At 39.5% G+C, this 115,000-nt stretch overlaps 5 protein-coding genes across 9 annotated transcripts in view; 2 read left to right on the forward strand and 3 right to left on the reverse strand.

Moving 5' to 3' along the window:
* Positions 1-816: 816 nt before the first annotated feature.
* On the reverse strand, positions 817-79,455 carry LOC112553744. Of its 2 annotated transcripts, none has more exons than XM_025221160.1 (119): positions 79,192-79,455; positions 78,537-78,645; positions 75,526-75,770; positions 74,754-74,948; positions 74,283-74,421; positions 73,586-73,785; positions 72,752-72,956; positions 72,236-72,351; positions 71,852-72,115; positions 70,711-70,799; positions 70,336-70,449; positions 69,725-69,808; positions 69,378-69,605; positions 68,990-69,152; positions 68,562-68,680; positions 68,086-68,274; positions 67,399-67,643; positions 66,713-66,936; positions 65,869-66,214; positions 64,478-65,371; positions 63,813-64,146; positions 62,968-63,151; positions 62,495-62,636; positions 62,202-62,393; positions 60,228-61,942; positions 59,164-59,298; positions 58,703-58,969; positions 57,795-58,151; positions 57,345-57,524; positions 56,811-56,927; positions 56,425-56,577; positions 56,075-56,227; positions 55,179-55,391; positions 53,880-55,052; positions 53,285-53,536; positions 52,314-52,547; positions 51,793-51,980; positions 51,060-51,471; positions 49,905-50,391; positions 49,220-49,668; positions 47,089-48,993; positions 46,544-46,661; positions 45,918-46,141; positions 45,586-45,723; positions 45,009-45,257; positions 43,721-43,976; positions 43,380-43,594; positions 42,741-42,974; positions 42,014-42,265; positions 41,567-41,701; positions 40,889-41,212; positions 40,260-40,427; positions 39,999-40,109; positions 39,542-39,724; positions 39,137-39,352; positions 38,515-38,796; positions 38,012-38,248; positions 37,291-37,557; positions 36,977-37,156; positions 36,455-36,562; positions 36,029-36,298; positions 35,674-35,883; positions 35,234-35,530; positions 34,580-34,735; positions 34,121-34,303; positions 33,632-33,793; positions 33,310-33,519; positions 33,001-33,183; positions 32,474-32,746; positions 31,950-32,084; positions 31,010-31,366; positions 30,577-30,741; positions 30,049-30,171; positions 29,315-29,486; positions 28,882-29,057; positions 28,418-28,609; positions 27,851-28,072; positions 27,205-27,458; positions 26,599-26,819; positions 25,230-25,450; positions 24,748-24,891; positions 24,342-24,506; positions 23,559-23,735; positions 22,977-23,126; positions 22,523-22,631; positions 21,866-22,125; positions 20,737-20,892; positions 20,426-20,601; positions 19,803-20,249; positions 19,135-19,526; positions 18,801-18,948; positions 18,570-18,702; positions 17,903-18,239; positions 17,280-17,428; positions 16,893-17,076; positions 16,611-16,678; positions 16,010-16,324; positions 15,510-15,682; positions 15,096-15,267; positions 13,924-14,099; positions 13,527-13,721; positions 12,044-12,247; positions 11,429-11,635; positions 11,108-11,236; positions 10,543-10,749; positions 9,521-9,727; positions 9,027-9,230; positions 8,716-8,820; positions 7,941-8,081; positions 7,498-7,686; positions 6,828-6,975; positions 6,347-6,510; positions 5,924-6,193; positions 5,293-5,578; positions 4,332-4,661; positions 3,489-3,786; positions 2,964-3,115; positions 2,570-2,724; positions 817-2,289 (listed from the first exon to the last, which is right to left on the reverse strand). In XM_025221160.1, the coding sequence occupies exons 1-119, from the start codon at positions 79,253-79,255 to the stop codon at positions 2,011-2,013; spliced, it is 29,454 nt and encodes a 9,817-aa protein (XP_025076945.1). In that variant the 5' UTR covers positions 79,256-79,455; the 3' UTR covers positions 817-2,010. The 2 variants fall into 2 exon arrangements, with proteins under 2 accessions (XP_025076945.1, XP_025076944.1); XM_025221159.1 differs by having other exon boundaries at positions 4,332-4,664.
* Positions 79,456-80,061: 606 nt separating this feature from the next.
* On the forward strand, positions 80,062-89,774 carry LOC112553698 (dolichol kinase-like). Of its 4 annotated transcripts, XR_003097097.1 has the most exons (13): positions 80,063-80,407; positions 80,663-80,741; positions 80,873-80,964; positions 81,450-81,620; positions 81,778-81,953; positions 82,455-82,502; positions 82,756-82,941; positions 83,410-83,637; positions 83,951-84,110; positions 85,125-85,226; positions 85,683-85,760; positions 86,267-86,467; positions 86,649-89,774. XR_003097097.1 is itself a non-coding variant. In XM_025221087.1 (12 exons), exons 1-12 carry the CDS (start codon positions 80,278-80,280, stop codon positions 86,395-86,397), a joined length of 1,581 nt encoding a protein of 526 aa, XP_025076872.1. In that variant the 5' UTR covers positions 80,063-80,277; the 3' UTR covers positions 86,398-89,774. The 4 variants fall into 4 exon arrangements, 3 of the variants coding, with proteins under 3 accessions (XP_025076874.1, XP_025076872.1, XP_025076873.1); XM_025221087.1 differs by having other exon boundaries at positions 86,267-89,774; XM_025221088.1 differs by having other exon boundaries at positions 80,316-80,439; positions 86,267-89,774.
* A 6-nt stretch (positions 89,775-89,780) lies between these two features.
* On the reverse strand, positions 89,781-99,635 carry LOC112553701 (ADP-ribosylation factor-like protein 15). The gene is made up of 5 exons (XM_025221091.1): positions 99,413-99,635; positions 96,694-96,838; positions 95,401-95,460; positions 93,931-94,139; positions 89,781-93,621 (listed from the first exon to the last, which is right to left on the reverse strand). The coding sequence occupies exons 1-5, from the start codon at positions 99,464-99,466 to the stop codon at positions 93,430-93,432; spliced, it is 660 nt and encodes a 219-aa protein (XP_025076876.1). The 5' UTR covers positions 99,467-99,635; the 3' UTR covers positions 89,781-93,429.
* A 163-nt stretch (positions 99,636-99,798) lies between these two features.
* On the forward strand, positions 99,799-105,331 carry LOC112553699 (E3 ubiquitin-protein ligase RNF115-like). The gene is made up of 9 exons (XM_025221090.1): positions 99,799-99,922; positions 100,745-100,794; positions 101,510-101,588; positions 101,893-102,065; positions 102,836-102,892; positions 103,303-103,378; positions 103,505-103,598; positions 103,803-103,918; positions 104,422-105,331. Exons 1-9 carry the CDS (start codon positions 99,836-99,838, stop codon positions 104,584-104,586), a joined length of 897 nt encoding a protein of 298 aa, XP_025076875.1. The 5' UTR covers positions 99,799-99,835; the 3' UTR covers positions 104,587-105,331.
* A 2,991-nt stretch (positions 105,332-108,322) lies between these two features.
* The window catches only part of LOC112553785 (RNA polymerase II elongation factor ELL-like), a 21,336-nt gene continuing 14,658 nt past the window's right edge, over positions 108,323-115,000 (reverse strand). The window contains exon 12 of the mRNA XM_025221231.1: positions 108,323-115,000. This exon is cut by the window's right edge and continues 482 nt beyond it. The gene's annotated coding sequence lies outside the window, so the exon portion shown is untranslated.

Here is a 115,000-nt window from a genome sequence, read left to right on the forward strand (position 1 = left end):
CTGGTGGTTAGCGCCTGTTACCAATACAGTGAGGATGGGTTGTTATAGGTTCTCGTCTAGGTCACGCTGTTTTTTTCGCTGCATGTGGTGTCTGTTTACAGAGCTGGCTGCTTTATTATGATATAGCCTTACTTGCTGGTTCAGTGTAAAATACCCTCCTTATTCGAAAAGAATGAACTCGTTGAATAAATAAATATGTCTTACGACACTGTTACGAACACGTACTTCCTCTCGAAGTTCAGTGACATGTTTTGATTCCTGAAGTCACGCATTATTTATGGCCATCGTTTCATGCTGTTGTGAGATTTATCCAGCATTTTCACTCGCGACAATCTCTATCATATTTATTTGCTTGTTTTTCTTTGAGTATACCGCATTGCATCGTGTGTCCTGCAGTTTAGCCTTCCAATAACATTTTTGTAGATCCCTTTCGAATGTGAATGAATTTTGTTTTAAATAACTTACATTATTTATAAGCTTGTGAACAATTACATTAACAATTTAAAATTATAGATGTGATCTAGGGGACCTATAAATACGCATTATCTTTCTGTTCCTAAACTGCCCAACAAAATCTTATCTGATAAACAGTTTGCCATTTTTTATGTTCGACTTTGTAAGGATGCAGAGTCTACTCAAGTAGTGATCATCTTAAACACATGCCTGAGTTAGCAGTCTATGCTAGTCATTTTGTACTCAACAAACATCCTTCAACTGTAATCTTTCTTATGTTCCTGTCATATGTGAAGTCCTGCAGAAACTTCTGTTCAAGTGTATGGTATGCACCAAATGAGATGCAATAATAAGGACTAATACTAAAAAAGGAATTTTCTTTATTATAATATCCAAGTAAATACAAAATAATTCCATCGCCCTCATTTAATATTATGTTTAAAACATGGACGGATTACAAAGTCTGTAAAGACACGACCCCTTTTTCAATCATATTTTTGCCGTTTTAAATGTTACATTAAAAGAACTGTGCAATGATTATTCAAATTAATTTACAATTTATTGTATAGTGTGTAAAAAGTCCAGAATGTGACCCAACATCAACGTATCACAGACACTATTGCACAGACTTCTTGTTCAAGAAAGTGTACAAAGAATTAACCTGAATGTTGATTGTTTGCGATGGAAATTATGCTTTGCTTATGTGCAAATTGTCAAATTAAAGGGTAACAGACAAAAATTAAGCACATCCATTAGAAAAAAAATATAAAAAATTATTTCCAACTCCATTTTCTTGCTGCTGCACACTTGCCTTTAGAAGTTCATAAAATTCTAAAGTAGAACAAGATGAAAAGAAATCCACCTCTGCAATAGCAGCAGTAGAACACTATGTAGCTAGAAAGACATAAGCGAATCTCAATAACAAAATGTAGATATGGATTTTCATTCACAAAATGTGGAGATAACTGTGCAATGGTACACTGAAAGAAAGTAAGAAATGTCAAACTTTGTGTGAAAATTACAGTATTTATATAGATAAGTGTGAGTCCTTACTGTGCCACAACATAACAGTGCATGCATATAAATAATTTATGAATGTCAGTAAAATACAAATTTATCAGAAAATATCACCTTTGATTGAGAAAAGTTTGATTAAAACTGTAGGTTTTTTCAACAGTTGTCTAAACATGTCATTATATGGAGAGTTAAAAAAAAAACGCCTGTATATGGCAAGAGTCTCAGCAAATTTCAAGATGGAAGTTAAGTATCCAGCTGGTTACTTAAAAAAGAAAATCCAGAAGCAGTGTTACTAAAAGCTGAAAGTTTACAAACGACAGCAGATCCAAAGTACTTTGAGGCAGACAGTACAAAAATTGCCTGTTCAAAGACAACCCATATAAAAACTGGTAGCAGAAACTCGAAAGACATGTAACAGGAAATTGTAATGCATGTCACAGGTTTTAAGTTCTAAGGGTTGTTTTGGCTTGTGGTCTTCTTGTCGGAGGTGGTATTGTCCATCAAAGAGGCACTTGCACTGTCAGTCTTTTTTGCATCTGCTTATGGTTCCAAAACTGTTTCTGCAGCACTGGCATTGAGCCGCTGCTCAACCTGGGAACGTTCAAAAGTGAGTTTGTTCAGCAAAGTCCTGGCTTCATTCAGTTGCTGCAGTGCTTTTTGGTGCCTCTTGGCATGCACATCATGTTCACGGCCTCGGCTGACTTCTGCAAGTTGTGTCTCTGAGGCAACCTCTTCCTCCAGTTGTCTGATACAGTCTCTGGCCTTAATCTGCTGTTGGCAGATGCTGCTGAAGTCCTGACACAAGTCATCAAATTGATCCTATGAGGAAAAAACATTAATTAGTATTAGCAAAAATCCATAGAAATGCATACATGCATTATGGTTTAGGAACATGTATACATGTATAAGATCTTTTACGCACAGTAACCAGCATGGTGCATTTACTATTCAATTACATTTCTCTGTAAGTAGCTGGCCATATCACTGTTCTTAGCAAAATGGCTTTAATGCTAAGTTGATAAAAAGACACGAATGTGACACATTACACAACTATGATGAAAGAACTCTTTAGAAAGTTTTGTCAAATTTTGATGTGCACCTGTGCTGAGTGGTCAGAAGGATCTTTGGCTCTGGTCAGTGTAGGAGGAGCATCTTGATCTTCTGATCTGTTGACGAATGTTTGCCACAAAGCATGGCCGCTCATATTTGCCATCAAGGAGCTTGGCAGCATTTGATGAGAAGGGGTGACTGTACCTGTATAAATAAAAATGCAAGATAGAAGTTAATGTAAGGTAAAAGCTGGAAATGTTACATTTTAAATTATTGAATTGTTCTTTCCTTTCCGAATAAGTGAAAAAGACAAAAGATTTCCCCACCATATATGTAGGTAATAGATTTGAAATGCATAGGCAATTTATACATAAAATTAAATAAATTAACATTTTTTATTTATGAGTTTCTTTTTTAATGGCTTCACTTTAGCAAGCACTGACCAGCTGTGGAGTAACGCTGGCTGAGCTGAGCTAGTTGTTCTGTCACTGCACTATTGGAGCCTTGTGAGCCTGCTTGACGAACCTTGTCTTCCAAGTTTCCCAGCATGCTCTGCAGTTTGTTAGTCATTGAGAAGTTACAGCTCTTGTTCATCCTGAAATGTAACATCCCCAATAAATAGAGGATAAATCACGAGAGAAGTAAATGCAGGAGAAAAGGGTTTCCAGGTACATGCAGAGAAAGCTTAATTAAGGCAAGTTAGTCCAGAAAATAATATCAAATTCAGGAAAAATTATGTGTTGGAAATGAGATCTTGACCAACAATCCACAGTCCTGACAACTATTTTACAAGGGACAAAGACTGTTTTGCAAGGACTGACTGTGGAAGCCAAACAAGGTTTGAGGATAATGTCAAAGATTTCCAATGAGTTTGTAACATCACAAAATAATTTATATGCTTGATGCAACAAGTATAAACTTGTCATGGCCTTGTGTTTTAAAGTAAACACAAAATAGTAAACTCTCACCTGTCCTTGATCCTTTCAGCACTGAACTGATGACCATAAGCATCCACATCAGGCAGGATCTTCAAATCTAGAAGATCCTCCACAATGCGGGTTTGGGCATCTTCTGTGGGGCTGTCTACAAACAGTTTCTGCAGCGCCACTCCTGCTGATTTCGCATCTGTTTCTAATGTAGCAGCAAGCTTCTGTACTGTATGAGACTCTTGTGGGTGTTGTGCAAAGAAGAGAGTATGACAAACAACAGACAATGCTCTCTGATATTCACGCACAAAGGTGGAGTTGGTATCATCATGCAAGTCACCTGCAAAACAAAACAATTCATAGTCTTGAGTTACAGCTCTTCACTTTTGCAGTTATCTATTACAGTTCTTCATTTTCCTACCTATCTGCTTGATTTATGCCTATTTTTATCAGTTCCTTATTTCGCATAATGCAAACACTCTGTAGACATGAGCTGGCACAAAGGTTAGTGATTAATTCTGTATTACATGTAAAGTGACAAAGAATTTTGCATAAAAAATTTTGATTTGTTAGCAAAAATGTCCATACTGCTGGGAGTTCATCAGCAGAATATTTTTCACAGAGTCTTCCATCAGTAAAAAGTCTAGCCATTGTTTTCACATTTATATAAACACTTGTACTAGCAGGTGCAGACACAGACACACATACACAGACACAATGTATTTTATTGGCTAGGTGTTTGCTTTGTCTTGAATGCTAAGTAGATATAAAAAGACACGAATGTGACACGTCGCACAGCTATGATGAAAGAACTCTATAGAGAGTTTTGTCAGCAACAAAAGGGAGTGATAAGTTTATCACAAAGGTTAACTGCAGCTATCTCACCAGCCTTGATGTGGGCGAGGCAGTGTACCAGCACCACCACAAATTCTCCTACATTGTCCAGTCTGTCTGCCCGCATGTACAGGATGCGATTGTTAGCATCGAAGTAGAAGGAGTTGCGGTAGAGGTTGCGTGCAAGTTGCTGATTGGCTGGTATTCGATCAGCCAACAAGATTGTGACTGGTGCATGCTGACAGCATGCTGCAACTGCACCGGCGATGTAGCAGCCGAATTTGTAAATGACAAAGGATCGCGCATTCAAAGAGTTGACATCCAAGGGAGAAAGGTCCTTGTCAGATGTCCACTGAGCATCCTGCTCATCGATGTGATCATCTGCTGATTAACATGGTGAACAGTTTATAGTCATATCCTGTTTATAAACTTTTGTAAAAGAGCATATAAAAATAGAAGCTAAAATCTACACTCATTTTTGTATTTTGCAAAGTTGCATTCTTTAACATTTTTTTCTTTCATGATGATGATGATAATAATAGGCAATTTATATAGCAAGTGATGACTCTATAGATGAAGCATGCTTTCAGCGCTGAGACAAAAACAAGACATGGACAGCATATGAAGGAACAGAAGAGTGAACAACAGTACTGACAAAGTCATAAAAAGTCAAGCAATGAAGATGTAAAGAGGACTCAGGGGTGGGAGATAATGACCAGTGACGAAAGACAGTGGGGTAAAGTCATTTGCAAAGGAAAATGAGCAGGCAGATGAGTGATTAGATATCTAAGAAGTGAGATGGATTAGCATGATGTCCCATATTCTAGTATCTGACAAATGCTTTAAGGTTTGCAAAATGCTACTTCAACAAAGTTTAAACCTTGTTTTCAACTATTTATCAAGCTTCAAAATTCAACAGATGGTGTGTAGAAACTGATCAACACCTAACAAATATAGTTTAATCAGAAGCCCATTCTCAAAATGTATTCAAAAAAAAAAATCCCCACTCTACCTGCAGAACCATCAAAAGCGTTGCGGGCTGCCCGCACTGCCACAGCTTTCTTCACATTCTCCAGCTTCTGGTACAAAGGAGATGCCAAGAGCAAAGCCAGAAGCTCAGCCTCATTCAGTGGTGCCGCCTGGACAAAGCTTGAAGGCATTCTCCCTTCATCTTTTCCAGAATCAGTCTGAAAGACATCTTCAGATTTAGAGGCAGGGATGTCAGCACCACCAAAAGACGCTCCAACTTCATCTTGGTAACTTCGGTCAACTCCCAGGGCTTCTTGCAAGGTAACCAGCTACAAAATAATATTAATACGTCTGTGAAAAAAGTGTCAAAGTGCTGAATAGACTGCAGCAGAACTCAACCTCTCTGAGACTTACTGCCCAACCCTCTGTGCGTTCATTTTGCAGCTGTGTTCTTTTAGGTGCACATCAGCAAATTTTTTAGCTTCCCAAACTGGTATGGTTAAAATCCCCTCCTAACCCAAACCCCAGCCCCACCCAAACGACTTTACTACTCCAACCCTGAACAAATCATATCCCCTGCCTAAAGCTATTTTTCACATCTCTTTAAGACAAATGTCTTCAAGACAAATGTACACACACACATATATATAGTGAAAAAAGAGTCAGGAGACAACCTCATCCATCTTAAGCCTCTCCATTTCCCTGCGTTGAAGGTTGTCCATCTGTCGCCGCTGCTCTATCATTTCCTCTTTGAGTTCCACTTCCTTTTCCTCCATTTTTTCTCGTTGCCGCTGTTTTAAGCGACCTTGAAGGTTGCTCTGCATGCGCAGACGGTCAGCTTCCATTTTGCTGATCAGCATGTTCATATTGTGCTCATGCTGCTTGAGGAGGAGTTCCTGTTCCTCTTTCATTGCCCCAGACTCTTCCAAATGTGCAAGCTCTGCCTGTAGGAAGATGGCAGTTTTTTTTTAACTTTCCACTTTCCATTTTACAATATATTTTACATGATACATTAAATAATTTATTTCTTCTAATAAAAGATTCTATGGAAGAAGTTCAGGAGACAGGGAAGGTATGACAATATTTCAATACCTTACCTTCAACTTGTTTTTGTTTTCCTTGATGAGCTCTTCCTTTCGTTTATTTAAGGCCTGGATATTACGTTCATGTTTATCCTTCTCTTTCTTTGTCTCCTCCTCCAAATTTTGTGCATATGTAGACATTTCATCTTCTAGCTTCTTCTTTTCCAGTTTTTCAAATTCTGTAAGAACAGAAAGGCAAAGAAATCATTTTTCCAAGATTATTTAAGATAGTTTTTTAAGTCTGCAAACAATAGTCATGTTCACTTTTACGTCATGTTGTCAACAACAGAAAGCATGGTTGATGGAAAACTGTTTAAGTAACATTTTATTTCTCTCTGCTGGACTCCAGGTAAATCTGGAAGAAGTAAATTCACAAAAGCACTTGCACCAATTCTCTGAGGGTGCAAAGAATCTTTGGAACTCAGCTCTGAATGTGAATAAATTTACATGATATTGTTTAGCAGTCACACTCTTATCATTATCCTCATTCGCTCACCTTCCTGTTCTTTCTTCAGCTTCTTCTCTTTATCAAGTCTTTGCTGATCTAGTTCTGCTTTGACCTTTCCAAGTTTATCAGCTGCTGCATTTGCCTTATTGACAGCCTCATGCCCAGGTGAGTACTCTCGAAGGCATTCAGCAAACTCCTGCATGCCAAGTACAAAAAAAAAAAATAGCATACCAAAAAGTGACTAGACACAAAGCTGTAACATGTTTATCTCCATCTCTGCTTCCCAGAAATTGGGCTTTTTGGTCTTCTTTGACACAGTCAGAACCAATCCTGACTGGCTGTTATGTACAGCTAAGAATTCTGGCTACTGGAAGCTGATTGTCAGATTAAACATGTGAAGACATATTTCCAGCTCTAGGAACTCTGTGCAATAGACTACACTAGGAATTGTTTTCTATGTCATCAGTTGATGAAGAAACAAACCTGACAAATAGCCACACAAAATGGTGAACTTGCAAAGACTCTCCATCATTTGAAAAATGTACATCAGTCAATTAAAAAAACAAAAACAAATTCTCAGCAGAAAATCAAACATTTAAAAAAAAAACAACTAAGGATTATTATTTCAGCTTACTAAACCCAAATTATTAAGCTAAACGTCTTAATGCAGGCCGCATTTAAAAGATCTGTAAGCATCAGCTTGCTACAGGTCCATTACCTTGTAGTGACGTTCCTTGAGAGCCAGCTTATCACGAGCAAAGCTGACCTCCCAGTCAGATGCAGCAGCTTGCTGAGCCTCACGTTCATCTTCAGAAAGTCTATGCTTGAGTTCAGCTAGCTCCACCTGGTGGCGATTCAAAAGTGTGGCCCGATGCTCTGCAAGTTCTTCTGGGCTTAGAGCTTGTTGCTGTGATGAGAAAGTGAAGGTCAGAGATGTCACATTGCAGAAGATGTGATACAGTAGGTTAAATTAGAGAATATTAATGTCCAAAGGGAATTTAATTTTGCAACCAAGTTAGCTCTCAAAACAAATTGTTCTGGTGCCTATTAGTATGTATGTTATCTACCAGCAAGTCTTTGGTGTGTTTACACAAATTTTATAAGAATAATTCTCTCAGAAAAGCAAGCACATGACTGGGATGAAGCTAAAGCTGAACTAACTGTCAGAGCTTTCAGATCCTCTTGATGTTGACGAAGGAGAAGTTCTTGCTTCTTCTCATAGTCATCATGAACTTTGTTAAGTGCTTTGTCAATCATCGCTTGGCGCTTGGCCTGGTAAGCTGCCTCAAGGTCATGCAGTTCCTGAAAAAGAAGCATCAGCCATACTTTGATAACTGAGTGGAATGTTACATCATAATCTTACTAAGACAAAAATAAAAATCTCTCTTGAAAATTTGTATGCTTGCTTCATTGGGAGGGTGAGTTGGTTGCTTGCTTAATCTGTCGGTTGGTTGACTCATTAACTTGATTGGAAAATGTTTCTATCTTGTGGTGATTTCACACTGGGGGAAAAAGGATGATGAAGGCAGACAAAATTGTATTATCCAGAGAAAGCCCTTAATGACCAGCCTTGTGAATAGTTGACATACATCGAAAGCACTGTCAGATAAGATCTGAACCCAGGTCCTGCATGAGGATTTTCACTTCAGCAGTAACAACAATTAGCTACTTAGCATACTGGGATTATGAAAGCGTAGCTTTTAGTTATTGCCTTTTTTTTTCTAAAATGTTTCAGTTATTTTTCTCTTAAAGTATGCATTTAATTTATGGCTGGCTGTGCCCGAGTGCATCAGCAGTCTTGTTACTTCTATTAATCCGCCTTCCACCATTACTATACATAATTAAGCTAAATTACCAGTTATCATTAAAAAAAAAAAAATGTCACATTGAATACTTAAATGCAAAATAAAAAGAAGAAGATTAACTGGTTTGTCACCTTGGCATGCCGAGCAGCCAACACAGCCTGTACCACTTTTTCGCTATCCTCAGAGCCATTTTCTCTAATGCCTTCCTCAATAGCCTTCTTCTCTACTTGCTTGGCCTGTTACAAGAGCATAAACACACCTGCATTAACTAACAAAGCAATGGATGAGGATAAAGAACTATGTAGCTCAGGGAGGATGAGACACTGACACTCCAGACTGTTACATTCTCATATACTATACATTTCCTTGACACGGACTACATGTCCTTGACAAAAATCAGGACAAAGACAGGGAAGTCATTGAAATAAAACACAGTATTCACCTGCTGAAGTCGAATTTCATCTAATTCTTTCTTCTGCTCCAGCATTTCATTTGTTAGTTCTGCATCCTGGCTCCTTCTCAAGTCCTCCATTCGGCGCCGTCTGCTCTCCGCCAGGGAGTCACGCAGCAAGAGCATCTGTCGAGATCTGTCAGACTCCAGACTTTCACGCAGGTCATCCAGCTCCTCTTTATGTCTGGCCATCAGCTGTATTGGTATAAAATTAAAAACATACATTTACACAATCGTCTTCTAAAACTGCACATCACTTCTCTGTAATCTGTTTTAACAAAATCTTTTGGTTCATGTAGAACTATGAAGCTTGTATGGTGAAAAAAACAAACAAACCCAAATTATAAACTACAACTGAACCTACAGAAGTCATGCACAAATTTTTATACCTTGGAAATGCTATGGTTTAGATTTATGCAAAAACAGAAACATCTGCTTTATGTCTGCATTTAAGTTATAAAAATACTCAAAGCTCTATTATTCACATTGGCCAGCTGGTCTGGGCTGAGATCTGTATGAGCAGCCTCCTCTGCTGCATGCCTGTTCTTTTTTTCTCTCAGCATCCGCTCAATCTCTGCTTCAATCTTTTGCTTGAGGGCCTTCTCCTCCTGCTGCGCTTTCTGCTCAAGATCTGCTGCCAGTTTATCACGCTCTTGCTTGTGTCTCCTTTTCATCTCTTCTCTCATTCGTTCCTGACAGGAAAAACAGAATGAGAGAAGTGTTAGCTGTTTTATGTGTCTTTGAACTTTACCCCAGCAACATGAAGGAATACTAGTTTTTTGATTTTCTATTAATTGCTTGTATAAATTTGTTAAAATAATATGCAAGCAGGATCAGTTATAAAATACATATAGCCCATGCTTACTTTCGCCCAACCAGGGATACCATTTTGTAACCATGTTTACTTTCATAAAATGGCCAGGTTTCCATAAAATTACTTCACTGCCTTTAAGATGTAACCAACACGTCAGTCCCTGATGGCTACATAGGGGTGGGCTAGTCGTACAAGAACATAACAAAGATCGAAATTGACACACAACCGTAGATTTTATTCAGTTTCACTCTGCGGCTGGCCTGCTGTCTCTCCACTCTACTTTCAAATCACAAATACCTTTCTCAACTGTAAAGCTACACTACTTATCCTATCTCCATCGAACGTTCCAGAAACCATACCCCCTCCCTTTTTCCCCACGGTCTGGTTACAGCCTTTCCCTGCCTCCCATGACAGCAGTGGTACTCCGCACTGTCTGGTCCTGACCTTCCCAAGTGGCTCAGGCAACTTTGTAACTTCTGGTGTAACAACAGGCTCAGTAGACAGTAGCCACGGGTAGACAGTTTAAGGCTGGGTTTTACATATACAGCCAGCGTGAGAAAGGGACAGTCCTGGGAGCTGCTAACCCTACCCTCTACAAAAACAAAGACATAACTTAGTACACTATTGTAGTGCTACAAAGATATTAACAAAGCTGTTACACACAAACATACAGACAAAAGTAGATTGGCATACATGTTCATGGAGCATGGCTTGCTCTTCAGCAGATTGGGTATAGACAACAGTAGGCTTGTGATGCAAGTCCACAGCTGCTCCGTCTGTGCCATTCCTGCCTTGTGACATCCTGCGCACCTGCTCAGCAACCAAGCGACGAGCTGTGCTGTCCTCCATCTGCTGGAATGCTTCCAAGACCTGCTGCTGCCTTCTGGCTGCTAGTTTCGCCTTCAACACAATGAAAATAATAATCAGGGCTGACCATTGGTGGCTTTCTAAGTACACCAGTGTTCTCTATCCTATGTGTGCTGTGTGTTCTTTTGTAAGTATGCTCAAGTGTGTGCGTGCATGCATATCACTGGAATGCTTGTGAGGCACAGTTGATGTCTGCTTAAAGTATGTGTGGGTGTTAACGCACTTTGAGCCCACCTTATGGTGGCATCATAAAAATAAATAGATAATGTAACACAAGGTCAAGGATATCAGACATTGTGCAAGCATATGTGTGCTTGTGAACTTGTGTGTAAGACATTCCTAGGGATACAGATCTTACAGGAATGGTTATAACAATTATAGATAACTATACCTGAAGCTCTGACAACTGCCTGATCCTCTCACTGTCTGTGTCATAGGCCAGTGCCTCAAGATCACGTCGATATTGGTCCATCAACCGCTGAACGGCCAAACGATCCTTCTCCTGAGTGGCTTGCTCAAGCTGCACACATTACAGAAACGACAACTGTTATCATTTCTTCGGAGAAAATGTAAAATATCCATATATTTTTTGGCTGTGCTTCATGAACCTGGCAACGCTACAGATATCAGACCTAATGAATAACTGACCCTGATATACTTTTTTTAATACATTATTTTAAAAAAATAAGGCCACAAGATAATAACAGTCAACCTGTGTATTCAAATCATGGTGGATATTTCTGAGAGTGCCTGTGTGGTCCTCATCCATTGCCTGCGTAAGCTGTCTTTTGTGCTCAGCATCTTCGGCATCAAGCTCAGCTGTAAGTGCTAATCGCTGCTGTTGATGCTGTTTGTCAAGCTGATTGAGAAGTGAGTCACGCTCATCATTCCTGCTTTCTTCAATCAGCTTAGAGGACAACTGGAGAAAAGAAAACGGAAAAGAAAAAAAATCAAGACATTGATTTTCCTGTTTATAATGGAAAAATGGGACAGCATTTTGAAAATCTTTGTACCATACAAAATGATTCAGTGCAAGAAATATGTACATGTAAATGATAAATCACCCATGAAAATGTGCTCGGTAACTATTTAATATGTGCTACATGTGTGTCTTTTGTCTTTTGTTTGACAAAGCATAATAGTTTTGACTGAAAAAAAAGTCATATCTTGCACAAGCTCAGCATTGGAAAATGCTTCAAAAGTCTGTAGCATGACTGCATTTGGTGGGGTTACTAGAATGCTTCACTATCTATAAATATCAGTACATTGTGTATCAAATGGAATAAAACATGTTTCCACAGATCTTCATAGATCTACACAGTCTTACTTTGGCCTTCTCCTGTTCTTGTTTCTGCAGCTGCTGCCTAAGCTGTGCCTGGCGGCGCTGCATGCAAGCATCCAGAAGATGCTGCAGCTGTTGCTGTTTTCGTGTTTCCATCTTTGCTGCCAGGTTCTCCTCTAACGTGCGTTGCTGCATCAAAAGGTTGTTTGCCTTGTCCTTGAGGATCAGATTTTGGTCCCTCAGAGTTTCCTATAGCAATATTCACACCATGACTGTGAGAACAGTTCCATAAGGTTGCCTGCACTCTTCACCTCAGTCTACTATGTAAAGATACATTTACATTCTTGTACTTATAAATGTGTTATAAATAGGCATTACAACTTGATCTGTGCCAATGGCTCTGCAAGGAATGGACTGGTGAGCTGTGAGAAAAAAAAAATCGCCTTTTTTTTTTGCCTGGTTACCTCCCCTACAAATAAAGCTATTTCTGCCATGAAAGCATCACGCTCTGTCCTATTAATATAAAATTTACACACCAGCCTTCGTATTGTATCCTATAAACACAACATTGATACACTAGCCTGCCACTGATAGTAATGTGCCAAGCTGGTGCTGATGCTTCACGCATATTTGTAAAGTTTTATATCTTTCTGAACTAGGGCGCTACACTGAAAGAGGAATATTTATGTACAGTAAGCCATTTAAGTAAACTTGAATCATCCTAAAAGTGAATGAAAATTATCTAGAATAAGAGTAATCACAAGATACATAGTCATTCTGATAATCTGCTGCACCAATTAAACTGTCAGAAAATGTGGAACATCACCCCACACGGTCATGTTTTGCTTGATTCACAACAAAGGCATTACATTTGAACAAAAACTAGGTATCTTGTTATTAAATTTAAGTTAAGGTAGCTTATAGAGAGGTGATTTAGCTGTTAGCTTTATTTCCCTTGTAACTGTTCGCAAATAAAAAGAAAAACATTATTTTAACAGCAGTTATGGGCAAGCAGTTATATGTGTGTAAAATATAAAGAAACACTATTCCCTTCAAGCACAAACAGTTAATTTCTACTAATTTTCATTATATAAAAATCATTTCAAAGTAATGTTTTTGTGAGGTATTGATTTTTCGTTCATTTTTTTAAAGACCAAAATGTGCCAACTTAAAGAAGACATTATTCTTGAAAGGGAGGACATTGCAATAAATAATAATAATAAATGCTAAATTTGTAATGTGCATACTTACATTCCTAAGGAGTATGCTCTTAGTGCAAGAACAAAAGATGGACAGCATACAAGGGACAGGAAAACAAATAACATATGAGCTATAAAAGAATAAACAACCTGTACCTTTCTAGAAATTCTCAGCGATTTACAACTAAAGAGCAATGGTCTGTGGGGTCAAAAAAAAAACAACAGACTGAATAATTATATATATAGACATAGACATGGATGTACAGTAAGGCTCACAGAAAAAGACTAAACTTCCAGTATCAAGCACACACAATTGAATTACTACTTACAATATGACTGGACATGTTGGCAGACATCTGTTTGCGATACTGGTCACTTAGATGATGAATGACAGTGGTCTCTGCTTGTGTTTGCTTGGCGATTTCTTCATTGTGTGCAGCATTCAGCAAAGCTTCCTCAGTGTGCAAGGTAATTTCTGTGGTATCAGCATTGTCCAGTGGTGGTGGTATGCCTGCTTGCTTAGCCTTTGAGTGGAACACCACAAAGAACAGAAAGACGATTAGCACACAGTATCATGATGACCTAAAGCTCATGGTTTGTGTGATAGGTACAGTATGACAGGGGATTACGCACATACATGCACACACACACAAAGTGGGATGATCTAGCAAGTCTGAATGCTTGGCAACTCTATCTTTCTGATTAAGGAATAAACTTGAAAAAAACCTCTGCTTTGTGCTTCTCCTTCAGTTGAGCTTCTCTCTTCCGCCGCTGCTCTGACAATCGTGACCTCAGTTCTTGAAGTTGTCGTTGTCGAGATTGGTTGTGTTTACTTAAGGCCTGTTGAAGCTCTTTCTCATGTTCCTTTAGTATGTCTTGGACTTCAGAATCTTTTAGGTCTCCTGCAGGTAAGTGGATTAAAAATGGCAGTAACAAGGATCAAGATGGTGGCATCTGAAGTGTAGAATTGTATTAATACAGACAATTGCAGTAGCCTCAAAAGTAAACTAGCTGCATCTTGTGGATGGATAGTGGAGTTTGGGAAAGTCTTAGTTTAAACAGCAATGACAGCATTTGACAGTCTGACTATTATAAGTATCATAGGCAGTGAAACTGGTGGCAGTGGCAAGACAGATTTGTGAGGCAGTCACGTCCAAATAAGGGATGTTGGTTCTGATACAGGAATGTCATTATGTTGTCATATCACAGCTCAGTACATGATCTATTATGTATCAATAGCAGCTATACCAGGTCAGTGGTGTCCACTTAGATGAAAGCTATAAGTTCACTAAATTCAGAGACTTCGGTTTACAATTCTGATGAATTTCATGATAAACCCTAGCCCCAGTCCTGCTCTTCTCAAAGATTCTCTATTTTTAATGATCAAATAAAAGCTCAATGCGCTATACTATTTCACCAAATCTGACGTTATTATATGCCAGTTCTCTTACTGGCTAAACATATCCATGTACAATCCTAACATCTGTGTTGTTGACCTTGCCGTTCAAAGTGATGTTAGTGCTAGTGGTGGCGTATCTCATGGTAGAAGCAAGGGCATTCACCCAGATATGGGGAAATAATATCTTGCACTGAGTTTTACCCAACCACTTCATGAAAATTTTCACTCCATTAGTCCTTTAATTACATTAACAGTGCAGAAGTGCCACTCAAGCCTAACATCCACCTCTAAAGCTTGTGAATCTGCATAAACATGTGATTCATTATGAACTTGATGTGATTCATTATGTTTCCAGATTTTGTTCAGCATCTTCCTCGAGAAGCACTACTAACAAACTTGTGAATTTGGCTGAACACAATCTCATGTAGGTTTAGGGAAAATGTTAGCGAAGTGATTATCCTTGTAGTGAATGTAGGATCAAAAGTTTCTTCCAACTCACCTTGTAGTTTCAAAGTGAGGGACTCCATCACTGAGTCTACCGTCTTGCGTCGTGACTCTGCAAGACTTCTTATGGCACTGTCATAAGCTTCCTGCTCTGATTTTGCCAGCTCTTGCTCCAGCTGCATTTGCTCACCATATTGCTGCCGCAAGAGTTCCCCTTGGCTACCACTCTTTAACATTAAAAATAGCATATAAATAAACAATGCTGCAGTCCATTTTCTAACAGGTAAAGATCAGTGGGGAAGGTCAACTCAGGCAAACATCCCTCACTACCCAAATAAAGGCATGATTAATGTATCACAAACATAATAAATTAAAGAGACTCAACCTGATCTAAAGGGTGATAATTTGACCACCTCCCTTCCCCCTCACTCCACACACCATACCTACAGGAGTAGAAGTTGACACCTACCAGATCTCCTCCACTGACATGGTAAACTTTTGTGGTGCTGTGTATGCCATTATCAGGAGCACCATGTTGTAACTTCTCCCATGTTTCTTTGCTGAGTGGAATGTTGCCAGTATTGAGGCGATCAATAAGAAGCTTCAGAGAAGCCATGAGTTCAGCCTCACGTATGCCAGATCCTATGATTAAAAAAATAAAAATCAAAATTAAGGAGAAAGCACTCAGCATATTACCAACTAAGCACAGCCATTGCAATGAAGGAGGGAACAAATTTTCAGGATTGAGTTATAAGAGAGATAAATCACTGCACTTGGTGAATTTGTTACACTCAATATCTCATCAAACTTCAAGGTATAGTAAATCTGTGACGGTGGTGATAAGGCTGTGGCGACAGTCCAAAACATTTGAAAATTATATTTAGTTATGATCACAGAAAATGAGAGCAATATACATGGCATTTATAAAAACTTGTGCTACATCCACACCAAGTGTTAAATGAGACCCACCTGCATATTTCAGCCTATTGGCTCCATCACCTGCAGTGATGCTGGCATTCACGATGGTAGGGCCACCCTCACCAGAGCTTGTACCCAGCAACCCTTCCCTGACAATCCCCAACTGCTGATTCTCCAGCTTTGCAGGATCAAGGTTATTCAGTAGTTTGCACAGCTCATCATTCTGATTACAGATGGATTTGTAGAAATGGTCGAGGTCGTCTTTCTGACGAGCCAGTTGAGCTGCCAGGTGCAGATTCTGATCTTCTAGTTTGTCATAAAGGACTCGAACATTGAAATTCTCTAGTTCCTGCACCTCTTTTGTACCTTAAAAAAAAACCAAGATGAAACAGCAACAATTTGAATAAAATATGTATATGGGGAGGAGAACATATAAATATTTAGTCATTATTCTGCAAAAAATTACACAAGAATATCAACAGGAAATACTGAAGGAGGCATGGGATTATGTAAGATATCAGTGACACTATTTCAGCATAACATCTAATAGAACTAGTCAAATCTGTAATTTCCTAAGACTCTTATCTCTCATTTAGCACCTAACCATTAAGGCAAGTCTTAGCTCAGTGACTGCTTTAAAGTTGTCACTGACCAATTGCAACCAAGACACTGGCTTCAGCTCCTACTACTGCTGGACGTGGCCCAAGGAGATCAGGATCCCTGAAAAGCACACATAATCACATCAAAGTCTCTAAATGCTGTGCAACAAGGTCTGTCTTTAACCTGACCATGTTCCATTTCATCTCTTGATTGTGTGGTAAAACAAATAGTTAAGATTCATGGAAGAGATACTGCTTCTAAACAGACATTCTACCATCTTGTAATCTGATAAATAAATGTAGTGGCTAAATAGGCAAACTAAAATGAACCATACGTGATTTTGTCAGGCCAGTTGTCAACATCGTAGCGAATATATGAAGGTACAGGTGGAGGTGCCCCAAGACTGCGATATCGTGGTTTCCAGCGTTTCAAGGGATAAATGACAGAATCACGTGGACGCCAGACCACCACAGCAACAATCAGCAAGATCACACACACACCAAAAAAGGCTAAGAGGCCTGCAAAATTTGAAAAAAAAACCACAATAAAAATCTGCAGTTTGGGGATTATGCCGATTCAATTTTCAGAAGACTGATGATCAGATGATCATAGCAATAGCACAATGGTAGCTAGAAGATATGCTCGAAGATATGCTCAAAACTTAATTGCTTTAATTAGTTAAAAAAACTCTAAAACATTTTTGTGTATCTTCATAACTCACCAATAATCAGTGCCCAATCTGGTTCTTCATTAGAAACACTTGTCTTATAGACACCAAAGTTAGCCAGGTTGCTGGGTGATGAAGAGGTGACAGGGGAGGAAGTAGATGGACAAGTAGATCCAGATGGCTTCACTTCAATGATGATGTCCCTGGGGTGAAAATGGTTTAGTTTTAATGTAGCCTAATTTCTATGCAAGCTGAATTTTACAGACCATGATAGAGTATAAATTTGACTGTGTTAATTTTATATCAGCTGACAGCATAACAATCATCCTAACAAAAACTGTGACAGGATTCGTAATATGGCACACACACACACGCACACTGACAGGACGGCCTGGCCTGAAGGTGTCATGTTTATCAAGTTGAAAGAGTTCTTTGCAAACACACTATGGTCCATTCTGTCATAAAGCCATTAAAGAACATTTTATTGTGCAGATTCTCTTTGATTTTATCTATATGCACTGACAAAAATCAAAGCATTGGATGAAACAATGATGGTAAAAAGTATTATCCAACAATAATTAGTACACCTGCATATTTATCAACTGTCTTCTAACAGCACAACACTTATGTCAGAGACTGAGGTAATGAAATGTATGCATGCATCTGTTAGAGCTAACCTGCTGGAATCCTGAGAATCTCTGAACACATACGTCCCACCCTCAGTGAAGACATGTGCAAATGAAGAAATAGACACATTGGTGTTAGCAATGAGGTATGCCAGCTGCGTGAAGGGACCATAGTCAAACGTGGGGTTGGTGTTGTACAAGTGATTGGCAACATAGACTGGGTAGTTGCTACTGCTGCGGTTGCTGGGATCAATCCACACTTTAAACAGCACCATTTCATTTTGCTCCAGGCACAATGCTGGGTTAGCAATCTGGTTTCCAGGAATGCTGGTGGCAAGCAGACGTCGACGCCCGGAAACTGTTCGGGTACTCAGTGTGTGAAGGTCATCTATGAGAGATTTTGCAGAAATCATACATCTTCAGAATATGACCTCAGACTGTGAGAAATATTACAGTGTACAAGATTTGCTTCTAATTTATGTGTCAGTTAACATGTGTTGCATACAAGAAAATTATATTTAAACTAGTAATTTACAAATCTCACAGCATCTCATGAAGTACATTTTAAATGTATATGGGCATTGCGCACACATGCATGCACACACACACACACTCTGCATTTTAGTAAATAATAAAGAAAAACTAATGTTGCAGAAAGCAATATTGTTATCAGCAAAGACACTAATTTTTTACTCATGTCTCCTTTTCTGGTACTTACACTGAACTTCACTCAGAGCATCAGCAGTAGATGGGTACAAGGAAGCTGTTATTACATCCTGATAGAAATTCACAACGTAGAACTTGGTGGGTTCTACAGTAGACTCACTTGGGCCAATGACATCTGTCATCTTCTGCAATTAACAAACAATTATTAAGTGGGCGCTTTTAAAGGTAAACAACAAAAGCTAGTACAGAAAGGAATTATTTTTTCAAACTTTCAAAATCTTACTGCAGCTGTGCTGGATCCACTTGAGTCAGTGATGGTCAGAGTGATGGTACCATCAGAGTTCAGTTTAAGTGCCATGCTAGGAGCTGTTGTAGCCCTGCAAGTGGCATTGCAGATCTCCTCAGGATCTTTGTACTGGGAGCAGCTGCATCTGTTTTGCATGAAAGGAAGATGCTCATTCAAAATGTTTCTGTATTTAACAATTCCACTCCACCTGACATACAATCTTTCCCCTTATCAAATTTACCCTTATCACTCTGTTAAATTTCACTGCTAACCAGCACTTGACAAGACTGGGATCGCCTGATATCTAAACAAGCCAGATTTGGATTCGTACCTTCCAAGGCTGACATCCACAGTTCCACTGCCACTGTAGCATGCAGTGCTGCAGTCAAAGTCACTTGAGCTTCTGCATGATCGATCACTGGCCCTCCTGAATTGCGATGATGAGCATCTCTTGTCAACAATCTGCTGGCAGTTCTCTGCACCATTACTCCCACTCTCATCTTTCTCATCCAATTCATTGTAGTAGATGTAACCTGACTGACACACGCAGGCCCCACCAGATGTTTGGAAGGTGCGATACTTTCCAAAACATGAGCAGTAGGCACTTCCCTGTGGTGCAGAAGAAAAGCTGCCACAGGGTTTGCAGGCACTTTGCCCCTCCAGGTTATTGAAGGTTCTTTCAGGACATGGAACACACTGGGAGAATGCCGTTGCAAGCAAAACCTGAAAAATGAACAGATTTATAGAAATCTCTGAACACCATACCAGATTTTTGCCACTGATCTTATTTAGCTTCAATTCTGGTTTCTCTCTCCCTCTACCATGGAAGGTTTACCCTTGTTGGAGTTAATGTTTTCTTTTCTCAAATGCTGTACTGAGCAGTTTCTTTCTGTTTGTAAATATAAGAAACAAAATATCAGTCGTGTGCTCATAACTGTTTATGCTCTCAGTTTGGTTTCAAACATGCCAATATCAAAATAACAGTGAAAAAATCCTGACCTTGCCATACATGCCAACTGGACAAGGTGTGGGTTGATATGAAGCCAAAGGGCAGTAAGATCCAATGGGACAGGGATTGTCCGTTCCATGTCCTGTGCCTGCTGGACAGTAATAACCTTCTGGGCAAACCTCACAGGTAGAGCGATCAGTTGCATTGCCATAGTAACCTGGTGGGCATATCCGACAGGATTTAGCCAGACTGTCTCGCACGCCTGCGTGCCCTTCAGCCATGTACCCCAAAGGACAGGTAAGGGTCATGTTACTTCCCTCAGGACAGTAGTAAGGATATTCACAGAGTATGGGTGTGTCTGTCGCATTGGGACAATAGTAGCCGGCCCAGCAGATTGGTGGTATGCCTGTTGTACCATTGCAATAGTGACCAGGTCGGCAGTCAATCTCAATGGATGCACCCCTGGGACATTCATAGGTCTCGCGACAGGGTATACCCTATTTGGTGAAAAAGGCACATTTCAAAAATGCCAATGAAAACATATTCAACTATTTTGTTAAATTTGAAAAAGGCAAACATAAATTGACTTATACAATAAAAACAATATAAATCCACCATCATCATATTTTCTGGAACATCTACACAACAAATTAAAGGTCATAAACCAATTTACTCGTGTATTGGCTGTGTCATTGGGGCAGTAATATCCTGCACGACAAAGTCGGCAGTCATCTGGTCCAGAGGATCCTGGGGTATCATGCATGGTTCCTGCAGGACAAAGGCGTGGTTCATCGCCCTCCAAGCAAAAAAATCCTGGTGGACATGGGCTGCCAGAGTAATTGGCCATACCTAAAGCAGACAGATAAAGCAGCCAGTAGAAATCTGTGTCTTAAATTAAGATAAATAGGTTTTATGTTATCCAAAAAGTGAATGCTACTGGGAAAAATCTTTGTGTATCACATCTGCAACAGTATTTTAACTCACCAGTATAGTTACACCAGTACCCAGCAACACAGGGGTGGCAGTCTGTGATAACTGCTGCTCCTGGTGTGTCTCGGTATGTCAACCGTGGACAAGGTGTTGTGCCGTTACCCATCAAACAGTAATGACCCACTGGACAAGGCTGTGGGTTGTCTGTGCCTGAAACAAATATTTTCTACTTGCCAGTCAGTACATCACAGCTGATTAGCCTTTTCTGCAACTATTCTTTTGTTTGACAGCAAGACATAACAAAGAGTATTTATTATTAACATTTTCAGTATTACAGTATATTTCTTTTTCGCAACAGCTTTTTCTTGCAGCTTTTTGTACATCTTTATGTTCTTCCTCTTTAACAATGACTTAATTCATCAATGGATTTTCATTTAGTGTTTGGTGATTCTTCTTATGGTACTGTTGGTTTGTTATGTGCAGTAAATACCCATGTCTGCTACTTTTATTATTAAACAGCATTGGTTAAGTTAATAATTTTCCACTGTTTATGTTTTCTGAAGATGATCTCATCTTTTATTGAAGAGACAATGTTAAACCTCTACACATTCCCCCCATTCTAATATTTTCATTAAAAAAACTCACTCAGGACCTGCACATTGTACACTTTAGATGTAAAAGTATAGAAGAGATAAAGACTTCTAATTTGCATATACAATTTCTGTGATCTCAGGGCTATTGTTGCAGAAAGTCATTGCAATTTGTAGTCATTTTTGATTCACTCAAATCATGCATTCATATGTGTCACAAATTTCTCTGTTACATATAGAAAAAGACCAAGGACCCTACAGCCTAGTATCCGTGGATATGGCAAACAAGTGCTTTGCCATCATTAAAGCACTGTAAATAGATGGCCAAGTCCAACCTTTTCCTTCCACCATCTTTACCTTCAGGTACCTATTAATCCTGGAAAATTGCTGAGTGGGCAGGGAAAGAGTTACTGTCACAGACCCAAACACGGTAAACCTCAAACTTATAATCCCCTGCTCCAGCTGAGCACACTAGTAACAAGCTATGGGAATTCTCTGCATGCCCAGCTGCTTTCATGTGCAAAAAGTTACTTTTTCTAATCATCAAAAGTTTGCTTTTTCAGCCAGATGTTTCAGACCATTCTATTTGTTACCTTCAGGACATAAGAAGCCAGCAGGGCAGGCAAAGCAATCTGAATCTTGCTCGGCTCCTGTAATATCTCTGTACGTGTCTTTGGGACATGGGACAGGAAGCTGCGTGCCCTCTGGACAGAAGTAGCCTGCAGGACAAGGGCCAGCACACTCAGAATTGGGTTGGCACACAGCAAAGTCCTGGGTAGCATTGGGCATGTCATCACGGGAACCAGACTTGCAGTAGAAGCCGGAAGAGCAGTTACCATAAATCTGCCCAAGTCTGCAAATGTCCAGGATGTCTATATTACATGACTTAGGTACTGAAATCAGGTGATTTAGTTACTGAACTCCAAATATAAAGTGAAAGACTAGAAATGCAGATTTAAGATCAAGATATGAGTCATCTTCCAAAAACCTATATATATTAAACACCTACTAGACACCCAGATACAGAATAGCCAGCAGAGTACAAACTATCCACTGAAAACAGTAGTTTTCTGCTGGATACTAAACAAAGTCTATTTGGAGAACGAAAGGTGGATCATCTACTAAAAACCAAATTATGAACTGTCTATTGAAAAAACAGTAGAGCTGTTTATTATATAATAAAATATGAATTGTCTGGTACTTATATAATGCATATCTTTAAAATTAACTGGAAATATATAGAGACATACCTGCAGAAATAACCAGCCACACAAGGTTGACAGTCTGCCTGTGACTGCAGGTTTGTCATGTTGTCGTATGTGAATGTCCCGTTCTCACATGTCACAGGATAAGCAGTACCTGTCATTTTTTAATCAGTGCTTTATTATCTTCACAAAAGTGATGTAACAGTTCTGAGAGGTGCGTTGTACAATGTCAATGTATCACTCAGATGTTCAGTACGAATTATATAGCATGATGAACCTGGCACAGTCTAGGCTTCGTATGTTAATTTTTGGGCTAGTAACAGTGCATTGTTAGTTAATCTGATGCATGTACTCTAGAAATCATGACACAGTTCAAGGAACAGAGGAGACGTAAAAATGTCAGGTCTGAAATGAAAACATTAAAAGTTTATTCACACTATGTCCTCATTTCTTGGATGGTAATTAAAAGTCAGAATAAAGCAGCTTAATTTTCCCTGACCTTGAGGGCAGTAGTGGTAAGGAGGACAGTCCACTAGGGAGGGGGATACTGCACTCTGGCAGTAGTAGCCAACTGGGCAAGGGTCGCAAGATGACATCCCTTTGTTGATCTGAGTCTGGCCAGCAGGGCAAGGTGTGGGTTCCGAGGAACCTGGCAATGCAGACAACGAGGTTTGCATGACACATTCACATTCACTTGATATTGTGACATGCTTGTGAGATTCACTGAGACTGTTAATAAGATGACATGCTTGTCAAAATCAGAGAGACTGTTGATAGTGGAAGCACTTTGTTTCATTAAGTGTCATTCCCACCAAGGCGGTAAGTACAATCTGGATTTTAGTCTTTCCTTTGTTTTTATTTTTAACCATTTGTTTGCAAACATATATTGGACTGTGTCAGTATGTGTGTTATGCACATTTATTAACCTTTCTCTTTTAAAGCACGTTGAGCCTTTTGCTAAGTCAGGAAATGCATTATATAAATTCCTTTTGTTGTTATGAAATACAAGCATACATGGACTTATAAAACTAATCTCCTGTAACGGGGAGAAAATGATAAGCTGCATTTTCAATTTCTTTACCTTCTAGGCAGAAATATCCAGCTGGACACTCAAACCCAGAAGGAGTTGCAGAAATGATGCTGGCATTGGCAGGGCAGTAGTAGCCAGCAGAGCACAGACCTGTGGCTTGCAGCTGCCCATCACTGGCACAATAATGACCCCCAGGGCATGGCAGGCAGTCACTTATGGAGGAACCTCCTGTTCATAAAGTCACAAACCCTTTGATGAGAAAACAATTTTTACAGATTTACATGAATGCAAGTACTTTAGTTGTAGAGGCCAGCTACTAAATATTTTGTTCACTTCCTTAATAATTATCCCTCTGCACCATTATTTCTTTCCTGCACCTAACAACAATTTCTGCGAGGATGTATCTTTCATCACACTATGAGTCCCTGCCATCTAGACTGTGGCACTAAACACTCTGGCTCTTCGCCTACAGTCTCCGATAGTCTAGTTAGGATACACCAACACCAAGATCTGAGTACTAGAATTAAACTATCGCTTCTTTGTCATGCCTTGAAATAAAGTCCAAGATTATTGTTGTTAGAATATCTAATTCTTAGGAGCACTGCCATTGTTGTATTCATCAAGGCAAGATATTTGCACAGGGGGTTCCCACAGTTTTCATAACATGTTTTCTAACTACAAAGTCTGCTGTAGAGCTGCCTGTGGAAAATTTCTGCATCCTACACCAAGCAAGAGGCAGATGGACCCAACACATACCTGAGGACTAAACACAAGAATGTAACGCAGAAATGTTAATCTGTGTCTCAACAAAATCAACAAAATGTCTTCCCTTACCAGTTCTGCTACGGTTGGTTCCAGCAGGACAAGGCAGCATTGATGTGGTGCCTTGTGGACAATAGTGTCCTGCAATGCAAGGACCATTGCGAGGATACTTTGTGGTGGCCACAGGAATAGTACTTTTGGCTCCGCCTTCGCAAAAGTAGCCTTTGTCACATTCTCCTGCAGATCAAGAAAAAAGATAACAAAACAAAACATCTAACCAATCTTGTATCAGCACTATATAATGTTTTATAAAATTACTTCTCCTTATCAAGGATGAAAATGTTATATTTCAGATGAGATTGTTTACTTCCTGTTCCAAATAAACTGACAGAACAAAAATAAATGTTTAAAATTCTTTTACCAATCTGTACAGCTGTAAAAATAACAAATGTAAGTCAATCACGAATTTTGATTTTACCCGTTGGGTTGATGTTGCCAACACCTTGGCAGAAACGGCCTGGTGGACAATCTGTGCACTGGGTGCTGTCCTGCATGCCACTCCGATTGTTGTATGTGCCAGAAGGACAAGGCTTGGGGGTCACATTGTAGGGGCAGTAGTAACCTGAAGGCAGTCGACAACATCAATGAAACCTTAACATGCAAATATTTTACAAAAATACAGATTTTTTACATTTGACATACCACAGTATACAACTGATATTCTCATAACGCATCTTTTCCATCTAAACATGGTACTAAATAGTTTAAGAATTACTTTTCTGTAAATTATGTTATTTGCCCTCTTGATACCACATCACTTTTACCTTGCAGTTGCCAAAGTAACAACATTTTCCATGCTTTAAATGGCATAGAAGTATAAAATATCTTAAAACACCATTAAAAATCTTTTGGACTGGTTACTTCCTATAGACAGGCAGTGTCAGTTAGGAAAGCTCTCACCTGGCTGACACAACAATGGAGCTGTCATGTTTACATCCAGGCACATGTAGCCAGCAGGACAAATAGTGCAATTGGCTTGTCCGTAGTTGGGTTGGTATGTACCCATGGGACAGCCCTGTGCAAACTCTGCTCCTTCAACACAGAAATGCCCAGGTGGGCACAGGTAGCCTTCACTGACGTTTGTTGGGGTCGGAGTGGTGCTCCCTCCAGTGCAAACATATCTGGAAAATCAAGAACATTAGACTGTACATTGCAGCAGACAATGTATTTAGCATATTGTTGTGCCTAATGCTATTGGCATAACATTTTAAACATATCTAATAATCTGTTGTTCCCTATCTACATGTTTTTGGTGATAATGGTGGTAATGAGGGCGGTGGTGTTGACAACGACAGCTATATTTATATAGAAGATTAATTTTTGTAGTTCAGACTCATGAGTAAGCTTATTTTCCTGCCCTTCTCTGGCTCTCTGTAGGTATCTCTAATAAAAAAAAGATGAATTTTACCAACAGATAGATAAGATTACACAGGCAGTACCAACGAAAGCATTTTCTTGTTAAACTCTGTGACTTTTGGCCCAGATGCCTACCAGATATGAGCAAGAAGGGTGGGTAAGTTTGGACGACAGGAGCTTGATACTCCTAGTATCTGTACAATCATTTAATCACCTTAGCTAATATCCTACATCCCTGAAAGAAAAATAGGATGGCAAACTGGCACTTGCCAGATGGATTGATCCATAACCAAACTGACTTCATCTTTCTGCCCATACACTTCAACTTAAACATGTCTGGTTTGGCCATGTGACTTGCTACGACATTCTGTCAAAAACTTCAAAGTATCTTGAAGGGTGGTCAACACCACAGTGGTCTGTGGAAGAATTGGGTTATGAAAAGGAATGAGTTGACATCTTCCTGTGCAAGATCTGCTCACTATTGTTCAAGACAGGCCTGAGTGGTGCACCCTGTCAGCTGCTGTGTCTATCCATTTGCTCCCCTGACTGCCAGTACCAATCAAGGGATGAATGATAGAGTGACTGATTCTCTTGTCAGAGGATAGTAGTTGAATCTAGGTTAAGGACTTCTAGTTTTGCAGCTGACTTCTACGCCCTATTCGTGATTGATGCACTTGCGTTTGCCACCTTTTCATTCCTAAAAGAGAGATGCTTTAGCCATGAACATCATCTACCTTGTGACCAGCCCGTTTCTGTTGTTGCAGTTTCTATACAATGGTAACTGGGGAGGCTACAGTCTTCTTCAAAGCAAGATCTCTGAGCCATGTTTGAAATACCGCATTCTCAGATTTAAAATTCTTAATTCTCAAAAAAGTTTCTGGCACTGCATTTTGACTCTTAAGAATGAACGTACCCAGCAGAACATAAAGGTGCCACAGTGACTTTGGTGAAGGCAAGCACATTACAGTAGTGCCCTCTAGGACAGGGCTCACAGCCATCAGGCCCAGTAACTCCAAGCTGCGTTGAGAAAGTGCCAATAGGACAGGCAATAGGATAAGCTGTGCCATTGGTACAGTAATAACCCACAGGGCACTGGTCATTTCCTGTGAAAGTTGAGTTGTCACTGTAGTCTACCTGTAAAAGCAAAACAATGGAAGGAAAATCTATGGGCTAATCACATGCTGTCTGAAATCACCTAGTTTGATTTTTCAGCATGCATAACTTGCAAGTGTAAACAATAAACTGCAAAATACCACTCAAATAAATACCATCTAAAATCTTAAAGGTTTTAATGCATACTCCAAGAGCTTCAAGAATAAATAAATGCGTAAATGCTTTGCTTGCATGTGCATGTAGGTACGTATGCATAATTCATAATATATGTTAAAAAAAAATCATGGATGAAAATGAGATGAAGAGACGATATTGTGTCTGCATGAGAAGATGAGCTGGTGAACAGATATGTCAGCTTGGTTCTTTTTTTTCTTCCAGGCCAGCACATCCATGCAGTCTCACTTACACCATCTCCAAAGGGAGTGGGAGATGATGCCCCACCAGTGCAGTAGTAGCCTGCCCAGCATTGTGCACTAGGACTCTCCAGGCCAGCTCTGTCACAGAAACTGCCAGCTGTACATGCACTGCAGTTTTCTATTGCAGAATAATACTCCTCTGGACCAAATGTTCCAACAGGACAAGGGAAGGTCTGGGGAGATGATGTACCACTTGGACAGTAGAAGCCTTTTGGACAAGGTACCGGGTTCAGAACTTGATTGCCTACGAAAAATAATGAATATGACCATTAGACACAGTCTGAAACTTATGACATATGCATGACTGTAGAACTACAGCAAACATTTTTATGACAGAAATTGTGGAAGCATAAATATTCTCATATCTTTTGAAACACTTCATTGCAAATTTTATCAGAGCATAATGAAGGATCAAGACAAGAGCATGGCTATGTGCATTAAATTACTTAGAATTAAATTAATTTTCTGCTAAATAATTAAATTTAAACTGCTAAATTATTTAATTTCTTCTGCTAAATAATTCAAACCAAAATTACAAACTGTTTATTATATGCCATTCAAAAATCCAATATTAATTCAGGACATCACGTTATTCTGATAGGTTTAACCAATTTTTAAAAAACCCAGCATGCTCACTTCCATAGGAGTCACAGAAGTATCCAGGTGGACAGACGTCACATTCACTGGCTCCATCACTCAGCTGGAAAGTGCCATTGGGGCAGCGAGTGGGGACAATACTACCCTCCTGGCAGAAATGGCCTTGCCAGCATAGGTACTCAGAGGGTGTGGAAGAATTCTGACCCCCAGGACAGTAATATCCTGCACTACACAGTCCTGTAGGACTAATATTCCCATAACCTGCACAGAGTAACGTGGGAACAAAATGATATATAGGGCAGAGTTTCACATTTTAGACAACAACAAAAAATGTAGCGCTTCCATAATTGGTAAATCAAAAAAGAACATTTTCATAAAAAAGAAAGGAAGTTGTAAAAATCAGATGCTAGAAAGGTTGAGTTACTGTAATATAGCTCATGAATGAAACAATAAACATATCTTTATACAACACTGGACTAAAGATGGCCAGGCTTGGGAATTCCTTATAATTTTGGAATGAACTTTGTCTAAGTTTGGATCAATCTTGTCTCAATATTGGCAGCAATAAAGTAAGCAAAACCCTAGGACACAAGGCAAAAGTTCTACCTTGGCAAAAGTGGCCTGCAGTGCAGTTCTGACAATCCATGAGAGCGCGATTTTTGGTGCTACTTGCAAAAGTACCCGGTGGACATTCAGTGGGTATGGCGCTCCCCTCAGTACAGTAATGACCGGCAGGACATAGATGCTGGTATGGAACGCTGCTGGTGTCATTGCAGAAGTAGCCAGGACTGCATTTACCTTTACCAGCATGAACGAGCCATGAAACACAACCCCAACAATAGATTCATGAGCAGTCACCCTTAATTCATCAGCATGCCTATGTCAAGCACGACCATCTCTTATACAGTGCAAAGTATATATAAAGGTAGACACAATTTTCATCCATGCTAATCTATTAAACATTCACCATTAATGCATCGATATGATTATGTCAACCACAAGACCATGAAAATCTATAGCAAGGTACATGAAGATGGATGAAACTTTCAGCCACACAAATATCAACTCACCAGTAGGTAGAGGAAGACCAGGTGTGGCACAATACTCTCCTGCATTGCATGCCGTGGGTTTGCTCGAGCCCATAGGACAGAAATAGCCAACAGGGCAGATTCCACCAGAGGTCATAAGGAAATTAGGACACACACAGTCCCACACAGGAGTGCAAGTGTCATTTGAGTAAAGGCCACTGGAGGAAAAAATGGGCAGGCAAAATGTCTTGTGCAGAACTGTACAATGTAATCTAAATGGACTATGTTAAACCTTTGAAACTGATAGCAGAAGTAGTTTTTAATGTAGTATTTAGTCAAGAAATATTTGGTGATGTACATCTTGAGATCAGATTCATTAATAGCACATTTTACTTCTTTATTGAATCAAAGATGCATGGCTCAGAAAGTAACATTAGCCACACACACAAAAACACAGAACACATGGAGTTTTTACCTGTTGGTTCCATTGGCAGTAGTCAGAAAACCTGGATCATAAGGTCTGTTGTTTGTAGCCTTTCCAGCACAGAAGAAGCCTGGGTCACACAGACCTGTGGGTTCCACATGTCCTGACCCTGAGCAGTAGTAACCTGGTGTGCAATCTGTGCAGTCTGTGACACTGGCAGCACCTGTTTTAAAAAACTGTCACTGTTACATTTATGTTTTTCTACAGACTTATATCCTATGAAAATCAAGTTTAAAACCAGCTAAGTTTAGCCTGACTGGTAATGTCAATCTGACCTTACAGATTTACATAAACATGATTAACTGTGAAGGTTTTGAGATCTTTCAAGGATGTTGGGAAAAAAAAGTCAAAACACAAAACTCATTGCAAATTCACAGCATTCTGCCTCAATAAAAATCACTTGGAAAACTTCTTTTCTCTTTTTCCAACCCAACACATAGACACAAAAGCTACAAAATCAAACAGTGCCTTATAAGGTTAAGGATGTATAGCCTTGTCAGCCAACTATTTGTGGTTTATACTTAAGGCCTGTCATGTAGAAAGCAGAACTCTCTTTCACTGTCTTATTTTTCGTGAAAGGTCAAATACCCACTCACTGCTGGATAGTTGAAGGATGCTTTCTCATCGCTTGCACCAAATGTCATTGCACTAACCACACAGCCCAAGTGCTATGTACTTTTATGCTTTATATTGGAAAAAGAAGTTCCAGAAACAGTTGTGAGTACCTGTGGTGTTGCCAAAAGTTCCAGATGGACAAGGAAATTCCTGGCCAAATCTGGTGCCCTCTGGACAAAAGTGACCAACAGGACAAACCGCAGGCACCACTGTTCCATTTTCACAGAAGTAACCTGAAGTAACCAGACAAGTGATGCTTGTGGGTTTCCAAATAAGACATCCAAAATATGACAGTATAGTGTTAGAAATTGTACTCTTCTGACTTTATGAGGTTAACTGCATCATGGGTGTCTACACGACAGTAGTTTACTTTGTAAAGTTTCACATCCAGAGAGAAATACCAAGACAATATGTCATTAAAATAACGACAAGTTTTATTCACACAATATAACTAGATTTATTACCATGAACACTGACATAATAATTAATATGTATAGTAAAATAATTTGAAATAGTAAGACTTTCATTCAATTCCTACTAATTTCAAGTGTGGCTGATTATTGCATTAATTCAATTTCCTGCTTCTTTCAATTTCCATTTTTTATTTTTGCTGCTGCACAGAAACATAATTGTCTCACCTGCTGGACAAGCAAAGCATGCTGCTAGTCCTGTGTTTGGCGAGTATTTTCCTGGAGGGCAGACTGATGGGTATGTAGATCCTTCTGGACACTCTGTTCCCTCAGGGCAAAGGCCACCAATACCCAAGAAAGTGTTGTCAGGTCCTGGAGCTGGGGTGTCGACACCTACAGGAATGAAACCAAACTGTACCACTTGTAACTACTTCACATATCATTAACTTTCCCAGGTTACTTAAACAAGTATCAGCCATAAAACCACATCTACTTGGTGGCCAAGCAAGAACCCTAAATGCAATGAATTACAGTATGTAAAGATAGATTTTAAAATACTTCTGTCAGTTTTAGAAAACAATTCCTGCCAATGTTAAATGGAGAACACAGGCACAAAAATTTACCCTAGTTTCTCTTATTAAGACATTAACAACCAACCCACCTGACCAACAGTAATAGCCAGCTTGACAAGGTCCTGCTGGAGCAGTCAAATTTTCTTGGTTGCAGTAGGACCCTCCAGTGCAAAGTGTGCATTCACTAACGTTGGTCAGTTGGTTCCTGGCCCCAAATGTGCCAACTGGACAAGGCACAAAAACCCCAGCAGTGCCTGGGGGACAGTAATAACCCTGGGGGCAAGGGTCTGCTGCTGAGCCAGACACGCAGAAATAACCTTCAGGGCAGCTGTTGCAAGCAGAGGCACCCGTGTGGTTCATGTACGTGGATGGCTGGCATGGCTCAGGCGATGACGACCCAACAACACAGTAATGGCCAACAGGACAGATGTTTCCAGTTGTGCTATCTGCTCCAAATAATGTATTTGTGTGAAACAGACAGCTTTGCTATTAGTACTGCTGAAACAATTTTAATTCCAAACAGACTTTTGCATGAATTTACAAAGGTTTCATAAACCTTTAAGTCAACTAAAATTGGCAATCCCAAGCAGTATTTGAAGATTCTGTGTACTTTCATACTCATGCCTTCAGACCTTCAAATGACTGCCTGAACTTGTATGCTTAATTAAATCCACATAAATTAAGAAATGTACTGGAGTGAAAAGCTTAAAAAAGTTGATATCATGATTGTCCACAGATAGGTAATATTAGAATGTACTGACCTCGTTACTGGTCTAGTAAGAACATTTATGTATATTCCTGATGTAACAGCTATTTTTACCTCTTTTAATGCAACGAGATCTGTCTGGGCTTATACCTTGGTAATGGAAGGGTGTTATTCAGTTGTCTGGTAAATTATATCTTGTATGGATTTGAGGCCATTCATTTAGACAAGATGTTTTATTTTCGCAAACCCTTACACTTTTATGTATTTAAATAGACACATTCAAACATACACATGCCAATAACTCTTCAAAAAGGAAATATTACTTGTAGGATTTGGTACTGCAGCACCTCCAGTACAATAATAGCCTGCACTACACAGTCCACTTGAAGTGTTCAGTCCACTTCCCTGACAGTAGGATCCTGGACTACATGGCAAGCATGCATCACTTGCCATTTTGCCTGGACACAGCAATTGGTAACAGGAACAATTGACAGTCAGAAATTAATGTTCAGTCACTGACATTCAGTTACTATGCTTAGTACACATGAAAACTAGTTCTGGCATTGTCATCTTTTCATCAACATATTTTTCTTTCAGATGTAATCGCTTGTAATAATATATGATAATTATGATGATTTCACTACAGCTATAGATAGCAAGCAGGGTTGAAAGAGAGATCAACAAGTGTATGATATTAGTTTCATTCAAACAGTGTAAAATTGAATGCTGAAGTTAAATCCTCCATTTACCAAAACCAGATCCACAACAGTTGGCATAAGTACAATTATCCTAAAGCTAAGCAAATGATAAAAGCATTAAATAAACCTAGTGTTTAATAATTCCATACCTAGATAAGGTTGGTATGTGCCAGAAGAGCATGGAACAGGTGAAGGGGTGCCTTCTGGACAGTAATGACCCACAGGACACTGGTCACCATAGGCCTTGTTAACAGGTGATGGTTCCGTGGAGCCGAATTTACAGTAGTACCCAGCACTGCAAAGCTGGTTAGGGGAGATAATGCCCTCATTGGGGCAGTAATAGCCAGGATCACATGGTGCACATTCATTGGCAGCTCGGAGGCCTGTCAAGTTGTTATATGTGCCAACAGGACATGAATCACCTGCAAAAAGCAAAGATTCTCATAAGATTTATGCTTTTTTATAGCCAATACCTTAATAAAAATATTATGGTTACACACATTTTGTATCTCTTACTTTGTGTGTAATTCCTTTCCAATGTTTTAGAATAACAGGGTATGTCTTGTCATGACTGTAGGAGAAATGCACCTCCAAATAAACTTGTTTAAGTTCTGCATTATTTCTGCACAGAAGATAATTAAAGGATAATTACAGAAGATAATTAAAGGATAACTACCGGATGGATAACTTCCCTCCAGACAGTATTTTCCTTGTGGACATATGTTTCCAGTTACATTATCTGTTGGGGTGGGGACTGCTGCTCCTCCACTGCAATAGTAGCCAGCAGCACACGGACCTTCTGATTGGTTCTGTCCAGGAGTCATGCAGTACATGCCAAGACGACAGCTGTAACAGTCAGCTGACAACAAACCCCCCAAATTTCAATGCAGTCGTATAGAGTCAAATACTTTCATAATAAAATCAATCACAATGCAAACTTTTCATTAATCCAGATTAATGATACAAAACTTGTGCAAGAACTTACTAGAATCCTGAAAACCAGGGCTTGAACCATAAGATCCTGGAGGGCATGGGTTGCTGTGCTTTTCTCCTGTGCCTGTGGGGCAGAAATAACCAGCTGGGCATTCAGCTGGGACAATGACACCTGTCACATTGCCCAGTTCATATGGATCACAGTACATACGTGAAGGACAAGAGTTACAGCTGCCCTTTCCTGGAAGATCCTGATATGTTCCTGGATAAAGCAAACCAGTGAACAATGAACATCAAAAATGTACAAGAAGACATGAAACAAGAGCTAAATTAATAATTGTTTATAAACTCTGTCAAGATGAAAAGTTTCTCACCCCGTGGGCACATGATTTCTTCATAAGCACCATCTGGGCAATAGAAACCCTGTCTGCAAGTGTACTCAGGAGGTGTGGGAGTGGCCTGACCACCTGGACAGTAGTAACCAGCGCTGCATGGTCCACTGACCTTGACAAGCCCAGTTCCACCACAGTACGAACCTAGAGTGTCCAGGAAGAGGAGATCAAGTTATTGTTGATCACAAGGTGAAGTGTTTGCATATCTTTTTTCATCAACACAGAGTGTTGTTGATCAGTGTCAGACAATTCTGTACTTTTCAAAAATTTCTGAAGTATATATATAGAAATAATGTTCATCCAAAAATCAATACAGCCTAATGCACCTGACTTTCATGACCCAAGTTTTCTTACTTCTTTTCTCTCAGCATACTTGCTCCTACATGCATTCATTTAAGCATACATCAAATATTAGTATTTTGTTTTTTTGTCTCAGTGACATTTGTATCTCCCTAGAGTAAATAAACTTACCTGGGGTGCAATTCCTGCAATCAGTCATGTTTGTATTTCCTGTTGAGTTGGAAAAGGTACCCATAGGACATGGAGTTGGTGTGGCTGAACCTCTTGGGCAGTAGTAACCTGCCCAGCACTCAAAGCCAACTGGATTTGGTACACTCTGACCACTTGGGCAGTAATAACCTTTGTCACACTGGTCTAGAAAAGTAGAAGGAAATACACGAAACAAATGCTGAATAAATGAAAGATATGGAAAGAAGTTTATCATATCGCATAAAAATAAAATCTCTTAATATTAACATCACCCGATAACACTAGTTCAATGTTTGAAAAAGACTACAAGTAAATTTTTTTTCCCCCAAAAAAATGTTTTAAGGATGAACACATCAAAATATCAGTAACCTATTTAACATGAAACAAGGAGGAAGATGTTTTGTTTAAAAGAATATAGATAAATAGCATTAAGGAACTCACCCGTGGGAAGAGCAAGTTCATACTGTGCACAGTACCAGCCAGCATCACAAGCAACAGGTGCCGAGGATCCTTGAGGACAGTATGTCCCAGGCTGGCATCGACCACCTGTGAAGTTGAACTGTGGACATGTGCACACATCCACAGAGCTGAAGTTGCCTGAATAAAGATAGCAAAAGGCTTGTGCATATCTGTGTCTTCATTTGCAAACAGGACCCAAGAAACAATGTTCAGCAAGTAGAGGAACTCAATGAAACTCTCTAATAAATGTGTCTACTTTAGAGAATGAACTAACCACTATATGATTTACAAAATATTAATAGTTGTTTGGGGTTGTACCCGCAAGAACTACCAATAAAAAGTATGGCACATAAACACACAAATAGGTTACATTAAAAGATCAAATGTATATCTATATACACACACATATAACTCCTTTTCTCTCACTCATATATTCCTCTCTCTCTCTTTCACACACACACACCCCCCCACACCCAAAACCCTGTCAAGCATTTTGTTGAGGGCAGATGGGACACACACACACAGAGAGACATGCAGACCAAAGCTGGCATCCAGATGATTCATAATCACAGCAGATGTTCCAGCAGATTAAATTCATGTCCCGAGAAGTGTTAAAGAGTGCATTGCATCACCTACCCACAACCACTGGCTTAGAATGTGTGGCTCCCCCTGTGCAGTACCATCCGCTGCTGCAGTTGCCCTTTGGTTGGGATAGACCTTCTCCTTCACAATAGAGTCCAGGTGGGCACATCAGACAGGCTGTGGCACTGTCTTGGGTAGACAAGGGGTTATAGGTGCCAGCTGGGCATGGGTACTGGGTAGGGTACTGTGTGCCAGGAGGGCAATAATACCCAGGTGTGCAAGGTGTGGAAGTAGAGTTAGTGCCCAAAGCACAAACATATCCACCAAGACAAGTGTCACATGAACTGCGTTCTGTAAGCAAACGATCAATCAAAACACTCCATTAACAATCCAGTGATTAGCAGACAGAATGAATGGGTTGAGTAAACCTTTCAGCTAGGTTGACCAGTTTGAGGCTGATGCCTTAAACCTGACTGCAAGTGATGAATACTCACTGGTTGTAGTAGTGAAGGTGCCTGAGGGGCAACTGATGGGCTGGATGGTACCTCTGGGGCAGTAGAACCCAGCTGGGCACTCTCCTCCTACCCCAGTGTGCTGTGAGGTGTCTGTTGGTGTTGCCGTGTCAACACCATACTCACAATAATAACCAGCAGCACATTCAGCGCTGGGAGCAGATATGCCTGGGGTATTGCAGTAGTGACCCCCTGAAATATGAACACACACACACACACAAAACACAGTTTAAGATTCTTAAAGATGTCTGAGACTTATTCTCTCTCACTTGTGGATTCTTTCTCTTTTCTTCCCCCTCTCTCTCTCTTATGCACACACACACACACAAGAACACACCTGTGCAGAATGTGCAGTGTGCTTCCTCAGAGAGTCCTGTGGTGTTCCCAAATGTTCCCACTGGGCACAGCTGCCAGTCAGCCCCAGTGCCTCTTGGGCAATAGTAACCTTGAGGACAGATGTCTGCATGGTCACGGTTTACACAGTAGTAGCCTTCTGGACAGATGTAGCAGGCAGAAGCCCCTGTGTGATTCATGAAAGTGGCATTTCCACAGGCCGTTGGGGCAGCCGATCCTTCTGTACAGTAGAAGCCTTGTGGACAGATGTTACCTGTTCAAAACGAAATAATTGTCTGTTTTCCTCAAAGGTTACTGAAGAAGTCTTCATACTATTCAATTTTTCTCAGCAAAAAATGCAAAACTAGCAAAATTTTGACTGATTGTAGAAGAACTTTTTTCTGGGAAAACTATGCAAGCCAAATTCAACCTGTCTGGCCATCGGTTGGTGTGGAGATGTTAGCACCCCCAATGCAGAAGTAGCCAGCAGCACACAGTCCTGTTACAATGGTCTGCCCAGGGCTTTGACAGTAGTAACCTGTTGATACAGCATACAAAAAGCAGAAGAAGCTGGGATTTATTTTTTTAATGATATGATATTTTTGGATTGCTTTAGTAAATGAAAGTTTGCCAACAACAGACCTGCATATATAACTGTCATGTATTTTTGCACAAAATCACAACTTGATCAATTTTTCAAAGTTTATCATTTTCAAACCATCTGCTACATTGTTATGTTTAGTGTGCTGTTTCATAATGCTTATTCATCCACAACCATAAAAGTTTTAGATGACAAATTATAACTTGTGTTGCTATGGAACAAGTAAACAAGCTCTGTTACATCTCTACATAGGAATGAATATGTGTGAGTGTATCTCAATGTAATTTTATTACACGAGACCAATTAAAGCATTAAAATAAACTACTGAAGGGTATCTGTGAGAGACGTTACCTGGGCTACAAGCCAGACAGTCACTGACATCACTAGCCCCAGTGGTGTTTCGGAATGTTCCTGAAGGACAAGGCTTTGGTACAGATGTTCCATTTGGACAGTAGTTTCCAGCTGGACACACACTGCCATAAACCTGACCAGTTGGAGCAGGTTCACTTGACCCGGAGAGACAGTAAAAACCTGGAGATGGCAACTGACATTTTAGAAAAGAAGTGCTGCAATGAACATGCATAAATATGTCCAAGTTCATGTCTTTCATCAAGGCAGGCCAGTGGCAGGCCTTGTCTGCTGACGCTAGATGATATCAGACTTACCTGCCCAACACATGGCTGATGGTGCAGTCAGTCCTGTTGTGCTGCAGTAGTGACCAGGCGTGCACAGCTCACACTCGCTGCTGTTCTGTAGACCCAGCCTTTTGCTAAAGGTCTTCACTGGACAGCTAAGCCCCAGTGCACTGCCTTCTGGACAGTAACGTCCTTCAGGGCAGATGTTGCCGGTCATACCATCTACAGGCATGGAGTTGTTGGCACTGTGAGTGCAATAGTACCCAGGTGAGCATGGTCCTGTTGGCTCAGTGCTACCTGGAAAAAAATTGTAAATGGCTGTGATATTTCCCAATTAAAAAAAATACTTGCTTTTGAATATTTCTTCACACACAATATCTCTCATCCTCCCATTCAGTCACACTGCACTCTATCCATAAACTGTTCTTTTAGCCGTATACACTCTCTTATATATTCCAGTGTATGAACAATCATTTAATCAATGTGCTGTTACAGCAAAACATCTGTTTACCTCTATTTTTCTATATGGACAGTATTTCAGTCACATTGTAGTGACTTTCAGTAAAACAAGTTTGTCTCGAAAAAACAAATGATACAAGGGAACAACTCCAGTTTACAAGTATTCACAGCCTCAATTTAAATGCAGTTTTCTGAAAGCAATCACATGTGTAAGCTGTCGAATGGTTGAATGTACATGAAGCTGTAAGATAAACGGCGTGGTGTTGACCATAAAAAAAGAAAAAAAACTCACCTGCAGCACAAAACTTTCCTGGGTCACAAGGTGTGCACTGTGAGGAATCAGTCAGGCCAGTCTTGTTGCTGTAGCTTCCAGAGGGACACAAGTACTGAGATCCGTATTTTGTTGCTTGAGGACAGTAGGAACCAGCAGGGCAAGTTGTTGGTACTGACACTCCTCGGTAACTGCGATAGCGACTGGAGAAATTGCCTGATGTTGATGTATTGACTGCATCAAGGACTTCATAGTCACCTGCAATGTTGTACCGTTCTTGTGTGAACCTAACATAGTAAAACTTAAAAAGTGGTAACCTAAGAGCTCAAATGTGGACGAACTGCTACAGGTTTGTACAATTTTGCTTGAATTCTCGCTTTTGTAATGACAGTGAACATTACCTAGCAGTAGTAAAATCATGGTTATATTTCTTTTACACACACACAAGTGTGCACACGCATAAAATGCACAAGGAAAGAAGCAGTCTCAGGGTGGTAACCATAGGGACAAAAGAAGAAGTTTACCGAATGCTTGGCAGAAGAATCCTGGTGGACACGTTTCACAAAAACTCTGTCCCCAGTGGGCCTGATATGTCCCTGATGGACAACCAGTCTGGTTTGTGCTTCCAGCAAGACAGAAGTGACCTGGACTACAGGCCAGGTCAGGAGGTCGATCTGTGTCCTGTCCTCCTGGACAGAAGTAACCAGCACTGCAAAGGCCGCTTGGTCTGTCCAACCCATACTGACCACAATAGTAGCCAGGTTGGCAAGGCAGGCAGTCGGAGACGTTTCTGGCACCTGTGAAGTCTGTTAGAAAACAAACAGACTGTGAATAAAGCATAAAAACCAGCTTTATTTCATAAAGGAAGACCTGCTGCAGGCCACTTGACACAATATTTATGTAACAGAAAAGGCTAGTCACCTACCCACCCACCATCTCCCCTGTAATGCTTATTTTTCTGATGTTCTGTAACAATATATGTTAAATCTAGATTTTGACAGCTTGCTTGTTAAAATACTAGTGAAAAATGACCCTTGACTTGTTATTAAACAGGGATCAATCCTTGTCTTACAAGTGCTAAATAAATATCCAATTACATAGATAAACATTAATTATTCTTCTAATATTAATAGTCTCAAAACCCACTTGCAAATGATCCTCGGGGACAAAGTTCTTCAGAAAGTGTACCCTGCACACAATAATGTCCTGCCAAGCATGGAATGGCGTTAGGCAAAGTTGCACTGCCGTTGCAGAAGAATCCAGCATGACAGTCACCACTAGGAAGGGCAAGGGCATATGTTCCACAGTACTGACCAGCTGGGCAAGCCAGTGGCCTTGCACTGCCTGCAGGACAGTATGTGCCTAAAAGAAACATAAGTTTCCTTCCATAATTTTGCTCCCATTTTATGCACATTCTGGACTAAGGGTATTAACGTTAAATGAAAAATATGTTAATTTTGTAGGTAAGACATATGTAGGTATGATATTTCCCGTCATTGTCATCACAGCATAACTCATTATAACATGTTGTCTTTGATTCTCAGCTTTTACCTGGTACACAGACGCCACCAGTGTCATTTAGGGAGTAGACTGGACAGGTAAGATTGAAGTCAGAACTGGAGGCATTAACAACAGGTGAGGGTCGGTCAGAAAAAGCACCTCGTGAACAGTACCACCCAGCTGAACAGTCACCTGTGGGTTCTACCAGGCCCTCACCTGCACAGTACTTGCCAGCTGCAAAAAGTGAGATTTGCAATGATCCCAACATGTTTAAAACAATATTTTGAAAATAATGAAGTGAAGGTATGCCACAAGTTGAGAGGTTGTGAGAAAAGATGCAAAATAAGATGTAACTTTAAGCATCAAGTAAAAATAATTGATTGCAAAAATTAAGAGAATTTTGATTTTATGCTTGCTGTGTCTATAGTCCTTTTGTGATAATTTGTGATAATACAGACAAAAATTCTATGCACACATCAGGTAGTATCCTCTAAAATGTAAATTTTACCTGGACAAGGTAAGCAGGAATACAAAGTACTTCCCATAGTGAGGTTGTTATAGGTGCCAGCAGGACAAAGATGTTGATAAGGGTACTTTGTCCCTGCTGGACAGTAGGCTCCTGTTACCAGAAAAAAAAAAATCTCATGCTTCTAAATTTTTCAGATGAACATTAATGGATGAATACAATGAAAAGCAAGTGTGAATATCAATATGTCTCTTCTTTATCAATATGTCTCTCTCCCCCCCCCCCCTACCTACTGTGACATACCTCTTGGACAAGGAGTGTTTGCATATGTAGTGGAGTTTGCTAAGCAGTAGTAGCCGGCCACACATGTAATGCAAGCTGCTTGCTTTGTCAAATCATTGTAAGTACCAGCTTCACAGCCTATAGGGTCACTTGTGCCCTTTGGACAGTAATGTCCAACTGGGCAAAGACCTAGTATGCAGAAAAAACAGAGCCAATTAATGCATGAACAAGAAAATGTTTTTCATAAAGCACCTGCCATCTAATAAATGCAGCATTAACTTTTAGAATCTGTGATCTTGACAAGGGTGTTGCTAGTCTGGTGCACCTGAAATCAACTCTCTACACATCATGCTCTTTTCTTGATATTTGTCAATTTTCATATCAGTTTGTCTTTTTTCATCTGCTAGTAGAACTGGCTAAGGGAGGCTATTCAATTACAAAATGTTGAGCAAAAGGTTTGCGAATTCACATCCTATTATAAATCAATCATTTGCTTGTGTGTGTGTGTTTAAAGATTATTGATTATTAGTAGGCATTAAACATAGTCTAACACATATGAAAATACAAATAGGTGCAAGAGCATTTATGCCACATACAAAATGTGTTAAGTTCATCTACTAAAGAAAACAAATCTTGAACCATTCTCATACCTCCAAGACCTGTGTTGTTGTTGCTAGGAGCAGGTGTATCAACACCTGAATGACAATAGTACCCTGCACTGCACAGCCCACTGACTGCAGTCAGACCTGGGGCACCACAGTAGGATCCTGGGTCACATGGGGTGCATTCTGTCACATCCTGGAGCATCTCCACATTGCTATATGTGCCTCGTGGACAAAGCGTCATGTTAAAGCCAGTGGCGCCACCACACACACGCCCACGTGGGCAAGGGTCTGCATGGTTTTTGTTAACGCAGTAGTAACGTGGAGGACACACCTCGCAGAGGCTGGATTGAGTGTGGTTTACATATGAACCTGAGAAACACAGACACCAAGCATTGTCCCAAGCACATTTGCAATTGATCGTAAGCTCTTCATTCTACATAAGTTACAACAATATTTTTTAAAAAAGGGTAAAGAAAAGACAGCTGAGCAGACAGGATCAGAGGTCTTTAAGTCTTAAAAGGATTATGTAAATCTCCTTCTCCTTGTGCTGCTTGGAGTGGCATCTGTTTACATGGATGGCTGCTTTGCCGTGATATAGTTTTAGTTGCTGGCTTGGGGTAAAACAGCGATCCCCAAACCCCACTGCTTGGAATTACAATCTTCAGGATCTGCAATTTCCTAAACTTGCCACCACACAAAACTGCAGAGAATGCCCCAACCTACCATCTTCACAAGGAAGAGGAGCTGCAGTCCCAGGTGGGCAGTAAGTACCAGCTGGACACATGTTGCCTGTTGTACCATCTGTTGGGGTGGCTGTTGTAGCCCGTCTCTCACAATAATAACCTGTACTACAGTGGCCTGCATGTAAAGACACAAGATAGACTTCAAATCTTTCAATTCAGAGAAGAATGCCATTTTCTTTATGTCATTAGTCCACAACAAAATCAGCATGAAATCACTCAGACATCCATACTCACTGTCTGGTTAATTATTGGAGACTGTTTTTGTTTTTGTTTTTTTTTTACCTTTTCCCAACAGCAAACAAGATCGTGGTCATACAGCCTATAATGATTGAATGAAATTGTGACAGTGACAGGAATATAAATATTACACCTGTACTTCCTCTTCCAGGAAAACCTAAAGCTCATTATTTAAATACATTATTTTTACCTGTGACATTTGTGAGACCATCACTGCTGCAGTAATATCCACCAGGACAGTCAAGACAGTTCAGGTCTGAAGAGCGTCCTGTTTCAGGCAGGTATGTGCCCCTTGGACAAGCCACAGGGCTGCCTGTGCCTAGTGGACAATAGTGACCACTTGGGCAGTAGTCGCCAAAGGTCTGCCCAATGGGATTCATTACAGTGGACTTGAGAGTACAGTAATGACCAGCTGAACAGTTACCTGATGGTGTAACAAGTCCTTGGGAAAACAAAGATGAGAATGCACTGAGCCAGTATCCTTGTTTTATGTGTTTATACATTGATATTTATAATTAATAACAAATGTCACTGATGAAAGGCTCTAAATAACAAGGAGTACATAAACACGATCACGATTCCTTGAGGATTTTGGAACAGGTTGTGTATGTCAGTTCCTATGGTAAGCACTTAGTAACATCCTATGGTAACATAACCATCAATACAAGGCAAATCTTGAAGAACAGCTTAACTATGTCAGGCAGGTGAGACTTTTGCTTCTGTTGTTGCTTCTGTAAGCAAGTAATATCCGTTTCTTTCCTATTCTGTGTTTCTTGAAAGTGTCACATAATGCTGAACTTGTTGCTGGACAGTGTTTTACTATGTTTCTTAATCTAAGTCCAGGCAGTACGACCATCTAGCTTCCACCATGATAAACACAGACAATCCAGCTTACTTCTGAACTTTCAATGACTTACCATCTCCTCCACAGTACTGGCCTGGGGGACAGGCAATACATTCTGTCACATTCTGCAAGCCAAAGGCACTACTGTATGTGCCTCCAGGACACTTGGTGCCCTGGTATGATCCAGCAGGGCAATAGTGACCTGGGAAACATTCATAGCCCGTAACTCCATCATATGGCTGCGAGTTGTTGGCTCCTGATACACAAACATAGCCCGCGTCGCAGATGGCTGTCGGTGCCATAAGACCTGAAACATACGAATATGCTGTATGGTCATAAACTATAAAAGGTATCTACAGCAAAATAATTCAATCTATATTTTGTGTGAATTTTACAAGTAAATTATTATCACTTAGTGATGGAAATTTCACAAATGTACTTGTGTAAGGAGACAATAAATATTGCAAATGAAATTTTTGTATAACATACAAAAGATTATCAAGAGATGACTTGTCACTGTGATAAATCTCCACTCTAAAGGGTTGCATAAAAATACTATCAAGAGATTTATTTCTGTGTATGGTGTATGCTACAACAGATACTATCAAAGTGTTAAGCAGCCTGAAGAGCAATCTGAGCTAACTTCTACAAGATATCTAAATTCATTCTAAAATATGGAGAAGTTAAGTCTTCCTGTAATGTCTGATATTACCTGGTGAGCTACAGAAATGTCCTCCTGTACATGGGTGACAGTCTGAAATCCTCTGCAGCAAGGTAGAGTTGGAAAAGGTGCCTGCTGGACATGGGAAACTGGTCTTGACTCCTGTACCAAGTGGACAGTAGTAGCCAGCTGGACAGTCAGCAGGTACAACAACACCCTCACCAGGCCGCCCAGTTTGTGAAGCCACTTCTACAGGGTCACAGTATCTGAGGAGTAAAAGAACAAATATCATGCAAATGATAAAGGGAGAAAGAAAGTAAAATCTGAAACTAAGCATAAAATACTTTAAGCTAAATTAATAACACTAATAACACTTTTTAAAGCAAGCATACCTTCCAGCCGGGCAGACTTTGCAGAAGCTCTGGCCTTCTTCAGCTTGATAGAAACCAGGATCACAGGTCACAGGCTGGCTTGAACCGTTGGGACAATGGTGGCCTACAGTACAGTTGTACTTAGCAGGAGATGATGTCTCCTGACCAGATGGACAGTAGTAGCCTGATGCACAAAGTCCTGAGACGTTGGTGTTTGCCTCTCCAGCACAGTAGTATCCAGGGGTACATGACAGGCAGCCAGTGATGTTTGTGTTACCTGATCAACAAAGCTTTAGGAAGTTTGAAAACTATTCATGATGATAAGGATGACAGAGATGAGGAAAAAATTAGAACAGCAAAATGATCCTGTTCAGCAGCAGCAGCAGCAGCAAATTTTTCTTTGCATAACAAAATCATAAAAAATACCAGATAAAATAAATAGAAAATGTAAAATAACTGGGTGCACTAGTTTTTTGGAAATTTTATTTTCAATCTGTCAAACCACAAGATGGCAACTAAACCATTCCACTACAATCTCCACTAAAAGCTCCAAACTTAGTATATCTATACAAGTTATATAACAAGTACAATAGACAGTCAGTAATGTTTTATTTAGGTTCTGTCTTTTGTCTTTTCTATGGGTCTACTTCAACTTTAGTTATTTCCTCTTGATCTTTAATTTTTGTTACACTTCTGTTACTGATGTTCTGGGTGATTTTTTTTTAAGCCTGTGTCAAGCCGTTTCCACATCAACCACTAACATTCTCCACAGCATGTTCTTTGGCTGACTTGTTTGAAGTCTTTTACTTTACAGGATTATCTGCATTTCACTGCATATTTAACGCTTTCCGATATGTGTACCAGCCCTTACTGTGACATGCTTTTGCTGCTATTAACATTCCAATGCACGATATGCTTGGAACAATTGGTTGGACAAAGGTGTCTGGCATTTTGGGTGTAATTAATTTATTACTGATTATTAATATTAATAATTATACCTTTTATAATTATTATTTATTTCATTATTACCTATGTGTGAATGAATGCATGTATGTCACATGTGTGTAGCCATTAGGTAAAAACCATGTGCTCCTCCATCAGAAGGAAGTACTATCATCATTCATGATTATTTCAAATCATGAATCACTATCACACGTGTAGCCACAGTTGCTCTGGATGATGTCATAAATAAATATGTTGTTGTTGTTGTTGTTGTTGTTGTTGTTGTTGTTGTTGTTGTTGTTGTTGTTGTTGTTGTTGTTGTTGTTAATTGCATTTTTGAGATAAATAGCAGATAACTTTAACTTGCCTTGAGAACTAGAGAATGTGCCAGCTGGACAAGGTGTTGGTCTTGAGGCTCCCTGCTCACAGTAGTGGCCAGCTGGACATAGACTGTTGGATGGACTTGGTGATGTGTTGCCACCTGAGCAGAAGTAGCCAGCCCTGCATAGACCCTCTGGTGTGAAAAGGCCATCAGTGGAGCAGTACATACCAGGTGTACAGGTGACAGGGTAGGAAGCGCCACTGGGACAGTAGCTGCCTGCCCAGCATTTACCACCTGAACAAATGGCATTGCTGTTTAATTGTTTTTGGTTCACAAGGATTGCCATGACGTCTGTAAACCAAGCACCTATCACTCTGCTTGAGCTTCACTTTGATACTCTCCTAAACAGAAGCCAGTATCTTGCAGTGAATAAGATTCTGGAGGGTTGAGGGAAAGACCCAGACCCTCACAGTAAAGTAGGCAGGACATGCAGGATGAGGGAACAAAGCATTGGCAGCGCTAAAGGCATTCCTGAGACAGTATACCTAACACCATGTAGACACAAGATGTGTTGTCTGTGTAGTATACCTACAAGTATGCAAACCCAAGATGTGTTGCCTACCTGTGTAGTTGGTCCTTGGACAGCTGCAGTCGGGTAGGCTGGAGGCATTGACTGGAGTGAAGGGCTGAGACATAAAGGCAGAACCTGTGCAGTACCATCCTACTGAGCAGTTGCCTGAAGGTGCTGACATTCCATCAACTGACCAGAAGAAGATGAGGAAAAAAACAGAACTCATGTCATCTATGGGTCACTAAAAATAATATCACATGACATTTAGAAACAAAAAATTCAACAAACTTGAAGTAAATAACTTATTCTGCATATAAATAAGTCTTTAAGTCAACTGTTCAAGAAAACCAGCAAAAGAATATTGACAGCAGTGGGGAACACACCTTCACAATATTGCCCTGGTGGGCATGGGAGACAATCCTCAGGACCATCACTGCCACGGGCTGGATTGTAAGATCCCTTATGACAAGGAAATTCATGTGGATCAGTGGTGCCCGCTGGACAGTAGTACCCTGGAGGGCAAGTGGTTTGACTGAAGTCTGTGGTATTTTCCTGGCAGTAGGACCCAGCAGGGCAACTGGTGCAGGAATCCTGCATGGGGCTGTCACTATAAAAACAGGATTTGTAAGCTTTAGCAACCCATGCTTACTCTCTGTTAGGAATCCTAGTAAACATCTCTATTAAGTACTCACATTTACTCAAGTCACAATCCAAACATTTTTTTTCCCATTTCCATGAAATGCACAAGACAGGAATGTGGCAAGCCACCACATCTGTCCAGTTCCAAACTTCTGATGACTATTAACTGGCAGACAAGTACAGCTGATCATCAGCAAGAGCCAGTCAAGGGATGCATAAACCAATAAGTGAATAGATGAACCAACAAGTGAATGGGTGAAATACTTCTACTAAAAGGTTGTGCCAGTCCTATTTCATTTGGACAAAGTATTCAATGAAGCGATTTCTCTGTTCTGGTCAAACATTTACTTTCTTTTTGTGCAGCTCTTACCTGAAAGTACCTGCAGGACAAGGTAGAGGATCCGTTGTACCCTGTGGACAATAATGGCCAACAGGGCAGACTCCTCCATAACCAGTGTGAGACCCTGACGGTGTAGAAGTGTTCACACCTGCAGCACAGGGAACAACAATTTTTAATTCAGCAGGTTTGCTAAGATACAAACCTCCATGTTTTAAGATCCATCTTCATTTCCTATTTTAAAATCATGATGAATTTACAAAATAAAGCTTTGTTTATTAACTGATCCTCTTGTGGTTAACTAAATCTCAATGTTTGTCCTACTACCTCAAAGAAAGCAACATTTATAAAAAAGTGTTTTTGCAGATGGATAAGGTACTAATCAGGGGCAGCAAAGCTACTATATCAGTTTGTGCTTATGTTTTGATATCAATATTTTTTATGGGAATGAAGGAAACACTTTGAGCAACATTTTATTTGTTAAAACATTTAAATACATGGGAATCACTGAGCTAAATTTTGTAAATGTCAAACATTAACAGTCCCTTATATACTCTGTGTAACTAAACACTGCTCACCTGATCTGCAGAAGTAGCCAGGACTGCAGAGGCCTGATACAGCACTCAATGCAGGTGTCTGACAGTATCTACCACCATCACACTGAGTGCACTGACTCTCCATACTCAAGCCTCTGAGAGGATTGTACGTTCCTGCTGGGCAGTGCTGAAGATCTGCCCCTGTGCGTGGTGGGCAGTAGTAGCCAGGCAAACATGGGTCAGCACGGTCTCTGTTCACACAGAAGTGTCCAGCTGGGCAATCATAACAGTTGGCAGACCCTGTATGGTTTGTGTAGGTTCCATTGGGACAAAAGTAATGTTGTGGAGACTGTGCAGGGCAGTAGGAACCAGCTGGACATATGTCCCCTGTGAGACCATCGGTTGGGGCACTGGAAAAGGCTCCTCCTGTACAGAAAAATCCTTCCAAACATGGTCCTGTCCTGGCATCCAGACCTGTGGAATTGCAGTAGAAACCTGGGTCACAAGACAAGCAAGCTGACACATTGGTCTGCTGAATCTTCGGCTGGTACGTGCCAGCATGGCAGGCGGTGGGTTGGTAACTATGCTGAGGGCAGTAGTAGCCACTGGGACACTGATCACCGTAGGTCTTGCCTATAGGACTGGGCTCCTGTGAGCCACTAGAACAGTAGAAACCTGCAAGGCAGGACCCGTTAGGTCTGGACAGGCCAGACTGTGCACAGAACTCTCCAGGTGGACATGCAGTGCAGTCAGCTAAAGATGGAAGCAATGCACGATTGCCATACGTGCCTTTTGGACATGGTGTCTCATTGGAGGCTCCCTGTGAGCAGTAGGTTCCTTGTTGACAAGGTCCTGATGTTGCTGATGGAGCTGGTGTGGAGTTAGTTGCGCCTGTGATGCAATAGTAGCCTGCTGCACAGAGTCCAGTAGGTTCCGTCAGGCCAGCAACTTCACAAAAGTGGCCAGGAAGGCAGAAGATGCACTGGGACTGAATCTCTAGACCTGTCTTGTTGCCAAAGGTGCCGATAGGACATGGGTTTTCCTGTTTAGTCTTCGTTGTGTTGGGACAGAAAAATCCTGCTGGACACACTTTAGGAGTAACCACGCCATGTGAGGGTTTTCCTGACCCACTCTGTTTTTCTACTATGGCTTCATTCTGGTCACAGTAACTTCCAGAAGGACAAGGCAGACAAGATCCCTTCCCAATATTAGGCTGATAGAAACCACTGGAACATGGGGTTTGAGCAGGACTGCCCTGTGGACAACTGTGTCCTGCAAGACACTGGTTGCCAGGGGGTTGAGGCTGTGTCATACCTTCTGGGCAAAACCAGCCTTCATCACAGTAGCCAGCAGGGGTGGGTAACCCAGCACTGGGACAGTACTGACCAGCAGTACAGGGAAGACAGCTGCTGATGTTGTGGCTGGCATATCGGTTGTTGAAGGTTCCTGCAGGGCATGCCTGGGCTGTTGCACTTCCTTCTGGACAGAAGTGCCCTTGAGGACAGACATCTCCAAAGGTTTCATTCACGGGTGTGGGAATAGTTGAGCTTGCAGAACAGTAATAGCCAGCACTGCAGGGACCTGATACGTTGTTCAGTCCATCAGTCTGGCAATAGTAACCAGGTGTGCATGGAACAGGAGCACTGGCGCCCTCTGGACAAAAAGTGCCTGCCTGACATTTCCCACCAATACTTTTAGCTGGGCAACTGCAGGAGGAGTTAGTGTCAAAGCCACTGACTTTAGGGTGGGATGACCATGACCCCAGGGTACAGTACCACCCTCCTGCACAAGGTCCAGCAGGGGCAGCAAGGCCACTAGAGGGACAATAGTAGCCTGGGTCACAGAGCTGGCAAGCTGCTGCACTTGAGCCTTGGGTGATGTTATTGTAAGTCCCATTTGGACATGGATACTGTGTAGAAAATTGTGTTCCTTGAGGGCAGTAATAACCTGAAAAGCAAGCAGCTTCTTTAGAGAAATGTTTGAAATAATCATATTACCTGTATAGCATGTCAGAATGAATGGTCTTCCCTAGCTACTCAGTGTGTGTAAATATACAATCTTCTGTAAAACTTTTGATGTGAAGAAAAGCAAAGCTCAGTAATAATAAAACATTCTTTTGATACAGCATGATGGAAAATAAAATGAAATCAAATAATATATATATATATAAAACCTTTGGGACAATCCACAATGTTGGTGCTTCCAGCAAGACAGTAGTAACCTGCAGGACACACTGAACAGTTGGACTGCAGTGCCACAGATGTGTAAGAACCAGCAGGACACAGCTCAGGCTGACTTGACCCTTCCACACAGAATGATCCAGCTGGGCAAGGGCCTCCATTTGCTGTTGTGTTGGTCGGTTTAGAAGAGCTAGACCCCTGGCTGCAGTAGTAGCCAGCTTCACACAGACCTGATGGATATTCAAGACCAGGCAGGTTACAGTAGTAACCTGGGAGGCAGGTCTGGCATTCAGCTTGTCCAGTGAGCCCTGTCTTATTGTTGAAGGATCCAACAGGACAAGTGTAAGGTTCCTGCGTTTGTGCTGGACAGTAATGCCCTGTGGGACAGACACCTGCTTCACCAGTGCCTAGACCAGTTGGCCTACTGGAGTCAGAACCATGCCTAAAAAAAAGAGAAACATAGATCAGCCTGACCTAAAGTACCATTACTACTCAAACCATTTCAAAAGAATAATTTTTCCTGTAGATAAGTTAAATTAAGAAGAAATAACAACCTTGTAAATACAAACTTTCCTTAAGCTAAGGTAAATTCGGAAAGAATGTCTACAGAACATCTATTTTCAAACTAGTTCTTGGCCACTACTGATGAAGCACCGAGGCAAAGACACTTTCTCCTACCTGCAGTAGTAACCTGCCTGGCATGCTCCCGATGGCGTGGTTAGATTATGGTGATCACAGTAATAGCCACCTGTGCATTCTTTACATTGTGACACATTGGCAAGTCCCACATCTGCACTGAAAGTTCCTGGCAAACATGGCTTCCAGTTAAAGCCAGTATTTTCTGGACAGTAGAATCCAGCTGGACAAGGCATTGGTGTGACCCCATCAGTGCAGAAGAAGCCGGCTGGGCAAATGTGACACTGTGCATTCTGGGTAGTGTTGGTGTATGTGCCATAAGGACAAGGTACTGGTGTTCCAGTCCCAGATGGGCAATAATGTCCAATGAGGCAAACATTGCCAGTGACGCCATCAGTAGGTGCTGGGGAAGTGGCATTGCCACTGCAGTAGTAACCAGCAGTGCAGTTGGCATATGTGTCATTCAAACCTGGAGATGGACAATACTGTCCTGGGTCACATCCTTGGCATTGATTCTTTGAGTCCAGACCTGTAATAATAATACTATTAATTGAATCTGTAGGTGGAGGTGAGTCAATGCACTGGACAACACACTATAAATCAACTGCCAGTTAAACCATACAACAAAGAAACACAAGAAACAGCAAATGTGAACAGTTATCATGAACAAAGTGTGAAGACAAAAATGAGAAATTGAGGTGAGACAAAAGACTTCAGTGGATTGTGAAAGGAATATCTTAAAGATGGTTACAGGCCAGAGTTGAAAGTAGACACAGGCAGAAGAATTCTGAAGGGGTGTAAAATTCCAAACAGAGAGGTCAAAGAACAAAAAGAAGAATCTGCAATATTACTCTCAACTGATGCATGGCAAAGAAAGAGGGTAGAAAAAGCAAGACAAAACTATTAGAAATCAATACTTGCTTATTAACATCAACCTACTTTTTTTTTCAATTCTCTTTAAAGCCAAAACTAGAGATTGAGAAGTGAATATGACCAGACAATAAACATCATTGTCTTATACAAAGCTCTTAGCAATGTAGCTGGCAATAGCAAACTATACAGAAAAAAAATCATTGCCTAACCAGGACATACAAAAGTGAAAGTATTTCATGACTGAAGCATAGAGGGATTAACCTTGTTACCACTTTGTTAAGGTATAAAACAAATGACCGCTTTGTTGGTGTTTTGCTCGCTTACCATAAATAAGATTGTAGGTGCCAGCAGGGCAAAGTGTAGGGGTACTGGAACCTGGGGGACAATAAGCCCCCACATCACACACATCACCTGTCATACCATCTCTAGGTGTTGGGCTTGAGGCTCCTGATATACAGTAGTAGCCACCGCTGCAAACTCCCACAGGAGCAGATAACCCTTCTTGGCTGCAATACATTCCCTTAGTGCAAGGCTGGCATTCCAACGCACCCTTTAGACGAGTCTGATTGTTGTAGGTGCCACGTGGGCAAGGATATTCAGATGAAAAGTGTGTTCCATTTGGACAGAAGTAACCAGGTGGACATGGGACTGGATTCTGAACACCATGTGTGCATACTGTGTTATTCTGCAGTGTGCTGTCACAATAATAACCCTCTGGACATGTTTTGCAGACAGCCTGCAATAAAATAATAACAACAGAATTACTTTAGCAGCTATGTTGTTTTCTGTGATCACTGAAAAGAAACTTCCAAACAAAACTTGAGAATGTCACTGCAGCAAGTTGATCCAAATTTTGATTCACTTTATTCCCCATGAAGCAGCTGGAAACAGTTCAGTAAAATAAAGAGATACTAAAAGCTAGGAAACAGAGCTGCAGCACATCATATAGTCTCAAATTTGACTTTAACAACATGGTGCTTTGTTTACAAAAGTAACTCCATCTGGGTTTATAAAGTAATTCCATGTGTGAAAACAAAACTGCAATAAGTCTGCTGACCTTCCCAAACTCATCCTGGTATGTGCCTGAAGCACAGGCTGTCTCAGTGGAGCTCCCTGGAGGGCAGTAGTGTCCTGGAGTACATATAAAGGATAAAGGACTGCTGACATTCTGCCCTTCTGGGCAATAAAATCCAGCACTGCATGGTCCCTTTGGTGTCAGCAGAGCATAGTCATCACAGTAGAAACCTGTTGTTAAAGACAAGATTGTTGTTCAAATTTGTATTATCATGAAGAGTTTTCAGCTAGAAATTTCTGAATAGCTATGTACAATGGAAACTGCTGGTTAGCAAGGAACTGCTGCATATTTATAGATGCAAGAAATCGCTACATAGCTATAATTAGTAGAAAGAATTGTTACATCGCTATGAATATAAGGAATTGCTGCATAGCTATGATACAAGGAAACTGATTTAAGATTTATTGACTAACTGATCCTTGACATTGTGGTCACCTTGTCTACAATCAGCTTTGTAGTCCAAACTCCTATAACTTGATCAACAGTTTTATGTGAATGCCTACCTGCCAAACATGGGTGACAGGCAGAGAAGTCAATGTTCCCTGTGGCGTTGCTGAAGTAACCAGGTGGGCACTGCTTGGGGCTGCCAGTGCCGGTGGGGCAGTAATGACCTGCAGGACACCTGTTCCCTGTAGTGCCATCTGTTGGGTCCGGCCTGATGGCTCTTGATGTGCAGTAGTAGCCTGCATTGCATTCACCACTGACATTGGCAAGACCAGGCCCAGAGCAGTAGCGGCCTGCAAGCAGATCTCAACATTACATAGTTGTCCACGGATGTTCCTTTCATGTGCTTTGTTGTTGGTCTGATATACATGGCTGGCAGTGGACATGAGACAGTACCACTAGTCAATGTCCGATACACTCAAGAAACTGCTGTGGACTCGGCAAAGCACAACATATGGAATGTGGCACACAACTCCCCCCCTTCCACTGCTTCTTTCTTCTCTTGATAAATCCATTACTCATTATTGCTGAGTGGAACTGAGTCTTCCAGTTACCTGCCCAAGCAAGCCTTATGTGGGCAACTTTCCGCTCCAAAGCTTCACACAGTAATCCCCACAAAATTCAAGAAAATATGGACTGACTCTTTCCATGATGTACCGCAGCTCTAGAGTGGACCAGCTGACAGCGCTACAAACTGTGTGACTGAAGGGGATACATAGGTCTGATGCTATGGAGATACAGAGATCTCACTACACAACATAAAATTTCATCGACTAAGAGGAATAAGAAGAGGATGAGAATGTGATGAAAATAACTATGATGATGATGATGATGATGATAATAATGGCAATGATGATGGTGATGATGAAAATTATAATTATGACATTATTTTTTTGTATGCTTCAAGTGCTACAAAGCCAATAAGGAGAAGTAGTGCCAACACACATGACTTAACCTACAGCCATACAAAAGCTGCTACAAATGAAGAGCAAACATTGGAATACTCAGTCATGATTTGATGTGGTCTCACCTGGAAGGCAGGCAAGAGGTTCAACAGAACCCTTGGGGCAGTAAAATCCTGGTTGACACTGTCCCCCTGTGCTGTTTACAGGACACACACAGCTGATGCTTGTGTAGTTGGCAAGGTCAGCAGGCGTGGCACTCCACGCTCCACGCACGCAGTACCATCCGGCATCACACTCTCCTGTTGCAGCACTGAGGCCTGAAGTCCCACAGTAGTGTCCAGGGTCACAAGGGATGCAGTCATCTTTCTTCTGCTTGCCTGATATTAAATGAAAGAAAGTGTGTTCATATATATATATATATCCCATTACCATTGGATTATGATGCACCCATGCATATAAAAATCTGTATAACAAGTCATAATCTATCACCAAGTTGAGCACCCTCTAATGATTCCAGGTAAACATGTAAACATTTCAGGTATGATAAATGCTACCTCAGGGTAAACAATTTTCAGATGTATAGATGTATAAAAATGCATAGTCTGAGAAAGATCTTGTGGAAACCTGGATATACATATACAAATGTAAAAGAGTTACATATGTCATGCCCTGTGAATGTGTGGACAGTGCCTTACACATAAGCCTAGTCTAGGCACTTGCCTGTAGCAGGGTTGGTATAGCCTTGACTGCATGGAAACTGGTGTGGCTCGCCTGTTCCCTCAGGGCAATAATGTCCAGCTGGGCAGAGGTTACCCTGGTAGGTTGTAGAATTTTCTGGACAGTAGAAACCAGCTGGGCAAGGAGAGCATTGTGACATGCCAGCTGTTGGGTTGTAGGTCCCTGCTAGACATCCTAATGGATAGGATGTACCATTGGGGCAGTAATGCCCAGGTGGGCAAGGTCCTCCTGTAACATCTACTGTGGGGTTGTTAGGGACTTGGGCACCTGTCAGACAGTAAAACCCTGCCCAGCAAAGTCCAGATGGCTTGACTAGCCCTGTTTCACCACAAAAATGTCCATATGAGCAAGCAGTGCAGTCTCCACTGATGGTTACCCTTGTTTTGTTGCTGAATGTGCCTAAGGGGCAAGGCAGTGGAGTCGAGGTGCCTTCTGGACAGTAGTGGCCAGGGGGACAAGGGCCTGCCACACCCGTGTTATTTATTTCTGGTGAGGCTGTGTTTGACCCACTGGTGCAGTAATAGCCAGCAGAGCACAAACCCGTCACAGCTGTGGCATTAACTTTGGAGCAGTACCTCCCACCTGAGCATTGAGTGCAGTTGTCAACATGCCACAACCCCTGTAACATGCTAAAGGTGCCAGGTGGGCAAGACTGCCAGATCACTCCTGTTCCTTGTGGGCAGTAGAACCCTGGAGGGCATAGCTCTGGGTCCAAACCTGTTACACAGTAGTGTCCAGCTGTGCAATTCCAGCAGTTTTCTGCACCAGTGTTAGTCATGTATGTGCCATCTTTGCATGGCTTGGGCACATAAGTTCCCTCTGGACAGTAGTGACCGACAGTGCATGGTGCTCCAGTGATGCTGTCATTTGGCATAGGAGTTTTGGCTCCATTAGTGCAGTAGAACCCAGCATTGCAGGGACCTGAGGGTTCTGCGAGTCCAGTGCCATTGCAATAGTGGCCACCTGAACACAGCTGACATTCTGAGCTTATCCCCAGGCCTGTGTTGTTAGACCAGGTACCCACTGGACAAGGCTCAGGAACAGGTGTTCCCATTGCACAGAAGTGTCCCTCTGGACATAAGGCACCTCTCACACCATCAATAGGTGTCGGTGTGGATGATCCATTCATGCACCAATAGCGGGCAGTGCAAGGGCCTGTAACATCACACACAGAGTAAAACTGTGAAAATTATTTGTTGATATTTCTATGAAAGACTGCAGGTAGACTGTGGGAGATAAATGGTTTATACATCACATCAACTATGCTACAGCAATCTCTACCTGTATAATTCTTCTGTCCTGCTGCTGCACAGTACTTTCCAGGATCACAACTAACACACTGGGCCTCTCTTTCCAACTGAGTGTAAGGACTGTATGTACCAGGTGGGCACGGGTACTGAGTGGCCCACTGGGTTCCGTTGGGACAATAGTAGCCTTGTGGGCATAAGTAGCTGAGGTATGAGGCAAGAGTGTTGTTACTGTCACAATAGTAGCCTAAGAAAACAGAGAAATAAAGAGTTAAACATTGATTGCAGCAATTCTATCTTCAAATTTTTTTTCCAATAAACTGTTTTGGTGGAAGGTTTATAACCATGTGTCTGGTATTAATTAGCCATACCAACATAGGAAAGAGCTACAGATTACAATGCTGTCTTCTTTTATTAATATGGTAGCATGGAATATGGTGCATACACACACAAACATGCACAAGAACACAGAGAGAGGCAACATATACAGGCAGTGGGGAGAGATACGGTTGATCTGCTTCAACCTGTATTGTCTCCTTCCCTTCTATTTGTTTGTTCTACTTTTTACATTTTTAAAAATGTTATGTTGATATATTGAATAATGGCTATGTAAGTGTTACAAAGTATAAAACTATTATTTAGGGAAATGAGGGTAATTACAATATTTCACAATGAGGAAAAAATTATTCACATAAGAAAAAATAGAGAAAGGGCTCTCAATATCCAAATGTTTCTTATCCAAATCATTTTTTTCAGGAAGAGAAGCACTCAGAGTGAGATTTAAATGTAACACATTCTGAAAAACATCTTATCCATGAAGATCCAGTCTGAATCTTTCAGTCCAGTGCCCAGTCCTCTACAGTCTCAGCATCTTAACATGTAGTGTCCTAAAAGACGAAAAGTCATCTAAAGATTTTCCATGATACTTACCTGCAGGGCAGACTTTACATCTGCCCTTGCCAGTTTCATCTTGGTATGTTCCTGATGGACAGTGAACCTGCTCTCTACTTCCTTCTGGACAATAATATCCTGCTCCACATGCATAAGGTGTGGGACTGCTCTGGCCAGATGGGCAGTAGTAACCTAGTGAAGTGCAAAGATCTCCATATAGTTCAATTGCATTGATACATCTAAATAAAATAAGTTAAGAATTTAGTTTTTCACTATGTAAACCTCTCACGACTACCACCATCAATTCTCCTGCTTCTGGAATATGTCCAGAAAAATTAAAATCCAGCACATTGTTAGACCTGCAGACTTCTTTTGTGGCTTGCACTCACCCTCTGAGCAAGGTCCTGTGGGTTTGGTAATGCCAGGAGATTGGCAGTAGTAACCAGGTGTGCAGTTGGTACAGTCGCTTTGGGCTGTAAGACCTGTGCGGTTGGAGAAAGTTCCAATGGGACAAAGTGGTTGACTTGATCCAGTACCAGCACCTGTCATGAAACCATATCAAATCATGAACTATAATTACCAGTTTTTCATGACACAGGTTGAAGAATATCACAAGAAATATTGCAATCTCACGTTGAAGTAGCAGTGTATTCAACTTGCACTGAGTTGCCAAAACAGTGTCAACAATCAAAATGAAGCCACAGATTAATTACCCACCCAAAAACCATTAAAGCTGTTTCCATTACTACTAAACACATTGATAAAATGCACATACTGCAGTATCGACCAGCTGGACAGACATCGCCAGTGACTCCGTCTGTAGGATCTTCTCTTATGGCATTCAAGGAACAATAGTACCCTTGTTTACATGGCCCTGTGACGCTTGCTAACCCTGTAGACATTTTAAAAACAATAATATTAATGGTAGAGCCTGAACTATAACTTACTTTGCCATGAATTTATTTTAATTTCAACATTATGGCTTTAAGGATATTATAAATAAATTGCAGGAAGAATGCGTGCGATCTCATGAAACATGACAAAGGTCTATGAAACATCATTGCACTGCTTATTGCAAGATTGTAGACAGATGTGTCTTTAGTCATCTGTGCCAAGTGACAATTTAAATTATCTAGTTAAAACAGCCATCAAAAAATGTTACTCCAAGCTTCTTCCATAACATACCTATAGACGATGTACTTAACTCTTAATAACAAAAAAAATGTTACACTGTTCTACACACCATAATACTACTTTATTAGATAACATGTGCCACTGATGAAAAAGAAAAGAAACGATGTACACATACCTGGTGTTTTACAGTAGTAGCCACTGAGACACGGAGTTGGTTCTTCAGAGCCTTCTGGGCAAAAATAGCCAGGCGGACAAATGCCACCTGTTTTGTTGCTGGGACACAGACAGTTTCCCTGTGTGTAGTTGTCCAAGTTTGTAGGCTGACTGGACCAAGCTCCCAAGAGGCAGAAATAGCCTGAAAGAAAATGCAGTGAAGATTAGAGATGAAAATAGCTCATGATAAACTTCACTGCATTAAGCCTGCAATGCAGCTTAATGTATAGCACAAAGCATTCTAAATCATACAAAATAATATTGGAAAATACAACACAGTAAAGCAAAATGCAGTGCCGTGGTGAAAAATTTATGTGATCTCTGTTATTGTTAACATCTCCCCATCTCTCCTGCTCTTTTCTCATTTGTTTCACACATGCACATATGTGCACACAATTGCATGCATAATCACCTGCACTGCATTTTCCTGATGGTGAACTCAGGCCTTTCCCTCCACAGTATGTCCCTCCAGGACAAGGCAAGCAGTCTGCCTCCTTCTGGCCCTTGGTCGCATTGCGATATGTTCCGAATGGGCAGGGAAATTCATACATAGTTCTTGTGCCATTAGGGCAATAGTGGCCCACTGGACAAGGGTACAGCTCAAAGTTGGTGATGTTGGCTGGACAGTAGTAGCTAGGTGGGCACTGGAAACACTCAGCCCGTCCTGTAATATTGTTATATGTACCAGCAGGGCACTCCAAGGGATATGATGTTCCAGTTGGGCAGTAGTGACTAGCATAGCAGGGTCCACCCTTAGATGGATCAGCACCTGAGAAAAGAAAAGTTTTTGAACTGCATTACAGGCAGGAGTGTGTGGCAGAGAGGTTTTTTTAATATATAAACTAGTAGTAAAGGGGCTAAGAAGCAGTTAGGAATCTGGTTTTTCTTGCTAAGAGTCTGATGTTTTGCATCATCAAAGCCTGCAATCAAGCTAGAGAAGAGGCATTAAATTATGTCATCTGAACAGTGAACAATGAACAGTGTGGCCGTCAACCATTTCCCTGGGGTCAACTCGCAACAACACAAAAACAACGCAAAAAAAGACAAAACTTCACATAAAATATATTTATCTATGTGACATTGGGGCACTTCAATAAAAAAAATCAAATCTTATCTTCAGCTTTGTTACAAAATGGACAACTCATCCTTTCAAGAATACTACAAGATTTAGACAGGAAAAATTACATTACTCTTGACAGTGATTAAGGTTTATCATTCTGAAGCTTAACTACTTGAGAAATATAATATTTTATTTATAGAAACATTACATATTATTTATTCAAGTGAAATGTATTTTTTCCTTTTGAAGATTTCACTTACCTGTTGGGGTGGGGGTGTCACTACCCTCAAGACAATAATAACCAGGTGAGCATGGCCCCGAGGCATTAGCTAAGCCAGGTGAGCCACAGTAGTTACCCAAGGAACACGCAAAGCAGTCTGATTCTTGCACTCCTTGCTGAAAGTTACGGTATGTTCCTTTGGGGCAAGGTGTAGGATCCTCAGTTTTCTCAGGGCAGTAGTAACCAGGGGGACAGGGTCCACCCACCCCGCTTGTGGTGCTCGGTGTGGGACGACTTGTGTTTACACCTGTCCAGAAAAGTGCTTATTCTTGTAAGGAAAAGTGCATTTTTATCAACCTAACCCTCATTGCAAAAAGTTAATACCTGTAAAAACAAAAAATGGTTTACAACTATCAGGAAAAGAGTTGCACAAGCTTTTTAGGGTGATTCAGCATGAAAGACAATGTAGCAGTGAACTCAAGCACGGCTCTGTGGTCTTACCTTGTTTGCAGTAAAAGCCTGAAGCACATACTCCTATTCCTGTGCCATTGACACTGAGGTCAAAGCTTGTGGCACCCATGGCATAGCAGTAGTACCCACCAGAGCATGGCCGGCAGTCACTTTCCTTTGCCATTCCTATGAATACACACAGAAGAAAGTAGTAAACCCCTTGTCATTGTGTGTTATCTAGTTAAACAAAAAAAGAAAAATGAATCTAGCTTCATTCAGACCAATGTTTATAAGCTTGTCATCTGTACACTTTCAGCTACGTTTTGAAGCAGAAATTTATTTTCTTGACAATTCCATGCAATGTTAAGGCTGTAGACTGCATCTATGGTGATGGCATTTACCTTCTTACCTTCTCACATGAGTAGCCACAGGCAATGAATTCTTTGTTTTCAGACCAGCTTCCATTATTATTTTTTTCTAAGTATTTTAATTTTTTTTTATGAAGTGCTTTAAGCTTGCCTTTGATGGTGGGGTAAAGCACTATATATATATATCAACTTTATTATTATTCAAACAGCTTATGGGGGAAGACATGAAATGCAACACTGAAATACCTTATATAACAGGGGCCCAGATTACACCAGGCAAAGTTCACTGGCTGGATGTCTATTTTCATGGGATAAGCGGGCTTTATGTCTCAAAAGTTTTACATATTTTTCAAATTGGTATGACCATTAATATAAAAAAAGAATTGACCAGTTGTATTGCTTTATGTAGAAATGTGGTGATATTTAAGTTGCTGTTGAGTGTAATATCCATGTAGGTGTGATGGCTCTTTGTTTGAGGCAAAATATCCTAAGATATCACATCAATATTCAATTTAATATGTGCTGGATTATTCTGTAATATTTTTCCTTCTTTTCATTTTGGATGCATATAGTTTTGCCTTTTTGCGGCCCTATGCTCCTCAAGGAGCAGCAAGGAATAGACATAGTTTTGCCCTATATTGATACATAAGTCAAGTTTTCTTATGTGTTTTATAGATTTTTATTCTGTTCCAGAATGCTACAATCATGGTTAAAGTAAGTTTACAGTGAAGAGTACATGATGCTCACCAAAGACAGGATTGTATGTTCCTGTGGGACACATCGGCTGATAGGCTGTGTTGTTGCCAGGGCAATACCTTCCTTGAGGGCACCGCAAAGCATTCTCTCCATCCACACAGTAGAAGCCAGGAGGGCAGCCATAACAGGCAGCCAACCCTGTTGTGTTGGAGAAAGACCCAGCTTCACAGCGCTTAGGTTCACCAGTTCCTTCAGGGCAATATGAGCCAGACACACACAGATCACCAGTGGAGCCACCATCTCGTGGACGGGTGGTTGTGGCTTTTCTGCGGCAAAAGTATCCAGCAGCACACACTCCATTGGGCTTGGTGAGGGCCAGACCTGTGCAGGCCTTGCCCGGGTCACAGGGTATGCATTCTGAAATATCTGACATACCTGAGTAGTTGCTGTAGGTACCGTTTCCACATGGCGTGTCAATATAGTCTGCAGTCCCCTCTGGACAGTAATAGCCTTCAGGGCACAATGACCCTTGAGGCATGGAGGTATCACTGCCCTCCAGACAGTAGTACCCAGGGTGACAGCGAGTGGTGGGTATCGCAGTTCCAACAGAGTCACAAGCATAGCCAGATGTGCAGTTATTACAGTGTGTCAGGTTAAAACGCCCTTCCTGATTGAGCATTGTTCCTCGAGGACATGGAGTAGGCTGCTCGCTGCCAAGGGGGCAATAGTGACCTTTGGGGCAGATAACTTCATTAACAGTCCCTGTGCCATTGCAGTAGTAGCCCTGGGGGCACTGAAGACAAGAACTGGAGCGACTCGCAGGCTGATACTGTCCACGCGGACATGGTTCAGGCTTGAATGCACCTTGTAGGGTAAAGTATCCAGCAGGTGTATCATGCTGTGTGGGTTTGTCTGCCCCTCCAATGCAGTAGTAGCCTGCAGAACACTTTTCAGAAGCTGCCGTGCTTGAGCTGCCTGCACAGAAGTAACCAGGATCACAAGGAACACAATCGGAATTAGATTTTGCCCCTGCAGACTTGCTATAGTATCCCATTATGCATGGTGTAGGTGTGGCAGACCCTCGGGGGCAGTAGCCACCTGGTGGACACAGACCTCCAGTGGTACCCTCTGGAGGAGCAGAGGAGTAAGCCTTCTCACGGCAATAGAAGCCTGGATCACACAGGCCTGTTGGTGCAGTTCGTCCAATGCCATCACAGTAGTAGCCACCAGGACAAGGAGTGCAGTCAGTAGAACGTCGGAGGCCAGTTGAATTGCTGTATGTGCCAAGAGGACATGGCTGTGGGAAAGTGCTTCCACTAACACAGAAGTAGCCTGGTGGGCAGGCAATGGGTTGAGCAAGTCCCTCCCTATCACAATAGTAGCCAGAGATACATTCTGTGCAGTCCTCAAAAGACTCTTTAGCTGACCCATTCCTGTAAAATCCAATAGGACAAGGAAAGCTGTTGGATTCTGCTGTTCCAAGTGGACAGTAATACCCACCTGGGCAATCACCTGCCGGCTGTGACAATCCACTTGGATAGCAGTACTTTCCAGGTGTGCACTGTACACAGTCAGACACTCTCATACGACCTGTCTCAGCATTGTAGGTTCCCCCTGGACAGGGCTGCGGTAGTGGCTGGACATTCCCTGCAGGACAGTAGTAGCCTATACGGCACCTGTCACGGATGAGGTCAGGTTGTCTTGTCATTCCTGCAGGACATTCTAGACCAGCAGGACAGACACGACTTGTGGACATGTAGGTAAAGCTGTCAACATAACAAAAAACATGCATCATTTTTCTGCTCACTGATTTTTTTATAAATGAGAAATTAAAATGTTGTATTGTAAATCTTATAGTTTTTATAAAAGCTTATTTTCATCTACATGCTAAACTGTTGGTCAATTCTTGGAAATCTTTAACTATTTTGCTAAATTAATTCCCACAATGCACCTCTTTCTCTCAGCTCTCTCACACGTGTTCTCCCCTTCTTCCCTTTTCATTCTTCATGCATGCATTCTCCAGACCTTGTTGTGCTTGAGTCACAATAGTAGCCTGGTTCACATATGGAGCAATTTGCTGCCCTGCTACTTGAGTACTTTCCCTTGCCACAAGCTATAGGCTCAACATTTCCACTGCCGGGACAGTAGTAGCCAGCAGTGCAGTCCATGCAAGCTGTTGCCTCACTCATTCCTCTTGTGTTCCTGTTGAAAGTGCCCCTGAAACAGAAAACATGAGCTACATTTCTGTCTCTTGTTCAAAGTCCAACCACTTCTCTCAAAAAATTGAAGAAAGGTGAAAACAACAGGATTTTACTCACGGAGGACAGGCAGTCGGTAAATCTGATCCTTCGGGGCAGTAAGATCCTGTAGAACAGTCTTTACACTGCTCCCAGCGTATATTACCTGTGTCATTACTGAAAGTGCCAGCTGGGCATGGGTTGTCTGTACTATTTTTTGTACCTGATCAAAGGAGGCAATCACAAAAAATATCACACATGGGTGTGTGTGTGTGGCCTAAAGATGGTTGTGACATGAAACAAATACCATCCTATCATGGCAGAACCATGGTGTCTCATTTTCACACTTGTTCCCCACAGATCAAGGTTTTCCATCTCAGGAAATATGCTATCTTTTGAAATCTGAGGAAGAATTATTCCCCCTTTATGATTTATTCTTATCACAACTGAACTAAGTATCATTATCAGGAATTTGTGTCACTAGTCTAAGATAGAGACTTTCATATTGAAAATAAAATTATATATAGAAATCATATTGAGTGGGGTTGACTGACCTGCTGGACACCAGTGACCTGTAGCACACAGGCCAGTAGGCGCAGATGATCCTACCGAACAGTAGAAACCCCTTGTGCAAATGTAACAGTCTGAAGATTCATCTAGATTTGTGAGATTGCCAAAAGTGCCTGCTGGACATGGGTACTGACGGGGATATTTTGTTCCCGCTGGACAGTAGTGGCCCTAGTCAAATATGAAACTTATGTAAATAAAACCATCATGGACATTCATTATTTCCTTGACCCTTCTGAAAAATAAATTATCGACTATCTATGAAAATCACTTATTATTATGACTTATCCAGCCTGTGATGCATCTTAGCAATGATCATCTTCGTTAAAACCAGAGACACTTAAACTCTTTTTCAATGTGTAAACAGACAAAAAAGAGCCTTAAGCTGTGATGGTAAGAAGCAAAGGATCAAGCAGTTGTAGACACAAAACAAGGTCAACAATCTTATTATTACATTATGAGCTCTCTGCTACCTATTATAGTCACTAAATATGATTATAACTTATTACATTATTTGCTTTTGTGGCCCTATTCTCCTTTGCGGCACTATGCTCCTCAAAGGAGCAACAAGGAATAAACTAAACTAAACATTATTAGCTTTGTTACCTATTAAGTCACTAAATATGGCTGTAACTCATTATTACATTATTAGATCTCTGTTACCCATTATAGTTACTGAATATGGCTAATCCAAATGGCTAATGCTGATAGAAGATGGTGTTAAATGTGTGATTTAGAAATTTTTGACATGTCAGTCTCATTATCAAATCTGTACCATCAATCAGGTCTTTTTTATAAAAATTCCACTAGGAGGACAAATTGTATTTTTCACCTCAGCACAAGCTTGTGGAGGCTGCTGTGTACCACCTGTTCCCGCTGGGCAGGCCACGGTTGGAGGGCAAATCTGGCACTGTGTCTCATCGGTCAGATTGTTCAGATTAGTATATGTGCCTGCAGGACATGGTGTGTCTGTAGGCAGGACTGTGCCATTTGGACAATAATGACCAGGTGAGCAAGCTGAGTCAGGGGACGTCAATCCAGATTTTGTGCAGGCCTTGCCAGCGGTGCAGGGTGCACAGCCGGTGGCAGCTCCTTGAGCTTCATATGGGTAATAGGTGCCACTAGGGCAGGGCACAGGAGAAGCTGTTCCACTAGTGCAATAATACCTGAGGTAATAATGAGACACTGGTCAAATGCTGTACAACAAGAGTGATTTATATGACTTGTACACACAATATAATCATTTCAAGCTATCAAAAAAAAAATTAATGTCTACATTATTTAAGTTATGAATGAGTGTGTATATGTATGTGTGTATATGTGTAAAAGACAGTAAAAAGGATCGAATTTGTGAAAGTATACATGTTTTCACATATTTTTTCAAGTATGCACATGCATGTGTGCACATTCTTGCAGATACGCATTTTTCACTTTTGCCAATATTTATCAAATGCGTTATACTAAAAAAAAAATGCATGATCAATGTGTCAACTTTACCCAGCTAGACAATTCTTGCAGAATTCTATGCCAGTGGACTCAGTTTCTTCTGTGTATTTTCCTGCAGGACATGCTACTGGGGCAGCACTGGAAGCTGGGCAGTAGGAACCACGTGGACAGATGGTGCTATCGTCATATGGATCACCTGTCCCTGCTGGACAGTACCGTCCAGGTGGACAAGCCAGACATCTGTCCTGAACAACAGCTCCTAGTTCATTGTTGTATCTCCCACCTGGGCATGGATTTTTATTCCAGGCATCTGTGCCCACTGGACAGAAGTGACCTTTGTTACAAAGGAGGTATGAGGTGGGTATACCTCGTGTTCCAATCTGACAGTAATATCCCTGAGGACATGGTGTGCAGTCACTGGATTTATTCAGCCCTAAGCTGCCACCATATGTTCCGGCAGGGCATTGAGTCTGTGTTATTCCATCACAGTAATAACCGAGGGGGCAAACTGATGTAGGTGGGTCTTTTTGGACACTACCCTGGGGGCAAATATACCCAGCATCACAGTTGTTGCAAGTGGTAGCTTTTTCTGCACTGTATGTTCCAGCTGCACAGATGACTGGCCCTGAATTTGTTGCTGCACACTTGTATCCAGCTGGACAAGCAGTGCATGAGGTCTGACCTGCAAAGCTGTAATAGCCACTGGCACATGGAGTCCCAGAAGAGTTTTGCAATGGACACTGTTGTCCTGCAGGGCAGATGGTGCAGGATACGGCCCCTCCTGTTGCATAGTAGCCCTTAGAGCACTGGAACTTGGAATCTGAATATACACTTGGACACGAATAGCCTTGAGGACACATGACACAGGCTGCACGACCACCTTCACTGTAGTAGCCTGCTGCACATGCTGTTGTGGCATTGGATGTTGTGCTGGTACATGCAAACCTACAGACAGCAAGAGAAGATACCAAATGTTGTCCAGAAAGTAATGAAAGAAAAGAACATACAATTTATCTGTTTCATGTTAGAGTAATCATTATTAGTTTAATGCAAAATGCAGGAGCCATCTATAGGTGGTGCAAACACTAGTGACTTGCCGGAATGGGTCAATGACACAGATACTGCTGTTTATTCAGACTAAGTAGATTATTTTTATTTAAAAATTGTCAGATCCTTCACAAAGGGGCTAAAGACTGTCTCAGTTTATTTTCTCTCCTGATTAGACTGCATTTTCAAGAGAAGTAACTGGAGAAGGCTTGGTCTATCATTAAAAAACAGTCAGGCTTGAAAGAAATATTCAAGGCCTGATTGACAGCTGGTAGCAAATTTGTTTGCTGAATCATCTGCTATTTATTCCGTGACTCACCCATCTACTTAGCTGTTAACCAACTAATTAACTCCTTTTTTTCTGCCTGTCAGACTACAGAGATTGACTCACTGACCCAGCTGGACAGGGGGTGCAGGTCTGCTGGCCACCTGTTGAGTACGACCCTGGCTGACAGGAAATCACTGTTCCAGATGTTGTCAAGGGGCATGCTGAGCCTGCAGGACACACGGTACAGCTTGTGGCATTACCAATGGCATAGTAGCCTGCAGCACATGGTGTGTTTGTAGACCCATCCACAGAAGGACATGCCCAACCCGCTGAGCACGGACTGCAAGAACTGCTACCAGAAAAGGAATAGGTGCCTGCAGGGCATGGATGAGCAGTCCCATCAAAGGTCGATGGACAGTACTGCCCAGCTGGACATGGAGTGCAAGATGACTGGTTTCCTGTTGAATATGTCCCTGAAACAAATTGTGGCCAAATGTTCTAATAAATGCTGAGGAAAAAGCACCTTTGAAAAACAAACAGAAATTTACATTTTATTGGGAAAAAAAATACTAAATGTTTTTTCAAGCATTATCATTTCTTTGCAATTGCTGATATTTAGATCTTAAAATAAAGTTATTTAATAACTAAAATTTTAAGATATCTCAGATAGCAAGGCAGCTATAAACAGACTGTCTTCCTTCTTTAGTCAGTATGCCAGTATCTGCTTAATCAAACTACATCAAACAGGCAAGACCTGTAAACTCAAAACATATTTTTCTCATTCTTTCAAATGGCAGATTTTTCAGCATGAATTAAAAAAAAAAATTCATGTAATGATGTTCCAACATATCCAAGAAAGTAGAAAGTTTCTACAAAGCTCTATTCCAGCCCCTCATTGCTTGAAGTCTTATGTATCAGCTGATACACATGCCTCCCACAACATCCTGTATTCAGGCAGCAGTCCCACTCACCAGCCCTGCAAGAAAACATTATGGCAGCAGTTGTAGTAGAGGGACAAGCATAGCCGGCAGGACAGCCAGTGCAGGTGCTCTGATTGCCTATGGAGTAGGTGCCAGGAATACAGGCCACTGGGCCAGCCGAGGCATTGGCACAGGCGTAACCGGCCGGACATGCTCTGCAGCTGGTGCTGCTACCCAGGCTGTACTGCCCTGCAGGACACAGTGAGGGACTGGCACTGTCAACAAAGGAGAACTGTATATCAGTTAAAATATTTTATATCTCCATACATATGTGGACTATCACTCCACAGCCAACCATTCTGGGGGCTGTTGGCCAGAACTCTGCAACATGATTTAGGGTTGACACATGGTTTATAACAACTGTATGAAAAATGAGGGATACTTTAAAGTCAAAGTGTGTTAGTTTGGGACCATTAGGAACTGTATGTAAGGCGGTATATCGATTTCTGAACAAATGGCATGTGTTTGAGGCTGGGAGATGTACAATTTGCTTCAGGGTGGCATTCCAGGACAGCATGAGAGACACGAGGACTAATGCAGCCAGTAAAAAAAAAATAGCTTGTGATAGAGTGATTTGAGGCACAGAAATGTACTGCATTAGGTAGTGACCTTGAAATTAAAAGTTAATGCCCTTAGTTTTGTCATGCTAGAATGTCCTGCCAATCACAAGATCCTACCTTGCAGCAGGGCACTGCGACCCAGCAGGACAGGAAGAGCACACAACACGCTGGCCAGTGGAGAAGTAGCCAGTCTGACAAGCAATAGGTGCCAGACTAGGAAATGGACACATGTAACCTGCTGGACAGGCAGTACAGTTCTCCCAGCCAGCCAGGCTGTAGTAACCAGAGCTACAAGCAGTCAGGCTATTCTGACTCAGATCGCAGTTATATCCAGCTGGACATGTCAGACAATATGCAATACCCTGAAACAAATACAATAATGCTCCCTCAGCTCTTCAGTCATCAATAAATGCCCATAAAGTTAAAATCTTTATAGATGTAGTCACATGGTAAAATATTCTTATTACCTGCCGAGGAGACATACACTTTTATCTCAATAAAAGGATCTTCTACCTCTTTAACTTTACTGCAAGAAATAAATGTTCCCTTAGAAATGGGCAAAAGGACAGAATTCTTTCTCTTAGATACCGGTGGGAGAATAATGTAAGATAATACATTTTCCAAGGCAAAATATGGGCATTTAATACACTGTTCAGATTTCAGAAATCTTCAGCATGGGTGTTGAGCGAACCAACATCTTTTTGTTCCCAACAGGAAATTCCTTTTGAAGTTACCTCCTTCCTCCTGCTGTAGTTTAACACATCAGTTTTTAAGTATTGTGGCAGGTAGGCAAGAATGAATTACCTGTGGGCTGTATTGCCCTCCGTTGCAGTTGACAGGTGGAGCGGAGGGATCCAGACATGACTGTCCTGTGGGACACGGTGAGCAAGTTGTCTGCCCTGATAAGGAGTATGTACCACTGCTGCAGATGACTGGAAGGGATGAGGGGTTGGAGCAGGCATAGCCAGCAGGACAGAGAGCACAAGCTATGTTCTGAGAAAATAATCAGAAAGTAATTATGTTAGGCAGTTTCAGGGCAAACCTACAAGATCTGCAAGTAGTGCAAGAGAATGAGTCTGTTTAGGGACATGAAAGAGAGTACAGATGAATTTTGTTACTTGCTTTTATCTATACTTCTACTAAATGATTGAAGAAAAGCTTTGCTACCAAGATATTTTGCACATTGTTGAAATAATTTTATATGCAATAACGGATAAATGTTGATGCATAAGTAGTTGTAGAATGAACCAGCAGAGGTCCAAAAAAAGTTTATCACTGACCACCCCTCTGGTGCTGTAGTTCCCAGCAGCGCAAGGTTGTGGAGCCTGAGATGGATCCAGACAGAAGGAACCAGCTGGACACAGCGAGCATACAGTTGCTCCTGCGCTGCTGTAAGTACCTGAATACAGATAATCATGGTCCATCATCTCTGTAAGTAATCTATGAAAGCTTTCTTTCTGAACTTATCATTTGTTATATGCATGTGCTAACTTTACCCAACATTAGCGTTAATGTTAAAAACATATTACATAGCTACACTTTTCAACACTGGCTGATTTTTGTTTTTAAAGAACATTTCCTGCAAAGGTGCCTTTCTATGTTAAAGTCAACCTAGAATGAAAATAACACCCTAACAATAAGAGCAGATGTTGTACATTGTCTCTTTCAGTTAGCCATTTCAACAGACACAACTTGATGTACAGCTGACCTGGTTGGCAGACAGTGCATGTGGTCTGGCCAGCAGGGCTGTATGTCCCAGTGCTGCAGTCTGTTGGTGACACGTAGCTGCTGCCATCGAAACACATTTTACCAGCAGGACAGGGAGAGCAAGATCCTGCTGCAGCAGCACTGTATGTGCCATCTGGACAGCGCTGCAAGAAGGACACAAGACAAGAAATACTTTAAAAAATAGCAGCGCTTTCTGGAAAAAATCTTTTATTTCGTCATGCCCTTGGCATGTATAACCCTTTATATTAACCTGACAGAGAGATATATGCTTCTTATTGACTTCTCCTTCCAAAACATCTTTATTACACGTTTAGAAATCTCTAGACCTGTGTGTGACATCTCAAGAAGTTCGACAATTTTTGAAATACCTGGCAAGTTTCTTCACTAGAAGCACTAAAAAAGCCGGCAATGCAGTTGACTGGTGAGGTTGAGCGGTCAATGCAAGACTGTCCAGCAGGACATGCCAAGCAGCTGGTTTGACCAGTGGAGGGCTGGTAAGTACCAGTAGCGCAGACCTGAGGAGAAGCGAGGGGCGATGGACAGTAGAACCCTGCAGGACATGGGACACAGGCAGTGCCATTGGAATACTCTCCTGTCTGAAATAATGAAAGGTCCATAAATGGATAAGCATATGACAATAAGTGAAAAGTTAAAAATATATTCTATCAAACTTAGAGATAAACCTCATCTGTTGTGGAGGTTAATAACAACTTACATTACATGTGGAGACAGAGCCATCGCCTCCACATGTGGTCCCTGCTGGACATGTCTGACATACTGTTGATCCTGCTTCTGAATACTGTAAAACACAAATTAAAATTCAGATTTCAATTTTCTTTGTATTCCCTGTTTGACATCTACCACATTCTGATGCTGCATAGTGTCAGGCACAGATCATTCAATGTATTTAATGAATAAGATGCCTTAATCAACAATTCAAGTCTGTGCATTCGCCTATTACTGAACCCATTTATTATTTATTGCCAGCTTTTGTCATCTAGTCAATAAAATCATAGATTATCCATCTGTCAACAAACACACATTCAGTAGTGATTAAATAAATAAGAAATAGATAAATCATCAGAAAATTAAAACATCTATCAGATCTATTGGATGTATCCTATAAGGAATGTTTTTATTTTACCTCTTACTCTTTTACTGTTCATAAAGCCAGCAAGCCTTCTCTATCTGAAGCCAATAAATATATTAATACATAATACTTTGTGACGTAAATAGAAACGGTTGGAATGTTAAAGTGATCATTCTGGAAATAAAATAATAAATTGTGTGTTTCTGGAATGACACACCAACTCTACATGAACTGACCTCTCCACTGCCACAAGGTGTAGGACTGCTTGATGGATCTGGACACTTGGACCCAGCTGGGCAAATGGTGCACAGGATCGTACCAGTTCTTGCTGTATAATAACCGGATGGGCACTGATGGCAAAAAATTCAATTATTCTATGATAAAAGAATCACTGTTGCTCTCATTACATCATCACCACCATCTTTTATTCACCATTACTGTTATCACTTTTATCCTTGATCCCTGCAGTAAAGAAATTATTATTCAAACACTGAACCCCCACATGCAAATAATGCCATTTAAATGCTGTCTCCAAGATACTGATGTGTCTTATTCTGGCACACAACAATAAAGTTTTATTTATGGAACTTGAACACAAAACAACAACTGACCGACTTGCAGGTTTCCATCCCTCTTCCATCTTGATACTCTCCAGCTGGACAAGGGGTGGGGCTGCTCGTGCGATTAGTGCATTTCTCTCCTGAACCAGATAACTCAAGCTTACTGGGCTATTCAGATGGTACAGCAATGATAGTTATTTAATTACGAGTGACAACATAGCGTTGTCATTTGTTTTTCACAAAATGCTCTGGAACATGAGGTCGTGATCTCTTTTTAATATACAGATGAGAGCTGCAAAGGCTTATCAAGTAAACAGAAAAGAACAATCTGCATACATTTTCAAAATTATTACCTTTAAAGATAGTATCCCAGTCTTTAAAAACAGAGACAAAACCAAAGATGAACTAAAGGGCAGAATGTTTTAACTGAAAGTCCTGGTGGCCCTTTCAAATCTTTCTTATATTTTTAAAATGTTGTGTCTACAGCAGCTTTGAAGTAGTTATAAGAAATATGGTTCAGCATGAAATATTGTCCATACATGTGCATGTGCACACACACATATTATATATAGAGAGAGCGCTTTAGTAGTGTACTAATTAGTTATTTCTTTTTTTTTGTAGAGGGTAGTAATCGAATGGCTCCCAAAACTGTCCCTTTCTCACGTCTGCTGCTTATGTGATAGCCAGCCTTGAACTGTCCCACCAGTGGCTACTGGACCTATTGATACACCCAAACTTATGAAGTCACCCCCTGACCCACTTGGGAAGGCCATGACCAGAGAGTGTGAGATGGGGATGGCCTCTACCATCACAGAGAGCAGGGAAAGGGTGAACTGCGTAACCAAGCCATGGGAAAAGGGGAAAAGGTTGCTGGAACATTCAATGGGGATAGAATAAGTAGCATAGCTTTAGAGTTGAAGGAGGCTTTTTGAATTTGGAAATGAGAGTGGAGAGAAAGCAGGCCAGCCTCTGAGTGAAACTCTGAATAAAATCTATAGTTATGCAGCAGTTCCATCTTTGTTGTGTTCTTGTGCGACTAGCCCACCCCTACGTAGCCATCAGGGACCAATGTGTTGGTTACAATATTTCTGCTCAGTCACTCAGTCCATATCGTTTTGACAAAGTGAAAAATGACAAAGCAAGCAAGTAACAAGTAAGCAACATCATCCTGTCATCACACACATTTCTTTACCTTGCCCGCACTCTGTGCAGGATGTCTGACCACTGGATGTTTGATACCATCCTGCAGGACAAGCTATGGCCTGTACCATTCCACTGTCAGGACACATGTGACCAGGGGGACAGCTGGTGCATGTGAGGCTAGCATTGCTGGCATAGGTACCAGCAGTACACAACTGCGGCAACTGACTTTTGTTGGAACAGGAATAGCCACCAGGGCAAGGGAGGCAACTTGTTGCCCCAGCCTGTGAATAGTACCCATTGTCACATTCCATTTCTGCACACAAAAAATTGTTCATTTATACACACAGTACTTTGCAAAAAAAATTTGGCTGACTATAATATTATTGGATTTCATGCCTGATAAAAAAAAACAAAAAAAACAAAGTCAGCTTACCTGTGGAGGTCGTGGGGCACTGGTAACCAGCAGGACACAATGTGCAATTGCCTGCTCCTGCAGTGGTCTTAAAATAGCCAGAGTTGCACTGAGTGCATGACATTGCCAATCCATGACTGAAACACAAAATTAGATCAACAAGGCATAAATTTTACAACCTTAGTTTATATGGATTTGACAGGGAAAATACTTTTGACTACGCATCCTCAACCTTCTACAGGAATTTATAATTACACACACACATTTCCACATTCTAGTATCTGAAATTATAAACAGATCTTCTGTTCAAATAAACTTAATTTCACAATTATTTTCACAAATTATCAGCAGTATTTCTGCAATAATAATAAGAACAACAACAACTTTGTACTAATGTGCCTCTTTTTTCCTAACTGACAGATCCATTTTTTAGTAGCCTGCAGCACATGGTGTGTTTTAAGGAACCCATGAGAGTGTTGTGTTTTTATGGTGGGATCAGGAAAGCAACCCACATCTATCCTGTTACAAGACACATACCTGTATTCTCCAGGCCCACAGTCTGTAGGTCCAGAATTTTTTGCAGCACAGTATTTACCAGCAGGACAAGGGGTGCAGGTGGCAGAACCAATGGAAGCAGCATAATATCCATCTGAACATACCACACAGATGGTGGTCCCCTCTGGACTGAACTCACCTTGCAGGCATTCTATGGGCGTGGAGGCAGGGCTCACACACTTATAACCTGCAAATATGCAATCAGACAGCCTGAGAACACCACAACCACTCACATCACTAGTGCACAGTAGAATAGTTAGAAAGTAGACAAGCCGCACAGCATTTTATGGTGTTTGCATCCTAATAAATATTATGTATATATGTTACAATCGGAGTTTAGTATATTAGTGAGAGAAGACATTACATGCATATTCTAGCAAGGGAATTGTACAAACTACAGATCATGCTAATAAACCATCAAATCCCAAACATCACAGGAGTGCTGCTTGTGATAAAGAAAAAACTTTTATCTCAACCAGTAAACAAGTTATACAGATAGTAAAAATGCAGCATTAACCTTCAAAATGACACACTGAGAAAGAAAATTTATCCCCCCAACCCAAAAGGAAAAAAAATATTGTTTTGCAGTTAACAATTAAGTAAAGCTCCATGGACATGCTTGTTTACTCTTTGTTTTCTGATGGATAAGTCACTTATTCCTTATTTACCATTTTTTGTAAACCTAGCTTTCTTACTCACAGATTACATCCAACCATGCAAGTGCATGGCAACTAACTATGCGGCAAACAAAAAGACTAATGAGCCCTCCATGTGTAAGTATAGCTTTCCATAAATTTGTAGAGATAGATCACAGACCTGCAGGACAAGGCTTGCATGAAGAAGAGCCTGAAGTGTTGGTAAATGTTCCATTAGTGCATGGATCCTGCATAGACATGCCCTCTGATGGACATTGGTATCCAGAGTTACATGGGCGGCAAATTACTGAACCTTCAGCTGAATAACTACCTGCTGGACACTTTTCTGGAGTAGTGGTTGTGCTGTTTGGACAGGCATGCCTGTGCAAAGAAAGAAACTATGTTACATTAAAGGATGAAAAGAAAAAGGTACAGTGAAAAGCAACGATCTAAAGACTTAAGGAAACAGAAACACATTTCTCAGAGTTTGTGACTGGAATTTTTTGTTTACATAACATGTTTCCCCTGTAGCCCTACTTTAGAAACACATTTTTGAAAAACAGTTTCAGGTAAACCGATATGTGCAAGTTTTCCAAAAGAACATGGTGTCTGAAGGCAAGGAAAGTTCATTTCTGCTAACTTTGATAATAAAAGCTCTTTTAAAATTATACTTTTGTTACATTTTGCTACTTTTTAAAAAAAGGCCCAAAATGTGGCCACCTGATGAAGATATTTTTCATGAAAGGAATCTGATCACTGTGTTATGTCCAGCATATTCTTCGTGAAGGGAAGGTGATTGCTGTGAGTTCACCCTGCATACTCTTTATGAAACATTTAAAGTATGTTGTGACTCAATGTGAAAAAATCAAACTTGATACCCTGCTGGACAGATTGTGCATGTGACTGCTCCAGCACTGCTGTATTTGCCCATGCCACAAGGTGTCTGAGTTGTAGCCGTACAGAACTGTCCAGCTGCGCACTCCATACAAGATGATGCCCCAGTAGATGAAAAGTAGCCTGTAAAGCCCAAATCTTCATGTGTAACTGTATGTTTTACTAGCAATATAGTAACATTCACATAAGGACAAGGTTTTGAAAGTCTGTTTTTAAATTTGCAGCTTCTTCATGGATAGAACATTAGAGCAACAAATATTACCGAATATTATCACACTATTTTAAAAGTCCACCCCAAGACCATGAATATAAGGATAAATAAAACATGCAATGAAAGTATAGCTTTTTTCTATTGTCTTTAATAGTAACATTAGCTTTAGGTAAAGATTATGGATGTAGACATTTGTTAAGTTGTTAAAGACTTTAAAATACAGAAAGTTTCCTCTTCAGAGTACCTGTGTTGCATGCTGTGCAGTTGATGGCGCTATCTGGTGAGAAGTGGCCAGCACTACATAAAGCTGCTCTTGTTGGGTCTGAGCACTCACTGCCGGCAGGGCATTTGACACACGATGAATCCCCTTCTGATGCCTGATACTCACCACTAGGACATGGGATTGGGGCAGCCATTCCTTTACTTGGACACTTATAGCCTGACATAATGCCACAAGCACACATTTACAAGATTCTGCAAAGTAATGTCACTTCATGTCAAAGTAACTAACCTGAACACATAAACATTGGGGTGCACCTAGCAGGAGGTTGTGTGTATGGTACTCTCTGTCCCCTCTGGACCTAGAAAAGGTCTGCTCTCTTAACACCCAACAGATATAAAAACCCTGATTATATATAATTTGCTGCCAGCTTAAATCCTCAATGTAAAGTATATCCTAAGCATCTAGTTTGATCTCTAAAATACTAAATTTTGAAAAGTATGTTTTGTAGTGTTTATAAAAGAACTGGACCTAACTGTTCCCATGCATATTGCCAACAAAACAAAAGATAATCTTGTCATTATCCTAGCAGACCTCTGTATCTTTACAAGTTGCTTGAAGTCATAGGAAGATGGGAAAGTGTAAGTTCATTGGAGAGTCAACTAAGCTTATCATAGTGGAGCTAAATCCAATGGCACATCAGGTACGGACAACATCACTTCCTGCCACATGGACTTCTATAATACAAAATAGTTACAGAGTTTAGAAAACAATAAATAGTTAAAAAACTGCTAACCTTTGGGACAGGTGACACATGCAGGATCAGTTGTTCTTCTGTAGGTTCCAGCAGGACATGTTTCACATGCTGTGTGATTACTATTAGAGACTTCACCATCTGGGCACAGCTGACAGGTAGAGGCCCCATCACTGCTTATCTGATTGCTGGCACACACCTGACATTCTGATAAAGATGTGGAACCATTTTTCAGGTTGTAAGTTCCAGCAATACATGGGGTTGCAGTATCTGCAGTGCCATCACAACTGAAAGAAAAAAAAAGCAATACAAGACATTCTACTTTGGGAAAATACACAGCCTTTGAAACATCTCAAGGATATGGATACCACAACAGTCTAATACGCTTTTTATCAAATGTCAGATTCACTTATAAAAAAGAAAGTTGTCTTCAAGTCTTTGAAAGAAAACTGCAATTGAACATTTGCTGTTTCTCAATTATCAGCACTTTTAATTTTTCAGGAATTATCACATTCAACAAATGCAAGTCTGCAAAAAGCAAAACCCACATAGTAAAGCCAATACAGTTGTCTGCATTTACGATTCTACGCCCTTACCCTCACCCAGTATACCTCCTATAAGTAAGCTAATCTGGAGTTCTCAAGTGAGAAAAAAAACTTCATTAAATGGTCCTGATGCCTATCAGAAATATCAGCTTGATATTCTCAAAATGGAGCAATAATTTTTCAAAGCAACTACATGTATCAGGTGGTGTTTCCATAATGGTGTGGATTAAGTTCAGCTTTAATGTTCAGATTGGTATTGCACTGATAACATAAAGCACTCCTGATCGAAGCCCTAGCGCTAATCAGTCTTGTTTCAGAGAAAAGGAATAAAACACGATGTGAGGAATTAAAACACCTGACGAGTAAGATCCATAAATTTCATTGAAAATTCTCTATGGGAATTTAAAGATCTTACTTGTTGGGTATTTTAACTCCTCACATCATTTGTTAATTTTTTTTCCTTTTTTGTCTCTTAGAAATCTGCATTTTAGCCGACCCTACTTTATTTCAAAAGTAGTTGGAGCCAGTCAACTTGCAGGAGCCATGTATCTCGGGAATGGATATAATGCTCTGCTAAGTAGGACCCATCACCTTATGTTCTGTGGTGAGTGGGTAAAGTGAAGAGATACACCTTGCAGCAACTGAGGTTTTTATACTGCTTTACCAAGCATCTAATAGCAGCAGAGGCTTATTCTGGTCTACTAAGTAAGACCTGTCACTTGTCATCAAATGAGCTATCACTGTTTGTACTGCTCTGCCAAATAAATAAGGTGCTGGAATCATTGGTTGGTTGGTTTGGCGGGAGTTTCCACCTGGAGGGGATTTTGCACTATGGAGAGGGAGAGGGGAGAAACTGATGTATCCTGAGAAGACACCACCCCTACAAACAGGTGTCACATACAGCTAGAGTGTCGCAAGAGGCAAACTGAACCCAGGGCTTTGATCAATAAACTATTTTAATTGTTGTTGCTAGCAAAGATTTCTAAACGTTTTATGGGTATGTTGACATTTGCAACTGAATGTAAATTCCTCCTCATACATGTATTGTTAAACTTTCACCAATACTGCCGTAAGGTAGGGGAGTAGGAGTCGCTATAAACATTCAAACTATAAACATTCAACAACCACATGCTAAATGTCTTTTAACAAAATCATGATTCAGTCTAGTACTGAAATCTTATTAAATATTAAATCTATGATGACAGTTCCAGTGATGTTAACCTATGCTTTACAATGAACTCACAAATTCATGGTTCAGCAAACATATAAACATGGAATCACATTTCTAGAGTAACTGATCCAGGAGATGTTTTGATTGTAACTTAATCTGCTAACAGTTGGACAAGTGAATTAATAGAAGGGGATGGGTGGGAATTTCTGAAAGGTTGTCTCCCATTATACTACTTTTGCTTCTGACAGTTTGATGAATCTCTTCCATTCTAAGACTGATGTTTGTTGTATAATGGGAAACAATCGTTGCTAGTTCTCCCTAACTCTCACATGGGCTTAACGATCATTTCAGCAAAAGCTGGGTAAGATCTCACACACCTCTCAGATGAATTACACACCAGTGCTGGCACTGTGCCAGAAACCTACCCTCCTCAAAGCTCAGTGAATAGTGTTTCTTTACAGTTTGAAAGCCCTCCTACGAAGCAGGATGTGTCTCTGCATAATATGGCTTTTCACAAATACATTTTTTGTTGTTGATCAGCATGAGTACTATCGCTGGAATGAGGGGATTCAATACAAGCATTATACACTGTGGAATCAATAAGTCTTTATACATTGAAACACATCTATAGAGTAATAGAGTAACGGAGAGATTGTTAGGAAAAGTTGTTCTTGCACCTATTCCAGACCTCTGATGATCAGTAGGAATATGTATTATCTAAAAATGATGACAAAAGTGCCTGAGAAATGAGTGCGATTAAAATGACAAGAAGTGGGTAAGGTTCCAAGAAATCAGATTACTGTGAATAGTCATGTGTGTCAAATGCTGTACATGGGTTACATGTATGTGCATGCACGTGTGAGAGTGCATAATGTAATGGAACTTATTTTATCTTCTCTCTATATCAGACACTTTAAAGTAGCTGATCTTAATCATAGATTACTTTCTTTTTTACCACTGCTACCTGTCCACCAACCCTTAATGAATCTGTAAGACTTCTTACATGAAAGTCTATTTAAACAAGTAAGACAAACATAAGATTTCTTGCAATGTTTTCTTGTTCCAAGCATTAATAAAGATGTGAAAATATCTTTGGTCATTTTACCTTAGTAGGAAAGTATACTTTTTGACAACTTTTTTTGACAAAGTCATGATAAGAAAAAAAAGTATGCATATACATTCATGGGAGATAATATTTACTTTGGAATGATAACATCTCAATAGTGAGAAATTATAAAAGTTGATGACAAATACATCTCATCTAAGAAAAGTTTATCCATAGCTGTTGGTTGTAAAGTACAGGATATAGAGTTTTTATCTGGTAGCGGTATACTTACTAATAACCAGGTGGGCATATATGACACTGTCCAGAATCAAAGTACTGTCCTGACGTGCAGTCTACGATGCAATCCACTGTGCAGTTACAGGACTGTTCATAAGATGGGTCTGAATGGAACAGATTTGACAAAAAAAAAATTCATCTTTTCAGTATGCAACCACTAAAAGCAAAAAAGTACCTATTAACTGATCCACCCATCTCATCAGCAAAACAATCCTTGTTTGTATATTTCATAGAAAAAGATTGGAAAAATTTATCTAACTTAAAACATTTCATTCCATACATTTACAGTGCGCAGGCATGCGCTTGGCTGTGTGAGTGTAATGATTTACACTGCCCATGACAATCAACAGCATAACAACTTATTATAAATACTGACATGCAATAAAGAACTAAAATCAAACACATCACTTAATGATCATGCAAGTAATTGTAGTGTCAGTTATGGTTTGCATTATAAGAACTTTTCCTCCTATATATATATACTTGTACGTAAACAGGGCAAATGGATTCAATGCTCAATGAATATATACGCACACAGAAATGAAACCAAACTATAGACGTTAGACCCAACTACAGTTCAACGATTGATCATTTAACAATCCGCAACATTTAAACTTTGTTAACAGGTCCAGCTTCTTGCATCTTCCTACCTGCAGCCAACAATAAGACGATAACAAGCAAAGTGAAAGAATGGTCACACGATCGTTGTTTCATTGCTGGGATCTCTTTTCAAGCTTTTTTTGACGGAAATGAAAAATCTAATGCTGTCTGTCATCTGCTGGCTTTAACATCGCGACAGTTGTTGCAGCTTTTCCGCTTTTCAGTCGAGGGCCTTTGGGCTGCAGCAATGGGGAGACTTTGACGAGGGGTTTACGGTGTTTGCCTTTCTGTTCGGTCTGTGAGCGATGGCGGGTGTGACAGGCAACCAATCAGAGAAAGGATTAATGACGTCATGGCGTGGTGTTGCCTGGCAATATACACTACTCTCGGTGACCCCCCTTTTTAACACACACAAGCACACTCACGTATACGGCATCACTGCCATCTGTCCTCTACATCTTTCATTCAGCTCCGTGAGCAGTATAAATCCTATAATAATAATAATAATAATAATAATAATAAATAATAATAATAATAATAATGTGAGCTTCTATAGCGCGGTATCCCAGCCAAAGCCATGCAGGCTCAACGCGCGTTACAAACAAATATACAAGACAAAATTCCTGTGGCTCTGTGGAGTTATTACAGATGGATGGATGGGAGTGTGTTCAAGCGTCTGCGTGTAAATAATAATTTTATAGTCTGTGCAGGAAGAGAAACACGAAGATGCTGAGTGGTTTCAGAATGAAATTCAATGGAAACTGCCTGAGAATGTGTGGAGGATCCATGTGACAAGCACGTATAATTAACGACTTAACAATAGAACCCAAATCATGCTGATAAAACAAGGAGATAAAAAAAAAACAAAAAAAAAAAAAAAACAAACAAATGAAGGCGAAACTGAAATTAAAACCCCTTAATATTTTTCTGATGGCGGAAGGCCTGTAAATTATTGTTTACCGCCTGCTTGTCGACGTTTTACGACGGATTCAAAAACTCTTTAAAGGGAGATAATTCTTAGTCGTTTCGCTTCTTGTCAAAACCAAAATGAGAACATCGCACTGCAGCATTGGTTCTACGTACTTAAAACTCTGTAGTTACTTAATTTACAGTTGTAATCTGCATTAAGGTTTACAATGATGATCTTATGTAATAGACTAACAGGAGAGGATTGGCTGATTATCATCCTGGTGACCAAGGTTTTAGGAGGCCTGCTTCTTCAGTCTTGGAATGTAACCCATGAATGGACATACCATTGCCTCGCTGGTACTTGAACACAAATAGTGTGATAAATAAATGTAAATGACAGACAAGTTATATATTTAACTGTAAGTTGCTTGCAGTCACGTTGAAGACGATGAGTTTAATGTGATGCTTATTGCACATTCAAGAATATTGGAAGAATTAATGTACTTTCCTGACAAGGTTCATTGGAATATTTTGATGTTTATTTGTAATGTTTAGTCCGTAATAAATACTAAAAAAATGAAAAAGGCTTTTGATATGCTTTCATTGTTGCAGGATCTCTCGTACTTCAAGTGTTGTCAATCATATTCTTTTCTTCGCCAAAGAATGGACACAAAGGAAGTGACACATTTAGGTAGGAGAAAAGTTACACCGAAATCAGGGGTTTGTTCTCCCATGTTTAAAACATTTATACTTCTGTAAGAGACCAAAAGGGAAAGTTTACTGATGCTAGTCTTTTGTGTGTGTGTTGCTATTTTGTTTCAGAACTGCTGAACAGTCTGGAATATTTTGCATCTTGCTGGTTCCCCTGTGTTTTCTTGCAGAAATTTCTTATACTGCAAACAACTGTTCATCATGTAAGATGAGTTTATTAACATTTATAAATGTTCTTTATTTCTTTGTTTAAAAAATCCATTATGCTACAGCTGCAGTTCTTTTGAAACTTCTTTAATTTTCTTTTTTTAGGAGGGGAGGGGATTGACTGTATATGATTTCAAAATGCTAGAACACTCTAACTGTTTTAATGATATATGAAAAATATTAGTGTACTTTTAAATAAATCAGGAAATTTTTGTCTTATATTTTAAATGAGTGATGATTAATTATTATTTATTTCATTAACAATTTATAACAATATTTAACCTTTTAGTTTTCTCATTGGGCTAGTCATTTGCCCCAAAACCATATTGCTCCACTGCCTGGGACTGAGATGATTTGATTTGGACAGTGGGGCAATTCAGTTTTGGAGCAAAATGACCAGTGACTGTGAGTGCATGTGTATCTGTGGGTGTGCATCTACGCTTTCCCTCACTCAGAATCATTTGTACTGATATTGATTTAGGTCATTCCAGGGTAGAAGAGGTATCATTTCTACTAGCCTGCAGTAGCATAATGCTGATGTTGTCCTCAAGAATGCTTCCAAGTCTTAACAGTGTGCATTCAAGTGGGTTTATACAGACTGCATTCAGTTTGTCTTCAGGTCTTGTTCTCCTTCCAGTTGTCTTAACTACAGGTTAGTCATGAGTTCAGTTCCTTTGTCTGTATTGTTATTCATCAGTAGATTGGAGGGGACTTTGTTTTAAAAAAATATTGCATGTAACCTTGCAGTTCATATTCTCTTGAATATGTCCCTACACAAAGAAACACAAAAGGTTCTTGTTTATTTGCAGGCAGCAGTATCATGGCCATTTCTTTTGGCATTGCTGTTGTAGTGGCTATGGTCACACATCTTCCCAGACTGTGCCCAAAATCCTTTACATTTGGGGAGTTGTGTGTTGTCTGTCATCTGGCTGGGGATTTTGTGTGGAGAAGCATGAGGTGGTTGACTGAATTCATTTCTAATCAGGTGTGACATTCTTTCATCTCATTTATACATTAATAATTCTAAGTTTGATTACAAAACTAATTTCATGTTTTCCTCTGCACCTCACTGTCATTTTAGTGCACATTGTATTTCAAAAGACATACTGGAAATTTTTATATACTTATTTCTTTTGAGATTTGACCAGAGAAAGAAACAGCATTCACTAAACTGTTTCCCTGTATATCTTACCAAGATTAAAACAGCATCAACATTTCAAAAAATAAATGTCGTTCTGGAAAGTTAACACTTTTAGTGCTTCCAGTTCTCCCTGTGGAGTAACAACTGGTGAGATAAGGGCTGATTTCAAATATTTATAGATCTATACAGAGTACAGAAGTGTGTGTTCACGTGCGAGTTGAGTAAGCATCTAAGAAGTAAATGAAATATTTGGATCTCTTTGAAACAAGGGTTTTTTAAAAATCTTTTTTCACAATAAAATTTCAGTGCCTGTTATGCAGCCATTTTTTGTGATTTTTATTACAGGGGAGACCACCAATTTCAGAAGAGGCTTGTTTGTATGTTTTAATTTCAGTGAGTGAAACTTTTAAAAGTTTTGTTCTGTCATGACTATCAAGTTTGACAAACTGCTAACTTTTTACATCCATTGAATTGTGGAGAACGAGGATCGGTTGATTAAATTTCTGTGATAAAAAAGTATGACTGCAATTTAAATTGATAAATAATGTTGATAATAATGATTTGGTTTTGGTTTTAAAGATTTGTTTTCATTTTGATTTGGTTCTAACCACAATTGTATATCTTTGCATTTCTGATCTTTTTTCAGGTCATTTGTATATTTGTTGCTTTTGCAACAATCACCATACTGTTGGTAAAACCGGTGAAAAATATATTGTTTTTCATTCTGCTGTATTGTATTTTCACACTAATGGGATTTGGGACATATTGTCTTATTACAAATCTGAACCCAGCTGTTTGGCTTTTGCAGTTTGTCTTCACCAGGCAAGAAAGGGTGAGTTTCAGAGGTCAACAGTAAGAAATAACTGTTGATAATTGTACATTAGCCTGGTTGTGTACTTTGGCTTTGCCTGAATCTTGTTCATTTTGATCAGTTGTAAATTTTCAAAACAATCTCACAACTGGTAAGATTGGTAAATATGTTATTTGGTTTACTTAAGATAGCTCGAATAATAGTAAGCATGCAAAAGAAAAAAGATGATTCATACATGCTAGCGAAAAAGCACAGTCCTGTTCTCCATTATCTTTAAAAAAAAAAAAAAACATTTTTTTTTGTTTAGATCATCACTCTCTTGGCCTACTTAGATTTTAGTTCATGTAAAATGTTCCCATAAGGATTCACATTACACTTTTCCGATTATTCTTTCATTTTTGCTTATGACTCTTTTTTCTGTAGCTAGACCTATATCCACAAAACTAAACTGCAAACTACTTTTTAATGTCATGAGGAATATTTCACCAGTTGCTTCTTTTGGGCTGGTGGGTGCTGCTGACTGTGGTGACAGCTATGGGTGTATGCCTTTACCCCACCTTAGCAAAGAAGACAGGGACCGTTGACAAAGCTTCAACTGCCATGCGCAAGTGCTTTCATCTTGTAGTGGTTGCAGTGTATGTTCCAGGACTGGTGCATGATCCTGCCTTTCTCCTACTTGCTTCAGTTGTTGCCTTGGCTGTGTTGGCCTTACTTGAGGTGGGTGGTGATATCAGTCAACAAATGAAATTAGTGGTTCTACTCTCTTTCATAAATATGTTGATATATATGCAAGAAAATCTGAGAGAAATGCTGCAAATATCCATAAACATCATGGTAGTGCATGAATACATAAAACTAACTTTAAAATGCAGTTTTGTCTGTATTGTGACAAATAATCTTATTGTCTATATTTGGTTTATCTAGGAGTATATACATAATGCACACTATTTTTTTTGTCTATTTTTTTGCATGAATTAGAAATGATTCAGTCTTGTGCAGATTTACAAATATTTGTGTTGTTCCTGTTCAGACAGCTCGCGTGACTCGTGTAAAATGGCTGGGCACTACCATAGATATTGCCTTTCATGTTTTTACTGACAGTCGTGATCAGGGCCCTGTACTCTTGACACACATCTATCTGCTGGTGGGACTGTCAGTTCCTCTTTGGCTCTCATGCAATATAAATAACAGTAAGCAGGACATTTTTTTTACATTTCTTGCTGAAAGGTTATGATTTTAATTGATAAAATGATAACTGATCAGGAAAATTAAGAAGTGCTTTAGGATTTTTAAGATGTCAAAGAAAACCCAAGGGCTAAACTTGTCATGAAATGGCTTCATTGCTCACAATATGTCAAAGATTCCTTATACTGACCAGAACTGATATAACAATAATTATAAAGTCGATTTGTATCGCACCACCAATAAATGCGGGCTCAAAGTACTTTACTAAAAAGAACCACACACAAACATAATGATAAATGCTGGTCTCAAAAACAATAAGTTTCAGTGTTTTTATCGTTATTCACACTCACCCCCTTCCCGCCAGCACTGGACTTTGAAGTTGATCATCGCAAAGCAAGGATTGGTTTAAGCAATGTCTTGAATTTCATATGTAGGCCAGTAAAAAAGAAAGATTCCTCGGAATACCAAAGTAGAAGTTTAGAATCCTGACCTTGAAGAAGTGAAGGCAACAGCAGTTACATGCAAGAAGCAAGACGAAGGATCAAACAAACACATCTATCACCAGACGTCATTGTTGAGGCATATAGATCCAGAATCATCAGAAAGTGTAGCAATGTACGTAGTTCATAAATCAAAAAATGGAAAACAGCATGGTCCACAATGTCTGAACAGATAAAAGTGTCAGCGAAAGAGGCGCAGAATCCTGTACAGTCAAAAATCCAAAGCAATATGACAAAACAAAGAGTAGGAGGAAACAAATCATTAGTGGAAGAATATGTCTATTGTCAGAAATGATGCAGTACAACCAGTGAATAACAATCTATAGTGCAACAAACATCACAGATGAGTAGGAGGAACCAAAACTTGACATAGCTCCATGGATGAGAGAGAGCTAGCTAGTCCCCTCCAGCCAGTTAGGCAAAGGGATATCACTCTTATTATATGAAGGACTATGTAGCATTTTCACATATGTTTTTGCTTTATCATGAAAGTAAATGTGTTTTCATTTGGTTGCCCAGAAGCCATGTTATTACAGTTGTCCAGCGGGATCCTTTCACTTGGCATTGGTGACACTATTGCTTGTATTGCTGGTATGCGCTATGGACTGACCAAATGGCCAGGTATATTTTCATTATCGCTCTCTGAGAGTGTTTGTTATATGTATGCATAAATCTGTGGAGGTTTGTGTGTGTGGTGCATGTGTGAAAGATGACAGGAAGATGATTGTCTTCCATTTTATTTCCTATTTCGGTTTTTTTTTCAATATATCAACTATTTGATAAAGAAGGTTGGTCCTGACAGCCACAACTTTGAGTCAGTCTGCATCCCTTACCATTTAGTGCAAGTTGACAGTCTTTGCTCCTTATCATGCCACTATATCTCTGTGACACAAATGTCAGGTGCGAAGCAAGGGTGGCGACATAATCTGTATATAATCTGTAACTAAGAGTAACTGTGAGGGAAACCCTATCTGCCATAATGTGAGGAGAGGCAGGGCTTGCGAGATTATGGATGGGAAGATGATAAGTTGAGACTGTATATATGTTAAATCAGAGAGTTGTGTCAACTTTGTGCAGGCACATGCAAAAGTTTGCAGGGAACTGGTTTCTCAGTTACTGCACAGCTCATCTTCATCACTACAGGGTTATTTTTAGGTAGGCTTATACTGAATTTTTTGGTACAGAGCTTATAACGCAATGATTTGTTGCTATATTTGTTGTTTGTTTGCTATAAATTTTGCTTGGACCTTCTAAAAATCAACTTTACGAAAAAAAAGCAAATTCCAGACTCTCCTCAAGAGGCTGTGTAGGCCTATCTCACGGAATAGTAAGGAATTAACTCCTGCATAACCAGCAGTAGAGCTTGCAAGACTTACAAATATTATTGTTTAGATTAGCAAATACTCAGAAATTTTATTTTCATGAGGTAAAAAAAAGTGTTTTTGTAGCAGGGAAGTAGAATTTATTTTACTGATTATCTGTATAGATATACTATAGTCTATTCTGCTGTACCATAATAGGCTGTTTGCCAGTATGTGTTGATATGCTTACAAATTTGAATGCATGTTCATGTACATGTTTGCACAAGTGTGAAGGAGAGCATGAGATTGTGACTGGTATTCATAAGTACACATTGCTTTTTTCTTTCAATTTCTCAACAGGCTGGTTTGAATCATTCTCATGGTCGGGTGTGGTGTTTGCCGTAGTGGCATCATCTGTTTATGAAGCCTTAACTTCACAGATTGACAACCTGGTCCTTCCCTTATATACTTTGGCAGCCTTGCCAGTGTGACCTCTATCACAATAGCTAAGATGGCTTTGTGTTTCCATAGAGAAACTGATCAGTTTCTCTACAGAGCTACAGCAGCAGCATAACGCCCCAGTAATTTGCTAAGATGATGTCTTGGTACACAGTAACAATGAATGAGCTTCAGAGTTCTTCCTTTTTGTTTTTTTCATCCTAGTTGTTAACTGATAATTTCCTTATAACATTGTCTGAAAAAACAAATCTTATTTGCATTACCTTAGCATTTTCAAGACTGTAGTCTAACATCCAATATTCATGCATCAAGCAATTTTTATTTGTGGGGAACAGGGTAGCACCTGAAGATAAATGTGTTGAGTGTACAAAATGTGCGACATATAAACATTGACAATCCTCTGTATGCAAAAGATAGACATACATCTGATATACATGTTTGAAACAAGCAGAGTGTGAGCTGCTAATGCAATGATCACTCAGAAATGTGGGATGGAGTGGTTGGTGGGGGTGGGGGGAGTCGCCATTCTCGGTGGAGAAAATGTTTTTTGTCTTTCAGCGGTTGCTGATCATCAATGTACAGCAACAGGCAGCATGTTATGTGGTTTGTTGGCAGAAACTACAGTTCTGATTTGTGCTGCAAATCACAAAGACAAGAATGCTATGAATCAGTTGTTTTTAGTTTTTAAAGGTCTTTTCATTTTTTGTTTGCTATTATCTTACTTAACTATGTTTACTTATTGTCACATTATATATATCTTTATCCATTATTCATCAGACCAAATCCTTTAGCACCCGGCACAAGTCATCACTGAAAAAGTCATTAAAAAAAGTTAAGGTGGATTGCCTGTCTGATCATTCAAGGAAGAAAAGTGTTAACTCATTCAGTATGGAAGCATCGACACAACCGAGCTGTACTTGTGAGAATGTTCACATCTGTGGGTGCAAACTGTAGAGGAAGAGTTGAGCTCTCTCTAGTCACTGAATACATGAATGGTATAAAACTAGAAAAACATAACCTACAGGTCTGATAAAACATCTCTCCTGGGTGGTTCACTGGGATAGCAATTTCAAGATCTTTTAGTGTACATACATTGCCAATCAAAGAGATTAAAGTTGTGTGTAGATGGCTCTGTCAAAGCACAGTACAATCCAAATGTAGGCAACAGATTAATTAGTTCTGATTGTGGCTGATGACTTTAATAGTAAAACAGTACAAAATGTGGACATGACTGGTAGGGACATCGGATGTGTGAGCCTTCGAGTAGCCGTCTGCTTGTGCACAGAAATGAAGCGCAAAAAAACTCCTGTCTGCCATTTTTAAAAAGAACATTTTCACAAAATTAAAGCTTTAGTCACTTTATTACCAAAAAGAATGGCTATCATTCACATATTCGTTGTTGACATGACCGTGGAGTCCATGATCTTTGACAAATCAGCACAGGCCAACAAAAACGGAAGTTTACAATCCAAAATACATCAGCAGCTCCATATTGATTTCTGGTAGTGAAATGAATCTTCACATTTTTCCATGACATTTTTTGAGTTCAGTAACTTCTATGTGAAATAAATTCTCACAAATTTTTGTCTTCCATGGTTACTTTCAGTTCTAAAGGAGGGGTTTACATAATAGGAACTGGTATGCCTGTAAAAGACTGGACATGCCTCTTGTCCGGTGGATGCTCTTTCAAGCCAGGTTGTCTCCACTACTGTCTGCTTATTTCTGCAGGACCTGCTAATACGTTAACAATTAGAGGCATTTTCTAAGGGAGCAAAAAAAGGGTGACCAACACCAATACACTGATGTCTGCATACCTAAAAATGATCCAAGGGTAAGCACTAACTGCTGTTAGATAATTATCTTTCTCCGAGACCTGTGTAAGTAGAAAGCTGGCATCAGCTCACTAAACATTTACACACAGTAACAAAAATATCCTTCAAGGACAATCCTCTTTGCAATGCATTACCCAGCGATCATGCCTACCTGGCTATCCACATTCAACTTACTGATCACCCAACATGCCAAAGGTTAAATGGATGTGAAACAACACAAACTGACAGTTGTAGCAAAGTCTGCTGGTAAAGATTAAGACATGTGACATTGTGATGAAAGTGACACAAGTGATTAAGTTTCCAGACTGTATAAGTTTGCTGCAAATCACAGTGCTTTGGATACTGCAAACAAAAACATTTTTTTCAGCATCAACCTATGAGCAGATACAACAGCATTTACACTCTATTTGTACAAAGCAGCAAATAACATATCCCCCAAAATTATGGGATTTTCAAAATAATGATGAACAGTAAAGGTTTACAGTACTTGTGCATCAAAATTAAATGTTGAAAACTCTTGCTGCATGGCTACATACTTGCTGGAATAGCAGTAATAGAACTCATTATTGATAGAAATATTAAAGAACATATATTAATCAGCATACAAGTTATGCCTAAACAAGCTTGTGGAACTGCTTAGTGGCAATATAAATCTAGGAGGCAGAATTTGTCATGCCTAAACTATTATCCTTTAGGCTTTAGATTGTACAATGTGCAAAATACTTTTCTAAAATCTAAAACGCTCCCATAACAAGTGTAATAAAATTGTTGTCCATTTTCTGGCCAAGTGATGACATCCCTCTATTAAGGCTGAGAACTTAAGCAAATAAGTGAGAAATTTGCTGCTTTAGTAAAGGACAATAATAAGCTTCAGCAGGATTTCTAACTCATTACACCCTTTATTCATCTGTTGATCAAACATTACTTTTTGACAATCTTCAACTTAACTGTAAAGAGTTGAGAATTTGATTTTATTATAAACAGCAATTTTATACAGCTGATGTTCAGTCATACCAAAGAGAAATATTTTGTCACAAGTGACAACAAAAAAAGGCCTGCTCTGCCTACAAATGGTCTTACACGTTTTTTTTTTCACTGTACCATCTTCAGTTCAACAAGTTACAATCTGAACTACTGATGTCATGGAAAGCTGTGTTGCCCAGTCAGCAAGCTTACTTTTGTGACATTTTGTACAAAAACCATGGGAAACCACAGTGTTGGCAGGCTTGTATTTTGTGAATGGAACAGAAAAAGTTCTTCACTCAGAACTTTGGAATTTTTATCTAAAAATATTCCATTTGGGCTAGCCTTTAAGGGTGACACGTGTTCCCAATAGTTGAAGGGAATAGTGATGATACTTAAGTGACTAGACCTATAAAGTCCAGCACTTGGCTGTCATTCTGTATGAACAGACCATAATTTTTCTTTTAAATGGAGAAATGAGGAGGTGGGGGAGATGATCACATTATGAAATTATCGATGCCCTATTTTGGATATACAAGGTCTGCATCATTCATGGAACTGGTTGAAAAACATTTCAAAAAAGTCCAGTTCATTTAACTCAAGTAATGCTATAACGCTCCTTTTTTTTTTTAAAGCATGCACGAAATCTAAAATAACCTGGTCATTTTAACACTAACAAACCATCAAAAACACGTTGAATATTTATGGTGGGTGTAGGAGAGCAAACATCTAAAAATAAAAAAACTAGCAATGTGTTTATGAATTTCAGAAAGTGTTAGCATGCTACCATAGCACACTAGCATCAAAATTATCACAATATTGACCGTCACTTAAAAAAAAAAAAAAGACACCGTTGGCATGAGTGACAAAGTTGGCATCTGTAAAAATATATGATGTATATATTTATATGACTGGCAAAGTCCACCATACTCCTTCCACCAGGGAAATGTATCTTTGTAAACCATAATTACTGCAAAAACAGTCAGGAACTTTTGCTTTCTTTCTCTCTCTCACTCATTTATATTCATTTACTGTCTCATACATCAAGTTTTTCACCCTCCCTCACCCTCCACCCAATATACAAGCAGACTGAAGGCAAACACTTCATAATATTCTGGAGCAAAATTCTACCATTCTGACACAGACATCAACAAGTTTTCTTTGCTTTATGATGAAGATAAATAAGGAAATGGAACCAAACTGTGCTATTCTGCTGGCAAATATGTGTTCCTAACACTGTTCTGTGGCATCTTCTCTGGCACAAACATGAATGGGTCAATGATGCAGAGAAAATGAGTTATTTACATCTGTAAATAAAGTAAAGAACACAGCTATTAAACAGCAATAGAACAATTAAAAAAACATCACTGTGCACTGTAACTGTCCCAGAAAAAATACACAATATGAAGCTTAGTCATGGTAATAATTGCAAAATGAGGCAAAAATTTTCTATGGAAGCATTTTCCATACATAAGAGCAAACAGGTGGAGGTTGGAGAAGGGGGTTAGCAGATTACTGAACAGGTAAATGCTCAACAAGATGGCCCAGCCACAAATGATTACATCATGAACTCTACAGCTCAGCCACATGGATTATGTACACTTGATTCTCAATAAGGCAAAAAAAAAACAAAAACAAAAACAAACAAAACTGAAACTTAAATTGTTGGATCACATTGCTAAAGCAAACACAGCAAATTATTAGTGATTTATTTTGGGGGTGAAAATGCAGCCAATTGTTTTACTTCCTGTAGAAGGAAGGGCTCAAGCAGATCACTGCAAAAATATCTGCAGGCTTAAATTTTTGTAACCGAGGCCACAAATGTAAATGTCAGCTGGAAAAAAATGTTAAGCCACGACAAGCAAAAATTCTTTGCTACTTGGTCATTGAGACCTAATAGGCACAGTTTTGTCACAAAAAGCTTGTTAAACTACCCTTCACTGCAGGAGTAACTGTAAAGTTTCACAGCCAACCCTGTTTTCATCAGTCTCAACCAGTTTTTGTTATAAAACAAGTTAATAGCAACATGTAAAATTTTATCACACTGTTTTAAACATCAAACATACATTATCGAGCCAGAGGAAATGAGTCATGGAGGTGGCTCTATCAAAAAGCATAGAACAGACTGTCTATAAATGACATCATCCCGCCCTATGAAAAAAAAAAAATCAAAATGTAGTTATCAGAAGTGGAGTCTGAAAATAAAAATGACAAAAATGTACAGCACAGCAATATAAAAACAATTCCAATATTATAGCTGCCATGCTGATGGTTTTGTGCATAATTGTCTTCCAATGTTCAATATTAAAAAAAGGAAGGAGTGTTGTTTTTTTCCCACGCATGCACACTTCTGTTTTTGCTCTGTAACAATTACAGTCTAACATTACAATTGGAGATTTTTTTTAAATTTCCACACGATGCACAAAGACCATGTAATAAGAGAAGCCAATTTGTTGTATACAGTTTATGAGAAAATGTTTTATCCATGTTCAGATAGGGAGTAGTGTATGGGTTTTGATCACAAGTAAAATGTATAGAAATTTGTCCAACAGCTTGAATGCTGTTTAAGAACTGTTGGAGAATCTCAGCTTTTTAAAAAAAAAAAAGACTATACTATACTTTTTCATTCCATGATCTTTGTGTATTATGTGGAAATTTTAAAAGTCTCCTCCAATCGTGCATCAGTGAATGCCTAATAGTGATGGGGGATATTGCTGCCAGTACGTCAGTCCATTAAAAAGAACTTAGAAACCAAGATTGGGATCTTTGGCTGGCATATAGTTGACTTTGATCTAAACAGAAAATTAGTGTAAGTGTTCAACGAGTGAAATCTTAAAATAAACTGGGCATCAAAAGAAAGAAAAAAATACACACATAAAAACAGAAAATCCAAATCTGCTTCCTCAGCTACAGTTAGTGTCTTACCATTGCAGAAGATTGAATACTTAACGAAGCAATTAATTGAAAGCAAATTACTTTGTACAAAATTTCTATGCACATTTTTAAGTACAACTGACTTGTTCTAAAAAGTTCGTGCCATGCACCAAACAATTTAACTTATGGACAGACTTTGGTGTCTAAGCAATTCTATGGTGATATACAGTCAGGCCTATCATGACACCACCACAAACTTAAATAAAAAAAAGGTTGCACACATAATTAAAAAATGACCCATCTGGGATAAGAATATATTCTTTAACAACAGAAAACTCTAATCTATAGCAAATGTTATCATTGGTAAAGTAATTTAATGGAGAAAAAAGACAAGAATATGCTCATAGTTTGCAGCTTTTTAACCACTTTTTTGTGACGGCTGCAAATTCCTTAATACAGCCAAATCAATAACTTGATGCAATTTGGGCAATCAGCTCTAACATATTCTGGACATGGTTTGATGATAAAATAGGAAGATCTGCATAAGGTTTATTTACAACATCAAGACATAAATTTAAAGTAGAAAAAGGTAGAGAATATTGGAAATAAGTTTACTGATATATATACATATAGATATTCCTGAGAAGATACAGTATCAAGCTAGATGGGATGTTTGAAGAAAATGCAAAAGAAATCAAACGTGCACTCTAGTTCAAGCCAAGTGTTTAAACAGATCGACACATATGTGCTGCTGTTTGTAAGAGAATACAGGATCCAAAAAGAATAAAACTGAATCTTCAGCTATTAAAATGCTGAACTTGTGGGGTTTCACTTTGAAATACTGACCCCTGATTGTATGCTATGGTCAAATGTTGGATATTGTCAACAACTGGAGCCAACATGTTGATCTGTCATTTTACCTTTACAGTCTATACCATAAGTTAAAAAAAACTTAAAAAAAATTACACTGATTTAAAATTATTCTCCCCATCCTCCCATAATGGTTTGACCTCATGCTGATGGCTACTTAGATGATTTTTAAAGGATAAATGAAAAGCAGAACTTGAGCAAATATCTGGATATTTTTCTAAGTAATGAGTCTCTGAATGCAAATTACCCATGAATTTCTTACTCATGAGAGATAACACAACAAGGTCAACAGATCTTTAAAGTATCTTTTCAACAGATCTAAGGAAAAGTCATAAGATACTCGAGTACTTTTTGTATGTAAGATTTGTCATTTTAAAGGTAAGGCATGCATCTCATATAAAGAAAAAACAACAGGCTAAAGTTTCCTTTGAAGCCCATAAAATCTCGGTCAGAACACAGCACCCAATCCTTTCTCTTCATCCTACTCTTATCACAAAAATGTGTTTTAAACAAATCATGTCTCTGCTAAAGACGCTGACTGTGGGTGGGAGAATTACTTTTTCTCTTCTCTATTTCTCTCTCAAGGTTTTCTGTGAGAATTTTGTTGAAATTCTGGAATATTTCCTGCAGCCTGTCCTTGTCGTGAATGTTGCAGGAATGCAGGTACCATTGCCTGGCATCGCCAACGTCCTTCTCTAACTCCAGCAGTTTTATGAGCTGCAACACACAAAAAACCCATCTGAGGCTGATAAGACCAAAAAAAGTATCATGTGTTAAACACCTCTGGGGCAAAGTGCGATGATATACACAGCATGAATCTTCATGGAGACACCTTCATCTTCCCCAAGATGACACTTTGAGATCCTATGGAAATAAAAAATTACTAAAGCTTGTCCTTGGAAACAAATACATACATAATTCCACTAATAAGACCAAAAAAGGTAGCCGTTTCATCAAACTCTCTAAACATTTCTCATCCAGTGCCAAGCAGAGCTACCACAGTCTACTACATCACTTGTGACTTACATCTTCAGCAGAACGTGACCCTGCCACATCAGAGAAATTTCCCAAGACAAGCAATGGGAGCCCTCGTAGCTGTGTATGTTTCAGGGCTTTGTAGAGTTCAGACTTGGCTAGGGTTAGGTCCTCTTCACTAGCCCCACTGTTCACCACAAAAATGATTCCTTGAAAGACTTGGAAGTAGCGGTCCCAATAGGGCCGCACTTTATCCCCACCTGCAGATAACAACAAGTGTCCCTAATGCATTTACCTGTAATGAAGCAAGCTAAGTGATATTCATAATAGCAATAAATCAATACATTCCACTTAAATTCAAGTCCTCATGACCAAAAGCCTACATACATGACAAGGTTATAACAAACTGTTTAACTAATAAAAACTAAGGACTGGTTGGTTGGTTGTGTTTTATGTAGTACTAGCAACTAAGAAATAACTGAAAAGCATACACTTAACTACAGTCTGTTATATTTCCTTTCTGGACTGTTCTGTCAACTTTCAGGAGCCTGATACTTGTGCTTCAACATTCATGAAATTGAGCTAAATGTACCCAAATGGAAGTTCCAACTTTTATATAATGTTATAATGGTATAACATTAGCTTGTTCAGCTATAGACAGAACCTTGTATTTACTTGAAAATGTCCTGAAATAGAATCTAAAGTAAACATTGCATTTTTTAAAAGTTCTGTGGCCAAGCTTGTCCCTAGAGTGTTGCAATTCACATGATGCCTTAGATGTCTGTACATCAATACTGGGCAAAGCAGGAAGTGGCATGATGCAAGAAGTCTGGATAGGCATAGCAAGAGTGATAAAACAGGTCACTAATGATTAAAAGCCAAGGTTGTCAAGGATGGCTGGCATGCAATATGCAATCATGTGCACTTATAGATGAAACTTGCACTTAAGTCTAGCACTTATAAAAAAAAAAAAAAGCAGCCAGCCATTGAAACACTACAGAAAGAATCATAAACACAATGGCACACAAGATCTGTTCACATACTTTGATAAAGTACAGTACACAGATATTAATGATGAGGATTTATATAGTGCCTTTCCATTTCCTCATAGCGCTTTACATAAATCATACACAGACTAGATAAGAAATGATACAGTACAAAGTCTACTCACAAAATGAACATGTGCCACAGAAATTTAAATAAAACTTACTCCTTCAAACACCCATCCATATACTCAAGATTAAGTCTGCCTCTCAATATTACCACAAAACTAAGTATATATAATGCTTAATTACATAATATTGATTATTCTCTAAACATCAACAAAACTTTCAAACCCTTCCCCTCAAGCTTTAAGTTATGGTTAGCTTTAATTTTTTTTTTTTTACACATTTCTCCACTTTCAATTTTCGATAAAATACAAGAATTCTAGAGAAATGTTCTAGTTGCCAGAAAGAGCTGGTGGTAGTCATAACAATGACATGTTTCAACCCTAATGACTTCTTGCAACACTCGACTAACCTCCCAATTCTTTGACTTCTAAGATGCAGTCTTCAAAAAGCAATGCCTTGATGCTGAAGCCTGAAAAAAAAAATCATATAACATATATACATATAACACTTTACTAAATCTAAGCTTTGCTGAAGATATGTTCTTCATTTAAGACTAGTTAACAATGAGTATTGAGATACAAATGCCCTACATGTTCACACTACATGCCACCAGCATGAACTACATGTCAGCAGCATGAGCTACATGTCAATGTGGGTCTCCCTTAACCTTTCCAGATAATGCACAACATACAACTCAAATTATAGTACATTGCAGAAAACAAACAAGCTGATGGAAGAAAAAAAACTAAGCAGGCTAGGTTTCATAACCTAGTGGCCATGGGGGAAGGGGAGGGAGATTGATGTTTTATGCGAAGTCAGCAACTAAGGCTAGATCATAGAAGGCATCAAAAACAGATGCCACATTCAGAGAAAGCGCAGCATGCCCAAGAGGAGAGCTGAACTCATGACAGGCGCTAACTATTGCCCCACTGGTACACTCTAATGGTCATAGGAACAGTAAACTGTAAGTGGTTCATCATCTCTAAGACACTCTATGGAAGATTAACCCCCTACAGTTTCCTCCTGTCACCTGTTAATTTGCTTGATGAATCAGTTATTTGTCACAGCTGGGTGGGAAGAACTTTACTGGAGGGCAGGGGATGATCTGCCAGGTAAGCAGGGAGATCTACTGGATGTGTCAAAAGTATTTCAGTCACTGGGCTCAGTGAACCTCCAACCTATGACACTCTGTTCTGAAGCCAAACATACTACCCCCAAAATCTCCCCCTTCTGACAGTGTGAATAATGATAATAATCATAATAGAGTGGCATATAACATAGCATATAACAGTTCAAAGATATATAATATGCATATACGAATATTATATTAATGGAAGTGGTAACTGCCTCTATACTAAATGCCCATCCTTCTCTCTGTTGAAGAGCCTGTCCAGCACTAACCAGTTCGGTACACAGAAATTTCAGTAGTTTGTCAAACACTGAAAAATTTTAATTTAGACCAATTCTATTTGGAATTTAAGTGGTTTCTATCTGGGTGGATAATTTCTCATTTCCTGTGAGCTGTCACTACTTCTGAGCACTGTACATGTATATGAAACATGCAGATGTATACATATGTGCTATCATGCACATGTGTATGCGTGTAATAGAAGCAAGATACACGCTAAATCCAGTACAGAAATATATTGATGATTATCATAAACAAATACTATTCTAAATCTTGCATACTGACAAACCTTACCCACAGTTGGTTCAATTTTATGCAAGTCATCACCACTAAGCACAGCTAAAATTGAGCTTTTTCCACATCCCTCCAGTCCAATGCACAGAATACTGAAGTTAGGTCGCGTTGGGTTTGGACCCTTACAACAAAGACGCCGGTACAGCTGAAACAGGAAATTAGAAACAAATGCTCTTGAACCTTGATTGATAAACAATGATAACTGTAATTTGAGCAAGAGCATGAGAGAGAATATATGTGAACAGAGGACAAAGGACTTAAAGAGCTCAAATATTTGAAAGGATGTCATCCAGACAACTCACTGGTACTGCATATACTTTATTCTATTTAATACAGAAAGTGAAATTTCAAGCTTATGTTACTAATCAGCAACACAGGAGGGTTAGCACTGTCTGGTTAACATCAACTAAATTCCAGAATGTGTACACTAGCTAAGGTACTAGCTATAGTGATATGTTTGTACTCTTGATGTTCTTTAACACATATCTACAATCAGATGAGAGTACTATAAAAAAGGTGGATGCAGTGTTTACATAAAAATCCCTGGCCAGCCACCAGTCTTCATGTCAGCACATGGTGGCAGATTGTGCTCCATCTAGATTCTAGAAGGAGAAGTTCTGATACTTATCACAACAGACTCTTCTACAGCAGGACAAACCACAGCCCAAGAAAGCATTCTTCACAAACTCACTCTCAGCCCTACAACCACTCACCAAACCAACCAGATAAGGCAGCCCACAACAAACAACATAAACAAGTGGATTAAAAAAAGCCAAGACTGTTCTGAAGTGGATACCAGCACACACGTACATGGGTTGCTGGAAATGAGAGGGCAGACCAGCTGCCAAAAGAGGGCAGCAGCCAACAGCAGCCAACATCAAGTCTGCCATAAAAGGAAGTAAGCACACTAACTGCTAACAGATGCAAACAAAACTGGCACACAACATAGACACGCTTCACTAATTGGCACTCTATGAAAAATGCTGACATTCTCCCTGATGACCAGACAATGCAACCTCAACAGCCACTTCAAGAGTGTTTGGTGTTTGGTGTTTCAACGTCAAGCAAGAAACTAAGACTCTATCATGACAAAGCAGCTGGCCTTGTCGACAGATGGCACATGCAGAGAAAGAACAGCATGCTCAAGATGAAATCTAAACCAAGGACAGCCAATCCTCACTGTATTGGTGACTGGCATTAACTCCTGCAACACTGGGCAACTACCCTAACAGACACCTCAAGAAAATTGGCATAAAAACTTCAGCCACGTTCCCGTTTGGAGAAGCAGACCATCATAGCATTTTCTGCAATACTGTTCACTCTACCAACAAGAACGACAAAAGGTCTGGCCCCATCTAACCTCTGTAGATGTCAAGCTTTAGGGATCAGCTGCCAATCCATACCATACAGCAGAGTTTGCAGCTTGCATATGACAAAGGATATAAAGTGCAACCAGGAAAGAAGAACTGACTGACTACTCATATATGGCAATAGGGGCACAACATTTTAAGTGGGAGATAAAAACCGCAGAAGTACCAGCCGCCATATGATTTGCTCACTCTTCCCACCCTTTTGTTTTTCCACCCACAAAGGATGCCCTCTCAAATTATGTCATCTAAATTTGCTCTGTTTAGTAAATGCACATTAACACTTCTCTGTGTAGCGCATGTCAAAATTGTAATTTCATATACCAATATGTTTCACAAGATCCCACAATATTCTAAAAACTGCATGTGCCATCCTGTTCACCACCTCTCAAGTATCAAAATTTTTAAATCCTATCAGTTCACTCCAACATAAATAAGAACAAAAAAAACCTGGCTTATCCTTTCACTTATATGATGACTATAATGAGTCAGGGTTAGAAAAATGACCCAAAAAGCACCCCTAATGTTGTTTTGTTTAGAAACAGTTTGTCCAATTCTCACCAAATATTCCTATCATCAATGGTTAGGTCACAGGCTATGTTTTGTACATTACTCAGAAACATGTTTTTTTTTCCATGCTAAAATGCTGCTGGTGACTCCTAATGAACAAAACCAACAAAGCCAGGCAAATGCTGACATCATAATTTGTGACAGTATCCTATAAGACCAAAAGGCAGAGACAGGGAGGCAAAAGACACCAAGTATGCAAGTTATTTGGTGGTTTCACTTGCTTCATCACCAAAAATCACCCGTTAACCTGTCAAGTTAAGAAAGGGATATCAAGAATACATCATGTTTTATTATCTCACTGCATTGACACCTTGCATTTATAAACTTAAGTGATAGATTGAAAAATAAAAACCGCTGCTAGCAGTTAGTGGCAAAATAGGAAAGACAGATATATCTTATCAAGCATTATTTGATAATGCTAAACTTGAAGATAATGTACAGGCAGTGCAACAGGAAATGTTAAATCGTTAATTAGTATATCCACGATGCATCTTATGGGCAGACAGAACAAAACACAGAATAAGTTAATAAAACGTTCGAACGATTAAAAACTCATGCAATCCATGAGGTCCTATTGTATCTGAATACGATTTAGAATTGCCTCAATTTGACCACGCCCATTTAAAAATGGGCAGTCGGTCGAGGAATATCAGAAAAATATAAAATTATTCGTTTTTATTAATGATGCCACCTTAAATCTAGAGATAAATCTCTGGAAATAAATGTGAACAGAAAGAATATTATTCTTAGGTTGGACCTGTATATATGTAGATCATACTCACTGCGTACAGTCCGACGCGACAGAGTGCGCACAGTATGTTAAAGCTTTCACACATGCTAGCGTCAGTTCCAGATACCTATGCACACCCTTATTTACTCAGTTTTTTTCAGAAATGTGAGCTACTTGGCTGCAGATTCGATAAAAACTGCATTGCTAACAGCAGACATAACACGGAACTAAGAAGGAATGCGTTCACCACTGAACACTCTTCAACTACAACACACTTTTCCATGACGTAATCAGGAGGTCACGTATTATGCAAGTTATCTCATTATTGTATTGCTGTATGTAACTTTACACTTGAAAAATGCCTTAGTTGATGCAGAACTAAGATAATACTTATCAGTTCATTTAAATTTTTTTCTAAAACCTACTCCTTTACGTCATATCGTTCAGCGGAAGTAGTACACATTGTGAAAACAAAATGGCAGAAGCTGCTGTAGAGAGTCCTCCTTGTTCCAGTCGATTCTACTGTCATCAATGTTCTACAGAAATTACACCTAATCTTCCTGTAGGATTTGACTGTTTTGGAAGTATAGAGTTGATAAGTCTGATCTTTACGTTTTCCTTATAAAAATTATTTATGGATTCTGACGAAGTGATTACTAGAACAGGCAGAACTGCCAGTTCTGTGTTGTTAGCGAACGAGCTGATTCAGTTGAAATATCTCATCAGCATGTGTCTCTGAAAGTGAGAGGAAGCAATACAATTATTATATGGTCTAAAGTGCTATTGCAATTTGCGTGTATTTAAATCGATGTATTAAATAAATATTATGAAAAATAATTCTCTATTCAAGTTGAGATCGTTTTGCAAACCCTTTTACCCCGTTATGTATTTTGTTTTACATTGAAATCACTTGCATATTAAATAATTATCATTTTGCTCCATAAGCATTCTCATAAATAGTTCATCAAGACCGTGAGCATAACTCATAAGCACCTCTGGTTGACACAAATATCTATTATTCTCTTTATCATAAAACACAGTCGTACTCGGGGAGAATAAAATATGTAGGGGTTTCGAAAAGAACTGAATGGTTCAGATAGTGATTAGCTACCATATAGCGGCAATTTTGCTTTTATTATATTTTTGAAGATGGAAGGGCAGCTTCAGAAGATAAATATGAGAAAATAGTAAATTAGGAGCCATAAGAAATAAGGGGTAACAATGACATATGCTTCCCTGTGGACATAATAAGATGTATCAAATCATTTTAAAACACTTTATTAATTCTTCTTTCCCTGCCCACGTTTTTAAAAAGTGAATTCTTCAGCAATGTTTAATTACTAAATTATATCACAGCTAATCAGTGTTGCATTGTGTATTTCAGGATTACACTTGTCCAACATGCAACAGTGGATTTATAGAAGAAGTCACTGTGTAAGCTTTAAGCTGTAATGAATTTATATGAATATAGATCTGGTTATTTAAATTGATTTACCTTTATAGACACATATAATTTGTTACGTTTTATATATATATATGTGTTGATTTTGACAGTGTAGGCAAAGTTAACTTTTAATAGCCTTCGACACTGATTCTTTTATCACCTTTAAGTCCAAACTTAAAACACATCTTTTCAGAATGATGACTTTACTGTGACCCTCTCCTGACCATGAGTGTGCATAACGTGTGTCTGTAATTTACTTAGTGTATGATTTGTGTTGTAGAAGTGTGCAAGTCTGTTATATGAGAGTATAGGTGTATGGTTGTTGATAATTTATGTAAAGCACTCTGAGCAAATTTGGAAAGGCGCTATACAAATCCTCATTATTATTATAAAAAATACCTGGAAGATGTCTTGTGAAATATTTGTAAGTGTTTGTAGTAAGATGTGTGCCTGCATTTTCATTGCTTTATTTAAAATAGAAATCTTTATGGTTAGGAGAATTAAACATTTCTCGAAAATATTTCCATCTATTTTAAAAGATTAAGATCCATTGAGAAACATAACAGTCTTGGAAAATTAAATAAGTCATTAACTGTTGCTATTCAATCTTACCTCGCCCCTGCAGGTAAATACTAGAAATATTCCTCAGTTTTTGTGTTACCTTACATTGTTCAAGCATCATCAGTAGCTGAAAAATGTTTTCAGGTCAAATACTGTTAGTGGTTCTGGGTCTAATGCGTCTTTGGGTCGAAACTCCCAGGACCCTGCATCACGGTTTGAGGAGGTATGCACATCCACCCCAGCCCTGTCATTTTCTAAAGGTTATAGTAATTTTTAAAAATTTGATAAGAAGTTGTTAGTTTTCTCATAATGAGAATTCTCAGTGTTCAAGTGAGTGAAAGTTGCAAGTAATAGGTATGAAAATGATTAATTGTAGTTTGTTTTTTTTTAAACCCCATATAATAGCAGAGTATGCAGAGGTGAACATGTCTTTTTTGTCAAACATTTTAAAAATTCATTTGTTTTATTATTATTTTTTTTTTTATTAAAAAAGCCATAAAGTTTTAAGGTATAAATCTTTATGGTAGCTTTGGACTCAGACATTGCTAGGCCCAGCATTTGTCATGGAATCACAAAGCCTTTCAAACGCTGGACGAAGGAATGGACAGGGACAGAATTTGTCAGAGGGGCAACCTGGACCATCTGGCACGCAGCCGACTGTGAGACTGGTCAGACCTGCTCGCAATCCCTACTTGGAAGGGTAAGAGGCATGTTTGAAGCCTCCTTGAAGTTTCATTAATGCACTTTGTACTGCACATTTCTATGCATAAACACACACACATGTCAATACATTTATCATAACTTTTGTTTTTGAAGTTCAGGGTTTCTTACTCATTTGCTGAGTAAATTCATCTGAGTATTCAGCTGTATGTGTGTGGCTGAACTTTAAATATTAAAGGCTGTTGCACATGCAATTTATTTTTTTTAAACTCTTAAAGTCTCAGTGTACCTCTTTGTAACGTAAGTCTTTTTAACTGAAGTCATTCCAATAACCTCTACAAATAAACTGAAATGAGGGACTAATTGTTTCTTTAAAGTAACCATATCTCTTTCCTAGACCATCAGGAATTTCATTATCATCATCGACAAGTCATTTTCTCATGAATTTAATGCCAGTGCATTTTTGCAAGCCTATCTTTCATGAGGTTTGCAGGATCAGACATGTTGACCCTTTATGTCAGTTTCTGCCACCAAAAAGCTCATGTTTGCATATGTGTTGCCCATTGGCAGCCAGATCATTTAATTCATCAATCTGCCTAACCACCTACTTGAGAAGCTTTAAAGGGTTAAGAATAATGCTGCTTATATTATCTTCCATTTATGTGTTTGCTGTGGATGCATTTCTTTTTTTGGTTAACTTTTGGTTTATGTATAGTCTTTCATGCACAGCGCATGGAACTCGCTTCCACATGGGGAATCTAGAATTATAAATTCTTTTATTATTATCAGCATATCTGTATTTTGTTGCAGTCTTATCAGCTATTTCCTGAGCAGACTCGGAGATCAAGCAGTTCAGGGAATTCCAATGTAAGCTCTCATATTCAGCAGTCTATCATGTTGGGTAAAACCCACAAATGATTAAATATTGTGGGAATACATGTATTGGGCCTTCTTTTATCAGTCAGTTTTTGATCTGAGAGCTTGTTCATCCATGACTAAAATTCATTTAATGTTTAATATATTAATAGTTTGTTTTTCACAGATAAAGTGTGTTGCAAGATTTGTAATACAATAATTGTTGAGCCCTGGGTTTTATTTCTTTATTAGAATGCATTCATGTTGCATTAACTAGGTACTATAATGGTGCCTCTACACTCCATTTTCAAACCTTTGTGTGGTTTCTTGGGGAACTTGTCACTGTTTAGAGGTGTTACTTGCTGCTCCTGGGTCAAATGAAGGATGATTAACAGTGTAAATCTTAGTTTGATTCTTGGCAGAAACATGTTCCAACTTCATGGCAACCCTGCTGACTATGCCTGGGGAGCAGGAGGCCTGGACACCATCATCACACAGGTGAAACTTTTGGTTGTAAAATTAACTTCCTCCTTGAAGGAAAAAAAATCTTAAACTGCTTTTTTTTCTAACTATTGTTGATCTCATTTTTCAATTCAACCTGTAATGAGAGTTTTGCTCACACAGCTACTGAATCAGCTGGAATCCTCAGGTCCGCCACCAGCAGAGCCAGAAAAGATCAATGGTCTCCCCACAGTTAAAATATCAGAGAGTCAAGTTGGTAAGGGAACAAAAGCCTTTTGTTTCTAATTTATATGTAGATAACTGTTGTTTTTAAAAAAATTATTCAAAGAAATGTCTGGTTATGAGAAATTTTTTCTCAAGTGTTTTAATTTGTCAAGAAGCATATTAGCTTAAAAGTTTCATCTGTAAGATGTAACCCATTAAGATCCTGCTATTGTCACAGTATTTTTTCTTTGTGCAGAACATATTTTACAGTGTTCTATATGTATGGAGGATTTTCACCTGGATGAAGAGGTGAAGCGCTTGCCTTGTGATCATCACTATCATGAAGAATGCATTATTCGTTGGCTAGAACTGGTATGTTGTCTTCCACACAATAATTGTTTTAAGGAAATGCTGCTGAGTTGTTAGATGACTACAAAGTATCATAAACAAAATTTAGAAACTTTTGCAGTAGGGAAGCAGAGGTGGGCTGGGGGTTGCATTAAGATACCTCTTTTCACCTGCCCCTGACAATCTCGAAAATATGTCAGACCCAAAATGATATACAGAGGAACAAGATATTTCTATTAAATAATGATCCTGTGCACACAGTAATTTAACTTGGAACATTGTCTAAAGAAATATTGGTAAGACTAATTCACATGCTGTTACTGTTTTCTAAACATGTAAACACAGTTTAATACAAAATGGGAATTAAAATGTTTGGCAGTTTTCCTGTTATTAATATTTATGCTAGTTTTGCAGGATTTGAATTATTCAGCACTTCTGTTCTAGTGCAGGAGTTGTTGGGAGAAGGGGTAGGGATGGGGGTGGTCAGGCGTACAGATTAAAAGATTCAGAGTGACATTCCCTTGCAGCATGGTACATGTCCAGTGTGTCGTAAGGACCTGAATGGGCAGGACACCTCCACCAAAGATGAAGCCCTCATGCCACCTCTCGACAGCAATACTGCTTCTCCGCCAGACTTCGCTCCATCCTCTGCCAGTAACACATCCATGGACTCCAGCCCTAGCCTTGACTGAAAACTGTGATTCAAATGGAATGATTGTGTGATGATGATTCTATGATTGGTGCAGTCTGTATAACTGTGTGCAGATGTGTGAATGCTAGGAAAAAATAAGTGCTTTAGTTATTTGCCTCCCCCTCCCAGAGAAAAAATATGGTCCATAGGCTTTGATGTCATGATGGCAAGTGACCCTGGATAGTGTTCCTCAAATCATAACAAAGGGTTTCTTTTTTTAGCATTCAGTTTCCTTCTGTGTTTTTTGTTCATTCCATAGAATCCTAAGGGAACAGCTTGCAGAGCTGTACAGCACCAAACAGTAGAGTTGACTTGAATATGTGCATCAGTATGAGAAAGGATCGTAGGACTAGTATTGACAATAATAGCAATATATATATATATTGATACTTCATTCTTGATAAAGGGGAGTTGGTTTTAAAATTTTATGAGATTAAAATAACAAAATGATTTAGGGAAAGATGTTTAAATTTTATAATGGCTGTCACCGAAAATGCAGTGAAGTCAGCAGTACACTCATCAAATATGCAGCAAGGAAGAAGTGGCATATTTTGTGAAAAACAGAGTTGTGACCATTTCAGATACGTGGATTCGGCCTAGTGATAGCTTTCTGTAAGGCTGCCTGTCATCCTTAATTAACCCCATTGAACTTCAGTTAGTTTTCCTTGCTGCTGTTATATTGTATACATTGTAAATCAATTACTGTTGTCATTTATGTGACTGTCAATAAACTTGATACTATATTCTTTTTTTTCCTTTTAGATCCATTTACTGTCATTGAACAGTCAACTCCAGATCTAGAGTGCATGAAAATTTCCTTTAAAAGCTCAACTTTTTATGTGTGCATTCACGTGAGTGAATATGAAAAAAAATGCCACATCTGTAAATATTTAAAATGGGTTGTGGCCAAATTTAAAGTGGCCATGGCTTTGATAACATCTTGTAATTGTCACCTACGTCCAGATGTGTTAGATGTCCATATGGTATGTTCTGAATCTAAAAGCAAAGCCCCTCTGTTTACAACAGCAAATGAGGTGTACTTCATCCCCCAAGATAATACTGATGTGAAATCGGCTTATAAATACTGGTTTTAAATCATTAAATACAGATGAAATGAGCTGTAATTATGAAGATTTTCAAATCTGCAGGTGCAAATTTTATAGGAAAAGTTATACAGAATCTTATGCCCATTTATTGTAAATGGTCACCTTTAAAGTAGCAACCTACCTCAGTCGAGTGAGAACTGTGGACATAACCAAAAGGTTAACACAAGTTAAACAGGCTGATGAATTCAAAAGTTGTGAACGAGTTAGTAGAAAGCATTGTTGTCATGAAAAACAGGCATTACAATTTTTTTGATGTGACTGTAGCTTCTGACGTTATTCAACCAAAGTTCATACAGATCTGATCAAACTAAAAATAAGGACAGGGAAACCTATTTTAAGGACCACACAAGGATGTTTTCTTGTCGTGCAAACAAAACTCCAGGCCATGTCACTTATTTTAATTTATTGCAGATGTATAAATTACAAAAAGAAAATATAACATGGTGCACAATTTGATTAGCAATTTTCTGAAAAAGTTTCAGCTCTGTGGTGTTTCTTATTTTTCCCATATTTTTCAGTTTTCATGTGTACTTTTAAACTAGCGTCATTTATGGAAGCAATATTCAAGGATACATTGCAAATTCCTCACTGCGCTTTTGTCTTTTTTGTCCCACAATATAGAGTTTTGTAATCTTTTTCTTTAAACCATTTATGTTGGAAACTACACATTCCAACTTTTCAGGCATGATGACTTTCTTTGCTGCCTTGCCACTTGCATAAACAAATTTCCCCAAGTTTTTTAGTTTGAAAATGGCTGTCTGTCACTGTTGTCCATGCACACAAATAAACTTATTCCTTACGCGTGGGTGCGAGCTAAAATGTCTTTTGGGACTGAAGTAGGTCGAATCCAAACATCACACCACTTTTTTCATGGTGACATTTCACAAAATCTGAAGAATTATTAGTGACAAAAATAAATCAAACTTAGTATTCTGACAATAAATGCTATGATTTAAAGCACATAGAAACTTCAAGCAATCAAACTCAGTATAGTTTCAGCTCAGTAAGAAGTATCCTGCCTAAGTGAACAATTACCTATTAGGGAGCTATCTCTGCCTTGGGCAGTTTTTAATTTTTGAGGGAAATTGTTATTTTACAGTATTAAATGGTTCTTTTTCGTCCATCAAAAAAGCTGTGATCTTCATCAAAACATTATCCAACTGTACTACTACACATTTGTTAGTATTTCCACATTATAAATTTCTCAGATTCTCTCTTTTCTGGAGATTACCTGTTTCAATCTTAGAGACATACTCTCATTTTAAAGGTTACGTCTTTAGCAGGAGGGGTCGTTTTTGCTCCTCTCTTCTGTGTGTGTGAGAGAGAGCTTTTGAAATGGTGCATGTTTCTTTTAAAATAATAAGCAAACAACCTGTTTTGTTTAGTCAGGAATATGTGTTCTGAACAAGCCATTCTGAAAGGAAATTAAAAAAAAAAATAGATTGTTTATTGTATGGAAGATAACGGGGCAACACATCAAATCATGCACTCCATTGGTCTTAAAATTGCACGTCAAGTAATTACGATTATTCGAACTTTCTTCCTGTAGTTCCCCCTCCTTTTTACCGTTGACTTCCTCGTGCTTTTTCACTGCCCGTCCCCTCCCAGTCATTCAGAATTTTATTTCCCGCCCCAGGTTGATCTTTTTTTCCAGGATGGAGATGTCGCACCCATACTTAAATCAGGAAAGAATGGTTAGACCTTGGGGCGGGAGGCGAGGAGCATACGCGGTGCTGGTGAAAGTAGTAGCCATGCCTCGGTAATCACTTCAGTCTGGCTTGTTTAGTATCCTCACTTCTCGCCGAGTCGGACCCAATCTTTTATACGAGACAACAGGCCATTGAAAACAGAAATAGTTATGTCCCCTACATTTTGACGGGAATGAGAGGGTTTGAGCAGTGGGGCGAGAGAATACTGTGAACACACTTTACACCAAATAACCTTTTTTTCTAAGGACCTGACTGCAAGTTATATCAGCTATTCGCTAAAAAACACTTGACTTATTTTATTTTGCCTACCCATAAATCTACAACCCTATAAGAACCATAGGCACCCTATCATGGATGTGTATCGTTCTCCGCTGTTACAAGACTTATTACTAAACCGGAAGCTTTGTAGTCTTATGCCTCGTTTTAGTAGTTAACTGGAAAAAAATCGTCTGCCAACAGTCCCGTAATAAAAGTTGGTGACCCTATGTAGCCCCACTGGGTAATATCAAATCAGCATATCTTTGTGATGAATGAAACTACGGACATGTAATAACGTTCGTAATGAAAACGAAATCTTGGTCTCTGTAGTTCCCACTCAAGTTCGCGAGGGGAGTTCAAAGGCTTAATGTACATTTGTGTGTGTGGTTTTTTTTTCTTACATAGATTTTGGGAAGTAGCATGATAAAACAAACTTACAAAATTTGTAGTTCACTTAGTTCATAAGATTCCATAATCTTACAAGTTTATAGAACCTCTTGCGCAGCGCACTGTAAAACGCGATAGGCGAGTGCACATACAGCTCTTGTATGAACTGCATGGAAATAGTCTTTGCTAGGTTGGGAATGTTTTCACATAATTAATGCAAGTTTATCTGAGTGCCTTTAGCTACAACACCATTAACATACAATACATAACAAATGCAAACTTTTGCAATGCTTTATTTGCTGTGGTAGAGGGGAAGAAGTCAACACACAAACTCCTCCTCAAAATGCTGTGCAGCACTGTGTGGTTGCTATAAAGTTCAAAACATGGCTGCCATAGCGACATGCACAGTGTTGATTCTGAGAAAACATGCAATGTCCAGAGTCGGCACAAAGAAGCTGTCTGTACAATCAACACTGTTATACATCGTTGGATAGTGAAATGAACACCCACATAGCACCTTGTACAATTCTCACCAGTCCTGGCTCCTTGATTATGAGTTATTAGTACATGATTTGCCACATGGCAATCACAAATGATATTTCAGTACAGCTACTTTTCAGAATGTCGGCCTGGAATACAACTTGCACCAACCATGCATCCAATCAGCCAAACACATTGCAATCTGATGTTTACTCAGAAAGTACTAGAGCAGTTAGTGAAAGGTGCAAGTATCATTTTGAAGTAGTTTTACACTGATGTGCCCTTTCTAACAACCTTTTCATTGGGCATTTTCACAATGTTGCTATTCTTTCCTAAGAGCACTTTGTACAATTATCAAAAACAGGCTCTCTCACCCTAGCCTTTGTATCTGAACAATGTACAGGTGTGAGACACTCCCATTCTGCTGCTCTGGTCATGAAAGATCTTTAGGTAAATACTTCACAGGTATGGTGTTGAAAATGAACAACAGTCCATGACATGAAAACAATTGTGAATACAATGACAGGTAAGTCAGTCTATGAAAAGTGTCTCTCCCATCAGTACATAGCCCATTACTTCTGTTGCACCAATATGGCTAAATCAACAAAAACCTTTCACTGCTCACATTGCTTTGTGGAGCACAGTCAATTTAAAAAAAAACGGGGGGTACATCCCCTCTCACCCAGCAAATATGTTAATAGTGTGCGAATCCTAGGCAGCAGCACTAATGGCTGCTTGTCCAGAAATGGCACAAGCAAAGAGACAGCCCAGTTAGAGGACCATGTCTGGATCACACCAGATTTGGTTATCTCCATGTTCTTGAGCTGTTATTTGGCTAAGCGTAAATCTTTGTCCGTGATTCAAGGAGCAGAGCAAGCACCTGGCAAAAAAAAAAAAAAAAAGTGTACTGTCTCTATGAAGACACACACTAGGTTGCTTTCTCTTTTGAATTGCTATCATCCATGAGCAGTCAGTTGTGTTGAATGTTTGAGCCATGGTAAATACAGAAAAATACCATGGCCTTTCCATACTTAATCTCTTTAATTCATTTACATGTGCACACTCTTATAATACTCTCACATTCTTACTGGATTCTCATGTTTCTTTTTTGTGTTCACTTTTAATACATTTTTCTCTTTTTTTTTTCTTTTTTTTTGTTTTTGCCTTAAAGTCTCTTTGGGGCATCAACAGTTCATTCAAATCACACACGTGCATAATTTTTTCTTAAATTCCACACTCACCAAAATTAACATGAAAATAATTATAAATACATACTTTACATCACTTAATGTTTCTTCTCATAATACAACTTGGCAACACAAGGCCATGACACAAACTCCTTGAAACAAGAGATCGTATTTTTATATATAACAGACTAGCCCACAGCCATACTCCAGTGCAGCAAGGTAAGCTATCTACTGAATAGCTATGACATTGTCAGCACTACCCTTTACACCAACACATCCCTACATTCTATCCCAACAAGGGATGGGTCATGATCATTTTTGCATGATGTACGTACAATTGCTTCAGGGCCTCAATTTATTTACATTATTATCTTTAACACCTGACAGCAAAATGGCTTTCAAAGTAAGGAATATCTGTTCGGAGACACTTCTCAAAAGCCCACATCAGGGATGTGCAGAAAATGACTTTTCACTGACCATCACGCCTTCTGGACAATCACAGCTTTTAAAGGCACCAAAGGCTAATCTTTACCATTTCATTCTGGTTTGTATTACCAGTGATCTTGCTTTGGCAACAGACAAGAAATGAATAATCAGGGACTTTAAACAGGAAGTGTTGGGTTGGGTGGAGGGGAGGAAGGAATCATAAATAAGTCTCTCATTTACTCACACTCACATATCTGCACTAGCTACTGTAACATTCTGCTTCCAGACACCATTAAAAATCCCCTACCTGCCACATCGAAGTAAACTTTTAAGTAAAATTTTACACATGGCAGGGCTGACCAACACCACTGTTGATTTAATCAATGACAAAATTCTCTTCTAATCATTCCATTTTCCCATTAAGATGTGACCACTTTATCTTTGAGGTTGTCAAATATCAACAATGTAATTACTGTTTGCTGCTAATGTTTTTCAAGGGTTGATGGCTTCTAAACAACCAGATCTAAAAGCCCTCAAAACAATCCCCTCCCCTTCTAATTTTCACCATGGTCTTCTTTCTACTATCAAACAAGGCACTTTGTTATCACCTTCATCTTAGCACTTTTCAATTTTCTGCTACATTTTGACTTTCTCACAGGAATATGTTCTTGTACAGCTAGGAGAACAGTTTCGTCTATGTTGTGCCGAAGGTATGTTATTCACAGCCTGTTACATCTGAAAATGACATCACACATTTTCCCCTCAAAATATTACAAGGAAAGGAAGTGAAAGTCACTACTGTAGCCATGCTTGCCATTCAAAGCTGAGTTTCAGCATCCAGGACTGCTTGTCCATTTTCATTCATTAGCACCCTTTCCATGAGATGCTGTCCACACTATGCTGATATACACATTGTAAGTTTAAATCTCAAGCAAATATACAGATCTTGTTACCTAAGATTCAAACATAAGTACAAATATAAAACATGGTAAAGTCTGCATACTTGACCACCAAAATCCAAACATGACACAAAATAAATCAGGCAGTAATGGCTGCAGAGCACTCATTAACAGCAAGAATCAAGTTGAGCGATACGACAGAACAGCATTCATTATCAGCAGTCAAACATTTCCAAAGCTGGTAAAGAATGGTTTAAATTTGACATTTCTTTCCATCTGCAGTTACATGCAAGTCATTAACACTTAACAAAATTCACAGAGAAATATTGGGGGGGAGGGGAACTATTCACTGGAATTTTTTTTTTTGCAGTATCATCCTTTTTAAAGCACATTTTCCTTTTCATATTCCCACTGGTCTGTTGTACTGAAATTATACTACTACTATGCCTACAATTCCACAAACCATCCACATCTTTTTTACTTATGTTTTTAGGTACATTCTCACTTGTTAAGGTCATTAAAAATGTGAAAGAGAAAGATAAAATATTTTGAAGCACTTCTTATTTGTTGGCAGCACTTTTGTGACCCACTTCAAAAAATGGTTGGTTAGCTAGCAGTAGTGGCCGAGTGGCTGCATACAACCACACAACCATCCCAGCTCAAAGCAAGAGCTTATACTTCCTGAAAATGTTTTCACAATGCACTCCCATGAAGACAGGAAAAAACTGATATGTTTGTGCAATTCTCCTGTCTAGAGACTGCCATGTAGAAATACATACAAGTATATCTATGGATAATTGGTGTGGTGTAAATGCAGATGTCTGAAATTGACAAATTTCTATGCAGCTGCAATTAGGCGATTTCTAACAAGACTAGCTAGCTACTGCACTGATATGACCACTTATCTGACATTGTAAAAAGTAAGGTCACAGACACATCACATTCGTTTGAAAAGAAATTATCCAACATGTCTGCCAGGATTTCTAAAGGGATACTGGCATTGCATCAAGACCTTCAAGCTAAATTTCCCATACTTCTCAGCACTGATCTCTCAGTGCTGGGTGAACACAAACACTGGAGTCTCAGGAACAGCCTTTCTGCCCTGTTAACATGTGATTACAAATGCAGACACCTTTCTGCCATCAACCCCAATAATTCATCTGTTACATGAACCAACAAATGCAGTGCTATCAGTCCGGCCTGTGATGGTGAAGCAAATACAATGTGGATTTCAAAATTAGATAAAAGATGAAATATTTTCTTAGTTGCTGTGGACACCTTATCAAAACATCATTGAAAAATGGAAACATTTTCATACACACACCTCTATAATTGGTTGCATTTCATTTACAAAATTCATTGCCACAAACATGCTTCTAGCCATGAGAATAAGCTGCTAAAACCCCAACAGTGTTCATTAACTACCTGCCAAAACAGAAAACTGGTGCTAAGTAAATTTGTCCTTTCAACAACCCTTTATTACAACCCTGCAATTTAAGTGATGCAAGCATGTACCCAGACACATACACAGAGGCAGATTATTAGTATATTTTTCATTATTCTTCAAAAAATAAAAACAAGGATCCTTTCTCTCCTTTGTGCACAAGAAATTCCATTTGCTACTTATGAATTCTTGCAAGATTTAAATGCATCATGGATGAGAAACCGCTGCTTTTTGAATTATCTTGGTGACCATCTTTCAACCCTTTTGTAATTTCAACAACTCAAGCCTGATGCAAAGATGCAAATCCAAACTTACACAAAGCATACAGTATAAGGAAAAATGCAATTCACACCCAGCACAGTTTGATATTCATCAGCAGTTAGTTGCAATAGAATGAAGAATACCATCCAGAAGATGTCAGTTTTCCTTCAAATTACTCATCAACTGCAAGTACACCAATAATTCTCTCTCCATTACTCAGCCATGCATGTACACAAAACTCACAGCTGCAGGTATTTACTGTATACTTAAGACTTTTTAATTGTGACACGTCATGCACTGCACTTTTACATCCTAGAATATCCACAATACAAAAAATGCTGTTTCTATTCAACACAGTAGTTAAAGCATATCAGGTAGACAGAGTTTTTGATACTTCAAGGGTACAGGGTTTCCTGTGCCTTGTACTATTCTTGCAATCTTTTCCACACACCATGCCATGTATACAGAGTCAAAGGCAAACAAAATCTGTGCTGTGAGAGCCAGCAGATGGGTAGAATGGAAGACGTTCTGGGTGCTACATGATTACATGCATATGCAGACACATCTTATATCCACTTATTTCATTGCATCCATTTTTTCCATGTCTACTTTTGTTTCAAAATTCAATGCCCCATTAACTCTATGAAATCTCATTTTGTACTGTTTTATATACTGTATTACTTGTACAGTAACAGTGTTACTGTGGCCCCTTTAACCAGGGCACCCTTCTGACTAGAAGTAAAATGAAGCAAACACTGCAGCTTGATGAAGCCATCAAGTCTGGACAGCAGAGGTAACATAAGGAAGACCCTTCTTGGCATTTCTTTTTAATCAAATCATTTACACTGTGAATTCCAATACAAGATGTGATATAGGTCAAAGCTAACACTTTTACCTGTGTTAACATTCAGAAAAATCAGCTACTGTACAAAAACATCAAGAAGTTTAACAAGAATACCCTCAAATCACGCACGAATTAAAAGCTAGCATATAATATTTTGACTACTATGGTTCACAGGAAATTGACAGACCTGGGAGTAAAATGCTTCTTGTTTTTTTGTTTTGTTTTCATTTTTAGTTGATTTTTTCCTCACCAATTCTGCTTCTTTTCATAATGACCCATCACATTTTCTTTCAGCCACTGATATAGGGGGTTGGAGTTCTTTATTAACAATTATCTGAATTGCATGGAGTAGCTTAATTCTCAGTGCAATTAAAAATTAGCCTTCGCAGAATTTATTTATAATGTTTTAGAACGTTTCTCAGCAGAAAATTTAGGAACAAGTATCAAATATATACACACAAATCCTAACTGCTTCAGTTATGATGGCAGCAAGGAATGGCTAATGGATTACAATAAGGGAGGGAGGGAAATTAGGTTCAAAAGATAGAGAAGTAAATCACAGCATTAACTTAAGCGATGGAACAAGGGGAAAAAAACCCAAAAAATAACCTAGCCAGCTTAAATCTTGATTTGCACAACTGCAGTTCTAAGCCCAAGATCACACCACTGATCACACTGTTCTCCTGTACAAGGTATGTTTTGTACGCACTTACACACATCCAATGATGCACACATACAGCTGTGGCATGTCATCATGCCGTCACAATTTAGATCACAGTTTAGGCAATGTTTCACAACTTCATTCTCTCTCCTCCCATTCACATGCTGTTATCAGTAAGTCATATTTGACAATTCAACCTTGGGCGCCACCAACCTGCCACTTGCAGCTGGGTCATCACTCCGGCTTTTTAAAGCAGGCAGCAGAAGCTCACTTATTAGGTAAGGGTGGACAGCTGTGGAAATCACATCTATGAGCAGCTTTTGTGAAGCATGTTTACAAAATCCAAGTTGCCATTTCCATTTTCCACATGAAAACGTGCACTCTTTAAACTCCATTAAGATTGAGCTTGCTGGTGGTGCTGTCATATTAATTTGTAACTGAGTGGCTAGTCCTTACCAGCAAGTCCAATGCTTGGAAAGAAAGACAATGCAGTCATCAAGTCCTGTCTCACCTTGTGAAGAAATGACATTGAAAAACATAACTTCTTGAGCATAGCTTGTGCTATGTCCAGGGTCCCCTCTTGTGGTCACACACATTACATCAACTTTAAGGTGCAGACCATCCAAAGTACATCCAACCTCTCCCACGGCGATGGCTCATGATACACTACTCTTTTCACAACACAGACAACAGTTCGGACAGGCAGGGAGCATCAGCCTGCAGGTAATGCACAAACATGCACTGTGCATGAAA

This window comes from Pomacea canaliculata, linkage group LG13, assembly GCF_003073045.1.
Source record: "Pomacea canaliculata isolate SZHN2017 linkage group LG13, ASM307304v1, whole genome shotgun sequence".
NCBI lineage: Eukaryota > Metazoa > Mollusca > Gastropoda > Architaenioglossa > Ampullariidae > Pomacea > Pomacea canaliculata.

Excerpts from the sequence above, each read along its gene's own strand:
- LOC112553701 (XM_025221091.1), bottom strand. The coding sequence starts at position 99,466 with ATGTGTGAAAGCTTTAACATACTGTGCGCACTCTGTCGCGTCGGACTG. Across the intron at positions 96,839-99,412 it reads GTCGCGTCGGACTGTACGCA|CTGTACCGGCGTCTTTGTTG; the intron begins GTGAGTATGATC and ends TTCCTGTTTCAG. Across the intron at positions 95,461-96,693 it reads TAAAATTGAACCAACTGTGG|GCTTCAGCATCAAGGCATTG; the intron begins GTAAGGTTTGTC and ends TTTTTTTTTCAG.
- LOC112553698 (XM_025221087.1), top strand. The coding sequence starts at position 80,278 with ATGATGATCTTATGTAATAGACTAACAGGAGAGGATTGGCTGATTATC. Across the intron at positions 80,408-80,662 it reads GACATACCATTGCCTCGCTG|GATCTCTCGTACTTCAAGTG; the intron begins GTACTTGAACAC and ends TCATTGTTGCAG. Across the intron at positions 85,761-86,266 it reads CACTACAGGGTTATTTTTAG|GCTGGTTTGAATCATTCTCA; the intron begins GTAGGCTTATAC and ends ATTTCTCAACAG.
- LOC112553744 (XM_025221159.1), bottom strand. The coding sequence starts at position 79,255 with ATGAAACAACGATCGTGTGACCATTCTTTCACTTTGCTTGTTATCGTC. Across the intron at positions 27,459-27,850 it reads CTTCTGTGACTCCTATGGAA|GCAATCAAGTTCTGAACCCG; the intron begins GTGAGCATGCTG and ends TATTTTTCGTAG. Across the intron at positions 16,679-16,892 it reads AACTGGCCTGACAAAATCAC|GGATCCTGATCTCCTTGGGC; the intron begins GTATGGTTCATT and ends TGTGCTTTTCAG.
- LOC112553699 (XM_025221090.1), top strand. The coding sequence starts at position 99,836 with ATGGCAGAAGCTGCTGTAGAGAGTCCTCCTTGTTCCAGTCGATTCTAC. Across the intron at positions 102,066-102,835 it reads CGCAATCCCTACTTGGAAGG|TCTTATCAGCTATTTCCTGA; the intron begins GTAAGAGGCATG and ends ATTTTGTTGCAG. Across the intron at positions 103,599-103,802 it reads AATATCAGAGAGTCAAGTTG|AACATATTTTACAGTGTTCT; the intron begins GTAAGGGAACAA and ends TTCTTTGTGCAG.